This window comes from Zingiber officinale, chromosome 5B (genome assembly GCF_018446385.1).
Source record: "Zingiber officinale cultivar Zhangliang chromosome 5B, Zo_v1.1, whole genome shotgun sequence".
Classification (NCBI taxonomy): domain Eukaryota; kingdom Viridiplantae; phylum Streptophyta; class Magnoliopsida; order Zingiberales; family Zingiberaceae; genus Zingiber; species Zingiber officinale.
Genome location: NC_055995.1, coordinates 95,251,030 through 95,395,208, shown reverse-complemented (window position 1 = coordinate 95,395,208; position 144,179 = coordinate 95,251,030). Strand labels below are relative to the sequence as shown.

Here is a 144,179-nt window from a genome sequence, read left to right as displayed (position 1 = left end):
GGAATTTTCTAATGGACTTAGATGTGATTCCTGGTTTGCCTAAGATCATCACAATTTATTGTGATAATAGAGGTGCAGTTGCAAACTCGAAGGAACCACGAGCCCATAAAGCAAGTAAACATATAGAGCGCAAGTACCACCTGATACGAGACATCGTCAAGCGAGGAGAAGTTGTCGTTGCCAAGATTGCATCAGCAGATAACCTGGCAGATCCTTTCACTAAGGCCCTTCCGGCGAAAGCTTTTGATCGGCATGTTGAGGGGATGGGAATTAGATGTATAACAACATATATGGCAGCTTAGTCTTTTAGTATAAGTGGGAGATTGTTGGAATGTATATTAAAAGCCTAGCTTTTGTAAACATTTATTTTTGAAATAAAAGAATCACATTGGCCAATATCTGCATTTATTTGTTAAATGTAATTGTTCAATTAATTTATATAGTAGATAACATGGAGTGTGGTGTCACACTCAGAAGATCATGTTATCGGTTCTCTATAAATTATAAATAGTTGCTCACGACTAAGATGGAAATGAACAAACCATCAGAATAGTCGTAGTGTAATTAAGTATTAGTTTATCTTGACTAATAAATTACACTGATACACTTTAAATGTATTGAGTAGGATCATTTAGGTAAATTCTTTTTGTACTGACTTAGTAAAAGAACTAGACCTTAGTTATTATGGAAGTGTGTGCTCTTAATCCTAATATAATAACAAACACATATATTTAATGTTTATTTCTTTTACTTATCAAAGGGTGAGGTTTAGCTCGATAAATCAATATGCCCGATAAGTTGGGAAATGATATTACTTATAGTGTGTGTTATTGATTATAGAAGGAATCTGTGTCCTAGTTATCTAGGTTGAGAATGTCCCCAAGAGAAGCTCATAATGATTGCCATGTTAAACCCTGCAGGTGGACTTAGTCCGACATGACAATGAAGTTGAGTGGTACTACTCTTGGAGCTAGATATTAATTAAATGAGTTGTCAGTAACTTACTTAATTAGTGGACATTTGTAATCTTAAACACAGGGAGACTAACACATTCATAATAAGAAGATGCCCATAATGTAATTTGGGATTGGTGCGGTAGTGCGGTAATAACTCTCTAGTGGAATGAGTTATTATCAATGAACTTGAGTTGTGTGTTCAGGGCGAGTACGAGATACTCAAGCTCATCGGAAGGCCAAAACCAATTTCTCCTCTAGGTCCCTGTCGTAGCCTCATTATACCTTCAAGTCCATCCAAATGTAAGGCTCTTCTTGGTATCCAAGAAATGGGCCGGTCCAATGCTTGGTGACCAAGCAAGGGCCGACCACATCCTCTTCTATAGGGGCCGACCCTTTGCTTGGTGACCAAGCATGATGGGGCCGACCACAATAATTCAAAAGGGGAGGGTTGTTATAAATTTTTAAAATCTTCTCTTTGTAGAAAACTATAAGTTTTAAAAGAGAGATTTTAATTTTTTAAAACTTTCCTTATTTGAATTAGGCTACATGTTTTAATAGAGAGTTTTAAAAGTTTTAAAACTTTCCTTTTTTAACCATCCTCATGGTTTTAGGGAAAAAAGGAAGATAAGTTTTAAAATTAAAATTTTCTATCATCATGTTAAAAAAGGAAATTTTATAAGAGAAGTTTTAAATTTTAAAACATGGTTTTAATTTTTAGAACTTTCCTTTTTTAACTCCTACTTTAGGAAAGAGAGCTTGTAAATTTTATAAGAGCATTACTTCTTGTAAATTTTTTTAAAAAATATTTCCTTTATTCCCTTGATGAGGTGGCTGGCCACCTTGCTTGGTGCCTAAGCAAGGGGCCGACCATATTATAAAATAATAAAATCATCAAATTTATTTTTGGTGATTAATTCAATCAAGAGGAAAGAAACGGAAAAATTAAAAGGGAAAAGGAAAAACTCTTAGATGATTTTATTTTTTGTAAAAAGTTTTTCCTTATTGCCTTGGGCAAGTAATATAAAAGAAGGGGTGAGGGGGCTTTATAAGACACAACTCTTATTCTCTTGCTTGGATATCTCTTGGTGGCCGGCCCTCTCCCTTCTCCCTTTCCCTTTGCTCTCTTCTCCTTGGTGGTGGTGGTGGCCGAATTTTAGAGGAAGAGGAAGGAAGCTTTTGGGTGGTGTTCATCTTGGAGGATCGTCGTCCACACGACGTCCAAGGCGAGGCGAGGAATACGGCAGAAGATCTCGAGGTCATTAACTTACAAAGAGAAGGTATAACTAGTAATTTCCTTCCACATCATACTAGTTATTTTCTTTGTAAGAATTCTAAATACAAGAGGCAATTAGATCGAGTTTGTGTTTTCTTCTTTTTCGAATTTGTGATTCGATTGTTCTTTTTGGTTAACCTAGAGTTATTTAAGGAAATTAAATATTAGCTTTCCTTAAAAGGCTTTGACTATGCGATGGTGGTTGCTCCCATATCCAAGAAGGTCATGTGTCTCGCCATGCAGTCCTAGAAGCCAATTTTGGAAATTAATATTTAATGGAATTAATAACATAGGTGGATTTGAATCAATAGTGTTAAGTTCTGCTTGCGATTCAAATCTAAACCATTAAGAACAGATAAATTAAATTTAGAATCAATGATGTTAAGTTCCGTCTACGATTCCTAATTTAATTTATAAAGAACACAATAGGTTATTTAAGGAAAGGTTCGACACTTGTACAAAAATTTTTGTACAGTGGAACCGGTACGTTTTCCTAGGACTAACCAATAGTTCTAACTTTAAACTCTATTCAGTCAATCGACAACTTTAAACCCTTATATATATATATATATATATATATATATATATATATATATATGTTATAAGCTCCCCAACCTCTGGTTGGATTATAAGCACTTCGGAGGAATTATGCAAATCAAGAAGTTATACCAACCGGCTTGATTATTTCGCTCAACTCTTATGACTCGCGCGGCCTATTACTCCATCCGAACTTCATTGTAAAAATAGAAAGTATATTATCCGGCCTGATTATTTCACTCGGCTCTTATGACTCGCGTGGCCTATTATTTTGTCCAAACTTCATTATAAAAACAGAAAGTATATTATCCAGCCTGATTATTTCACTCGGCTCTTATTACTCGTGTGGCCTATTATTCCATCTGAATTCCATTATAAAAATAGAAGTTTTATTATCCGGCCTGGTTATCTCACTCAGCATTTAATTTTTGCTCAGCCTGTTAATCATCCCGATAATCAAGTAGTTCGATATATTATTGAGTTTGGGAATTCATTGTGTGGAGAATACAAATTACATCATCCGGCTTGGTTAATCCTTTCGGCTTATTCATCAGTCTGGGAATCCTGCATATTACAGAGCACACATGGGGTCTAATCTTATAAGTATTATTAGTGGTTCTGAAGATACACAAGAAAAATAGGTGATATCTAATACTACTTAATGTACAGTTCAGTATTTAATTGTGATTTTTTTCATAAGTATATTTGGATACATACTAGGAGACATAAATACATCATTCAAAGTTTTTTAGCAGATCTTCAGGAAGCTCATCAAGAAGTTGTTGTTGATCTATAAAATGTAGAGGAGGTTCCTTCAGTAGATATCCTCCCATTCGTAGTTGTTGAGTCACTCCCCCGTCCGCATAGTTAAGTGTTCTGGAAAATCTCTCGGCCAATTCACTTTTAAATTCAATAAAATCTAAATAGTCTCCCCTCTCAGCCTCAAGGAGTTCATGCTCCTTAGCCTTATAAGTAAATAATTCAGTCCGAGTAGTGTTTGCTTCTGCCTTTGTTGTGTTTAACTCAGCTCGCAATAATTCTAGCTGGATTTCTCGGTTATTCATTTCTTCCTATTATTTTTGTAGCAAGAAGTTCTTAGTAGATAACTATTGAAGTAATTCAGGGGATCTGGATGTCTGTGAAAGTCGCAGCTCCTCTAGTTGAGTAGTCTTGTGAGCTAGGTCTGAAATGGCTTTCTCTTTCAGTGCTCTTTCCACCTGAAGTTTAGATTCGTTGCCTTGTAATAGGAGTTGTAGATTCTATTTGTCCGTCTATTGAGATGTCAATAATTGACAATAATCTTGCAAAGTCTTCTCCATGCCAACAATAAGCTCAGCCTGCTCCTTTATTTTTCCTTATAAACGAATAGTTTCCTTACTCGGAATAGTGGGGGTAGCTTGCATGACCTTTTAAAACTTTGTTGGCCCTATCTAGGTACATAACCAGTTGGTCCAAATGTAAGTTTGACGCATAAAACTGGATAGAATAGTAATAGAGTTATATTTCATAATAGTAATCTAAGAAAACTCAATCATAGACTTACCACAATAGCGTTCTGGTTATGTTCATCGGCATATTCTGCAATCGTAGTCCTTTAGGCTTGTTTGTGTGCATGTACCCATGATTCATCCAACTGACCCTTAAACTTGAGCATCCCATAAGATAAGGGAGAAGTGGTGTCTAGTCCTTATTGAGATTGTAGCCCATGAGATTGCCTAAATAGACATGTAGAGCTAGTTGAGGATGTAGGCCCTAAAGGAAGAGTCAGAGGGAGCTCAGGTGATTGTAAACGAGTAATAATTGGTTGAACAGGTATGGAGGCTAATGTTTGTCCAGCTGACTCAAGACTTTGCTCAAGTACAGATGCTGAGGGTTGTCCTTCAGATACCCAGCCAATCGATCTCCTACTAGGAGTTCGTTTTGAGCGAGGAGCATTTGAAGATACAATTAAGGCTTGTGATAAAATTGGCTGAGTAGGTGGAGGAGCTGGCGTTGTTTCGATGGGCCTAATAATTGGGGGAATTGCATGAGACATAGGTATAAGAACGTCTGACCTCATCATAGAAATTGTAAAATGAGAACTACTGTGTTTTTGAGACCCGACTCTTTACCTCGGGTGAAAGAAATCTTAGCTGAAGCAAAAGGAGACTATTAAGGGATAGATTGTTCAAGCATATCTGGACCTGAGGTCTCTGCTCGCGGCCTTTTGTGCTAGATGACCAAGGGTGTATCTGAATTCGGGGAGTCATAAGGGGACTCAGGAGTAGGCTCGGCTGGGGCAATTGGACCAATGGATGCGGAGACTTGGTCAAATTGGCATTCCTTTAGCAAATCCTCCCCTAGCTTGGTCAAGACCGCTCTAGTTAGCCGAGTGTTCTTATACAAAAAAGCTCGGAGAATGACTCTCACTGTAAAAAAATGAGTGCTCAAGACCGCTCTAGCCAGATGTGTTTAAGTCATGCAGGACTTGGTGAAACGCATGAAGAACTTAGTGCGACCAAGTGTGGGAAGCTCATCCAAGGGCTTGGATCCTTGAGTCGGTGAAGGATGGTGTGGAAGACATCTGAGGGACCGCCGGACAAGGAGCAATGGAGTGGAGCCGAGGGAAGCAGACTTCAAGGTAACGCGAACGGTGCATGGAGACGAGCCGCTGGCTTGGGTGCATCTGAGGGACGAACGCTGAGGAAGAGGGCTTCAAAAGTGACTCCGGTAAAGATGAGTGTATGAGTATGTAAGGTACCAGTCGACTGGTGTTTAGACCAATCGACTGGTCCAAGTTCACAGAGAGCACAGAGCCCTCTGTGTTCGTTGGCTACGGGGACCACTTGATTGGTCCCCCCGACTAGTCGACTGTTAAGTGTCTGTTGGCCGAAATTGGAGTTCTACAGAGAGTCGTTGGGTCTAAATACACATCAGTCGACTGGTGTCAGGGTTGAGTTGATATGTTGATCAACTCTCTCCTCTTATTTAAGGGAAGCTTTGGGGCATGAAGGAGTGTACTGATACCTATTGAAAACCTCCTAAGTCTTTGCCCAAAGCTTCCGAGTCTTCTCTTCCTCTCCAAACCTAAGTTTCATTTTGTAAAGAGGAAGAGACCTTTGTGAGAGGTTTACTCCACCGAGAAGGAGAAAGCTCTAGTCGGAGATTGTCGGGGACTGATCCACCGAAGGATCAAGGGTTCGTCCACTTCAAGGACACGTCGTAGAGTAGGAGCAAGTAATCTCCAAACCACGTAAAGGAATCATGTTAGCGTTTGTATTCTTGTTTGCTTTCATTGCTTTAGTTTTTATATTTCTGCTACGCACTAATCCTTTGTAGAGAAGAAATCGATTTGGGGGTGACCTAACTATCCAACCCCCTTCTAACCGGCCACCGATCCTTCTACAACCCCGAGATTTGGTCACTAACACTTTGTTGGATAGTCTGAATGTGCGCAACATCGCGAAACAATTTCTCTATTTATCGAAAAGTCTTCTAGCAGTCAATAGATCGTCTGCTAGAGTCAACGCGATATCTCTCTAGCATTTAGACTGGATCACATGTATATAGTTCTTATCCATAAATGTAAATCATAATTATAAATAATTGCCACATGTATATAGTTCTTATTCATATAATATTTTTATTATTATATTCGTAGTAGTATTTTTATATATTATCTATAATTATAATATGATAAATTAGATGATGAAAATATGAGATGCAATTTAAGTAATCGTTCAATATATGAAAAATATGGTGGATTTAAAAGATAAAGATATTTTCATTGATAGTAGATAATATCATATTATTAAATAGATGTATAATCATCTGGTAGTTTATTTTTAAAAAATATTAGAAAGGACATCTCATTTTATTTTTTTAATCTAAAAATATTAATATATTAGGACTGGAATAAAAGTGGTATCCATTTATTTTTTTTATTTTAAAAAAATGGAATGCCCATTGACGATATATCATTAACTCAAGACTCTTTATTTTTAAAACTCTGTTTTTTTAAAAAAAAATTGATAAATAAAGTGTGTTTTAATATGGTTGAATCAATTTTATAATTGAATAGTAATTCATTTTTTTAGATAGTAAAGGCAATGCTTGAATACAAGTTTAAGAAAAATATTATTTCTTAATTAATAGTTTCTACGAATAGTTAAATATAATACATGTATATAATTCCTATCCATAAATGTAAATCATAATTATTAATAATTTCTAGAATTATTAAGTATTACATACAATATTTCTATTATTATATTGTCATAGTATTTTAATATATTATCGATAATTATAATATGACAGAAATATGGTATGCAATTTAAGTAATTATAAAAATAATTATAATAATATAGGATCATGATTGTAGTGCGCGTCTATATATTTCACCGAGAGCTCCCTTAGTTAAATTATCCAAAGCTCTTATACAAACTTATAAGATGGCAAAAGTAGCTCTAGTGTTCTTCTTCCTTGTTCTTCTCACCTCCTCAGGTATGTTCTTCTTTTGGTTGATGATAGCTATTGCATTTATAAGTGCCATATTGATATTTTTTACATAACATCAATATTTGATTTCTTTGGTCATAAATTACTTTTTATATAATATATTTATAAAAAAAAATATATGCTAATATATCTTAAAAATGCATGCAGTTGGGACGAAGGCTAAAAGTGCGAAACTTTGCACAAAGACGCTTCACGAAACAGGATGCACCTTGGCTGCATGTAGAAAAGAATGCTTTTTTAACGATGGTGGAATGGGACAATGCATTGGGAATCCGGATGGATCGATTTTTAAGTGCATATGCGTCTATAAATGCTAATCTAGAAAGATGGATACTCTGGTAAACTTGTGCTTCAACATCTCATAGATGCTTCTCTTCTCTACTTTGATACTATCAACTTGTGCCATGTTTTATGTTATATCCAATTTTATCAATAAAGCGACTATATATTGCTAGACATTTTATTACAATACTATAAGAAAATAGAGTTTCAGATAAAAAAAAAAAAAAAAGGAATTTGTCTCTAAAAGTCATGTTTCTGTAAATCATTTATAAATATATTTTTAAATTGATCAAATAAAATTAATTTTAAATATAAATTTTATCTCTAAATTTTATTTTAAATCTGTTATATTAACCTATCTTAAATGCTAATCTAGAAAGATCTATTCTATAATAAACTTGTACTTCAACATCTACATAGATGCTTCTCTTCTTTAATTTCTTCGAGTATAGAATTTATCAATAAAGCAAGTATATTGCAAGACCTTTTATTATAATTTTACACTTTGTGTTCTTAAAGAAGTTCCCTTGAGTTCCTTGATCATGAATTGTCGTTTATGCGTTTGTGTTCTGTAAATTATACTTTGTATATGAATGAGCGGTCTCATTAATTCAATCACGAATCCTTCGATAGATTTCCTAAACTTTGAGGATAATGAAACTAAACAGTGCTCGATAAATTGCCTAAACTTTGATCTAAAAGGAAAACATAATTTGTATGCCAATCTTGAATTATTTGCTTGCACGTCATAGCTGAATTCTTTAAACATCATCAAGCTCCAAGGTGCAGTATAGACAATGAACATATGTCAAGAGTTGAATTTTAGGAATTAACGACATGGGATTTATTTCACTATACGTCTAACGTCTGTACTTATGAATGTACTTATGAAAAAGACTAGTAATAGTAATTATAGAATCCATTTGAAAAATAAATTGTTCCTAAATTAATTATTTTATTTTATTTTCCTAAAATGATGCCTAATAATGGTTGTTATCATAATAACTAGATAACTGGATTACCAAAAAAAATATTAAAAATATTAATTTAATTTAAACATTTTATTAAACACATAAAAATCACTGGTGGAACCAAATGGAACTCCATATCTTAGGCATGATTGCACGCATATTATTAAATATGTTAATCTGGAATAGCATATTAGCAAATTCATAATTCTAAAATCAATAATGGTTTATAGCGATCAAATGTAATGGTGCTTGGAAAAAAAATAATAAGGGATCAATTTAGTCCCATGAAAAATTTTCATTTATTACTAAATAAATCGGAAAGCACGAATAATTCATCCATCCGTAGTCAACATTTCAGAGTTACCTTTCTACTAGAGAAAATTAATTCTATAATGTGCTATAGCTGGGAATACCATTTCACCGTAACCTAGGATAAAAACAGATAGAAAACATACAAAGTGAAAATATAATTTTTGTTTTTAATGGTGCTTGGAAAATGCTAAATCTCTCAAAATGTTGGAATGACTTGATTTTAAATATAAATAATTTATATTCATCCTGTCCGTGCGTTGAGTCGATGAAAACTGGGGGTGTGACACTCTCTGCTACTCCTGGGCACTCTCCGTAATGACGTAAGCCTCCGATGAACCTGCAACAAAGCCGGTCCGGGAAGGGGTACCGGTGACGACCCTCCGATGTTCAAGTGTCACGCCCCGAGACTAAGGTTGTCCGACGAAAATCAGACAGCACCTCCCCTGTAGCAGTGACAAATGAAACCGGTATACATCACCAACAAATAATACATATGCAAATTAAATCACAACCACGCAGATAATATGCAGCCCACACGGCTGGAAAATCAAACACAGCGGAAAACAAACACAACAAGTAAAAGGTAACGAAAACTCACCGCGGGCTGGCCCGGCTTGACTTCTCGACAAAACAACCAAATACAAAATAACAAGTCCACAGCCCAATTATTACAATGCTAAATTCAAAGGTTTAACTTACAATAAAATGAAAATCAAAATCATAAAACCGTCCTCAGAAGCGACGTGGGACCGGCAGTCGGGATCCTCCTTCAAGTATACTAGCATCGCTATCAGCTACCTGGTGAAATTACCAATGTGGGTGGTGAGTATAAAGACTCAGCGGGTATAAGAATAGACAGTGCATGAGTATCATAAAGAACAGGAATACAATAGGATACAGTCTCGAAAAGATAAATAACAGATACTACTGGGTAAACAAAGTATATATCCATACCTGAAACCATATCCTAGGCTAACAGTGAAAGGTCTGAGATAGCATAAACTGCTATAGTACTGCTCATAACTACCAGAATCACATATAAAGTATACTGTAATAGTAATCAGTGTCCAAGCATATATAACAGATATGTGATAACAGGACTGCATAAGTAAGCATAAACAGCATAAGCAGGTATATCAAAAAGTAGCGTATGCACGGATAGTCACTCCCGCCCACCCCTCAAGTCCATGACCCCAGTATGGACGAGAGGCCGAGACAATGACAGACTGTACACCACTCCAGCTACCACTACTCTCGAGTGGCCGAGGGGACACTTGCATAGTAGCTGAATAGCTACGTATGCGACGGGGGTCCCTGCTGCCCGCGACTCCAGCAGACACTACCCATGAGTGTGCGAGTGGGGGGCATGACAGGACATGCGGCACGCTCCAAGCTACCACTACCCATGAGTGGCCGAGCGTGCGGCCCAGGCCAACGACCGTCTCAACCACAAGGGAGTCAAAGTCGTTGGCTATGCATACAATGACATGATGCAAATAATGCAACAGTCATCATATATATATATATAACAGGAAATCAGGTATGCTACATGAATCCACATGCTCAATACTAAGCATAAATAAATAGTAGTCAAACAGGTAAACATGGCATATAGTATCTGCTAGTTATCAAGAATAATAACGGGAGACTGTATAGATACGAAAGTGAGCATCTCGAAGATTGAGTGGATAAAGTATCAAGCACAAGAAATAAAATGAATGGAGTCAAGATAAACACTACTTTATCTGGGCTACTCATGCACCAAGAACAATAACTAAAGAAACAAGTAAGAAGTACCCGCCTCTAAGTGTAGGCTGAATCCAACGCCAACTTCGTCACAACACCCGCCTCGATCAAAGTCATGTGTCAACGTATCAATTTTAACTATATACATAGGAAACAGAATAACTAAACTAGTGTACAAGGCATGCGAATTTAATCCAAGTTCCATTCATTATCCAAACGAATCCGCACTGATTTGCACAACCTAAACCAAAGCCCTAGTTCATGTCTTCAGATCAAATAATTCCCAACCAAAACTATGTCAACTAGAATTCCCAAATCATGCATTTAACTTCCAATCACTACCGAGCAATTATAGTCAATTCTACAACATGTTTCTATATTCCAAGATCTTACCTTAGAGCATTAATTCCTTCTGTTAACCCTCTGTTCGACAGTGAAGCTGCTGACAAATTGCTCACCAGTGGAGTATACTGCCACAGATCGCCCAACCAAGTTTTTACAGGCTATACACGTCACAAACACCCCAAACAATACATACTCAGTTTCAAATCCAATCTGAAACCAACATTTAAATCTGTAGCCCTAACACCTACAGTGGTAGAAACCTTACCTATTGATTCCCGGAGGAAGAACAGCTACTGGAAATTGTGGCCAAGCCCCTCCCCAGCGAGTCACTGCCACAACAATACCTCAATCCATACAATCCTCCCAACCTGGCATCAAATCACAGTTCTTCATAGCTAAGAAACCCTAATCTAAACCATCCTCACCTCAATTTACCTCCACGACAGTGCATACCTCAAGCGGCACAGAGATCCCGACGAATTTGGCTCGGCCCTAAAGCTCGGGAAGTCGAACCCACCGTTTAGAGTACTTCTCACCAAGATCGGCCCTAGGGATCGGCGATTCTTCCTCAACAACTCCGGAGATCAGATTTGTTCCTTACGGCCGGAGATTCTTCGCGCGCTATGGCTCTCTGAAGAAGGCTCCACCGTCGCAACCTCTGTTAAGGGGTTGAGAAGCTCGGAGGCTCGATCTGCGACAAAGCACCGGCGATCTGGTGAGAGCGTGTGTCGAGGTCGAGTCCGTCCCGAGGCATGCACGTCCCTCAAAGCATACCTCAGAATGAGTGTGTCAGAAAAGCATGTCTGACACCATACCGCAATCGTCCGAGCATATCTCTGCCACGGCAGCGGAAACTTCCTCCGTACGATCCTTAGTACGACCCGACCACCGACCATGCTGTTTGTTGGCGGCAAGTGTCTCGAGAATGATATCACTAGCTGCCCCTTTTGTCCTCTTCTAAGCCCTTTGCCTCTAATTGGGCCGGACGGGCGGGTCGCTCGGCCTCCAGGACGCTCGGGTATATATACACCTCGGACCGGGCGAGACAACCGCTCGGTCGCATATCCGGACGGGCCACCAGCTAGTTGTTCTGCAGCTCGTCCGAGCAGCTTAGCCACTCGGCGTAGCGGTTCCTCTATAAGGGAGCTCGTGAGCATCGGAAGCTCGACCCGAGGTCGAGCTGTCTTCGCGCCAGCCCGAGATCTACTCAGGCCGATCAGCAAGGAGACTTCCTCCCCACTCAGCCGGAACTTTGACTCTCCTGTGTCGTTGACCCCTTCCACTGTGGGCCACAGATCCTTACCACCGGATCACGTGTCTTCCCTTCAAGTCTAGTCGAAGGAGGTGACAAGTCCGACTGACTGGACCGTTGGCTTGGTGGCAGGCCTGCCACTCGACTACCGATGTTAGTGTCTATCCGATCGGGGACCACACGAGTAGGTGATGTCGATCGGCGTGACATCGATTGACACTTGGAAAGTTTTGTTTACCAGCGGTTGTCCCGCCGCTCTAGCAGTGGTCAACGCTAGCATCCCTAGAAACTCCTCAGGATTCGTGCAAATCACCGTCACTAAGGCTGAGCACGCGACCACGCCCGCATAATGGTGCTCATTAAATGCGACCCGTGAGTGGGCGCCACGTGGCCGCGTAGCCATCACCGCTCGCTCGAGCTGTCAGGGCTGATGTGACCTTTGGCCTTTCGAATTCGACGGTCAGATCTGCTCCTTGGATCTCGTGACCTGGATCGGACGACTCCGGTCGATTGAGCCCAACATTTATAAGGACGTCTCTTCTTTCCCAGGCGCTTCGCGTTATCGCGTGTGCGCATTTGAAGGCTCCTGCTTCATCTCGTTCAGTGTTCTGGCGAACTCGTCTCTCTGCGTTCCGACGATCCCCCGCCTTCTCCCTTAGTCATATTTTCTGTAAGGCCCCTTTGTCCTTCTCCTTTCAATTCTTTTGCGTTTTTCTTTGCCTTCTCGCCATATTCGTGCCCCTCTTGACACTGTTCCGGCCATTCTTCTCATCAACCTTGCCTTCTTTTGCTTCGGCCCTTGTCCTGGTAATGATCAGTTCCTCTCGCCAGTCCGACCTCGCCCCTGGCCTCTGATATACCACCACGGAGAGCCGATTCAACGAGAGGGATGCGCTGAGCCTCACCCGAACCTTCAAACTTCCTTCTGACCATGAACTAATATTTGCTACCCCATCCGATCGGCCACACGACCCTCCGACCGGCACTGTTTGCTTTTTCCGAGACCAGTTTGTGGCCGGTGTATCCTTTCCTATTCATCAGTTCATCATTGAGGTGTGCAACTACTTCCGCATCTCGCTCGGCCAACTCGTCCCGAACTCCTTTAGGTTGCTGTGCGGGGTAGTTGTCCTCTTTAGGCTGCACGACATCCCCTTAGTCCCCAAGATTTTCCACTATTTCTACTATCCCAAACAGTCCGAGTGGGGCACCTTCCTCTTCCAGTCGTGAATTGGTCTTGTTTTCTTCAACAAGATGCCGACCTCAAACAAACATTAGAAGGAGAACTACTTTTACCTTCGTTTTCTCGAGCAGCCACCTTTCCGAACTAAATGGCAGACCACCGTGTCGAGCCCGCCGGACCTCGGTAAATACAAGAGTCAGCCAGATTACCTTCACGCAGCCAATCTGCTGGCCGGACAGAGATTCAACATCCACAAGCTGATCTGCAAGGGTGTGCTGTACATATTTGGATTGAGCCCGATCCGAACGAAGCTTCTGAGCAGAATGGGTAAGCGTTTTCCTCGTCCCCCTTCCTTTTGGTCTAACTGATTTGTTCTTCTTTTATGCAGCCGACATCATGTCGCATGCCAAAGCCACCGAGTGGATGAGGTTGAAGGCTGCAGAGGTAGAGGCGGCGGCAACTAAGGAGATGGTCGATCTGGGCATCGCACCGGTCAGCTCACACGAGGGTGAAAGCAAAGAAGCTCCACCTGCAGTTGGAGAGTTGGTCGTTCGGCTCCCTGCAACCAAAACGGTCGACGATGCCATCTCATTTTAGCACATATTAACGTGGTATTCTTGAGTTGAGGTCTTCATCAATGTTGTAGATCTTGAAGTTATCTATAAATTGGTATAAAGAACATCCCAAAATTTCAATCGAGCGCAAAGTTATGGTCATTTTACTTTTGGTCTGCAGTGCTAAAAATTCCACACGGCCGTGTGACATTCACACAGCCTCAACACGCCCCCCAAAAGGCCTTCACACGGCCATGTGGTCTCCGCACGACCAAAACTTGGAAGAACTTAGTTTTCGCATACCTGTGACACTCTGGAAGCTCTAGACTTCATTTAATCTCGGTTTTTACTCCAAATCACGTCCTATCAATCAAAACAAGCAAAGAGTAGATCTCTGAACAAAATATAATGGAAGTATGATATTATAATGAAATAGGGTGCAATAAACATAGATTATGCTAATGAAATACAAGTAGATATGCGTCAAAACATGCATAAAAGTACATATAATCTACACACATCAAAAGACATTTCTTCTTACAGACAATTCACCTCCTCTTATCTGTCCCGTTGTGCGCCAACAATATATACAAGTTTTGAGCAATCAGATCGATATTATTAAGTCAAGTTCTAACTTTAAACTCATATATACAGCTTCCGAATAATTAGGCCTTTATTATTCAATCGAGTTCCGACTTAAACTCTTATTTAGTCGAGTTTTGAATTTAAACTCTTATATATACAACTTTTGAGCAATAGGGCCTATATTATTCAGTCGAGTTTTGACTTTAAACTATTATTCAGTTATGTAGTGACTTTAAATCCTTATATATACAGCTTCCGAGCGATCAGGCCTATATTATTCAGTCGAGTTCTAACTTTAAACTCTATTCAGTCAATCGACAACTTTAAACCCTTATATATATATATATATATATATATATATATATATATATATATATATATATATATGTTATAAGCTCCCCAACCTCTGGTTGGATTATAAGTACTTCAGAGGAATTCTGCAAATCAAGAAGTTATACCAACCGGCTTGATTATTTCGCTCAACTCTTATGAATCGCGCGACCTATTACTCCATCCGAATTTCATTGTAAAAATAGAAAGTATATTATCTGGCCTGATTATTTTACTCGGCTCTTATGACTCGTGTGACCTATTATTTTGTCCAAACTTCATTATAAAAATAGAAAGCTATTATCCAGCCTGATTATTTCACTCGGCTCTTATTACTCGTGTGGCCTATTATTCCATCTGAATTCCATTATAAAAATAGAAGTTTTATTATCCGGCCTGGTTATCTCACTCAGCATTTAATTTTTGCTCAGCCTGTTAATCATCCCGATAATCAAGTAGTCCGGTATATTATTGAGTTTGGGAATTCATTGTGTGGAGAATACAAATTACATCATCCGGCTTGCTAAAAATTCCACACGGTCGTGTGACATTCACACGGCCTCAACACGCCCCCCCCACGGCCTTCACACGGCCATGTGGTCTCCGCACGGCCAAAACTTGGAAGAACTTAGTTTTCGCATACCTGTGACACTCTGAAAGCTCTAGACTTCATTTAATCTCCGTTTTTACTCCAAATCACGTTCTATCAATCAAAACAAACAAAGAGTAGATCTCCGAACAAAATATAATGGAAGTATGACATTATAATGAACTAGGGTGCAATAAATATAGATTATGCTAATGAAATACAAGTAGATATGAGTCAAAGCATGCATAAAAGTACATATAATCTACGCACATCAAAAGACATTTCTTCTTACAGACAATTCACCTCCTCTTATCTGTCCCGTTGTGCGCCAACAATATATATATACAAGTTCAGAGCAATCAGATCGATATTATTAAGTCAAGTTCTAACTTTAAACTCATATATACAGCTTCCGAATAATTAGGCCTTTATTATTCAATCGAGTTCCGACTTAAACTCTTATTCAGTCGAGTTTTGAATTTAAACTCTTATATATACAACTTTTGAGCAATAGGGCCTATATTATTCAGTCGAGTTTTGACTTTAAACTATTATTCAGTTATGTAGTGACTTTAAATCCTTATATATACAGCTTCTGAGTGATCAGGCCTATATTATTCAGTCTAGTTCTAACTTTAAACCCTATTCAGTCAATCGACAACTTTAAACCCTTTTATATATATATATGTTATAAGATCCCCAACCTCTGGTTGGATTATAAGCACTTCGGAGGAATTCTGCAAATCAAGAAGTTATACCAACCGGCTTGATTATTTCGCTCAACTCTTATGACTCGCGCGACCTATTACTCCATCCGAACTTCATTGTAAAAATAGAAAGTATATTATCTAGCCTGATTATTTCACTCGGCTCTTATGACTCGCGTGGCCTATTATTTTGTCCAAACTTCATTATAAAAATAGAAAGCTATTATCCAGCCTGATTATTTCACTCGGCTCTTATTACTCGTGTGGCCTATTATTCCATCTGAATTCCATTATAAAAATAGAAGTTTTATTATCCGACCTAGTTATCTCACTCAGCATTTAATTTTTGCTCAGCCTGTTAATCATCCCGATAATCAAGTAGTCCGGTATATTATTGAGTTTGGGAATTCATTGTGTGGAGAATACAAATTACATCATCCGGCTTGGTTAATCCTTTCGGCTTATTCATCAGTCTGGGAATCCTGCATATTACAGAGCACACATGGGGTCTAATCTTATAAGTATTATTAGTGGTTCTGAAGATACACAAGAAAAATAGGTGATATCTAATACTACTTAATGTACAGTTCAGTATTTAATTGTGATTTTTTTCATAAGTATATTTGGATACATACTAGGAGACAAATACATCATTCAAAGTTTTTTAGTAGATCTTCAGGAAGCTCATCAAGAAGTTGTTGTTGATCTATAAAATGTAGAGGAGGTTCCTTCAGTAGATATCCTCCCATTCGTAGTTGTTGAGTCACTCCCCCGTCCGCATAGTTAAGTGTTCTGGAAAATCTCTCGGCCAATTCACATTTAAATTCAATAAAATCTAAATAGTCTGCCCTCCCAGCCTCAAGGAGTTCATGCTCCTTAGCCTTATAAGTAAATAATTCAGTCCAAGTAGTGTTTGCTTCTGCCTTTGTTGTGTTTAACTCAGCTCGTAATAATTCTAGCTGGATTTCTCGGTTATTCATTTCTTCCTATTATTTTTGTAGCAAGAAGTTCTTAGTAGATAACTATTGAAGTAATTCAAGGGATCTGGATGTCTGTGAAAGTCGCAACTCCTCTAGTTGAGTAGTCTTGTGAGCTAGGTCTGAAATGACTTTCTCTTTCAGTGCTCTTTCCACTTGAAGTTTAGATTCGTTGCCTTGTAATAGGAGTTGTAGATTCTATTTGTCCGTCTATTGAGATGTCAATAATTGACAACAATCTTGCAAAGTCTTCTCCATGCCAACAATAAGCTCAGCCTGCTCCTTTATTTTTCCTTGTAAACGAATAGTTTCCTTACTCGGAATAGTGGGGGCAGCCTGCATGACCTTTTAAAACTTTGTTGGCCCTATCTAGGTACATAACTAGTTGGTCCAAATGTAAGTTTGACGCATAAAACTAGATAGAATAGCAATAGAGTTATATTTCATAATAGTAATCTAAGAAAACTCAATCATAGACTTACCGCAATAGCGTTCTGGTTATGTTCATCGGCATATTCTGCAATTGTAGTCTTTTAGGCTTGTTTGTGTGCCTGTACCCATGATTCATCCAAGTGACCCTTAAACTTGAGCATCCCATAAGATAAGGGAGAAGTGGGGTCTAGTCCTTGTTGAGATTGTAGCCCATAAGATTGCCTAAATAGACATGTAGAGCTAGTTGAGGATGTAGGCCCTAAAGGAAGAGTCAGAGGGAGCTCAGGCGATTGTAAACGAGTAATAGCTAGTTAAACAGGTATGGAGGCTAATGTTTGTCCAGCTGACTCAAGACTTTGCTCAAGTACAGATGCTGAGGGTTGTCCTTCAGATACCCAGCCAATCGATCTCCTACAAGGAGTTCGTTTTGAGCGAGGAGCAGTTGAAGATACAATTAAGGCTTGTGATAAAATTGGCTGAGTAGGTGGAGGAGCTGGCGTTGTTTTGATGGGCCTAATAATTGGGGGAATTGCATGAGACATAGGTATAAGAACGTCTGGCCTCATCATAGAAATTGTAAAATGAGAACTACTGTGTTTTTGAGACCCGACTCTTTACCTCGAGTGAAAGAAATCTTGGCTGAAGCAAAAGGAGACTATTGAGGGATAGGTTGTTCAGGAATATCTGGACCTGAGGTCTCTGCTCGCGGCCTTTTGCGCTAGATGACCAAGGGTGTATCTGAATTCAGGGAGTCATAAGGGGACTCAGGAGTAGGCTCGGTTGGGGCAATTGGACCAATGGATGCGGAGACTTGGTCAAATTGGCATTCCTTTAGCAAATCCTCCCCTAGCCTGGTCAAGACCGCTCTAGTTAGCCGAGTGTTCTTATACAAAAAAAACTAGGAGAATAACTCTCACTGTAAAAAAAGGAGTGCTCAAGACCGCTCTAGCTAGATGTGTTTAAGTCATGCAGGACTTGGTGAAACGCATGAGAACTTAGTGCGACCAAGTGTGGGAAGCTCATCCAAGGGCTTGGATCCTTGAGTCGGTGAAGGATGGTGTGGAAGACATCTAAGGGACCGTCGGACAAGGAGCAATGGAGTGGAGCCGAGGGAAGCAGACTTCAAGGCAACGCGAAGGGTGCATTGAGACGAGCCGTTGGCTTGGGTGCATCTGAGGGACGATGGCCGAGAAAGAGGGCTTCAAAAGTGACTCCGGAAAAGATGAGTGTATGAGTATGTAAGGTACCAGTCGACTGGTGTTTAGACCAGTCGACTAGTCCAAGTTCACAGAGAGCACAGAGCCCTCTGTGTTCGTTGGCTACGGGGACCACTCGATTGGTCCCCCCGACTAGTCGACTGTTAAGTGTCCGTTGGTCGAAATTGGAGTTCTGCAGAGAGCCGTTGGCTGGGTCTAAATGCACATCAGTCGACTGGTGTCAGGGTTGAGTTGATATGATGATCAACTCTCTCCTCTTATTTAAGGGAAGCTTTGGGGCATGAAGGAGTGTACTGATACCTATTGAAAATCTCCTAAGTCTTTGCCCAAAGCTTCCGAGTCTTCTCTTCCTCTCCAAACCTAAGTTTCATTTTGTAAAGAGGAAGAGACCTTTGTGAGAGGTTTACTCCACCGAGAAGGAGAAAGCTCTAGTCGGAGATTGTCGAGGACTGATCCACCGAAGGATCAAGGGTTCGTCCATCTCAAGGACACGCCGTGGAGTAGGAGCAAGTAATCTTCAAACCACGTAAAGGAATCGTGTTAGCGTTTGTATTCTTGTTTGCTTTCATTACTTTAGTTTTTGTATTTCTGCTACGCACTAATCCTTTGTAGAGAAGAAAACGATTTGGGGGTGACCTAGCTATCCAACCCCCCTTCTAACCGGCCACCGATCCTCCTATAACCCCGAGATTTGGTCACTAACACTTTATTGGATAGTCTGAGTGTGCACAACATCGCGAAACAATTTCTCTATTTATCGAAAAGTCTTCTAGCAGTCATATCTCTCTAGCATTTAGACTGGATCACATGTATATAGTTCTTATCCATAAATGTAAATCATAATTATAAATAATTTCCACATGTATATAGTTCTTATCCATATAATAATTCTATTATTATATTCGTAGTAGTATTTTTATATATTATCTATAATTATAATATGACAAATTAGATGATGGAAATATGAGATGCAATTTAAGTAATAGTTCACTATATGAAAAATAGGGTGGATTTAGAAGATAAAGATATTTACATTGATAGTAGATAATATCATATTATTAAACAGATGTATAATTATCTTGGCAGTTTATTTTTAAAAAATATTAAAAAGGACATCTCATTTTATTTTTTTTAATCTAAAAATATTAATATATTAGGACTGGAACAAAAGTGGTATCCTTTTATTTTTTTTATTTTTAAAAAATGGAATGCCCATTGCCGATATATCATTAACTCAAGACTCTTTATTTTTAAAACTCAGTTTTTTTAAAAAAAAATTGATAAATAAAGTGTGTTTTAATATGGTTGAATCAATTTTATAATTGAATAGTAATTCATTTTTTTAGATAGTAAAGGCAATGCTTGAATACAAGTTTAAGAAAAATATTATTTCTTAATTAATAGTTTCTACGAATAGTTAAATATAATACATGTATATAATTCCTATCCATAAATGTAAATCATAATTATTAATAATTTCTACAAGTATTAAGTATTACATACAATATTTCTAATATTATATTGTCATAGTATTTTAATATATTATCGATAATTATAATATGACAGAAATATGGTATGCAATTTAAGTAATTATAAAAATAATTATAATAATATAGGATCATGATTGTAGTGCACGTCTATATATTTCACCGAGAGCTCCCTTAGCTAAATTATCCAAAGCTCTTATACAAACTTATAAGATGGCAAAAGTAGCTCTAGTGTTCTTCTTCCTTGTTCTTCTCACCTCCTCAGGTATGTTCTTCTTTTGGTCGATGATAGCTATTGCATTTATAAGTGCCATATTGATAATTTTTACATAACATCAATATTTGATTTCTTTGGTCATAAATTACTTTTTATATAATATATTTATAAAAAAAAATTATATGCTAATATATCTTAAAACATGCATGCAGTTGGGACGAAGGCTAAAAGTGCGAAACTTTGCACAAAGACGCTTCACGAAACAGGATGCACCTTGGCTGCATGTAGAAAAGAATGCTTTTTTAACGATGGTGGAATGGGACAATGCATTGGGAATCCGGATGGATCGATTTTTAAGTGCATATGCGTCTATAAATGCTAATCTAGAAAGATGGATACTCTGGTAAACTTGTGCTTCAACATCTCATAGATGCTTCTCTTCTCTTCTTTGATACTATCAACTTGTGCCATGTTTTATGTTATATCCAGTTTTATCAATAAAGCGACTATATATTGCTAGACCTTTTATTACAATACTATAAGAAAATAGAGTTTCAGATAAAAAAAAAAAAAAAAGGAATTTGTCTCTAAAAGTCATGTTTCTGTAAATCATTTATAAATATATTTTTAAATTGATCAAATAAAATTAATTTTAAATATAAATTTTATCTCTAAATTTTATTTTAAATCTGTTATATTAACCTACCTTAAATGCTAATCTAGAAAGATCTATTCTATAATAAACTTGTACTTCAACATCTACATAGATGCTTCTCTTCTTTCTTCGAGTATAGAATTTATCAATAAAGCAAGTATATTGCAAGACCTTTTATTATAATTTTACACTTTGTGTTCTTAAAGAAGTTCCCTTGAGTTCCTTGATCATGAATTGTCGTTTATGCGTTTGTGTTCTGTAAATTATACTTTGTATATGAATGAGCGGTCTCATTAATTCAATCACGAATCCTTCGATAGATTTCCTAAACTTTGAGGATAATGAAACTAAACAGTGCTCGATAAATTGCCTAAACTTTGATCTAAAAGGAAAACATAATTTGTATGCCAATCTTGAATTATTTGCTTGCACGTCATAGCTGAATTCTTTAAACATCATCAAGCTCCAAGGTGCAGTATAGACAATGAACGTATGTCAAGAGTTGATTTTTAGGAATTAACGACATGAGATTTATTTCACTATATGTCTAACGTCTGTACTTATGAAAAAGATACTAGTAATAGTAATTATAGAATCCATTTGAAAAATAAATTGTTCCTAAATTAATTATTTTATTTTATTTTCCTAAAATGATGCCTAATAATGGTTGTTATCATAATAACTACATAACTGGATTACCAAAAAAATCATTAAAAATATTAATTTAATTTAAACATTTTATTAAACACATAAAAATCACTGGTGGAACCAAATGGAACTCCATATCTTAGGCATGATTGCACGCATATTATTAAATATGTTAATCTGGAATAGCATATTAGCAAATTCATAATTCTAAAATCAATAATGGTTTATAGCGATCAAATGTAATGGTGCTTGGAAAAAAAAATAAGGGATCAATTTAGTCCCATGAAAAATTTTCATTTATTACTAAATAAATCGGAAAGCACGAATAATTCATCCATCCGTAGTCAACATTTCAGAGTTACCTTTCTACTAGAGAAAATTAATTCTATACTGTGTTATAGCTGGGAATACCATTTCACCGTAACCTAGGATAAAAACAGATAGAAAACATACAAATTGAAAATATAATTTTTGTTTTTAATGGTGCTTGGAAAATGCTAAATCTCTCAAAATGTTGGAGTGACTTGATTTTAAATACAAATAATTTATATATTGATAATTAAAGTTTATTTTATATGTATAATTCCATGCAAATTTAATGCTATCATATATGGTTTATCTCAATTCACAAATTAAAATTTGAATGCGTTGAGAAGATTAAAACTATTCAAGACCTAATTTTTATTTTGGTCAAATAAAGTATATCTTTTCAATATAGTTCGTTGACTATAATTTAACTGATCAACGTCATGATTGAATGAGAATTCTTTTTTTATGGAAACATAATATATAGAAAATACTAAATCAGATATAGTAATAGAGAACATGGTATATATAATCTCGGTAATTATAAAAAGATAATAATTATTATGATTATGATTCTAATGCAATTATCATTATAAATTGCTATTTTTATTGTCATTATCTACTACAACTAGGGCTATATATTTTGCCATGAGCTCTCCTAATTAATGTAATCATCTCTAAAGCTCTTACAAAGTTAAGATGGCAAGAGTATCTCTGATGTTCTTCTCCCCTGTTCTTCTTTTAGTTGCCTCAGGTATCGATTGATTGATCCTAATCTCCCATTAGAATTTAGTTGATGATAGCGATTACATCATTTGTGTTGATTTTGTTCATAGTTATATATATGTGTATATATAGATGTTAATCTAAAAAATAATTAGTCTAATAAACATGTGTTTCTAGAGAGATGTTTCTCTTCTCTTCAATTATCTATGTCGACTTGATGGTATCAACTTGTTTTTATAATAAAGCAACTATATTATTGGATTTTTTATTGCAATTTCGTGATACAATGCAAGATCATAAATAAATAATAATAATTTTATTAATTAACATATAATTATAGTGATTATTTATTTTATGTTCTAAGTTTAGGTAAAAATTAAAAGGATATCCTTTATTTTATTACCATAAAAGGGCATCTTATTTTTTAAAAAAATAATATTTAAAAGGACATCTCATTCTATTTTTTAATCCAAAAATATTATTATATTAGCACTAGAATAAAAGTGGTATCCTTTTATTTATTTATTTATTTATTTTTAAATGGGAATGCCCTTTGATTTTAAAATCAAAGTCTATAGATCATTAACTCAAAACTCTTTATTTTTTTTAAATCAAGTATATATTTCTATTTTTTTGGTCAAATATAGTGTATCTTTTTTAATATTGTTTGAATCAATTTATAATTGAATAATAATTCATTTTTACGGATAGTAACAGAAATGCACGAACAAAAGTTTAAGCAAATATTATTTCTCAAATAATAATTTCTACTAATATAAGTCCTGTCCATGAGTATAAATCATAATAATAATAATTATTATTACTATAATTATTAAGAATTGCATACAATATTTTCTATTATATTTATCATAATATTTTTATATGCATATCAAAGTTATTTTAAATTCCGTATTAATTTATTTTTTAAACATTATATTTTATTAAAATGAAACTTATAAATATTTATATAAATTTGAAATAGATTTTCTTTCCGTTTTAAAAATCTAATTTTTTTTTATGTTTATCCAAAGCTTTATACAAAGCGTAAGATGACAAAAGTATCTCTAGTGTCTTGTTCTTCTTGTAGTCGCCTCCTCGGGTATTGATACCATTGATCAATGTAAATGTTTTATTTTTTGTTCTCTTTTCTTAGATTGTCTTTTAGTTGATGATAGTGATTGCATTTACCAGTGACATATCGATATTTTTTTATACATAATATCAATATTTGATTTCTTTGGTCATAAATTACTTTTTATATAATATATTTAGAAGAAAAAAAAATGTATGCTAATGTATCCTAAAACAAGCAGTTGAGACGATGGCTGTAAATGGCCAAGCTTGCCGAACGAAGATTGATCGGTATAGCAAACCATGCAACTTGCCTAAACGTCGAGAAGAGATAACACATAGAATATTTATATATCTTTATAATAAAAATATAATAATATGATACTATCACTTTAGTTTTTAGACCAAGAAGAGTTAAATTCTAAATATCATCCATCCTTTTAAACTCGTAATTTTTTAAAAAAAAAAATTTTTTTGTGAAATTTTAATTAAATCCCAACAATCCTTTCCTCAAACGAAGAATCATTATTATTCTCATATTTTAAGGTAGGAGTATAAGCGAACCGAATTGAGCCGAATATGTAGAAAAATTTAAGGCTCGAATTCGGCTCGAAATAGGTATATTTGAGTTTGAGCTCAATTCGAAGCTTGAAAATTTCAAAAAATTTTATTCGAGTTCGGTTCAAATTAGAGCTCAAGTTTGAGTTCAACTCGAAAGATACGAACATGTTCGTAAACTATTCGAATTATTGCTAAAAATAGGTACTCGAAAGGTTTGAAATTTATTTATTTAATATATATTTAACTTATATTAATAAAATAGTAAGACTTGCGAACGGCTCGCGAATTATAGAACAATATAATTTAGGCTCGAGTTCGGCTCGAAAAAAAGTTCGAACATGTTCAAGTTTGGCTCAAATTCGATAAATTCAAATACGAATCGAATATTTTTTGAGTCGGCTCAATTCGTTTGCACCCCTAGTCTGAGCCTTCTCCATGAGCATTCGATTACTCTTGACCTACTCCGGGTCTCCATGTGAGAATCTTGTCACTCTGACCTGCTTCGGGCCTTCCCATAAGTATCCGGTCACCTTAACCTGCTCTAGATCTTCCGCGAGCATCATGTCACCCTGACTTGCTCCAGATCTCCCCGCGAGCATCCGGTCACCTTGACTTACTTCGGGTCTCCCTGTAATTTTGTTCAAGGTCACCCCACATAACATTTGTTTTAGATTATGATTCTGATATTATTTATTATGCACAAAGGATGTTCACATATCTTCATGGTCTCATAATATTATCCACTTTATATCTAAGCCCTCATAACTTTATTTGTTTGCTCTATCCAATGGACTTCAGTCCAATGAATATATCATATATCCTTTTAAACTTATAATCGTTTTTGAAACTTTTATTGAATTCCATCCCATATATACTCTAATAAACTTGTGCTTCAACATCTCTTCTCCTCTTCTTTATCGAGTATCCCATTTCGTAGTTGGTAGTATCAACTTGTGGGTGATTTGTGACCGTTTCATGTTATATATCCAATTTATCAATAAAAGCTAACTACATTGCTAGACCTTTTTATTACCAGAATAATTTTACATTTTGGGCTCTTAAAGAAGATCAATTTACCATCCAAGTTGGTTGTTGATGGCATGGTCGCTTGTGCCCTATTTACTTAGGAGAACAGATTTAAGTAGGAAAAATTTTAGATTTTTTTTATTCACTCAAATCATGTGGAAAGCTACGATCCGTCCTCCGTGGCATCTCCTCCCTCAACTACATGAGTGACTCAAGAGTTTCTCAGGAGGCATTGCACGACCGACCCACACGGTCGGCTATAGAAGAGTACTACATCACTACAAAGGATGAGGATCTGAGAAAGAGGTGTGCACTCGCAAGGGCAGCATTGTGCAAGGCGGCACAACACAGCCGCCTTGTGAGCCACATGTATCACTACACAACTGCTAGAAGTAGTCATGTCTCACGCAAGGTAGTGCCTCTTAGGACACGTAGAAAATTAGAGGGATGAATAACTTCATTCACTTCTTCTGACAAATAAAAAAATATAAGGAAAAGAGTTTTGAGAAAATTTTCATATATTATTGATAAAGAGTTTACAAGGTATATATAGACCTATTACAAAGCAATAATCTTATGATTACAATTGATTATATTTATGAAAAATCATAACTAATTGATTTTAGTATAATTTATTTACATAGATAAAAAGAGAGAAATCAAGGATATTATTACATGAATTAATCAATGAAATATTCCTTTAATAAAAGGTAGATTCGCTACCTTAGCGGCCCTCCTAGTGCCGGCCCCACGGATATGGAGATGAAATACTCTCCCTCAAGTTGGATCATGAATGTCAAGAACGCCTAACTTAAGAACAAGCGTGTGAAATGTCACTTACCCCAATGCCTTGGTAAATATATCCGCAACTTGACGTTCACTTGATATATAGGCGGTCTTGATCTCTCCTTTGTCAATATATTCATGGATTGAATGACAGTCAATCTCGATATGTTTTGTTCTTTCATGAAAAAAAATGGATTAACAGCAATGTGCATGACCGTCTGATTGCCACAGTATAGAGTCACTGGTTGGGGATGCATAATATATAAATCTCGTAATAAATATTTTAGTCAAGTTATCTCATAAGCAATTAATGCCATAGATCTATACTTTGCTTAGGCTGAAGATCTAGATACGGTTGTTTGTTTTTTTATTTTTCCAAGAAATAAGAGCTTTTCCAAGAAAAATACAATAACCAATCATTGATCAATGTGTAGTAACGTCTCCGACCCAATCTGCATCACAAAAAGCAACTAAATTCAAGTCATTTTTAGAAGGGAAAAATAATCCTTGTCCAGGTGAACTCTTCAAGTATTGGCGTAAACAATGAACTGCATCAGGATGAGGTTGTCTAGATTGTTGCATAAATTGGCTAAGTGTGTTAATCAAAAAAGAAATTTCTGGCCTTGTGATTGTTAAATAAATTAACTTTCCCACAAGTCATCGATAATGCGTCAGATTTCTAAGTAAATCGCCCTCGGTGAGGGTAAGCTTCAATGATTGTTCCATAGGAAACTTTGCTGGTTTTGCACCAAGTAACCCTGCCTTTTGAAGAATATCAATAATGTACTTGCGTTGATTGATCGAAATTCCCATCTTAGAATAAGCTATTTCAACCCCAAGAAAATACTTTAACAAACCAAGATCTTTAAGCTTGAAACAGGATGCAAGAAAGGATTTCACATTGTTGATAGCCTCTTGATTGTTCCCTGTTATAACCATATCATCAACATATAATAGAATGGTCGTAAATGAGTCTCCATGCACCTTGGCGAAAAGTGAATGATTAGCTTGCGATTGTTGGAAGCCAAAGTTTGTGATGGTAGATAAAAACTTATGAAACCACGATCGTGAGACTTGTAAGGATCTAACATAGATTGAAGTAATGAAGGTTGAAATTTCTGCACTAGAGGCAAACAAGACCTGGTCTCTCGTCCCTCTTCCCTCAAGGCACCGTCCCATTGGGTGTAAATGGGTGTTCAAGATAAAATATAACTCTAATGGTACCATCGAGCGATATAAAGCTCATTTTGTTGCTGAAGGATTTACTCAACGAGAAGGTATTGACTACAATGAAACCTTTGCTCCTGTTGCAAAACTCACCACATTTCATTGTCTCCTCGCTCTTGCCTCTATTCATGGATGGAAACACAACCAGATGGATGTCCAAAATGCTTTTTTACATGGAGATCTCACTGAGGAACTCTACATGAATCCTCCACCGGGTTTTTGTCGATAGGGGGAGAAGGTATTGACTATATCATTAATTTTTCGTGGCATCATAGCAATCAAGGTTCTGAGCAATTATTTCCGCTGCAATGGGAGATGAAAGAAAGAAATCAAAGAATGGAATAAACCAATCGGATGAACTCACTTTTATAGTAATCTGATCATCCTGGTTTGGTTCTTGTCTCCAAAGTACTCAATGGGAATTGTTGGTGTGGTTAGCACTAACGGTCTAACTCAAGTTTTGATGAATGATAAAATAGGTTAAGTTAGTTTTATTGTTATCTAACACTCTGATCGAGTGTGCAAGAGAAGTCCAGACAGGTCGACGGGTTGACCTGATGTCTGGGACGAAGTCCAGCTAGGTCGACGGGCCGACCGGATAGCTGGCACGAAGTCCAAACGGGTCGACGGGCTGACTAGACGTTTGGCACGAAGTCCAACTAGGTCGATGGGCTGACCGGATAGCTAGCACGAAGCCCAGACAAGTCGAAGGGCTGACCGGACGTCTGGCAAGTAAGTGAAGGTAAGTCACTTGAGGGGAGTGACTGTGAGGATGCGTTCTCGGGAAGGGAACTTAGGCGCCGATCTAACTTAGAACCATTTCAGAACTCTAAGTCGAGATCTTGACTAGATTCTGATCTTGAAGAGGCAAAATCTAATTAATACTCTACTTGTTAAACTTGAATTGTGCTAACACTTTGTTTTACAAGATATATGTATTATATATTTGCCTCCGGACTAACGTTTTCTTGCAGGGAGGAAGCTGCTTGAAAACTGGGGTCCGGGCGCCCGGGATGGATCCGGACACCCGGAGGCAAAAACTTATCCTTAGCGTCACCTCACCACGTGGAGTGCCCTGGTTGGCTATAGAATTAAGTATAATTTTGTAAGGGATATTGTGGACAAGAAAATGATAATTCTTGAGTATATCCCTACACGTACTATACTTGCAGATCCTTATACTAAGCCATTGACTAAAGAGTCATTTCAAAGAATGGGAAGTCTTTGTGACTTCTTAAAATGTAACACGTTGTAAAATATCATGATCTATTCAGTATATAAGTTGTTACATTTTAGATTAAAGTCTCGATGAGCATGTTGACAGGTTGAGATTGGTCCACTCACATAGACAATCATCTCTATTTGTTGAGTATAAATAGAGATAAGACTGTTACTTATTGGACAACTTATGTAGCTGTGAATAGAGACATACCTATAAGTTAAGGTCGCCTTGATAATTATGTCAAGATGAGATCATTTATGTAATGATCGAAGTAAATGAACCCACCATTTACTAAACCTGTTGAAAGCCATATTAGAATTCATATGTTGAATTCAGGATTAGACATTAGGTATGTCTAGATCGAAATATGTACGATGTTAAAATTTGAGAACAACATGGGCTCTTTTTAATAAAGAGAATAACATCGTAGCATGTGATTCATACCACATGTGCTATGACAACAAGAAGGGTAGTAGGAGAATGGATCCCTGTTTCTCTACTATGTGAGACTTTTGAGATTATAAGTTAATCCTAATTTTTGCCCTTAGTGACTATTTAGCTGTTTACTTGAAATTTTAATCAGTGTCTGCTACTTTAGCATGTATCCTATGACTATAGATGATTTAGTCTATGGAACAGAACTAGGAAAGCGACTGATTGAAATGAATGGATTCTAGCTAAAAAGAAAGATTAAATAAATTTACGTCTTTTGATATTATTCACTGGTCGACCTGTTTCTGTTATGTATAGAAATGAATGTGAATATTGAATATGGAACATGCTCTTGATATAATGGTCATTGTAAGGGATTAGAGATGTTCATATTAATGTAAATGAAGATTATTTAATCTGGGTAAAAAGCAAGACATGGAAATTTCCAAGATAATGGTTGTGTATCATTGGGAGATTGGATGTTTTCTGGATAATGGATATGTTCCACCAGAAGAGAGGCTATGTGCCATTACGAGAGTGTCTCTAATTCATTTGGAAGAGCGGCTAAGTAAAGTGTAACAACTCTGTTAGTATTGATCGCTCAGAGAGCAGCTATGTAAGGTGTAACAATCTTCTTAGCAATAATTGCTCAATGTGATTGCTGTCGCACAAACAATTTTCCCTAAAGTATGAATTAGATGTTCTTATTTAGTTTTTATGACTAATTAGTATTTTGCTCTAGCCTTCATATAGTCTATGTGACTTATTTGATCTTTGTGACTAATTAATGTTTGGCTTTGGCCCTGTCATATGATCATCTTATAGTCTATGTGACTGATATAGTCTATGTGACCAGATAACCTTTATGGATCGACTTGGATGAGTGGGAGATGTTGGTGTTAAGAAGGTGAAAGGGTGTCTCTTCCCCTTCACCTTCCAACCATTTATCATTCCTCCATTAATGGAGGTAGAGAAAGATGAAGAGTCATCTTCCTTTATAAAATAGGCATCCAAGGCAATTGGTGAGTGAAAAAAAAAATGAGATGAGCACAAGAGAGAAAGGAAGAGGGGACTTGCTATGTGCGAGTTTTGAACAAAGTCAAAGAGAATGGGTTCGTCTCATATGAAACGTCTCTGTGCAAGGTTCGTCCATATGCACAAGATTGAAAAATGCATGAAGAACATTCAAGATTGATTTGTCTAATCTCAAAAAAGAGATTTGGTTTGTGAACCATCAAGAGTCTTTCGATTTGCTCGTGATCGCTCTTCCGACAGCAAGTCCGAAGATTATATTCTGTTATCGATTCTGGATTTACGGGAGATCACTGTAAGTATTTTCAATTATCGTATTTCTATATTTTTCATGCTTAGAACTATCAACAGAAAATATGATATGTAATTTAAGTAATTATAAATATATTAATAATAAATCAAAGTGTCGCATTCAACATACGACAAATATGATGGATGTAAAAGATAAAGATATTAGTAATAATATTATATTATTATATTATTATCAGGTATTTTTAAAAATATATATATATTAAAAGAACATTTCATTCAATTTTTTTAATCTAAAAATATTATTATATTAGAACTGGAATAAAAGTGGTATCCTTTTATTTTTTAAAAATGGAATGCCCAAACTCAAGACTCTTTATTTTTAAAAATCAAAAAAAAAAATTATCAAATAAAGTGTGTTTTATTATGTTGAATCAATTTTGTAATTGAATAGTAATTCATAGTAAAAGGAATGCTTGAATACAAGTTTAAGAAAATATTATTTCTCAAGTAATAATTTCTACGAATAGTACTTTAAATATAATACATGTATATAGTTCTTATCCATAAATGTAAATTATAATTAGAAATAATTTCTAAATGTATATAGTTCTTATCCATACAATATTTCATCCTCGAGACTTGATATTACGATAGGACATTCAAATTAATTATTACCTAAAAATTTACGATTTAATTCGTAGTTATGATATATTTATAAAAAAACTTCTTCCAAATAGAAAACATAATCAAAGGATGTTGAGCTTTCAAATTGGCCATCAGCATGCACTTATGATAGGACATCCAGGTCCCCTCGAATGAGTCTAGTGGCTAGCACATGAGGTGTTACCACAATGAGGTCTGGGGTTCAAATATCGGCAAAGCCGAGGTAAATACCTCCCTTATGTGCTAGTCACTATTCCAAAGGCTAGTAGCCGTTCGTGATTTGCCTCCTTCGTATTGGCCTTGGGACGGGCTGGCGGGGGCGCTGGGGGCGAGCGTATTCGCCTTTTGCCACAATGACAGGACATCCAGGTTATATATCATTCAGACATTCGCAGTTTGATCGTTAATTATGGAGTATTTGCAGAAATTTTTCTTTTAAATGGAGGCATAATGAAAGGATATTGGGCTTCCAGAATACCCACCATATGCGCTTCTCAATTTATCTTAATAGTAAATAAAAAAATTTTATGGGATCGAATCGATTATAGTAGGGATAGAAATTATCATTCCTTTTTATCCATACAGTATTTCTATTATTATATTTGTCATAGTATTTTTATATGATTCGGTGGTACGGTGGTAAGGACGGGGGACCCTCGTTGGCGGAAGGTCAACGACACGTGGAGGTCAAAGGTCAAGAGATTCAACCATGAGACCCGACCAACCGGACTGAGAGGGCCGACCGACCGGGAATCCCCCGAGCCAAATGAAAGACAACCCGACTAGGGGTCGGGTTTCCGATGCTCAAGGTAAAAAGGTTTCAGGGTCGAGCGGGCTGTCCGTTCGGCCGTGGCACAAGGCAACAAAGACAGGCAAGAGCAATCTCATCCGAGCATACGACCGGGAGTCCTCCCGATCGGACCGATACCTACAACCGGGGCAGAAGTGATATGCCTGCCGAGCGGCCAAACCGCTTGGCCCTGGAACAGACAGGAGGCGCAAGAGGACAAAGGAGACATGGGATAACATCATCCTCGAGACATCTGCCGCCGATAGGCAGCAGGGTTGGCGGTCGAGCCGTACACAGGATCATACGGTGGAAACTTCCACCGTCACATCCGGGATATGCTCGGACGATTGCGGAATGGCGTCAGGGGTACTTTTCTGACATGGGCTCGTTAAGGTATGTTTGGGGAAGCGTGCACGCATCGAGAAGCGTGCCCGCGCCTCCCCGGGGTCCTATATATGGACCCCCAGACGTCGACGAAGGTATGCGCAATCCTCACTGTAGCCACAATTACGCTGCCTCTCTCATTTCTCGTTGCCTGACTTGAGCGTCGGAGGGTCGTCATCGGGAAACCCCTCCCGGCTCGGCTTCTTTGCAGGTTTGTCGGAGATCTACGCCACTAGTCGGATCAGTAGCGGAGAGTGCCACGTCCCCAGCGTCCGTCGACTCAGCGCTCGGACAGGATCAAAATGGCGTCGTCTGTGGGAACGCACCTGAATCCGAGCGGAGACGATGGAAGAAGCTGGATGCCAACTCATGGTGACGCTCTCCCCAGAAGAACTCGACACACTCATCCAAGCGCAAGTAGCAAAAATCGTGGAGCAGCAGCAGCAGAAAGCTCAGGCTGAGCGAGCACCCGAAGAGCGGTCGGAGTAGCTCTCAATATAGGGGCAAAATAAGGGACCGACCGGCACCTAGATGGGGGCGCCGCCCGCCCCGATACCTTTTCGTCGGGCTCTGTTCCAGACGCCCTCGGAGGTCGCGCAAGCTAATCAGGACAAAGGATCTTCATCGGACGAAGCACCCGTCCGGGAAGTCAGAAAAGGAAAAGCTCCCCGAACGGACGCGTCACCCGAGCGGATCAACCGTCAGTTCTCAGATGCCATCTTGCGTGATCCACTGCCGAAGCATTATGTGCCCCCTGCGATCGGGGAATACAACGGGACAACCGACCCAGATGACCATCTGGGTAAGTTCGACAACACTGCCACTCTGCATCAATACACAGATGGTGTGAAGTGCCGAGTGTTCCTCACCACCCTTTCGGGATCAGCGCATCGGTGGTTCCGGAGGCTGCCGGACGGATCTATCACGAGTTTCAAAGAATTCCAAGCGGCGTTCCTCCATCATTTTGCAAGCAGCAAGCGCCACCAGAAAATCAGCGTCAATTTGTTCGCCATCAAGCAAGGCACGAGGGAGTCGCTCCGAGCTTACGTCCAACGCTTCAACCAGGTGGCCATGGACATTCCAACGGTCACCTCGGAAACAATGATGAACGCGTTCACGCAAGGGCCAATGATGAACGCATTCACGCATTCACGCATTCACGCAAGGGCTCGTTGATGGTGATTTCTTCCGCTCGCTCATCCGGAAGCCACCCCGGGACTACGACCATATGTTGCATAAGGCCAACGAGTACATCAATGTGGAGGAAGCCCAGGCGACGAGAAGAAAGGAAGCCCTGAATGACCAACCAGCTTCCGCCGAGAGAAAGCAGCCCGTCAGTCACTAGCCCCCCAGAGGACCGCGAGCCGAAGCCGCCCGTCCTCATCAACATACTCGGCCGCACGCCGTCCAGTAAGTCGTGGCTGATCGCCCCAAGCCCAAGGGGAAGGTATAGACCCCGATGTTTTGTTCACTCCATCAGTCAGCTACTCACAACACCCGCGACTGTCGGAGCCTCCCTCCCATCACTCATCCTGCGCCAAAGAGCTACCGCCGCCGATCACCTTCACCAGACCGGCGACATCGACAACGGAGTCCCGTTCAAAGAATAGAAAGGAGATCCCCCGAGCGGCAGCATCGTCAGCAGCCCGGAGCCCACCATCGGGCATCACATGAACGACCTCGACCATCCGCTTGGGAGGAGGAGAATAGGGGCAACGCATCTCGAGGCGAGATCAACATCATCGCCGGAGACCCGACCGGAGGAGACTCCAATAGAGCCAGAAAGGCACACACAAGGCAGCTGAGGATACACGCGGTCGGCTGCAGCCAAGAGAGGGCGAGCGGACCCCGAGATCAGCTTCGGGCCTAGGGACCTCGAGGGAGTCGAAGTCCCGCACGATGACGCCCTGATCATTCGAGCGGTAATAGCTAACTATACTATTCACCGCATTTTCATTGACACAGGCAGCTCGGTCAACATAATATTCAAGAAGGCCTTCGACCAACTGCAAATCGACCGAGCTGAACTACTGCCAATGACAACCCCCCCTCTTCGGGTTCACTGGGAACGAAGTCTTGCCGGTCGGCCAGGTCCGGCTGGCTATCTCGTTGGGAGAGGAGCTGCTTAAAAGGACAAGGACCACCAGCTTCATCGTGGTTGATGCTCCTTCTGCGTACAACGTTATCTTGGGGCGACCGGCTCTCAACGAGTTCTGGGCGGTCGTCTCTACCTTCTGCCAGAAGATCAAGTTCCCGGTGGAAGATCAAGTAGGGGAGGTGTGGGGAGACCAGCTGGCAGCTCGAAGATGCTATGTGGAGATGGTCCGAGCCGAAGCCAAGTCCGCTCGGAAAGTGTCACGAGTCGAGGTAAATGCTATAACCGAAAAACCACCTTCTTTGGTTTACGAAGAAAAGGAGGAGGTGCAGATTGACTCTTCCCGACCGGAGGCCACCACCTTCATAGCATCCGACCTGGAGGAGAACCAGAAGGAAAGGCTAATCAAATGCCTCCAGCGAAACTGCGACATCTTCGCTTGGTCGACCTAGGAGCTGCCAGGGGTCTCGCCAAGCGTAGCGCAGCACGAGCTTCACGTTCAGCCAGACGCTTGGCCGGTGAAGCAAAGGAAGAGGGACTTTAGAGCTGAGCAGAACGTAATTATCCGGGCGGAGGTAGAGAAGCTTCTGGAGGCCGGCCACATAAGGGAAGTGCAATTCCCGAGTTGGCTCGCAAATGTGGTACTGGTCTCTAAGCCGGGCAACAAGTATAGAGTCTGCATCGATTTCCGGGACCTGAACAAGGCATGCCTGAAAGACTTCTACCCCCTGCCTCGGATCGATCAACTGGTAGATTCCACGGCCGGGTGCGAGCTGATATGCATGCTGGATGCATACCAAGGCTACCATCAAGTGTCGCTCGCCCGAGAAGACCAGGAGAAGGTCAGCTTCGTCACGGCGAACGGCACCTACTGCTACAACGTAATGTCGTTCGGGCTGAAGAATGCAGGAGCTACCTACCAGCGTCTGATGAACAAGGTATTCAGGGAGCAGATCGGACGCAACTTGGAAGTGTACGTGGACGACATACTTATCAAGTCCTTCCGGGCGGCAGATCTCTATACGGATATGGAGGAGACTTTCCAAACATTAAGAAGATACGGAGTCAAGCTTAACCCTCAGAAGTGCCTGTTCGGAGCAAAAGGCGGGCGCTTCCTATGTTACATCGTGACCGAGCGGGGCATAAAGGCGAACCCCATCAAGGTAAAGGCATTACAAGACATGCCGCCTCCCAGAAATCTTCGAAAGGTACAGCGTCTCACCGGTTGGATAACGGCGCTGTCAAGGTTCATCTCTAAGACCGCCGATCAGAGCCTGTCGTTCTTCAAGATTCTGCGTAAAGCTACCAAGTTTCAATGGGACGAGGAGTGCGATCGGGCATTCAAGGAACTGAAGACTTACTTGAATTACTTACTCGTGTTGGCAAAACCGGCCGTAGGCGAGCCACTCCGCATTTATTTATCTTCAACCGATCATGCTGTGGGCTCGGCATTAGTAAGGCTGAACGGTGAAGAACAGCCTGTGTACTTCTTAAGCCATATCTTAAAGGATGATGAGTCTCGCTACACCGGTCTCGAGAAGTTGGCCTTCGCCTTGGTCCTTGCCGCTCGGAGGTTGCGCCCTTACTTTTTGGCGCACACCATTATTGTGATGACGAACAGCTCGTTGGGAAGGGTACTCCTAAACCCTGAAGCATCCGGACGACTCATCAAGTGGACGACGGAGCTAAGCGAATTCGATATCCAATACCAAACCCGCTCGGCGATCAAGGCGCAGTCCTTGGCAGATTTAGTAACTGAGGTACAAAAGCCCGAGCCCGAAGCTACATGGAAAGTATATGTGGACAGATCGTCCACTCGGCTCGGAAGCGGAATTGGGATCTTGCTACTTTCGCCTCAGGCAGAGTGGATGCATTTGTCCGTCCGGCTGGACTATCGGGCAACAAATAATGAGGCAGAGTACGAAGCCCTCATAGCCGGACTGCAGGCCGCACGGCATGTGGGAGCCAGCCGGGTGGTGATCCACTCGGATTCCCTGCTAGCCACTCAACAACTCATGGGCGCCTTTGAGATAAACAATGCGAGACTCAGGCTGTACGTAGAGGCCTTTGAAAAACTCAAGACCAGCTTCACCGAGGTGGTGGTCCAGAAGATACCTCGAACGGAGAACCAGGCGACAGATGAATTAGCCAAGCTCTCAAGCTCGATATCGTCGGTCATCATCCAGCAACCAATCGAGCAAGTATCCTTGGTAGCGCACGTGGACCGGATGGAAGGCTTCACATTCCCGAGCGATTGGAGAACAGCCGTCATGGAGTTTTTGTGCTCAGGTGCCACGCCGTCCGATCGGGAGGAAGCCCAGCTACTGAGGAGGAGAGCCGGCCGGTTCACGCTCATCGGAGATCAGCTTTACAAAAAGGCGTTCTCCCGACCTCTGCTGAAGTATGTTAGTTCGGAAGACGCTGAGTACATTCTCCAGGAGGTACACCAAGGATCTTGCGGAGACCATCCGGGAGGTCGTTCTTTGGCTAGGAAGATCTTGCTGGCTGGATACTTCTGGCCAACTCTACACGAGGACGCCGCTCGGACCATCGCAACATGCCTTTCTTGTCAGAAGTACCACAGTTTCTTTCATAAGCCGACGGAGGAAATGAAAGCGTCCATAGTGTCCTGCCCGTTCGACCTGTGGGGCATGGACATCCTAAGACCTTTCCCTATGGCGACCGGATAACGGAAGTTCCTATTGGTGGCAGTCGATTACTTCTCCAAGTGGGTGGAGGCTGAGCCATTGGCCAAGATAACCCAGCAGATGGTCAAGAAATTCATCTGACAACACATCATCTGTCGGTTCGGCATTCCGCGTCGGCTCGTGTCGGACAACGGGCGACAGTTCGTCGAAAAGTAGCTCGAGGAATGGTGCGAGGGATATGGCATTGAGCATCACTTCACGTCTGTGGCGTATCCCCAAAGTAACGGTCAAGCCGAAGTAGCCAACCGGGAGATCCTCCGAGTTCTTCGCGCTCGACTCGACCACAGGGGAGGAAGCTGGGTGGACGAGCTGCCGGGAGTCCTATGGGCCATCCGTACGACCCCTAAGGAGGGAACAGGAGTAACACCGTTCCACCTGGTGTATGGAGGCGAGGCGATCGTCCCAGTCGAAGTCGGTGTAGAGTCCGTCCGGATCCAGAACTACGACGAGGATAATTCTGAGCGGAGGCAGCTAGAATTGGACTTGATCGACGAGGAGCGAGCCAAAGCATCCGTCCGACTGATGGCCTACATGTAGAGAATGAAGCAGAACTACAACCGCCGCGTGATTCCCCGAGCATTCCAGGTGGGTGACTTGGTCTGGAAGAAAGTGAAGTCGGTCGGGGACGTAGGCAAGCTGGAGGCTCCCTGGTCAGGACCCTTCAAAGTCGTCGAGAAGCTCCGATCGGGAGCCTACTACTTGGAGGATGAGGATGGACGGTGGCTGGAGAGACCATGGAGTGCAAACCACCTCCAGCCCTATAGGGTCGGATGAAAGGTGCGCCGATGTAATATATTTCATGAATATTTTGTTCGGCTGTATCCTTTGGTTGCAGGAATGAAAGTTATAAGAACATAGCAAAGGCATGAGCATTGTGCGCTAAGCGGGTAGCTGCATGAATGCATGGTGAAGACCCTGTGCCGTTAAGCCGGGCGTATATTATCCGAGTTATGCCGGAAGACCGTCGAGCAGCGACGTTAAATCTTAGAGTCGAACCGGCGACTATAAACCCTCCGGCCGGAAGACCGTCGAGCAGCGACGTTAAATCTTAGAGTCGAACCGGCGACTATAAACCCACCGGCCGGAAGACCGTCGAGCAGCAACATTAAATCTTAGAGTCGAACCGGAGACTATAAACCCTCCGGCCGGAAGACCGTCGAGCAGCGACGTTAAATATTAGAGTCGAACCGGCGACTATAAACCCTCCGGCCGGAAGACCGTCGAGCAGCGACGTTAAATCTTAGAGTCGAACCGGGGACTATAAACCCTCCGGCCGGAAGACCGTCGAGCAGCGACGTTAAATCTTAGAGTCGAACCGGCGACTATAAATCCACCGGCCGGAAGACTGTCGAGCAGCGACGTTAAATCTTAGAGTCGAAACGGTGACTATAAACCCTCCGGTCGGAAGACCGTCGAGCAGCGACGTTAAATTTTAGAGTCGAACCGGCGACTATATAAACCCTCGGGCCGGAAGACCGTCGAGCAGCGACGTTAAATCTTAGAGTCAGACCGGCGAGTATAAACGGCCTGGACAGGACAAGTCATGCAGTCTTCGGCTCGGTGGCAGACACCAGCAATTGACAAGCCTTGTTCTTAGGGGCAAGAAGAAAATAATAACGTACTTCCGTCCGGGTCGATCGGCAAGGAGATAATAAAAAGGTCGGCCTGTGAGCTGAGCGGCCGATTGGCCAAGTTACAAAAGATCAAGTTACAAAAGGTACTTTGCGAACATCTAAAGGGAATTCCATTTAAAGAGGTGGGTGTGTTCAGACGAGCGACCCAGTTACAGAAAATACTTCGTGAAAAATTCCTTTTGAAAGTGAGGAAGGCAGGACGAGAAACGATTAACGAGAAGGAAAGGTGGGGGACACGAACGGCGGTAGTTCGCGCTCCGATCGGAAGACACAGGTATTGGCGATTTAACGAAAAAAGAGTAAGCTAACAAAAGGGCGGCATATCTTTATTAAAATTTAGGCCATTAGAGCCGGTCGGAAGAATTACTGAAAATACTTCATTCAAGGTAGTCAAAAATATGCTTTGGGATGGTGGTGAGAAGCGTCGCATGCTCCGTAGCAGGGATGACCACAGACTCGGGGAGCTGACCCTTGGACTTCAGATAGTCCGTCGTGGCGGTGATGGCCAACTCGAAGGCGATGACTAGCCGATTGCACACCTTCTCCACAAAGTCCGCCGAGCGGATGTAGTTTTGCCTCAAGGCGGCAACGCGTCCCGGCTCCGCCTCTTGGTACTCCTTGAAGGCGGCACGGGAGGCATCAAGAGCCTCCTGCAAATCCTTCAAATCATCCTTGAGTTTGGTCACCTCCTCCGAGCGGCATTTCTGCTCTCCTTCTAGCAGCTCGACTAGCTCATTCACACGCTACTATAGAGCTTGGGCTTCCACATTCTTTTTTTCCAGATCAGCGATGGCGGTGTTCTTCCGAGTGGTGGCGAGCTCAATTTTGTGGTCATAACTTTTGACCTGCTTGTTAAGCTGGTCCAACATGTACGCCTGGTCGGCCGTCTTCTTTCTCTCGGCCTCTAACAGATCCTTGGTTTTGGCGAGCTCCTTCTGCAGCTTGGCATAAGAAGGGCCTCGAGAAGAAGACGGGCCGCCCTGACTCTTCAGCTTCTTCATCTCCTCCTCCACCATAGCCAAGCGGTTGGAGACAGCAATCTCTTCCACCCATCGCTGATGTACATAGAAAGGATAAAAGGTCGATCGGGAAAACTACATAAAGAAGAAATAAACCTTACCCCTGTGGACTGCTGCATGTGGCTGTCAGCCAGCTTGTCGAGCAGTATCATGGCCACACGGGCCCGAGCATCCGCCCACATCTCAGCAAGGGGTCACTTCATAGTGATCATGTGTTCGGGAGTCATCAGCTAATCGGACTCGGCCATGAACGCCTCAGTAGGGAGGTGCAGAGTGGCCCTAATAGTATGGCGCCGGCCCGGAGTCGTCTGAGCGGACGCCAAAGGATCAGAGGCCGGGCTGGACAATGTGGACAAAATGGCCGAGCGGAGGACTCGGCGTGGTGCAGGAAGAAGGGAGCTAACTGGCACCGCTTCGATTGGCACCGCAGGCGCATCCAGCTGAGAGGGAGTTCGGTCGGAGGAGAGCACCTCGACCGACGGTGCTTTGCCGCATTGAGAGGCAGTGTCTATCCGCTCAGACGCTTGCATCGCGGAGGTTGCCGAACGGAGAGGCTTCTCAACTCGTCGTCTTTTCCTGTCGAGCGGGAGCTCGTCCTCCGGTTCGGAGTCTTCCTCCCGAATGGACGGTCCCTTGCTAGGAGTTGTACCACCAGCCGCATCCATAGGCGCAGCCTGAGCGGCCAACTCCCCTGCCTGCGCTTCACTCTCATCCTCGTGAGAGCCGACCGGAGTAATGCCCAATTGCTCCATTTCCTTGGCTGCTGCCACTTCGAGCGCGACCGTTTTCTTCTTCAAGATTCCGAACAGCACGGACTCCATTACGATATTCGCTATAAAGAAAAGAGAAGGAAATCAGTTAGAACTCAAGGCAAGTGTACAAGTGAAGTTCTTACCAAAGCTGCTCGGGAGGGGGGTCCGGCTTGGACTCAAACCAAATATGTACATCACTCCTTCAGGTAGGAGCTTGTTGATGTCGAGCTTCAGACCGGCCAGCAGATTCGCTGCTTGAAGATAGTCCGGTTGGGTCTTAAACTTCTTCAGCTCGGGAGAGGTAGGCGGTCCGACCTGCCATTTAGAGCAGAAAGGGAGCCGCCAGGGCATACGAAGAAAGAAGAAGTTTTCTTTCCAGTGTTTGTTGGAAGAGGACAGTTTATCAAAAAAGACTAAGTCGGGCCGAGCCTGAAACAGATAAGTGCCCTGCTTAGGATAGTAGAAATAATAGAAGACTTCCGGGCGAAGGGGGATGTTGTGTATCTTAAACAATACCACAACGCCGCACAGAAGGCGAAAAGTGTTGGGAACCAACTGGGCGAGCGGAATGCCAAAGAAGTTACAAATTTCGACGATGAAGGGGTGGAGAGGAAACCGCAGACCGGATGTAAACTGTTCGCGGAAAAAGCAGACAGTGCTGCGCGGAGGGTCATGTGGTCGAGCGGAAGGAGAAGATAAGATCAATTCGAAGTCAAAAGGGATGTCGAAAGCGTTAATCAGGCTCTCGGCATCGCGCCGATCGAACCGCGACTCCATGGTGGTATACCATGGGCCGAGAGCGGAGTCCGCGGGCTGAGAGGAACTTGCCATCGCCGGAACAGTAATGGAGAAGGAGGAAATTGGGAGGAAATACAAAGGCTTGAAGACGATGAAGGGGACAGCGACCAGAAGACAAGAACTTGACAAAAAAACACAAGGGAAACAGAGAAAAAAGGCGGAAGAACCTTACAAAGAAGCTGAGGATCGAAGGAAGGAGGCAGGGAGTCGTCGGAGAACGGAAAATCGGAGTTGCCGGAACGCTGCAGCACCGAAGAAGCCTGCGGGACACGCGAAGGCAAAAGGTGCGGCGGAGGAAGAAGGTGAAGGCTTTATAAGGTCGGGCCCGATCGGCCTCGACCGTCGGATGCAGGTCACAGGAACCGAGGCCCACATCGGGCCGTTCATTTCAAACCGCCAATGTCCCCTCGGACACATCGCCGAGCCGTACGATGATGCCAGCGGATGAGCCACGTGGCACCATGCCATAGGGGCGCATTTAATGAGCGTCATTACGGCGCGCAGCGCGCGTGCTCGGTCTTAATGGAAAGGATTTGCACGAATTCCGAGGAGATCCGAAGGGCGTCAGCGTTGACCGTCGACACGGTAGCAAAGCCAGCAGCAGTAAGAGGCCGAGCGGCCGTGAGGAGGAACACTCCAGAAAGTGGCAGAGCGGTGTCACTCCGGCCGACCGGCAGTCCAGTCAGTCGGACTTAGCGCCTCCTTCGACTAGACTTGAGGGGGAGGCATGTGATCCGGTGGTAAGGACGAGGGACTCTCGTTGGCGGAAGGTCAACGACACGTGGAAGTCAAAGGTCAAGAGATTCAACCCTGAGACCCGACCAACCGGACTGAGAGGGCCGACCGGTCGGGAATCCCCCGAGCCGAATGAAAGACAACCGAAGGGCGTCAGCGTTGACCGTCGACACGGTAGCAAAGCCAGCAGCAGTAAGAGGCCGAGCGGCCGTGAGGAGGAACATTCCAGAAAGTGGCAGAGCGGTGTCACTCCGGCCGACCGACAGTCCAGTTAGTTGGACTTAGCGCCTCCTTCGACTAGACTTGAGGGGGAGGCATGTGATCCGGTGGTAAGGACGAGGGACTCTCGTTGGCGGAAGGTCAACGACACGTGGAAGTCAAAGGTCAAGAGATTCAACCCTGAGACCCGACCAACTGGACTGAGAGGGTCGACCGGCCGGGAATCCCCCGAGCCGAATGAAAGACAACCCGACTAGGGATCGGGTTTCCGATGCTCAAGGTAAAAAGGTTTCAGGGCCGAGCGGGTTGTCCGTTCGGCCGTGGCACAAGGCAACAAAGACAGGCAAGAGCAATCTCATCCGAGCATACGACCGGGAGTCTTCCCGGTCGGACCGATACCTACAACCGGGGCAGAAGTGATATGCCTACCGAGCGGCCAAACCGCTCGGCCCTGGAATAGACAGGAGGCGCAAGAGGACAAAGGAGACAGGGGATAACATCATCCTCGAGACATCTGCCGCCAACATGCAGCAGGGTTGGCGGCCGAGCTGTACACAGGATCATACGATGGAAGCTTCCACCGTCACATCCGGGATATGCTCGGACGATTGCGGAATGACGTCAGGGGTATTTTTCTGACATGGGTTCGTTAAGGTATGTTTGGGGAAGTGTGCACGCATCGAGAAGCATGCTCGCGCCTCCTCGGGGTCCTATATAAGGACCCCCAGACGTCGACGAAGGTATGTGCAATCCTCACTGTAGCCACAGTTACGCTGTCTCTCTCATTTCTCGTTGCCTGACTTGAGCGTCGGAGGGTCGTTGTCGGGAAACCCTTCCCGGCTTGGCTTCTTTGCAGGTTCGTCAGAGATCTACGCCACTAGTCGGATCAGCAGCGGAGAGTGCTACGTCCCCAGTGTCCGTCGACTCAACGCTCGGACAGGATCATTATATATTGTCTATAATTATAATATGACAAATTAAGGGATGGAAATATGGTATGCAATTTAAATAATTATAAATATATTAATAATAATATACGAATAAATCAAAATGCCACGTTGATATATGAAAAATACGATGAATTTAAAAGATAAAGATATTTTCATTCATACGAGAGCGTAGGTTGAAAATAAATACTATCATATTACTATAAGGATTTATATCAGGCATCTTATTTTTAATATAAAAAAATATTTAAAAGCACATCTCCTTCTATTTTTTTAATCTAAAAATATTATTATATTAGCACTGGAATAAAAGTGGCATCTTTAAGTATTACATACAATATTTCTATTATTATATTGTCATAGTATGCTTATATATTATCTATAATTATAATATGACAGAAATATGGTATGCAATTTAAGTAATTATAAAAATATATATATAATTGTATAGGATCATGATGGTAGTGCACGTCTATATATTTCACCGAAAACTCTCTTAGTTAAATTATCCAAAGCTCTTATACAAACTTGAAACTTAAGATGGCAAAAGTAACTCTAGTGGTCTTCTTCCTTTTTCTTCTTGTAGTCGCCTCCTCGGGTATGTTCTTCTTTTAGTTAGTTGATGATAGCTATTGCACTTATAAATGCCGTATTGATATTGATATTTTTTTTTTACATAATATCAATATTTGATTTCTTTGGTCATAAATTACTCTTTATATAATAAATTTATAAAAAATATATATATGCAAATATATCTTAAAACATGCATGCAGTTGGGACGGACGCTCAAAGTGCTAAAGTTTGCTCAAAGACGCTTCACGAAACAGGATGCACCTTGGCTGCATGTCAACAAGAATGCTTTCAGAACTTTGGTTTGAAAGCCAAAGGACAATGCATTGGGAATCATGATGGAACGATTTTTAAATGCTTATGCGTCTATCAATGCTAAACTGGAAAGATGGAGACTCTGATAAACTTGTGCTTGAACATCTCATAGATGCTTAGCATCAACTTGTGCGATGTTTCATGTTATATCCAATTTATCAATGAGTAAATTTTGTTGGTCAGAATCTGGCCAGCTAGAAATCTCTATTTCCCAATTAAAATACATGCATGGACATGCATATAATTAATGTGGTCATATGAAATTATTAAAATACCCATACATATGCATGCATGTATATATTCTAACTGGCTAAATTCTGACTATTTAGCAATCCCCTTTATCAATAAAGCAACTATATATTGCTAGACCTTTTATTACACACTACGAGAAAATAGAATTTCAGTGATAAAAAAATTCATCTCTAAAAGTCATGTTTCTATAAATCATTTATAAATATATTTTTAAATTGATCAAATAAAATTAATTTTAAATATAAATTTTACCTCTAAATTTTATTTGAAATCCGTCGTATTAATCTATCTTAAATGCTAATCTAGAAAGATGGATACTCTAATAAACTTGTGCTTCAACAATTACATAGATGCTTCTCTTCTTTCTTCAATAATGGTTTGTAATTCAGTCACCTCTCCTGTCTACGGGACGTAAAATCTTGGTCTGCTGTGCTTTAAATTCTACTCGACCTCCAGTCACTTCTCTTGTCCAGTTTAATCATGATTTACCTCCTCTAAATATCTGTGGGATCAGATCCAGAGACCGTTAAAATGACGGTTCCACCTTCTTTTTTTTTTTGCAAATAATGATTTGTAGCCATCAAATGAAGATGCAATGGTGCTTGGAGAATAAAAAAAGAATAAGTTAACAATTAAGTCCCATCAAAATTTGGCATCTATTAGTAGATAATTCAGGAGACACGAAAAACTCATCTCTGTAATTATAAAAATATAATTATTATTATGATTATGATTCTAATGCAATTATCATTCTAACTTGCTATTTTTATTATCATTATCTACTACAACTAGGGCTTTATATTTTGCCATAAGTTTGTTGGTGTAGGAGGGTCAGTAAAAATGGGCGTTAATTGCCTATAGAATCAAATAAATCTTTCTCGATCTTTCAACTCTAATTAGTAGTACAATTATACTAAATTAAATTAATAACTAAAAAGAAGAGACAAAGAAAATTACTTGGTTACAACGTATATAGTTATTAATCCAAGGTAAAAAAAAATACTAAAAATCTCTTTCGTTGAAAGCGGAGAAGATTCTTACACTCGTTAAATGCTCAAAAAGTTGCTAGGAAATGAATACAAGAGTTGATGATTATTTCCTAGGTTCATGAATCTTTTTCTAGCCCCTGGAAAAAGTTATCCGCAGCTTGAAGACACTTTCAAAGAGGTCCAAGGCGCCTTCCATCGGATAGAGTTTATCTGCCGAGGATAAAACTATATCCTCGGTTAACGGCTAGCGAAGGCGTCTTCGTATTATTCATCGAAAGTGCCTTCTAGCCATGGAAGGCGCCTTCCATCAGATAGAGTTTATCTGCTAAGGATAAAAATATATCCTTGGTTAATGGCTAGTGAAGGCGTCTTCGTACTATTCATCGAAAGTGTCTTCTAGTCATGAAAGGTGCCTTCCACAGGATAACTCAGCTCAAAATTGATCTCTTGGCGTAGTTCTTCACGTAGGTGATTCTCCAACTAACCGGAGTTGAGCTCACCTAAACCCAACTCTAACATTCTCCTCGAGTAGCCTTTCTCCCCAACTTCTTGTCCATTGGACCGTCGCACATCCTTCTTGTCCGTCGTGTACTCTTTCGCAGCATCTCATCCTTCAGATACACCGAACCTGTTGATTCCCTTCTCGTGTCATCCTTCTCACTAGCTGCGTCTTCCGCTCGACTTCTTATATTCCTATGCTCCTGCACACTTAGACACAAGGATCAAACATAACAGAACATAACTAAACTTGGTTGACTACATCAAAACTATCCTAGGGTACTAACAATCTCCCCTTTTTTGATGTGTATCAACTCAAGTTCAAATTAGGGTTAAAAATGCAATGAAATAATATAGTAATGAAATGAATTAAATAAGTTAATTGTAAAAATAAATACAAGGTAAAAAGTATGGGAATTATCCTAACTCCCCCTTAATCCCCTTAACTTTTACTTATTTCTCCCTCTTTTATCACATAAAAAAAATCAGAAAAAAATAAAGTAAACTGTTAGAAAAATTTACAGGTATTGTTATTCAATTAATGAAATTAGGGTTGCATTTATAACGCTAACCCGGGAGCTTGGAAGGGTTACGATTACTTGGGGGTAGATAAAATTTTATCCATATCGCAACAGATTGCGACAGCTTGGCAAAAGATAACATTTCTGGTCCGGGAGCCTGGACCAGGTCCTAGCGCCCGGACCGGGCTGAACCAGCCTACGACCACAGCTCACACCTAGGGTGCCCGGACCAAAGTCAACTTTTGGTTGACTTTTTGTCCAGGTCTTCTGCTCGCTTGAGTGATTTCGGCCATCCAAAATAGGGTTCACCCGAATCCATTTTCTAACCTTCTCGAGCAACCTTCAGCTCCGACTTCTTGTCCCTCGAACAGCTGCGCGCTTCCTTCTCGTCCGCCGACGTACTCTTTCACAGTGCCTCGTCCCTCGGATGCACCGAGCCTGTCAACTCTTTCTCGTGTCATCCTTCTCGCTAGATGTGTCTTTCGCTCGACCCCCTGTACTTCTAAATTCCTGCACACTCAGACACAAGGCATAAAACCATAATAGGACCTAATTTGACTTGGTTGATCACATCAAAATTACCACATGGTACTTACAATCTCTCTCTTTTTTATGTGAGCAACCCAAGTTAAGTTAAAGTAAACTAAAAACAAATAAGAGTAAAAATATATTTTGCATTTAAGAAAAAATATGCAAAAAAAAAAATGTTACCCCCCTCCCCCTAGATTTAACCGTAAATTCTCCTCTTTTGATCACATTAAAATAGGGGAATGCTTAAAATGATTGGAAATAAATTTAGAACAAAGTCTAAGGGATAAAAATATAGTGACTATCATTCAAAACAATCATCAAGTTTAAATTTCAAAATTTTGAATTTTTACAATTTATAAATAATTTTTGGAAAAAATAATATTAGAATTATGTTTAAAAAATTTTTACAACAGTGAAGCAGAAATATTCAAAATTGTGACAAAATTTTCACGAAGTTATGAATTTCAGTAAAAAAAATATTTTCTAACCAAGTTAAATGTTTGGAAAAAAATTATTTAAAAATACTTCCATGTTAAAAAATCATGATAAACTTTTCAAAAATGTAATAGAGTATGCATTTTTACAAAAAAAAATAATCAAGAATTAGATTTTTAAAAAAATTTAATATTAAAAATTTATATTTAGATAAATAATTCATAGAAAATTCACCAACGATCAAAAAATTTCAGAAAAATTTTCTTATATAGAGAAAATAATATAGTTTCATAAAAAATAAAGTTAGCAAAGATAACCTTATGAAATAATTTTAAATTTAAAAATATGAATTTTGTTAAAAAAATTCATAGAAAAATAATACAATGGTCAAACAATTTGAAAAGTTTTTTATAGATGAGTGTTGAATTCCTCTTTCTCAAAAAAATTATGATAAAATTTATTTCAAATAGAAATTATACAAAAAAAATTATTTTGTCAATTCTAAGAAAGAAAAAATATTAAATTAATTCAAATGTAAGACATACATAAAAATTCAATCCAAGCATAATTTTGAAACTCGAAATAGGTTCTTTTTTACTAAATTAATTAAAAATTTTCTATGGATATATTTTGGTAAAAACTTTCTAAATTGATTCTTATGATATCTAAAATACCAAGTAAGTTCTGAATTATTTCTATAATTTGAAGGAATAAACGTTGAACATGCATAATTTTTAAAATTTTGGATTTATTCTTTTAGACTTTCATTTTCTATTTTTAGTTTGTTGAAATCTTCCAATCGACAAGATGTTGCTAGAGTTCCTTTTAAATCATTATTTTCTTTTAATAATTTCTTATTCTCAATTTCTAATTTACAAAAAGTTTTAGACGGGATTTTTATAAACTTGTACAACTTGTCAGGAGCCAGAGATCATACCTGACTTACTTTGTTGATCCCTTAATCTGAAGCTCCCCCTGTAGTGCTGTTTTCTTCTAATGTTGCTCTCCCTTCATGGATGCTTTCGATGCTCATTGCAGAAGAGCTTGCTTCATCTTCTTCTTCTTAGTGACTTGCCATCAAGGCAAGTCCGACGTAGGCTTCAATTTCTTATTCTGATGAAGTTTCATCCCATGTCGCCTTTAGGTTCTTGTGTCTTTTCTGGGTTGGTCTTTTGTCCTTGCTCTTGTCCTTGTCCTTATCCTTGTTCTTCAATTTTGGGGTAGTTGTCTTGTTAGATATATGTGAATGGAGAAGAGGTGGAAGAGCCATGAAGTTCCATTGTGAATGGGACTTTAGTCCTACATTGGGAGTTTTAACGCATATTGGTTGGTTTGTATTGATTCACATGCATTGATGATGTGAACAAATATATGGGGAGAGACTCTCTCATGCATAGAGGTACAAATCCAGGGCCCGGATTGTATTAAACCATGTTGACTCATATGCGAGTGCAACCTGCGCACGCTAAATGTTGGACCGTGATTAATCCAAGGATCCACACACACGAGCACTCTCTACTAATAAAAACACTCATTTACGGTAACTACCGAAGGCGGAGAAGTCTTGTACAAACCCACACAACAAATACAACTCACGGAAGAAGAAAATACAAAATATGCAAATAAAAACTCCTTGTTCTTGTTTACTTGTTGCCTCTTGAACCTTAGAAGTGTACCTACACTTGTCTCCAAGAGCCCTTAAGATCTGGTTGTGAGAGTGAAGAAATCGCTGTGGAGCTCGCTGAAGTCGTGTGGAGAAGAAAACCGAAGAAGTGTCGAAGAAATCACTCGCCGACGGCTATAACCTGCGTAACGGTCAGATCTCAATCGATTGAATGACTCTCAATCAATTGGGAAGATTTTGAATTGATCGGTTGATTGATTTAAAGCGCCTCTGTGCTATCTGGAAATCGCCTGAATCGATTGTCCGATCGATTCAGCCTCTATTGCACGATTTCCAGCTTCTCAATCAATCGACTGATCGAGTATCCTATCAACCATGACCTACTTGACTCTCCATCACATCAACCTGGTCAACCTTGACCAGAGTCTGCAATCTCCATGTATTGTCAAACATTGAAACCCAAACATCAAGACTCAGGCTTGAACTAACTCAAGCTTAGTCAACCCGGTCAACCTGACCTAGGGGATATTGCACTAACAGTAAACCTTTTTGCTGCTTATGTAACGGATGCATTAAAGAAAGATTAATGCAGTCGAGTGAAACGTTGGAGTTTCACAGCTAGCGAATAATGATCATTAAACGATCATTAACGCTGCCCATTGGTTTGAGCTCCTATATAAGGAGGTTGTGACCATAGGCAAAAGGTTACATGCTCAAAAAAGTTGAAGCTCTCCACCTACGTTCCCTTCTCCTCTGTCGTGCATCTCTTGCTCGGTGGAGAGCTCGTGCCTTCTCCTCTGTCGTGCATCTCTTGCTCGGTGGAGAGCTCGTGATAGCAGTCGGGTACCTCCCAGTTTGCTGTGACCATCAGTGCTTGGTGGGAATCATGGTTCACCATTGTATCCTAGGAAACAGATGACCTGAGAAAGCCTCGAAGCATAGCTAGAGGTGGGGCGAATATGTTTCAAGGGAACTACGTATCGCAGGCCTCAGTTCACAAGTGTGGTCACTCGCATCGCTCGCTCAGTTGCAGCGCCCGCCCGATCTCATAGCCTGTTCAGTCGCTCTGCTCGGTGAAATTTCACTTGGTTGAATCCTCCACTCAATGAAATTTTGCCCGACCTCTGCATTCGCTAGGCTAATAACTTAATCAGCCTTTTTCGTCCGGTCAACTGTAAGCTCGTCCAGCCGATCATTAGATCGACCGTTCATTTGCTCAGTCATTCACTCGCTCGGCCTCTTTGTTCGCCCAGTCACACTGCCCCGTCGGCATCTCTGACCGCCCGGTCGGCCTCTTGGTCCACTCGGCCGCTCACTCACCTAGTCGGCCGCTTACTCACCCGGTTCTCCCGTCTGGCCGCACACTGGCTCGACCCTCTGCTCGCCTGGCCGCTTGCTCAGTTAGTTCGCTCGGCCTCTCTGCCTTTAGGCCGCCTTGTCTTCCACTATAAGGCTAACTGCTCGCTTGACCTATCTGCCCGATCGACCAATCTACTGCTTGCCCACCCGACCCTTCAATTCACTTTGACTCGGAACTCGGTTTGCACTCAGCAATTAGCATAAACCAGCCTCTGCTGGCAACATGAGATTATCTGCTCAGGTCATCTCTATAAATAAGTTAAATTTAATTTCGTGTAATTTAAATTCGGCAAAGTCTCAAATATCTCTGGCAAATTGTTTTGTCCAACATGTTTTTCACATGCTCTTCTTCATTGCAGTAGTAGCATCTTACTTTTATTTTCCTCATTTTACCGTGCACTTTATTAAACTTATTAGTTTTAAAAAACTTTTTAAATTTCCTTACCATGATCGTTGTTTCGTTTCATCAAGGGATGTCTCAGAATCTGGTTCGTCCATTTTTGCCTTCAAGATAATATTGTGCTTTGATTCCTTCTTTAGATCTACATTTCTAAATTCATAAATTTCAAAAGTCGAAAATAACTCCTCTAAATCACTTACCTCTAAGTCCTTAGAGATGAAATAAGTATCTACTAAGGTTGACCATTCAGGAGTCCTAGGAAATGTATTAAGTGCGTACTTTAGCGAATCTCAGTTGGTTACCTTTTCTCCAAGATTCGTGAGTCCGGTGATGAGTCTTTGATCCTCAGGTGGAGGTGTGACAGTTTCACCTTCTTCTAATCAGAGGTTGCATATCTGATTTCAGAGCAGGTTCCGCCTTATAAGTTTGGCTTCGAACGTACCTTTGTGTAGCTCCAGGAACTCCTTATAAAGTTCCTTTGCTGATTTGTAGGCGCTGATTCTGTTTACTTCTTGTGGAGGTAGCACGCTCAGTAGATGGAATTCGGTTCGTCCATTTGCTACAAAGTCTACTTGCTCCTTCTTGGTCCATTGATATTCTTCTTTGTCCTTTGGTGATACAAAATCATATTTTAAAATTAGTAATAAATCAAAATCCGTTTTGAAGAATACTTCCATCTTTCTTTTCCAAATCACAAATTTCCCCTCAAACTTAGGCGGATAGATGCTCAGTCCAGCCATCTCTTGTGTTTCAGTTGGCGATTAGTCCTTTCTAAAGCAAACTCGCTCTGATACTACTTGTTGGTCCCTTACGGTTGACAAGGGGGGATGAATTGCCCTGCACAATAAAAATAAACAAAATATCTTCCTCAAAACTTATAGCTTTATTAAAACAAATACTTGTAAGAAAAAAAAAAAGAAGTAAATTAACTAAAGATAGAGGCACAGAAGGAATTACTTGGTTTGCAATCAGATGATTGCTAAACCAAAGCAATTAAAGCTCACTATCAAAATCTCCTTTACGCGAAGAAGCCTTTTACAGTGTTGACAGCTCATATAGTAGTAGAACAGATAAAGAAATCATTTGCAAGTGTTGTTATTCAACTACTGAAATTAGGGTTGTATTTATAATGTTGATCCGGGCACTTGGAAGGGTTTCGGGCGCCTATAAGGGTTCTGAGCGCCTGGGGTGGATAAAATTTTATCTATGACGCAACGAATTGCGACAACTCGGCGAAAGATAACTTTTCTAATCTAGGGCCTGGATGGAGTTCGAGTGCCCGGATCGGACTGAACCAGCCCGCAACCACAGCTCGCACTCGGGGCGCCCTGGCTGCCTCAGGTGATCCGAGAGCCCGGACCAGGTCCGGGCGGCCAGACCAAAGTCAACTCCTAGTTGATTTTTTGTCCGGGTCTTCCACTCAGGCTCTGCTCGCTTGGGTGATTTCTACCATCTATAATAGGGCTCACCCGAACCCATTTTTTGACCTTCTCGAGCAACCTTCCGCTCTGGCTTCTCATCCCTTGGAACCGTCGCGCTCTGCCTTCTCGTCCACCAGCATACTCTTCCGCAGCGCCTCATCCCTTAGACACATCGAGCCTATCGACTCTTTCCCGTCTCGCTAGCTGTGTCTTTTGCTCAACCTCCTGTGCTCCTAAGTTCCTGCACACTCAGACACTGGACGTCAAACCACAACAGGATCTAACTCGACTTGGTTGATAACATCAAAACTACCACAGGGTACTTACAGTTAGAACATGCATGGTAATCTTTCAATTTCTCTATTTGTGTTTTTAATTTTTATTTTTCTAATTTTAAATTATCAAATTATTCTAGTGGAGGTGCATTGGCTAATTATCTTTTTAAATTAATATTTTATTTTTCTAATGTTTACATATTTTTAGAAAGTATTTTGATAAATTCAAAAGATTACTTAGGAGATAGTGTACGTACCTCACTTATCTCGTGTTCTGATGCTCCCCCTTCATCGCAACTTTCCTTTAATGATCCTCATCCTTCATTGATGCTCATCTCTTAGCTACTTTCATTTTCTCCTTGATGGTCTGCCATAAGAGCTAGTATGGTGTAAGCTTCGATCTCGGACTCGGAGGATGATGATTCATCCTATATAACTTTCAAGATCTTTGTGCTTAGGTCTTGTTAGTCTTTTGCCCTTGTCCTTCTCCTTCTTCTTCAGTTCAGGACAGTTGTCCTTGACGTGCCCTTCTCCTTGACAGTTATAGCATCGGACCTTTCTTTTGCTACGAAAGTACTTTTTCGCCTGTAACTTATTAAATTTATTAGATTTAATGAACTTACTAAATTTTCTTACCAATAAGACTGCTTCATCTTCGTCAATTGATTCTTCGGAGTCTGGATCTAGTTCGTCTTTTTGGTTGGCCTTTAAAGTTATGTTGTGGGTTGTCTTTTCTTCTTTATTTCGTAAGCTTACACGTCTTGATTTGTGAAGTTCAAAAGTGAAAAACAGATTTTTCTAATGAACTAACTTTGATGTCTTTAGATATATAAAACGAGTCGACTATAGATGTCCACTCAGGTGTCCTAGGAAATTCATTTAAAGCGTACCTTAATGAATCTCAGTTCGTTACCTTTTCTCTGAGATTCATGAGTCCGGTGATGAGTTCTTTGATCCTCGAGTGCAAATATGCGATTATTTCACTTTCTTCTATCCGGAGGTTCGTCAGTTGGTTCCAGAGCAGGTCCCGTCTCATGAGCTTTGCTTCGGAGGTTCCTTCGTATAGCTCCAGGAACTTCTCCTAAAGTTCCTTTGCTAATTCGTAATCTCCGGTCCGATTGACTTCTTGGGATGGAAGTATGTTGAGTAGGTGGAATTTGGCTCGTCCATTTGCTATGAAGTCTGCTTACTCCTTCTTAGGCTATTGATATTCTTCTTTTTCATTTCCTTGTGGGTCTTTGGGAGCTGCAAAATCATATTTTATAATTAAGAGAATCTCAAAGTCAGTTTTAAAGATGCCTCCATGCATTTCTTTCATGTCGTGAATTCTCCCTCAAACTTTGGTGGATAGATGTTGGGTTTGGCCATCATCTCGATGCTTCAGTCAGCGGTTAGTCCTTCTGAGGCGTTCTGGCTCTGATACCAATTGTTAGTGCAGCGGGGTCGACAAGAGGGGTGAATTGCCTATAGAATCAAATAAGTCTTTCTCGATCTTTCAACTCTAATTAGTAGCACAATTATGCTAAATTAAATTAATAACTAAAAAGAAGAGGCAAGGAAATTACTTGTTTACAATCTAGGTGGCTGTTAATCCAAGACAAAAGAAAGCACTAAAAAATCTTCTTTGTTGAAGGCAGAGAAACCTCTTACATTCGTTGAATGCTCAGAAAGTTGCAAGAAAATAAATACAAGAGTTGATGATTATTTCCTAAGTCCAGGGGTCTTTTTATAGACCCTGAAAAAAGTTATCCGCAACTTGAAGGTGCCTTCAAAGAGGTCCAAGGCACCTTTCATCGGATAGAGTTTATCCGTCGAGGATAAAACTTTATCCTCGGTTAACGGCTAACGAAGGCGCCTTCAAATGCTGGAAGGCGCCTTCGTACTATTCATTAAAGGTGTCATCAAAGGTTGGAAGACGCCTTTGTACTGTTCATTGAAAGCATCGTCAAAGGCTGGAAGGCGCCTTCGTACTGTTCATCGAAGGCGGCTTCCAACCATGGAAGACGTCTTCCACAGGAAAACTCAGCTCAAAGCTGATCTCTTCGCGTAGTTCTTCGCGTAGGTGATTCTCCGGCTAACTGAAGTTGAGCTCACCCGAACCCAACTCCGACCTTCTCTTCGAGCTGCCTTCCTCCCCAGCTTCTCGTCTCTCAAATCACTACGTGTGTCCTTTTCATCCGCAGGTGTACTCTTCTACAATATCTCATCCTTCGGATGCACCGAGTCCATCGACTCCCTTTCCGTGTCATCCTTCTCACTAACTACGTCTTCAGCTTGACTTCTTGTGTTCCTAAGATCTTATATAACAGAACTTAACTGAACTTAGTTGACTATATCAAAACTATCACAAGATAATAAGAAAGTTCTCCTAATTTAATCATCTAAAGCTCTTACAAAGTTAAGATGGCAAAAGTGTCTCGTTCTTTTGGTACTTCTTTTAGTTGCCTCAGGTATCGATTGGTTAGAATCCTAATCTCCTATTATTCTTTTAGTTGATGATAGTGATTGCGTCATTTGTGTTGATTTTGTTATGTGTATATATAGATGCTAATTAAAAAAATAATTAGTCTAATAAACATGTGTTTGCTGAGAGATGTTTCTCTTCTGTTCAATTATCTCAGGTCGGAGTTGATGGTATCGACTTGTTTTTATAATAAAGTGTTTATAATAATTTTACGACATGAAGTAGCCACGTTTTTTTATTTACTCAACAAAACACCCTAATTTTAAAATTACTATAAAAAATATACTCCTAGAATATAGCGCAGATAGTGGACACATAATATTTCTGGCCTAATAGCTACGGGTTAATTCTCAAGAAATAATGACTTATGATTTATTCCACCATGTGTCTATGACCTATGTACCTACATGTATCTCTCTCTATATCTATAGGGCCGACACTAAAGACCGCTAAGGTAGCGGATCTATCTTTTTTAAAGCTACTAAAAATAGTATTATTAGTGCCGACACTAGGGGCTGCTAAGATAGCAGATCTACCTTTTTAAAACTACTAAAAAAAAAACTAAAAATAATATTATTCCCCTCCTCCTCCCGCCCACCTCCTAAATTTCCTCTCTTTCATTATTTTTCAATGTATCCCTCTCTTCATGATTAAAAAGGATCTGTTCCCATATTAAGTCTATCATTGGGTCTGATATGATTTCATATCAGACCTACACTGGGTTTGATATTGAATCATATCAGGCCTAATCTGGGTCTGATATTTTTCACATCAGACTCACACTGGGTCTAATATTTTCTCATATCATGCATGTTGGATCTGATATGAAAAATATCAAATCCACACTGGGCTTGATATAAGACCATATCAGGTCCAGCGTAACCCTGATATTTTCCCATATCATGTCTATGTAGTGAAAAATAGCATGGAATTTAGAAGATTGATGAAAAAAGTAGGAAGGGAATAATATTATTTTTGTGCTTTTTTGATAATTTTAAAATTAAGATGTTTCTTTTGGTAAATTAAAAAACGTGGTTGCAGTTATAATAAAGCAACTATATTATTGGATTTTTTTTATTACAATTTAGTTATACAATACAAAATCATAAATAAATAATAATAATTTTATTAATTAACATATAATTACACTATAATTATAGTGATTATTTATTTTTATGTTTTAAGTTTAGATAAAAATTAAAAGGATATCCTTTATTTTATTACCATAAAAGGGCATCTTATTTTTTTAAAAAAATATTTAAAAGGACATCTCATTCTATATTTTTATCCAAAAATATTATTATATTAGCATTAGAATAAAAGTGGTATCCTTTTATTTATTTATTTTTAAAATGTAATGCCCTTTGATTTTAAAATCAAAGTCTATAGATCATTAACTCATAACTCTTTATTTTTTAAAATCAAATATATATTTCTATTGTTTTTGATATAGTGCGCCTTTTTTTAATATTGTTGAATCAATTTATAATTGAATAACAATTCATTTTTATACCATTGATCAATGTAAATGTTTTATTTATTTATTTTTGTTATCTTTTGTTAGATTGTCGTTTTTTTTATGATAATGATTGCATTTACAAGTGACATGTCGATATTTTTTTTTATACATAATATTAATATTTGATTTCTTTGGTCATAAATTACTTTTTATATAATATATTTAGAAGAAGAAGATGGCTATCGAAACCATGACGGAGAAATGCTCTCAAGGTTCATTGATAGTTTCATAGATGTATGTACCAGAGAAAGAATATATATTTCTATAATAATATGATATTATTTATTTTAATTATAAGTTCTCATAATTTTGTTCTACTTATAGATTTCATTCTAATAGAGATATTATATATCCTTTTAAACCTAAGATTTTTTTTACCCTCAGGACATAGTACAGACGGTGAGCGCATGGTATCTCTGGTATAATAGTCAGGGGTCGATTCTTAGGAACTGATGATTTGGAGTTTACCCTATCATGCGCCTATGGTATGTGTATTTGTATGAACCTCCCTCCATATTCATGGGGTCGGTATTAGGGGGGCCGCTAAGCCTATGGCCTGTGTATCTGTATGAACCTCTCTCCATATCCGTGGGGTCGACATTAGGGGGGCCGCTAAGGTAGCAGATCTATCTTTTTTTTTAAACCTAAGATTTTTTCCAAATCTTTTTAATATGAGACTTTGATTGAATCCCAATAATCATTCTCTCAAACGAAGGACCATCATAATTATTCTCATTGTCTGAGCCTTCTCACGAGCATTCAATCACTCTTGACCTATTCCTAGTGTCCCCACGAGAATCCTATCACTCTGACATATTTCGAGCCTTTCCATAAACATCCGGTCATCCTGACCTGCTCTAGGTCTCCCTACGAGCATCTGGTTATCTTGACATGTTCCGGGTCTCCCAGCAAACATCTGGTCACCTTAACTTGTTTCGGGTCTCCCCATGAGCATCCGGTCACCTTGACTTGCTTCAAACTCCCTGTAACTTTATTCAAGGTCACCCTACATAACATTTAGTCTAGACCATAATTCTGATACCATGTATTGTGCCTAAAAGATGTTCATATATTTCCATAATATCATAATATTATACACTTTAGGTCTAATTTCTCATGACTTTACTTTTAAACTCTACCTAGGAGGCATCATTTCAATGAATATATCATACATCTTTTTAAATGCATCATCTTTCTTAAATTTTGTTAATATAAAACTTTAATTAAATTCTAACATATATATACTCTAATAAACTTGTGCTTCAACATCTACATGGATGTTTCTCTTCTCTTCTTTGAGTATCCCATTTCGTAGTTGGTAGTATCAACTTGTGACTGATTTGTGATCGTTTCATGTTGTATATCCAATTTATCAATAAAGCATTGCTAGACCTTTTTATTACGAGCATAATTTTACATTTTGGGCTCTTAAAGAACGCCAAATTACCATCCAATTAATGGTATGGTCGCTTGTGCCTTTACTTAGGAGAACAGATATTTAAAATAACAGATTTTTAAAATAATATTTAAATGATTTTAAGGAGAATTTTTTAAAAGTTTTTTAAAAGAATTTTTAAAAGTTTTTTTTTAACGTTTAATTAAATTAATTTTAAATTTTAATTGGATTAACCTTTAAGGTTTAATTAAATTAACATTTAATTAAATTAATATTCAAAGTGTAATTGAATTAATATTTAATTAATATTTACAATTAAATTTGGGTCTTTAATCATCTCACCCGGTTTAATTTATCAATCAAAATATTCCTATAGTATTGTGAGATGAGTTAGTTGAATTTTCATTTAAATATAGTTTGACTTTATGTTAGATTCAGGTTTAACCATCAGTCAATTAAATGTACATTTTAAAAATCTACTTCTAAGCTGTGGCGGTCACAGGGATGATCACTTCTAAATAAAGCCTTTTTAAGAAATTGGACATTTAATTTTTCTATTAATAAATTTTGGTCTAACTAGTTTAGGATTTAATAAGCTAGCTTCGATTAGTTTCACTTAGCTAAGTAGGTCAAGTAGGATACGCCTTACATTACTTGACTTTCTAGACTAAAATTCCCTAACATACTATCATCTCACCCAATCTTAGTCCTAGGTTAGACAAAAGTCAAATTATCTTTTTATCTAGTCCTAATTACCTGAATGGGTAAACTATTATTTTAGAGGTACCAACTAATTTGGAACCTCCCTGAATCATATAAATTTTATTTTGTTCAATTAATCTTAATTAATTTTTAATTAATGTTTAATTAATATTTAATTAATTAAAATTTAAGTTCAAATTTTTAATTTTAAATTAATTAATTGGTTAAATTATCCTTCTTTAACGACTGTATTTGATTTAAGTTTTCTTTTAACTTTAAATTTATTAAATTATCTTCATTTAAAAGATTATATTTTATATTTAAGTTTTTATTAATTGGTTAAATTGTTTAAATTATCTTTTTTTTTAAGATTTATCTTTAATTTTTAATTTATTAGATTTGGTTTTGATTTTATCGTTTGATTTTATCTTATATGTTCTTTGTCTTTTAAATTTATATTATTATCTTAAAGATTTAAATTTTTATTAATTAAATTATTTTTGGATAGAAATTTCTATATTGATTTTATCTAGATTATTAAATATTTTATTGAGATATTTATTAATTTTATGTAACCTACTTTCTCATTTTAAAGTTTTATATTTGAATTTATCTTAATGTTTGAATTAATTAATTAATTAATTAATTTGAATTAATTTGGTCATTATTCTATTTGATCAAGTAAAGGTTAATGTTGATTTGGTCAAAGTCTTAATTGATTTGATCAAAATCTAAATTATTTTATAGTTCTGAATTTTTAATTAAATTTGAATCATATAAATCTAGATTATCATGCACCATACTTGGGATAATTTTATATTTATTTAAATTATCTTGCAGATTATTTAAATTACTACTGACAAGGGTATTTTGATAAATTATACTAACCTTAAGCACACCCCCTAATTCAGTAGGTTTCTCCGTTGGATTTGACTCGAGTTTGGATTCACTTTTGACTTGATCCTCTAACTTCCATAGCTCCTCGTGAAGCTTGATCAAATGGGTCCAAAGCTCGTATGCATTCTCAAATTTTTCTAATCTACATAAAATATTGTTAAGTAAAATAGTATAAATTAATTCAGTTACCTTTTTGTTCAACTCTGGGTCCTGAGAAACCTTTTTCAATATCAACAAATGGTCAATATTTTTGCTTGCCAAGAAGCACTCCATTCCTCTCATCCAGTAGTTGAAATCTTGATCGTATGGTGGTTCTTCGTTGACACTTCGCCCGAGCATTTCTTTGTTCATCATTTTTCAACACTGAAAAAAAATTCACAAAGATTCTAAGACTATGTCTTTTAAGTAGTCTGAGAGATAAAGAAATAAGTGTGTTTCACCAAATTCAAGGATATATATATATAGTATTGATATTATACGCGCCCTCTTTTGCGCTCCTGCGCGTCAAAGCCAGGTGGATATATTTTTTTTCCACCTCTCATATTTTTTAACCACGTCATTTTATTTTTTCCTTTCCTTTTCTAAAACCTAACTTTTCCTCGCCCTCGCCTCTGTGTTCCCCGCCACGCCGTTTCCTCGCCTCGCCTCTGTGTTCCCCGCGACGCCGTGCTCTGCGATCCTCGCTCGCGACGCACCTAACTTTTCCTCTCCTCGCTCGCCTCGCCTCGCCTCTGTGTTCCTCGGCGTTCCTCGCCGCGACGCCGTGCTCTACGTTTCCCGTTGGCGCGAGGCCGTCCCTCGTTGCTGCCGTCGTCGTTTGTCAAGAGCCTCGGTGTTCCTCGCTCGCCGATCCATTATTAGTTATGGTCTGGGTGGCTCTTCCATGGCTCTTTTTGGCATAGTGGGTGGTGGTATTTACACAAAAGTTGTCGATGTTGGTGCTGATCTCGTCGGTAAGGTCGAAAGGAACATCCCCGAAGATGACCCTAGAAATCCAGCTTTTCCTTTTTTCCTTGCTTCTCATGCTAACCCTTGTGTTCGATGCACAAAATGTTTCACATGCGTTTGCCCAACACATTGTACTGTAAGAGCAGTTTTGCTACTAAATGCCCATTCTAATCCTTTCGCCTTTGTACAACTTACAGGTGATAGCAGACAATGTTGGTGACATTTCCAGAATGGGATCTGACCTTTTTGGCTAATATGCCGAATCAACATCTGTTGCACTAGTTGTTGCCTCTATTTCTTCATTCGGGGTCGACCTTTATTTCACTACAATATGCTATCCTTTTCTCATTAGTTCTATGGGTATCATAGTTTGCCTGATAACTACTCTCTTCGCAACTGACTTCTTTTCTCTTCGCAACTGACTTCTTTGAGACAAAGGCTACAGAAGAGATTGAGCATGCTTTGAAGAAGCAGCTCATCATCTCCACTGCACTCATGGCTATTGGCATTGCCATTGTTACTTGGGCGGCCCTCCCATCATCTTTCACTATTTTCAACTTTGGTGAGCAGAAACAGGTTAAGAACTGGTAAGCTTTTTATTCCATTTGTCAATCAGTTCTCAGATGCTTTTTATGTTTCTCAATATACTAATTATTGGAGATGAACAGGCAGTTGTTTTTCTGTGTGGCAATTGGGTTATGGACTGGCTTGGTGATTGGATGTCACTGAATACTACACAAGCAACGCCTATAGGTAAAAATAAATGTTCCCATTCCTCTATTCAAGTATCAACATTATTGAACATTCTACCAAAAAGACATCCTTCAAAATTGATACTTACCAAAACATGATCTGTAAGTTTTTTTTTTTTAACCATATGGTGTTGCACGTCTATTTTTTAATCTCCAATCTACTCTTGCATGCACTTTTTGGTATACGCCAATAGCAAGGGTGCTTTTGTAGCTTAAATGCTCGGCATTGTTTACAGTTCACACATATGCCTTGTACTTATTCTCATTTTACAGTCCGGTTCAAGATGTTGCTGATTCATGTTGAACTGGAGCTGCCACCAATGTTATCTTTCGGCTTGCTCTCGAATACAAATCTATCATCATTCCCATTTTCGCAATCGCTATCAGCATATTTGTTAGCTTCAGTCTTGCTGCCATGTATGCTATGGCTGTTGCTGCATTAGGCATGTTGAGCACTATTGCTACTGGCCTAGCAATTGATGCTTATGGACCCATCAGTGAAAGTGCTGGAGGTAATGTCGAGATGGCTGGAATGAGTCACAGAATTCGGGAGAGGACTGAGAATAATATCTACCATTCCATTATCAGATTCTCAAGATTTGTTGAAGCAGAGCTTACGCTTTTCCACTCGCAACATCGATGACTGCCCACACTTGATCTTGGCATTCAAGACTTGGTTTCAATGAGCAAACAGGCTGGCTACCAAGGAATAAGAATGATGACATTGTAGGTTGAAAATGTAGTGGATGCTGATATTGAAATGCATCATTGTTTGAAATTTATGTATGTCTGTTGTATATGATCCTTTTCTCAAGAAACCAAAGAGATGTAAATACAGTACTCATGTATTGTAACTGTCTTATGCATATGGGAATAAATGAATTTACAATTTACAATTTACAATCAAAATTCAAAGTAAGCGATAAAGATTAACACCAACAGATAAAAAAAAATTGTCCATCATTGCAACATTTAATTAAAGCTTCCAAAAATGATATGAAATATATATAAAAAATTCATCGTCAAGATTAAGCAGCCGACTCAAATGTCTCTCCAAGCATTAGATCTGGGATATCATCATTTTCTCCACCTTTAGATGCTGCAGTTTCAAGTGATCATCTCTAGAATTGCTTTGCAAACTTCCTCAAGTTATCTAGATTATCAGGACCTGAGGGACAAAATGTTCACTCAAATGTTAATGAGAGCATTCATAAGCATAAATCAAGCTAACATAAGTGTAATAGCTAAAAAAATACACACGTTTTCAGTAATAAAATAATGCATTTATCCATTTGAAAAAAAAAATATACATATATAGTGGAACAATGCATTTACCATTTACAAAAAAAAAATATGCATACAAAAATGCAGAAAACTACTGTTGTTTAAAGTAAATTGGAAGCCAATGTATATATATATAAATTTTGAATATTAGTATTTTAAAACTAATTTTGTTAAACAGTAGGAATCCTATGCTCTAATGAGAAGATAGCAAGCAAAGCATTGAAGAAGAATACCATCGTCAGCCTCATACTTGTTATTGAATCTACAAAAGTTTTATCCTAGTGCATATTGTTTGAACCTACAACAATAAAGACAATTATTACTTTCAATATCTCAATCAATCAACTACTATAATTTTATAAAAAAAACTTTGATAGTACCAGCTATAGATGCCAATTCTTCTTCATATGTGTCGTCATCGCTGTTATGATGATTATCTATAGTTGATCTGACAATCAACACATCGTTATATTTACAAATTTAATAAAAATAATTGATTAGCAAATAAAATTACCATACAAATATAGAATTAATCTACACATACCCTTGTTGTAAACTTGGACAATTGCGTTTGTCATGTGACATACCTCGATGCCCACATCCACGACATAACCGGGACTTTGAAGTTGACTTCTCCTTTGATGATTTTAGTCTCTTCCCACATCCCTTTGTTGTTACTAAAGAAGGATCAATAATATTATGAGATCTATCCATGGATTTCCTCTTTTGACCCCCATTGTCGCATGCTTTACTAGTATTCATCTCTTGAATTTTGCTGTAGATATAATCAAATTGTTCATCCAAGAAGTTTGCCCCCTCATCAGTCAAAGATGCATCATCAATTAATACTGAAGATTTAATGGATAACCTTGAGTGTCTTGACATCAAAACCCTTTCTGGATCATCAATGAAATTTTGCTTACCCAAAGCATGTATTGCTCCAACCTTTGCATCTCGTGTCCATCGTTTGAGTATATATTTATCTGGCAAATGAAACACTTGATTGATACGAAAAAAGACTAACATATGCCTGCATGGAATGCCATCGAACTCAAATTTCCTACAGCTACAGAATATGTTGTCATTCTGTTTGTCATGCGTAAGCACCCTTGGTTTGGAGGAAGAATTACTTTGAAATTTCATCACATGATAAACCACTGAGTCAACTCCCGTAGATGCTTGTTGCACATAATAACCATGGATCTCACTTATTTCACTTTGAAACTCTACCCATTTCTTTTTTGTGTACAACTTAACCATTTGAGTTTCCATTGGCCAGTTTGTCTTAATCCTGGGAAGCTCATTCATATCAATATGGTCAGCAACTAACTCATTATGTCTTTGGTGTCTCGGTGCCCTATTGAAACAGATTATAAAATCCATCAATGAATTCTTATTTGAAACATACCTCTTGAAAAATGCATGTGAATCTTCAGATCTTTGACTACTTGACATTCCAGCACAAAATATATGACTAAAATATGCTGGCACCCACTTGTGTCGCAATTCATACATCGAAGACAACCAATCATTTTTCTCCAAGTTAGCACACTTGATAACTTCTTCCCATGAATTCTCAAATTCATCAGGTGTGGTAGAATTTCCAATGACATTCTTTATGCTTTGGTAGTATTCATGAAAAGTCAAAGGGTCTAATTTATCTGGAAATTTGTTCAGTATGTGCCACAAACAATATCGATGCACTGTCTGAGGGAAAACTTCAGCAATTGCTTTCGTTATAGCAGGATCTTGATCAGTGATGATCACATTTGGTACACCTTTAGGCATAGCTTCCATGAATTTGTTAAACAGCCAAACAAAAGACTCAGTTTTCTCATCACTTATAAAGCCGCAACCAAAAATAATTGTCTGATGATGATGATTAACTCCTACAAATGGTGCAAAAATTAACCCATATTTGTTAGTGTTATATGTTGTATCAAATACAACTACATCACCAAATACATTGTATGCCGTCCTTGATACATGATCCGCCCAAAAACACCTACTAAATCTGTTATCTGAATCAGTCTCGTAATCAAAGAAAAAAGTTGAATTCTTCTCTTTCTCATATGCAAATAACTCGATTAGTGTTTCAGCATCGATACCCTTTTGTTCATCCCTTAACTGTTTCTCAAAGTTTCTAATATCTCTTTCTGTGCAACCTACCAGCTCAGGCCCTCCATACTCTATCTCTAATAATCGCATTTGTTGACAAGTTGGCACATTGGCCTCTGAAAACTGTTGAGTCAATGCTTTCTTTGCTGTCGAAACATTGCGATGTGAGCGTAGCAAATGCACTTTTGAAGGAGTCGAAAGTGGATGATTATGACCTTCCATAAAGTTAGTGACAACCCAATTAGGTCCAGTTTGTTTCTTGACAAGTGAAATCTTTGACTTACAACCAGTTCTAATTTCGCCACGTGCTCTTTCCCTCGTCCGTAGATCACCTTTTGTTTGTTTATTTCGTTGATCATTTGTATATCCTTCTTTAAAGCATACAAATGTTTTCCAGACAACTTCATTTGTCATCTTATTTTTCTTGCTATTATTTATCCTTGCACTAAATCCAGATTCTCGTGCATATTGATTATAGAATGAAAATGCCTCCTCTATTGATGAGAATTCCATCCCATATTTTGGCTTTCGATCATCTGCAACTTGGGGAATGTATAGCTGATTATGTTCTTCCATTGTTGAGGAATTTCAGATTTAGATGAAGTGAAGTTCTGCATATCACCATATAGTCACAAAAACATTCTAAATCAAATAGACATAAGAAAATGGATGTTGCTGGATTGTGAAGGTTTGATAAGTACCATAAAACAAGTGTACCGTTTGGTAGAATAGTTAAAAATTAGTTAGTAATCTAACATCACAGTGTTCTCATGTGGTGGTCATCGGCAATGAAAAATATTTACATTCAGCATCAAAGAAACAAATAGAAGAGAGAAAAATTATAATTATGAAGATCTAGTATCTGTATACATCCAGCATAGAAACAAATCAAATAGGTTAACAATGACAAAAGTTTTACAACTATAATGATAACCATGGACAATGGGAAGTAGAATGGATGCATTATATTTTTGCAAATAAGCAATAAATCAAGGATACTGTAATGAATACAATTCTGTGCTTTATATACTAGGGACACTAGTATTTATACTTGCTATATTATAGAATGCATTCACTAAGATGAGAATTCCTTTGATCTAAATGTCATAGTAGCATAATGGTGTCCATAACGGTGAGTGATAAGAATACTGATTTGTATATTTAAAAAAATATCATAAGCCCCTTTATTTTCCACATGGAAGTAATTAGATTTAGTTGGTAGTATGTAAAAGCCACCCAAGAATAAAATTCTGAAGCTGACCTTTGGATTCTTTTCCAGAAGAAGCCAAACAGAAACAAAAATTAGACAGTGACCGGCAAAAACTAGATTGTACACTTCTATTTCCCAGACCAATAAATCCAGAGTACGTATTGTCAAAGGTAAACGGATGGAAATAGTAGTCATGAGTCCAATTAACAGCCAAATACAATTTAAGTACAAGAAAAGAGAAATAGAAAAGAATTGGGTAGCAATATGTTCAAAATTGGACAAAAGATAACCTATCAAAGTACCACAAGATGGAAAGAATGACAATGAAATTGATAGTAGCTCAAAAAGCAACTAAATACAGAAAAAAATGCATAATCATAGTTATCAATCACTACTAGACCTATAATCGCATTGCTCAAGGCAGCAACAAAGAAGGGATTTAGAAACCTAATGCCGCAGGAGAATGATGGTTAACTGAGTACAAGCAACATCACAATGCAAAAGCCGATGCTAGCTGGTTGGATTGTTTCAACAGAGTGATTAGGGGATGATTTAGGAAGGAAACTTAAAATGCAAATAGCAAAAATAGGGAGGGTTCTCACAGAGAGGGACAGTGGTAGGGATGGCCTCGTGGCGACGGGTCGGCGTTGGCGGTTCTCGACAAACGATGACGGCAGCAACGATAGATGGCGGTAGGGTTGGCGTTGCGAGCGAGGATCGTAGAGCACAGCCTCGCGACAACGGGAAACGTAGAGCACGGCATTGCGGCGAGGAACGCCGAGGAACACAGAGGCGAGGCGAGCGAGGAGAGGAAAAGTTAGGTGCATCGCGAGCGAGGATCGCAGAGCACAGCGTCGCGGGGAACACAGAGGCGAGGCGAGGAAACGGCGTGGCGGGGAACACAGAGGCGAGGTCGAGGAAAAGTTAGGTTTTAGAAAAGGAAAGGAAAAAATAAAATGACGTGGTTAAAAAATATGAGAGGTGGAAAAAAAATATATCCACCTGTCTTTGACGCGCACATTAGCGCAAAAGAGGGCGCGTATAATATCAATACTGTATATATATATATATATATATATATATATATATATCTTACTATTTTATTAAAAATCTTCCCCCTTTACTAACTAACTTTGGTAAAACCTAAAATAAATTTACATTACTATCCTTTTTTCTATTCACACTAAAAATAATTCCAAGGTTTATTAATAATTCCACAAGCGAAACAATTAGTGATCTAGAGTTCGAGACTCAGCTACGACATATTATTATGAATTTTTCTCATCATTAATTTTCTCTGGTTATTTTATATAAAAACAATATAGTTCTCTTTAGTCCCACATCTTAGAATTGACAACACTATGATCAAAGAAGCTTCTATAAATATTTTAGGCCGACGATGTTAAAAAATATACTTTTCTTAGTTTCTTTTACTAAGATAAGTATAATATTAAATTAAAATAATTTTTTGCATAGGGAAGCCCGTTATAGTAGTTTATTGTTGGGATTCTCTAACGTCACCCATGTATTATTGCACTATTGCATGAGTCTTGGTTCTGAGCGTAAGGATGACATTAGAAAATCCAAATAATTCAGATTTTCAAAGACCCAAATAATTTTTATATTATTATATTGCACACGCAACATGTGTGCACGATCACACTAGTATATATAAAGAATCTCCTGCTCAATTGGTGGTTTCACCAATTCAAAATGATCTCGTTCTGATACCACTTGTAGGACCGTTATGCATGTGAGAGGGAGGGGTGAATCATGTAGTTTTGAAGAACTTATATTTTTGGTTTTATAAAACAAGTATGCAAGGGAAAAATACAAAACAAAACAAGCACGTGAACTCGATCGATTTTACTTACTCTAAGACCCAGGTCTCGCTGACCTATTGATAGGTAATTCACTAATAACCTCTTCCAGAACCTCCGAAAGAGGGAATCAAATACAACGAACAAAGGACAGTGTAACAGCCTATGCATCCTTTAATAATATCATTGAACAACTTAATTTAAATGTTACCAACAACCGAAGTAGACACAGGATTGCTCATGTGTTGGTGATGTTGGTTGCTACTCAGAAAACCTAGAGGTTCCACTGTACAAAAATTTTGTACAAAGGTCTGAACCTTTTCCTAGCTACCATATGTTTTTTAAAATTAAATTTTGGATCGCCTGCGGAACTTAACACGTTTGATCCAAAACTTAATCTATTTGTTCTTTTAGGTTTTGACTTGGATCTCCTGCGGAACTTAACACGTTTGACCCAAGTCACCTTTGTAGGTCCATTGGGCCGGCTAGAAGGGTTGGTAAATAACCTGTCAATTAAAAACAGACGACCCTTCCTCGAACGATTAAGCTAACACTTGTAAAATGAATTAAGCAGATAAATAGAAGCATAAAAGAAAAGACGAGGCACCAGATGTTTACTTGGTTACAACCGATGTGGTTGTTAATCCAAGGAAGATTAAGCTCAAAAACTCCTTCAGGCGGAGAAGCCTCTTACAGCGTTTAGGCACAAAAAACAGAAGCTTAACTACAACTAAAGCATGCAAGTGTTTGGAAATAGAATGATCGTGATTGTTGAAAAGCTTCTGGACCAAGGCTATATTTATAGCCTTGGTCGGGGCGCCTGGAAGGGTTCCGGGCACTGGGGATAAAATTTATCCCCAACGGTTGGATCGAGTCAAAGCTGATCCTGTGCCGGGCGCTCCGGCCAAAAGTCAACCCATTGACTTTTGGTCTCAGGCTCTCTTCTTGGTTCACCGCCTCGGTCCGGTCTTCTGCTCGGCTCCACTTGCTTGGGTGATCTCGACATCCGGAATGGGCTCACCGAACCCATCTTCCGGTCTTCTCGAGCGTGCTTCCTCCCGGCTCTCGTCCCTCGTGCTGCGTGTCCCTTCTCGTCCACCTCATCATCCGCAGACTTCGTCCCTCGGTCGCACCCCGTGCCGACCTTCGCGCTAGCTGCGTCTCTTGCTCCCCGAGCAATCTTCCGCTCCGGCTTTCGTACCTCGGAACCACCGCGCGCACTTCCTTCTCGTCCGCCGGTGTACTCTTCCGCAGCACCTCGTCCCTCGGACGCACCGCGTGCCGTCCTTCTCGCTAGCTGCGTCTTCCGCTCGAGTACCTGTGCTCCTAAGCTCCTGCACACTTAGACACAAGGTTAGAAACAACGCAGGACCTAACTTAACTTGTTGATCACACCAAAACAACCTTGGGGTTCCAACAAGTCTATCATGAATAAAAATAGATATAAAATTAAACAATTTATTGCAATAATGCGCAACAAGATAGAAAAAATTAAATTTCGGAAATTTTTAATTTTCAATTTGTACCTCCCCCTAGACTTATACTTTCCTTCTCCCCCTTTGATCACAATAAAATGGGGTTTAAAATTCTAAGGGTTTAAAGACTTAGAAAACTTTGAAAGGTTATCTGTTAAAATATTTCTAAGTCAACAACAGTTTTTTGAAAAGTTTCTAAGTTAAAAAAAAACTTTCTAAGCTCAAAAAAGACTTTTATGCAAGAAAATTTAAACATTAAAAAAATTTCTATGCATTTATTTATTAATTTAGTTCTTAATTCTATTTATCAGAAAGTTTTAAATTTCCATTTTAACTTGTCATAATTTCTTAAATCAATCTTTTTTAGATTTAAAACCGCAAGTATTAAATATGTAAAAATTTGTATCATGTTAATTTCTATTTTTTGAATTTTTACTTCACAAAAATATTTGAATAGCATAAATTTTAACTTGATAAAATTTTTTGACAATATAAGAAGTTCTTTCGGAAAGGTGCAAAATTCGTTCGAAAGACTATTTTGTGATTTGCAAGAATTTGACGACACAAATTCTAACTTGCAAAAATCTTTTAACAGTCGATTTCTTAATCCGAAAAATTCTTTCGATAACATATTTGGAAATAAATCTTTTGATAAAGTACTTAATTCGCAAGAATCTAGTTTGCAAGATTTGTTATACAAAAGTTTTTCTGAATCGAAAATCTCTTTTGATGAATCAATTTCTAATTCGAAAAAATCTTTAGGCAGCTTTTCGACTGGTTTAACCAATTGATTAGAAGATGGAGACCATACCTGACTTACCTTTTTGGCCGTAGGTTCTCCCCCTGTTGAATTAATTTTTTTCGAAGATTCTCCCCCTTCATCGATCTCGGGATGTACTTCGGCTGTTGGATTTCTTCCGTCTCGGATTCTTCTGATGACGGCTCGATGTCTATTGAGGAGACGACTTCAACCGGTCTTCATAGAGCATTAAGAACTTTTCCCAAAGTTCTTTCGCGCTTTTGTACTCTCCGACTCTGTCGAAATCTTTAGTTGGTATTGCGCTTAGAATGTGAAACTCTGCCCGAGCATTCGCCATGGACTCTTCACGTTGCTTCTCGTTCCAGAGGCATATGCCGATTTTCTCTCCGTTCGTGTCTTTCGGTGCTTCATAACCTGTTTTCATTATTAGAGAAATACCAATATCAGAGTTAAGAAATACCTTCATTTGTTGCTTCCATGAAGAAAGCTCCCCCTCGAATGCTGGTGGGTGGTCGCTAGCTCCGGCCATTGTTGCTTCAGACGGCGGTTAGTCCTTCTGAGGCGTCTCGGCTCTGATACCACTTGTAGGTCCGTTGGGCCGGCTAGAAGGGTTGGTAAATAACCTGTCAATTAAAAACAGATGACCCTTCCTCGAACGATTAAGCTAACACTTGTAAAATGAATTAAGCAGATAAATAGAAGCATAAAAGAAAAGACGAGGCACCAGATGTTTACTTGGTTACAACCGATGTGGTTGTTAATCCAAGGAAGATTAAGCTCAAAAACTCCTTCAGGCGGAGAAGCCTCTTACAGCGTTTAGGCACATAAAACAGAAGCTTAACTACAACTAAAGCATGCAAGTGTTTGGAAATAGAATGACCGTGATTGTTGAAAAGCTTCTGGACCAAGGCTATATTTATAGCCTTGGTCGGGGCGCCTGGAAGGGTTCCGGACGCCCTGGGGGGATAACATTTATATATTCCCCAACGGTTGGATCGAGTCAAAGCTCGATCCTGTGAAAAAGTCACTTCCGGGCGCCCCGGACAGTTCCGGGCACCCCGGACAGTTCCGGGCACCCCGGACAGTTCCGGGCGCCCCGAGCCAAAAAGTCAACCCAGTTGACTTTTGGTCGTCTTCTTTTCGGTTCCTCTCGGTCCGGGTCCTTCGCTCCAGCTCCACTTGCTTGGGTGATCTCGACATCCGGAATAGGGCTCACCGAACCCATCTTCCGGTCTTCTCAAGCGTGCTTCCTCTCCGGCTTCTCGTCCCTCGGAAATGTCGTGCGTCCCTTCTCGTCCACCAGCGTACTCATCCATGAGACCCCATCCCTCGGTGCACCGAGCTTACCAACTCTCTCCCGAGCATCCTTCTGCTAGTTGCGTCTTTCACCGCACGCACTTCCTTCTCGTCCACCGGTGTACTCTTCCGCAGCACCTCGTCCCTCGGATGCACCGCGTGCCGTCCTTCTCGCTAGCTGCGTCTTCCGCTCGAGTACCTGTGCTCCTAAGCTCCTGCACACTTAGACACAAGGTTAGAAACAACGCAGGACCTAACTTAACTTGTTGATCACACCAAAACAACCTTGGGGTTCCAACAACCTTAAGTTATTAATTCCATTAAATATTAATTTCCATAATTGATTCCCAGTACTGACGTGGCGAGGCACATGACCTTCTTGGATATGGGAGCAACCACCACCGACTAGACAAAACCTCTTATGGAAAGCTAATATTTAATTTCCTAAAATAACTTTAGGTTAACCGAAAAGAACAATCAAATCACAAGGAAAAATAAAACAAAAGAACACAACATCGAAAAACATATTCGAAATACTAGAATCGTAAGCCTCTTGTATTTGGTATTATTTCCATAAATAACTAGTATGATGCGGAAAGAAAAATTACTAGTTATACCTTTTAGAAAAACCTCTTGATCTTCTACCGTATTCCTCTTCTAACCTCTGACGTTGTGTGGGCAACGATCTTCCGAAATGAGAAACCACCAACCACCTTCTTCTCCTCCTAGCTAGGTTCGGCCAACAATAAGGAAGCTTCACCAAGGAAGAAGATCAAAACACCAACCAAGCTCCAAGAGATGCTAGCTTTCTCTCCTTCTTCTTCTTCTTCTCCAAGTAGTATCCGGCCACCACAAGAACTCCAAGAAGGATGAAGTATTCGGCCACCACAAGAGGAAGAGAGGGAGAGGATGATGGCCGACCACAACACCAAGGAAAAGAGGGAGAGAAAATAATAGAGGTTGTCTCATGAAGGCACCCTCACCCCTTCTTTTATATTCCTTAGCCTTGGCAATTTAGGAAATTTATTTATAATAAAATTTCCTTAATTTTCTTTGACAACAATTAATTAAGAAAAATTAAATAAAATTTCCTAATTAATTGTATGTGGCCGGCCACCTCATGTAGAGCAAATAGGATAATTTTAATCAACAATTAAAACTTCCTTATTTGTCTTTGGAAATTTTTAAAAAATAAAATTTCCTTTTAAAATCTCTTCATGGTTGATAAAAAGAAATTTCCATAATTTTAATTTTACAACATGTGAATAATTTTTAAAGAGAAAAATAAAATATCTCACCAATCTACAAATAAGGAAAGAGATCTAATCTCTTTCTTTAATCTTTTGTAGATCTTTTATAAGAGAGATATTTTAATTTTAATTCTCTTTAATAAATTATACCTTCCACATAATAAAAATTAAAATTGAAATTTTTTTTAAAATAAATATGGCCCGCCCCTCTAGCTTGGGTTCAAGCTAGGGCCGACCACCCCAATTCATGCTTAGGCCGGCCCTAGCTTGGTTCCCAAGCTAGCTTGGCCGGCCCCCTTTAGGTGGGTATAGAAAGTCGGTATAGGTGGGTATAGTACTCTATAAATAAGAGGCTACGATAGGGACCGAGAGGAGGAATTAGTTTTGGTCTCCCGATAAAATTAAGCATCCCGTGTTCGCCCCGAACACACAACTTAATTTTATCAATAATAATTCATTCCACTAGAGAACTATTATTGAACTACCGCACCAATCCCAAATTACATTTTTGAGCTCCTTCTTATTATGAGTGTGTTAGTCTCCCTGTGTTTAAGATATCGAATGTCCACTAATTAAGTGAGTTACTGACAACTCATTTAATTAATATCTTAGTCCAAGAGTAGTACCACTCAACCTTATCATCATGTCGGACTAAGTCCACCTGCAGGGTTTAACATGACAATCCTTATGAGATTCTCTTGAGGACATTATCAACCTAGTATCTCTAGGACACAGTTTTCTTCTATAATCAACAACACACACTATAAGTGATACTATTTCCCAATTTATCGGGCTTATTGATTCATCGAACTAAATCTCACCCATTGATAAATTAAAGAAATAAATATCAAATATATGTGCTTGTTATTATATTAGGATTAAGAGCACACACTTCCATAATAACTGAGGTCTTTGTTCCTTTATAAAGTCAGTATAAAAGAAACGACCTCAAATGGTCCTACTCAATACACTCTAAGTGTACTAGTGTAATTATACAGTCAAGATAAACTGATACCTAATTACACTACGACCTTCTAATGATTTGTTCCTTTCCATTTTGGTCGTGAGCTACTGTTTATAATTTATAAGGTACTGATAACATTATCTTCTGCATGTGACACCACATGCTATGTTATCTACAATATAAATTAATTGAACAACTACAAACAAATGTAGATAATTTGACCAAATGTGATTCTTTATTCAAAACAAATGTTTACAAAAGCTTAGGCTTTCAGTATACACTCCAACAGGTGACGGTCTGCCGACGGCGATCAAATGTCTCGGAGTAGTAGCATAGAGGCAGTTGGTGTGTTTGAAGTTGTAGATGAGTCGTAGCACTTTTTTTTGAGTTTTGTATTAATGTACAGCTCGAACACTTCTTTTAAGGAGCATTGGAGGTGCCTCCAAGCCTCTCTTAGGTGCCTCCAGCTGCATGTTTTATCCCGAACAAAGTTGTTCCTTATCGTCAACAAAGTCTCTACGCTATCTGATTGAAGGTACCTTCAAGGCTATCAAAGGTGCCTTCCATCACCTGCTCAAGGCATCTTCAAATGCATTGAAGACGTCTTGGGTACTATTCACCTGAGACTGGCTTTGCCCCTTTCGCTCTACAAAATGTGTTAGTCCAACAAAACAAAGTTTACCATGTAAAACAAAGTTAACATAATAAAATAAGCAGTTTAGTAATTAGATCATGTCTCCCCAAGATCAGGATCTAGTCACGGTCTCATTTTTAGTTTTCGAAATAGACTTAAATTGGACCTGCACCTAAAGTCCCCAATTAGGACTCGTCCTCATTGAAATATTCTCCTCCAGTAACCTATCTTACTTACCATGTATAATCACTTGACTTCCTTAGAGCTCATCAGGTCTTCCCGCAGTTGTTAGGTCTGCAGATCCAACTGGACTTCAGCCAACTGTCAGGTCCCATAGACCTAGCCGAACTTTCTACTAGGTATCAATTCACTTCTTGCCCTATCTGGACTTTTATACCAACTATCAGATTTTCCAAACCTAGCTGGATTTCAGCTTGGTGTCATCTCAGTCAAGTCCTACACACTTGATAAAAAAGTTAGATAACATAACACATCTAGCATTAATGCACTTATCATTCATCAAGACTTAAGTTTAACCATTGGTATCAAATGCACCAACAACACTAGGGGGTCATTAAGGTAGTGGACTTACTTTTTTTTTCTTTGATATCCACCTCTTTAAGATGACTAAAGTCCACTCCTCACAAATACACCTCCTTCCGGGAGGCGGAGAAGGCTTGTATAAGTTTAAGCACGAGAAATACAAACCATAAATCAAACTAGATTACAAAGAAATCGAAGACGACTTTACAACATATATGAACCTTGATTTGCTTGCTCTTTTCTTACTTTAGTTGGCCTCTTGATACTTAAAAGTGCAACAAAACTTGTCCCCCAAAACTCAAGAACTAGCGTGAACAAATGTTGTTCAAAATGTCAACGAAAACTCTTTTCTAGGGTTTTGTTCAGGGTGGCACGGCGCGGCCGCCTCATGAGCCGCATGTAGCACTACATGGCCGTGAGAAGCGGCTCGTATAGGGTAGCGCCGTCCTCGAGTATCTTGTGTTGTCGCCTCGAGTGACATCGCCAAGGTAGCCCTATACGCGGCTACCAACCTAGTAAAATGCGGACGACCCTGTACAACTACTTCGTTCAGCTGCGAGTCGCAGGCATCCTCACTTAGGTCGCGACAACTTTATCAATTTTCTTTTTCTTTCTTTCCCTCTCCTTTCTGTGTGCTTTCTACCTAGATTCTTTTATCTCCTTTTCTTTCCCTCTTCTTTTCTTTTCCTCGGCTCTATGAATTTCTTTTCTCCAAGTATTCCTTTCCTTTCTCAAACTGCACCTCCAAAGAAACAAATCATACTCCTATACAAACTAGTGGCCTCATCCAATCATGAGTCATTCAATAGATTTCCTAAACTTTGAGAATAATGAAAATAAAGAGCGCTCGAAAAATTTCATAAACTTGATCTAAAAGAAAAACATAATTTGTATGGCAATAACAACTTCAATGATTTGCACATCAAAGTTTCAATTCTTAAAAACATAAGTCATTATCTGTAATCACATCTAAAGGATGAAAAAGACTCGTAATTAAAGAGTCCATTTGAAAAATAAAACTCCATGCAAATAAATTCATCCAAAATTAGCAATTTATTTATTTTATTTTAAAATTAATAATTTAATATATTTTTTCCTTCTGAAAATGATGCCTAACTAATTGACTAGAAGGTACTGATTTACTTTGACCCTCAATCTGAACCATGCATTCTAGAATTTCAATGAAAGCTCGAAAAAAAAACAATGAGCTCTCTACTTGAACTTTTCTTGATCCTAGAAAAACTAGAGTTTTTCTCTTAATTTCTCAGAAAAATAGAAATTGAAAATAAAAAAAATGTTTAATATCAACCTTTTCATACTATTTTTATAATCAATTTATGCAATAACTTGGATCTGTTGCACTAGAAAGATAATTAGTAGGTAGGTGACTTTCTTAGACCACTTCCATAATTTGGAAAGTTTGAAGTTTGACCCTTTAAATATTGACCAGCTCCATAAATTCCACGGCCAAAATGTGGAAAAAAAATCCCTCAAAATATTCACAAACATTTTTAATAATAATATTATATATATTTTGTAATATTTCTAGAAGTTATCTTGTGCCAAATTATTATTATTATTTTTTTTCTAGAAATTTTAAATAATAAGACATATATTTCTTTCTCTTCCATTTTTCCCTTCCGAGTAAATCTTCTGCGGGGCCTCTTTCCTTCCTCTCTGAGGAATCCCTTGCTAATTTTATGCCAATTGGGGCGCAGATCCGGGCGTCGGAGAAGGGGATCGGCCGGTAGCCATGCCGAGCGTCTCCGTCAAGCTGTACAGCGTCTTCTTCAAGCTCCTCCTGAGGCACAAGCTTCAATCCCTCCTCCACCAGGCCCAGGCCCAGGCGGCCGCCGAGGACCCTACCCAGTTTGGCATCACCTGCCGTCCTGACGAATCCACCGCCCCCGCTAACCCTACCTTCGGCCCTGACGGCGTCGCCACCAAGGACATCCACGTCGACCCGCTCAGTTCCCTCTCGCTCCGCCTTTTCCTCCCCGACACCTCCCTCGCGCGGCGCAGCAACGGGCACGCCTCTGACGGAACCCCCACCTCCGGAACCCCCACAACCGGCACCCCCACCGCTGGCGGGGCGTATGGGGGCTACCTCCCGTCACCTAGAGCCCGTCGACGCTCAGCTGGGTCACGCAAGTTGCCTGTGATCCTGCAGTTCCACGGCGGGGCTTTCGTCGCCGGGAGCAACACGTCTGCCGCCAACGACTTTTTCTGCAGGCGGATCTCGAAGCTTTTGGACGTGATCGTCGTTGCCGTTGGGTACAGGCTTGCACCGGAGAGCAGGTATCCGGCAGCGTTCGATGATGGTGTCAAGGTGCTGAATTGGTTGGGGAAGCAGGCGAATCTGGCAGAGTGCAGCAAGTCGTTGGGGAGTACAAAGGGAAGTGGCTCTGGTGATGCGATGAGATCGCAGATTGATGCCTTGGGGGCATCTACAGTTGAGCCGTGGTTAGCAGCTCATGCTGATCCTTCCAGGTGATTATTTCGTTTCTTGGCTGACAAACCTACTTTCTGAAAATACTGATAATTTTATGTTCCTCGTGCTTAGGACTTTCGTTTGAACATTTAAGCCCGCAGATCTTTTAGTGATCATATTGAATAATTTGACTCCTATAATGTTTAGTGAAGGAACATTTCTTTGCTGACATTTCTAGTAATCATTACACCTATATTAAATGTAACATCACATGGTAAGAATCAGGTAACATCACATGGTAAGAATCGGGTACCACACTAATATTTTGATTTAGTCTTTCTTAACTGGAATTAATTTTGAAAATTAATTAGGGCACTGGATCTCTGGTTGAGAAAATTTGCATATGGGTGTAAAAGTTACCACTGTGAGGATTAAAAGTAGATTTCCTGCTGAAATCTGATTAAGAGTGCAGAGTTTCTCTAATGGTCAAGTAAGGATCGATATTTATAGTGCTAGAAAAAGTTGGGTAATGTAGTTGTTTAACTTCAATGAACTTATATGAGGATAAAGATATTCTGATCAATTCTTAACTGACTTTAACTCAGGCAGATTGCTATAATTTCTATTTTTGTGTGTATATATAGATATAGCTTCCTTGATTGTTCCATTTTTTATTGGATGGTTCCTCTTCTTAGAAGCAGGTCTTCTTTATGTTGGACAAAGAAGGTTTTAAAAAAATTAAAGTCAGGTAAAGCTATAGGTCTCAATGATATTCCTATTAAAATTTGAAAAGTTTTAGAAGATCAAAAATATAACTTGGTTGGCTAAGTTACTTAATAGAGATTCATGAACTAGGAAGATGAATAGAGAAAAAAAATTGTTGGTACCTAGAATATGTGGCTTGTAATGTTGCTTTAGCTATAGCAAGATTTGTGTGCCTTGTTTTGACAATCTCATTGGATTGCAAGCCTTAATCAGTGATCTCGCAAGACAAGAAAACATTTGAGAGTGAAAAACTATACTATTAATTGAATGAATGAACTTAGTTAAGATTTACAATAGCTTGGTCTAAAAAACTTATATAAAAGAGATTAGGTGTAATAGTAAAAGTAAGAGCACAATAAAACTATTTTTAGAACAAAGGAGAAACTAAAATCAAACTAAAATTTATATTCTGAACTGATTTATTTACTGGGCATGTGTATTTTTATGATGATCTTTTTTGTTTGGATCAATGGATTATGTCAATGAGACATATCATATAACATTAGAAAAGCATGACTGTGAGAAGAATAAGGGACAAATCAAAAGCTTTTGAAGTCCATTTGGTTTGATGCTTGGAAGATGAACTATAGATGATATTAATTTAATAAGATAACTACCGGAGAAACATAGAGCAAAAAAGAAAGATTTTCATTTGGTTTTGTTGAATTAGAAACAACATATGGTAGAATTTTTAATAGATAGTATGGTGAATTTTAGAGGAGAAAGGAATATGTAGTAATTACATTATGTGACAAAAGAATAATAGTGCGACTAGTGATAGAACATTGGGATTATAACAAATTGTTTTACTATAACTATAAACTCACCACAAACATCAATTGTGAATTCTTGTGTTTTTACATTAGTACTATATAAGCTTAAATTCAAATTCAAAATAAATCCCTATTGCAAATTTTTGTTTTAGATGTCTTTTTTTCATTAGCACTAGATAAGTTTAAATTCAAAATAAACCCATATGACATATGTTTGTTTTAGATAACCTTCTGCTAATTAAAGAGAATGTAGAGAGAAATGTAATAAATTCAAAGTTTAATTATAGAGAAACTTTAGGTATGAAAAGTTTTTAATTATGTAGAACTAGAATTGACTATGTGAAAATAGGGTTTTCGATAATAAAACAAGGCAATGAATAGTCAAAATAAATGGCGTAACATTTCTATCTTTTGTTTATTATTCATCATGAGATATTTTTAATAAAGAGTGGGTTGTTAAAATAAAGAAAATAATTACTAGTATTGTGTGATAATCATGTGACTTTGGGAAAAAAAAAGATAAATTTGACAAAACTGTGGAATGGCTTGTTATACTTGGATCAAAGTTTTGGTCAACTAGGAAATTGCATGTGCAACAAATAATATTGTTGGGATTTCCATTTGTGAGTTTTCTATTGTATGATATGTGAAAGTATGAATTGGATGTGTCAATAAATTTACTTTATTTTTTTGTGTTAGTCACTTTATCAATATTTTTTAAAATATTTTTATACTATTTGTCATGCCCTCGTATGCTGTTTGTGCTCTGTGAGTGGATCAATTACATACTGCAGCATACAATTTTTTGGAACCTTGGATCAAATCCATGAAATTGACCCCCAAAAGATTAACATGGCTTGATGAAAATGAAGTTGTTTGTTGAACACTCTGATTTAGTAACCTTTGTATCTCTTGCCCACCTGCCATCTTTTCAAGTTCATACCAGACTCAGGTCAAGACATTGTTCTGTTCCCTGATGATTGTGTGGCTTGCCAACAATTCAATTTCCATAGTTGAGCGGTCTAGTTAGTGCTTGATCGGGTAATAGTGCTTAACATTTCTTCAGTTTGGGCAGCCATTCTGGTCCCTTGCCATTCTTATTGGAGCTTGGATGAATTTCCAAGCTAGATCCTTTTTGTTCAAGATGGATTTTGAAAATTTGAGAGGGATTAATTGTAGGACTAAACAATTCCTTTTTGATTGTGAACCAACCAATTCTGCAGCTTGATTTGATTGGATAGTCTTTTCAAGTTTTTTAGAAAGTATGCCATCTGCTCTAGAATCCTGTACTATTGCTAGTATAAGCTGGTTTAGTGATTTTAAAAATTTAGATCGTGCCTGGGGAGAAACTCAGCATTTCTTTCATTAATAGTGCTGGAAAAGTTGTGTTTACTGGTAGAATTAGTATTTCTGTCTGAGTATTTTTCATCCCCATTTACGTGTGAGTTGTAAATACTTCACCACATTGTTAAATACCATTTGAAACTGACTGAATGATTGTGATGGTCAGTAAATAAAAAAATATAAAATTCTTTTATTGATGTCATCAGATGAAGACAGTACAGGATGTTATTTAGGGGATATCCTTATTATAAAATGATGAAAAAAAGAACTACCATGCATGAAAGACTATACCTATTGATAACAGATCATAAAGCTTGGATGACTAGCAGCAAGGTCCCTTGTTGAAGTTTCTAATTGGTTGAATCAATTCATCTATTATTTTATTGAAAAAAATCATATACTGAAACCTTTTGTCTGTAGAACTGGTTGATTTATAATTTTATATCTCATCTCAATGTTGATTAAAAACTTGAACAAGTGCAGACAATTCAACTTTGTTTCTAGTAAACTTGATCAAGAAGTTGACAGTATCGTGAACTTGAGAAAACAAGGTTAACCTTAACATATATGCCTTTTGTTTCTGCAGTTCTTATTAAACTCAGTATTTATGTGTAATGGCAGGCTTTGGCGTGTTAATTTGTTTTGCTTTCTGCCTCTACAGTCTGATCTTTATTAGGAAATGAGTTATACGGAGAACATTGGACTGTTTAGTGATGATATACTTGATTTATCTTAAAGAAATAGAGGTTTCTAATTTCTTAGTTAGATTTTCTCTTTCAGCTTCTTTGCATATTTTATCCTCTTAAATTTCTTCGGTTCATCTCTGTCTCTCTTTCTAATTTCCTGTTTTTCTTCAATGAGACAATAGTTCTGGCAACTATACATACTAGTCACTGTCTAATATTGGTTTTCCTTTCTGGTCTATCTTATTGGTATTTATTTTATATCTCTAACATTTCTATAAGAAATTGATAGTGCTTGAGAGATACTACTATGATTTTGTTTGGGATGAATGTTTATAGGATACAGTTTGAATATTTGATCTTTAATATCTTGGTGTTGAGAAATAATTAGGATTATTTGTTCTTCTTGAAGTGGTTCATAAAGCAAACATTGAGGGAATTAAATTTCTAATCTCTCTTCTACTATATTTGTCCAATTTATATTGTTTTGTTATTATAAGCTAATTGATACTTTAATGATTCATGATTATTGGATTAATATTTTGGTAAAACTTTCTGGTGGTAGAATCATGAAATTGGGTGAGTTAAATGATTTGTCAAATTGGCGGCATACCTGAAACCAATTTAAGGCGTGTTACTAATTATTGTTTATTGTTTTTACTCACCACCATGCCTAACCATACTGCCCCATTTTCATCATTTTTTCCTATCTGCCATTCCATCTGTTTTCTTCTGCAATGTGGAACCACTAAGTTCTGAAAAAAGTTAAGAATTGAACATGTGCTTCAATCTTATGATTAAGTATCTTACTGTTAGTCTATGATTTCCTAATTTTTGTGTTATCATTGTTCACTAATTCGAACATTTTAGATTCTATAGTGGTCTGTGGTGCTTTCTCTAGAGTTGCTTCTGGCGCTCACCAGCAGTCACTGTATACCACTTTGAAGTTCTGGGTCCACTTTAATTTTTATGATGATTGTCTTTGTTGTCATGTGCCTGAGTTCTTCTGTTGGTCGTCATCGTAATTACAAATTATCATTGTTTTTGGTTCCATTTGCAGCTTGTGTTATTGGTATCAATTTACATAAGTTGACCTAAGGTTTGCCTGACATTTTTGGAACAGGTGTGTTCTTCTTGGTGTGAGCTGTGGTGCGAACATTGCTAATTTTGTTGCTCGAAAAGCAGTCGAGGCAGGAAAGCTGATTGAACCTGTTAAGGTTGTCGCCCAAGTGTTGATGTATCCCTTCTTCGCAGGAACTGTTCCTACCCATTCTGAACTAAAGCTAGCAAACTCTTACATCTACGACAAGTCATTATGCATACTCGCTTGGAAGTTGTTCTTACCCGAGGAAAACTTTACTTTAGACCATCCAGCTGCAAACCCCCTTGCGCCCAACCGGGGACCTCCGTTAAGATATATGCCTCCAACCCTCACAGTAGCTGCGGAACATGATTGGATGAAGGACCGTGCAATCGCTTACTCCGAGGAACTTCGCAAGGTCAATGTTGATGCACCAGTGCTGGAATACAAGGATGCAGTCCATGAGTTTGCCACACTCGACATGCTCCTCAGAACTCCTCAAGCACAAGCCTGCGTGGACGACATTGCCATATGGGTGAAGAAGTACATATCAATACGCGGCCATGAGTTCTCATACTAGTTGACATCAATTCACTAGTTAGAATGTCGCCTTGGATTTTGTTTACTAGGTTGTGCTTTTTGCTGAATCTGTTGGGTGAGTTGAATTCTTTCATGCTCTTTCCTTTTGTATCCCGGAACATGCAGTGTAGGAACCATTTCATCATGATGTTGTTCTCTTAGTTCTCATTCTTTTATTCCTTCACATACTCTCTTTAATGTACAATCCTGTAAACTATACATCAACAATATAGAATAAATGTCTCTCAATCCCTTTCTTTTGTATCTAGCTGCCTGGCCAGATGAGGACTCTCCAGGTACATAATTAAGGATTAACATTTTAAGGTCGACTTCTGAGTGTAGTAAAATTTTAGTCGATCTCATTAAATTTTCAGCATTCAAAATTGTAAAAAAATAAATAAGGAAAGAATAAAAAAAACGGCTTTGATCCATTTTTGTAGTGTGAAATTTTAAAAATAAAAATTGGAGCGGACCAGGTTCTCCATTTGATATATATATATATATATATATATATATATATATATATATATATATATATATATATATATATATATATATATATATATATATATATATATATATATATATATATTCTCTGTGTATTCTTACTCGGCAGAAGTGAGATTGTTCGCAATGGATGCCATCGGCGGAGGCCGAAGCCATGCGTGAGGGAACCTCCTGATCGGTCTCTGGACCGATCAGGGAACGCTTCTCCCGGCGTTTGCTGGTGATCGGCGTTTGACGCTGGCGGAACACCCCTCGGCCGGATCACAATCGGATTCCGGCCGAATCGCGACCGGATTCCGGCCGAATCGCGGCCGGATTCCGGGCAGATGGCTGCCGGAATCGGCAGCGTTGTGGCGAGGTCGGCGAAGAAGACGAGAAGCGTTTTTTTTTTTTTTTGGCTTTGACGTGGAATGCCAACTTATCTCTACCGCAGTAAAACCGCAAGAATTGCACCGCAGCATAAAATTTCTCTCTCTCTCTCTCTCTCTATATATATATATATATTTTGATATGTAAAAATTAAATAAATTTAGGTTTATTATTATTATTATTATTATTGAGTTGGCTAATTTAAAAATCACTTTGCCTAATTAACTAAAATTTTTCATAGCACAAAATATATATCAACCACAATCGGTCAGAATGGTGCAATGTCAATCAAAAGATACGGCATGGATGTCGATCACTATCTTATCCCTAAATTCAGGTATTACTGATTCATTAGTTTTTTTATAAGTAAAAAGTGATTATGTTGGGCTCCTTCATAACTCGTCTTCATGCTATAGAAGAAAAATAAAACTCAATTTATAATCGATCGTCATAACTCGTCTTCATGCTATGGAAGAAAAATAAAAATCAATTTATAATCAAATCATCAAATGATTAAAGAATAGAAGAATTACTATCCTATCCTCACCAATATGAAAGGGGAATCAAATTAGCATTATAAAATTAACCTATAAAATATAATGGAAATTAATTTATTAAAAATAACTAAATTATAGTTTTAAGGTCATTTTTCTGTTTTAAAATTACATATTTGTAGGATTTAGGAATTGATAGAATATAGTAGGATAAGTTGAAATTGAATAGAGTATTTTATATGATCGTAGAAATTTTATAAAATGATGATTAAATTTGTTATGTTATATGATAGTAATCTTAATATATTAATAAAATATAAGAGTGGTAGAGATAAAGAAATTAAGATAAATATGGGTATATCAAAGAAAGTTAAATTATATTTATTAAGAAAAAATTCTAAGGACATATTTAAAAAGCACGCACATATATTTAGACATACTTACACGTAAGATTTTCATATATTTATATATATTTTATTTTTTAATTATTCATTTAAAAAAATCATCTATTTTTTCTTTAAAAAAAAACCACCTAGACACGCGATGACCGGTTGCCAATCAGCAGCAGGAGCCGCTTTTTCTTTGTCTTCACTGAAGATTCTGGGACCTGGGGTGACAGTGGTGGGTCAGGTCAGGAGTTCGATCTCTCCAGCTTCGATTATCCTCTCCTCTCCCAGCATTTTCTTTTTCTCCGGCCATTAAAAAAAATCCTCATCGTCGTCCTTCGAGCGATTTATAAACGCTCACAGCTTCCAGCTTGCACCATGCTTCTCTCCTCAATTCTTCCTCTTCCGACCCTTTGACCGCGTCTCGCTTTCCACGATCAAGGTACGCACGTTCTTTTCCCATCGCTTTTGTTCTTTCCTTTCGTCCTTCTTAGCACACTTCTTGCTTTGATTTAGCAGTAATTTCAGATTCCTCAAAAAGTTCAGTTTTTGTAGTTCAAAGCATGAGTAAACTTGTAGGATTCTCTTTTTAGCAATGGTTAAAAGCACCAGAAGAACATTTCATATGCTTCCCTTCAGAAAACACACGAGAAATTAGTGGGTATGATTTTTGGCTTAGAGATATTTGTAAAAGCTTTTACTGTTTAAGGAGGGGAATAAAACTCTTGTTTCATGTGATAAACTTTGGAGATAGAAGATTACAGAAAGGTGGTGGTAGTAGTTGGGGTCGTAACAGTGATCTGAAGTTGTTTGATCACTTGTTCGTGTAGAAGGTGAAGGAAAACCACTGACCAGGAACTCAAGATTTTGAATGTAGGAGTCAGATGGATCTGTTTCGGCATGATGGGTTTTTCATTTGATCATATCTAAAAACTATAGAGATAACGTGTTGGATACGATGAACTGGTGATTGACTGGCAAGAGACCTTTCCCTCCGAGAAGAAGTTTTTCATCGATCTTGCGCATAAAGAGATGAGCTAACCAGATGTTAGCGCCTAGAAATCAGGGAGGAGTCTCTGACGAAGGCCCTCCGACGTTTAAATCACCTAACCTCTGCAGTCGTAACATGGCAGAATGTGTCAAAGTTTGTTATGTAAAGGGAATTGTACCATCTCGGTAATATGTAATGATTATACAAGAAATTTTCCATTTACCCATATGTTTACTTCTTTTGTCATTTGTGGCTTCTGTTATTATTGAGGTTGTTGGAGGAATATGTAATTATAATTGATCTACTGATAGGAGACACGATGATCCCTAAGGAAGTTTTCAGAAGAATATTCTCTGACACATTATTGTTATTCTGACAGATTGTTAGGAAGTTGTCTGCTGAGTATGTCCCGGTCGATCCTCAAGGTCGACCATCTTTTTTGAGCTGCTGAGTTACATTCTGTATAGTTTGCTCTGCCGCATATTGTACTGCATGTATCTTAGTCGACCTATAAGGTCAGTTGCCGTTATATTTGCTTCAGATTAAGCCGTTCAGTTATATTATGCACATTAGTGAATCCTTCGCTTGGAGAATAATAATATAATGTCTTAGTTGTATCAGAGATCTATTTAAGAAATAATTAAGATGTACTGTGCTCCCTAAAAGTCCATCCGGATAGTAATATGGAGATAAGTGCTTCAAACCTAGACGACCCTTTGCCCGGACGAGCCCATATAAAGAGGTTCATGAGCCTCGAGGAGGCCGACCCATACTCTAACTAAACCTATGGCTGGTCGACTGAGAGATGGATCGGACCTACCGGCCATCCTATAAGACTGGCCGCCCACAACTCGATCTGTTATTAAATGACTGGACGGGTTATCTTTTAGGTAGAGTACGAGACTTCGTATATTCGATTGACACTTAAGCTGGTTGGCCAGTGATCGCCCGACTTGTAATCTAGCCAGGCTGGACTTGAAACCCTTAAGGCTGGGTAAATGAGGAAGCCAAATGAGAGGCGTTATTTTCTATTGACTTTGATCCCCACGTCACCTTGACCTTAAGGGTCACGTCATTTCTTGGGTCAACTCATTATATCCCGTATCATCACCCATCCAAGCGATATGGAAGATCTCGAAAGAGGAACATCGATTTCTACTGCTGATGATATAGTTACTTCCTCAATTCCAGACATTGAAGATGAGTATCTTCATTATCAGGTATTGTTGGGCCAGAATGTTCAGAGTAGTATTGAATTGGGGGGAAATGAGATCTTGGAGGAGAACAGTTTCATACTTTTTCGGAATGAGTCGACAAGTAGTTCCGCATTTAGCTCAGCACCTACTGCAGATCAAACATCCTCTTGGACTGCAAGAAGCGAGATGGAAGTTCCTGAGTTGTCTTCAGACATGGCGCTGAGTTACATTAGTCAAATTCTGATGGAAGAGAACATGGACGACAAGTTTGATGTGTTTTCTGAAGATCCAGCTCTTTTGGCTGCTGAGAAACCCTTCTATGAGATTCTTGGTGAGAGCTCCCCTATGTTGCAAGATCAGAACTCCAGCCCTGATGATAGCATCAACAACCACCATTCGAAATCAAGTAATGGCAGCGTGCTTATCGGCAAAAGCGGCCTTATGATCCTTTTGAGTACCATCAGCTGCAGACTATTCCTGTTTTTGTCGATTACTCTTCTTAATCTTCATTTTCCTCCGCAATCAATGCAGAAAATTTCAATGGAGCGATAGAAGATTCCGTCTTTTCGGTTGATGATCTCGCTCAGAGTGCACCGGCTTGGCAGTTTCAGAAGGGCCTTGCGGAAGCTCATAGATTCCTTCTGAGTGATGAAAAGTTGGTGATTCATTTGGAGGCTAATGGGTTTCAATTGCCACTCGAGTTGACAGAGGAGAAGAAACCGTCAAGCAAGGAACCTGTTCATGCGTCAAGGGGGTGAAAAATTCAGCATGATGATGATTTGGATTTGCAGGAAGGGAGAAGCAAAAAACAACCAGCTTTCTCGAATGCTGAACCTATTAGTTTAAAAATTTTCGATGTGTTCATGCTCTGTGGTTGGGAAAAGAAGTGTGGAGGAAAGAATGACCAGAAGCAAACTGAATTGGAGAATGATGAAACAAGCAAAAGTTCTAACACAAGTCAAGCTAAAGCATCTGATGCGGTGATGAAAGAGGATCCACTGAGGGAAGTCAGAGTCAAGAAGGGTAGCCACGACATGATGGTTAAAGTCAACAGTCAGAGGACAAGCTTCTGGTGGTTGAGCGGCCGGCTTGTCCGCCCAATCGGATGACTTCTCCGGCCGAGTGGAAGACAATTTTCTACGCTTCCGTCAATATAGGAAGGGCAGTAGGTTATCATGTTCGCATTGACCGTAGAAGGGATCGCCCATCGAGATTGACTGTCCGATTGGACTAGGAAGAGCTACTCAGCCACGCGGCTATAATAACGGATTACCCAAGTGGCCGGGTGGTGGCCCCAAGCTGAGTGGCTCCCCCGCTCGGCCAAGCAGTGGGACCCCTTGCCCCACTCAGCATACTTTTTTTGGAGTTCATGCCACTGACATGGGGGCATGGCTAGGTGGCGAATCATACGATGGAAGGTTCTACCATCACGTTAGGGATATGCACATTTCGTTAAGGTAAGGTGTCAAAGATGCTTTACTGACACATCCTTTCATAGAACAAGTATGGAAATGTGCATGCACCTTGGGATGTGTGCCCACACATTTTTGTAGCTCCATATGCCTTGGGGCGCGTGCTCGCACGTCACCATAGCTCTATATAAGGGAGGGGGGATCCAACCACCGGAGGAGGTATACTCGCACATTATCACTGTTGAGAGCTTTCGTCCACTGTTTTACTGTTCCTCTTTGTTGCCGGTGATTGACTTGAGCATCGAAGGACCAACGCCGGGGACCCCTTCCCTGACCCGTCACTGATGTTTTTGTTCTTGTAGATTGAGCGTAGTCTTCGCACAATCAACCGAGGAGCCACATCTCCAACCAGTCGTCTTCATCGAGTTTGGACAGGATCATATTTGGTACCATTTGTGGGAACTTAGCCTGCACCCAAACTGTGAAGATGGAGGGTGCTGGACGACTCGCCACCATCACTTTGACGTAGGAAGATTTGGATTTGTTGGTCAGTGCCCGAGTAGCCAAGTTGTTGCAGCAACAGCAAGAAGCAACAGTTGATGGCCGAGCAACGAACGAGTCCGCTGCATCGCTGAGAGGGTTGTGGGCCGACCAACGGTGCCAAGATGAAGAGCATGTTGATCGACAATCGCATTACCAACCAACCTACATTTCCCTTTCATCGAGCGTTGTTCCGTACGCTCTCGGAAAAGTAACGACGAGCGGAGAAGGCGGAGGGATCCTCCTCAGAACCCTGCTCGGATAGGCGAAAGGGAAAGGCGCCTCCACTGGATGATTCCCCTGAGCGAATCAATCAACAATTCTCCCAGGAGATTCTGGAGGACCAACTGTCGTCCAACTACCGACCATTGCCAATTGGAGAGTACAACAATATGACCTGTTCGAGCAATCCCAATGGTCCGTGCGACCATGTGTTTTGGTGTTTGGGCAAAGAGTTTAAGTTAGGTTCACCTTTGTATTTGATATGTGTATATGAGCATGCAGGTTTGCGGGATACACATATGACTCAGGTTAATGACTTCGGGTCCGGTAAAGGATGGATCATTTGAGAGATCGTGGACAAGGCAACAAGGACAAGGGCCGAGGGAAGCGACTTCGAGGCATACGCGAAGGATAACATTATGATGAGCTGCGAGCTTGGGTGCATCCAAGGGATGAGATCCAAAGGAAGTAGGCTTGAAGACAAGAGGTTAAAGCTACAACGAAGAGTCAAATGAGTCGTATGGGTGAGGGTCCGAGTGTTGAGAGATTGTATTCGGGTACCAGTCGACTGGTGGTTTCATCAGTCGATTGGGAGCGAACAGAATACTTCTATTCACTCGACCAGTGTGGAGTAGTTGACTGGTATCGAGCCGTTGGGATGTAACAGTCGAATCTCCACAGCAGGCAGTCGACTGATGGTTTTGACAGTCGACTAGTAGACGGGGTTTTCCAACCCTGACCTATATAACCAAGACTTGGAAGCTTGGTTAGGATTGATGAAATTAGACTTGGTTAAAGTCTAATTAGTAGTCTACCAGTGCTCATGTAATGACCCAATTTTTCCTATTTCAAGTTCTAAAAGTCCTCATTAATACTTAGAAATACTAAAGAAATATTCTAGAGATTTTTAGAAATTTTTAGAGTATTTTTACGTAATTTTTGGAAGTCGTTTGATATTTTTACAAAACGAAAGAAGATCCGACAAAAATAATGTTGAAGCCGAGATTCGAACCGTGGACCTCAGACCTGAACCGAGCCTTAACCGAATCCAGATAGCCAACTGTTCCGCGACCTTTTCGTGAACATATAGAGAACGAAATTTATATAAGTAGTAGAAGTTAATAACAGGAAATAATAGGAAGAAAAGGGTTGCAGCCGAGATTTCAACCCACGAGCCGAGCCTTACCGAATGCAGCCAACCAAGTGTTCCACGGGAGTTTGTTAATCAAGTAGGGAACAAAATATATATATAAGCTAAAGTTGGAATCGAAGATGCCGAATAGTTTAAAAGGGTTTGATTTCTTTCTCGAACCCTAATTCCTTTTTCTTCCTCCTCACGCGTGCGACGACGCTTCTGGTCTCGGACGGAAACGCAGCAAGGCAAGGGCATTTCCGGTGGCCGGTGAGCACCCTTCTCCGTGAGGTCCTCACACCATAGAGCTCCTCTCGTCAAGAAGAGACGCGGACACAAAGGAGTCGCCGAGGTTTCAAGTTCCACCCGAAACCCTAGAACCTGCCTCTCTCCCGGTTGTAAGTCCAAGTAAACCGTTGTAAGTACTACTCACCTGTGGTAGGAGTTGCTCCGAACTTAGGGTTTCATTTTTCGGATTGTATTTTTCCTTGTTTTTGAATCTGCCGTGAGCTGCCATGTTTAGATGATTGCTGCGGTGAAGCCTGGGATAAGTGGTTTTCCTTGTTTCCGAATCATCCTTTGAAAGTGATTGAATTTGGGGGTTTAGGATGACTGCCGTGAGTTTCATTAAAGATACAAGAGGGGAATTTGCTTAGGTTTTGATATTGGGTGTGATATGTTGTTGCTCATCATCTTTTGTAGTTATTACAGATTTTGTTTGTAGTTTTCTGTTCGTAGTTTGGTTTTTATCCCAGCATGCAGTTTAGACTTTACCTCTTTGCTGTAATATTCTACTTTGCCGGTTAATTTCCTTTTGCTGCCTTAGCTTGGTTAATTTCCCTTTTCTGCCGTGAGTTTGATATAGAAGAGGAGAAGGGATTTTAATGGATTTAGCATATGTTTAAGTATTTCATCTTATGTTGACTTTGCAGATTTTAGTTCATATGCAATTAACTGGACATTAACAGCTTTATTAGGGCTTAGAACAGCCCCCTGGAGCTTGTTGCAGTCCGAATTTTAAGGGCTTTGTTTCCATGCTTCATATTTTATGTACAGTTCAGATTTGTTCTTGCTATGCTATCATGTTCTTCTATATCTTGTATAGTTCTGGATTCTTATGACTGGTAAAGTTAGGTGTATATCCCAGTTTTATTAGCATTTTCTGCAAGCACGATAAGCTCTTTTGGAGCTTAGAACAGTCCCTCTTGGAGCTTGTTGTAGTCCGGATTTTTAATGCCTTTGTTTTCCTTATATCGATTTTTGTACAGCATTAGGATGGTTTGAGATGTAAGAGTAGTAAGTGTTCCTTGATGTCTTGCTTCCGGATTTCCTTCCTGTACAACATTAGGATGGCCTTGAATTAATGAGTAGTTTAAGAAGTTCTTCTACATACATTATGCTTTGGTTCCTTGTAGGTTCTAGCATATCATTTTATTCATCTATAAACTTTAGATAGCAGAAAGTTTGTAGTAGTGCAGATTTTTCAATTGGTAGTGGAGCAGATTTTTATTATGTAGCATGCTTAGAGAGTGCAGATTTGCTTTCCTTTAATTTATGTTTATTGTAGCATGATTAGAGAGTTCAGATTTGCTTTCCTTTAATTCATGTTTATTGTAGCATGCTTAAAGAAGTCAGATTTGCTTTCCTTTGATTTATTCTGTTGATACATGCTTAAAGGTTCCTGTTGCTCTACAAAAACTCTAGGATCTTCTTGTAGGTGGAAAAGATAAGAGTTCTATTAAACTTTTTTTGGGGGATTATGAGAAGTTATGAGTAGAGTAAAGACCAAGGTCTAGTTAGAAAAGATAACAAGAAATTTAAAGTAAGAGGCTAGTACCCGACTTCCGAGGTTGTCGTTAAACAAATCCAGGTGACCAATTCCGAGAACTTGACCCTGGTAAGACCGAGGTCTTTACCCTCATAGGACTGGAGGCTCGCTACCTCAGTCTCTATTAGAGAGCGCGCATTTGGTACTAAGCCTGGGCCTAAAGAAAGAAAAGAAGAAAGTTAAATATTAATTTCAAGTATAAGGTTATAAGTAAATGAAACAAGTATCACCTATGTTTAGAACTAGCAAAGTTTAGCTCTTATAATTCTAAGCATACAGTATTAGTTTTCATTTGCTTTCCTTATGAGTTTATTGAGCATGATTAGCTTTATTTCCAACATGCAAATTTATTCTTGTATATCATGAGTATGCAGATTATTTTAGTGCTTTGCTATTAGATGAGCATGTTTAGCTTTTCTTTTTAGCATTTCAGTTTTAGCATCCTTTGTATCTTATGCACTTTCGAGTTTTTGTGAGATAGTTTAGTACTTACTAAGCATTTCGCTTATAGATTTATTTTCCTCCTACCGCAGATAAAGGAAAAGCTAAAGTATAAAAGAGGAAGGCGACAAGGAGGATGCGTGATGGATGGTGTGTGATGTTGAACTATGGAAGCCTCGGGACTTGGCTAAGAAGTTGTTTAGAGTTCTTCTTTAATGTTATTAGAGAAGTTGAAATTGTTAAAGAGTTGTTTCTTTTTCTATGTTGCTAATTGAGTCTATTCCGCATTGTTAGTTTGGTTGTTTTCCACTGTTGGAGCTTTATTCATTTGCTATTGCTAGAATAGTTATTTTTAAGTTGTTGTGTCTTATTACTGCATGGTTATGAAATATATATACCAGCCGCATGTGGCTGATGGTTTATTTTGCATGTATTGTTGATTATTGTCACCGGTACAGGGGAGACTCTGCCGAAATTTTTCGGTAGGAACTTCGCTGGGGCCGTGATAAATTTAAGTGTTGCTAATAATAGCATAAGTAACACTGGTAAGTAGAGTAATAGATAAGTAACGGTCGCCCTTAGAGAGTAGTAGTATAGATAAGAAGGGTGGTCGTTACAGTTGGTATCAGAGCAGTTCCCATTCTTCAGCATCACACATCAGCATCAACCTTGCCGTCTTCAAGTAAGAAAGTATTTAAGTTTTTTCTTTTATGCTTTCTTTATTATTTGCAGTAGAGAGTAATTGCTTATACATATGTGCTTTAGTAAGATAGAAGTTTTGTTTCTCTTTTATTCATATATATAAGTATGTTTAGAAAGGATAGAGAAGATACCAAGTCTTTTTCTTTGCATAATTAGATGTCAAGAAAAGGACGTCCTCGTACTGTTCGTACTGAGAACCAAGATCAGGAGAATGAAGAGCTTAGATCAACTGAGCCCAATCTCTCTGAAGTTGTTGCCCAACTCCAGAGACAAGTAGTAGAGCAGCAACAAGTGATTGCCAATCTGATGGCCAATCAGTAGCCAGTTCCTCCCACTCCTACAACCATCAATGTGGAGACTCCAGTGGTGACTGAAGTTCCACCAGCCGCCCTGGAAGTCACCACAACACCTAGAAGACAAGAAGCATACCGATACAGTGGCTGAAGCTGAAGCCAGAAAGTTTCTCAGTCACGACTGAGCCCTAGGATGCTCAGGCTTGGTTCAAGACATTGGAGAGCACCATGGAGCTTCTTGACTGGCCAGAAGTCGAGAAGGTCAAGTGTGTCTCTTTCTGCCTATCAGGAAATGCTCGTATATGGTGAGAGAGAGAGAGTTAAGAGCAAGAGAGTAGTCAATCAGATGAACTGGACTGACTCCGAGACAGAGTTCACGAAGAATTCTTCCGCCAACGGATCACCAATAAGCATTATGAAGAGTTTATAGAATTCAAAAGGTGAACCATCCTTTGAGTTCACGGGAGTACCAAAGAGGAAGACCCAGAAATTCCTCTCCTCCCTAACAGCTCACCAGATGTTAGCTAAAGGATGTACTGGTTTTCTTGGGTACATTGTGAATACAGAAGAACAAGAAAGACCTAAGCAGGATGATGTTCGGGTAGTCTGTGAGTATCCAGAGGTATTCCCAGAAGAGCTACTTGGACTACCTCCCAACCGAGAAGTGGAGTTTGAGATTGAATTGGTTCCTGGTACCGGTCCAATTTCAAAAGCTTCATACCGTATGTCTCCAGCAGAGCTGAAAGAGTTACAAGAACAACTTCAGGAGCTGCTTGACAAAGGCTTCATCCGCCCTAGTCATTCACCATGGGGAGCTCCTGTGATGTTTGTCAAGAAGAAGGACGGATCTATGCGGATGTGCATAGATTATAGAGCTCTGAATCAAGTGACAATCAAGAACAAGTACCCCCTTCCCAGGATCGACGACTTATTTGATCAGTTGAGAGGGGCAACAGTGTTCTCAAAGATAGACCTGCGCTCTGGGTACCATCAGTTGAAAGTGAAGGAAAGTGATATACCAAGAACAGCTTTCAGGATCAGATATGGACACTATCAGTCCGTAGTCATGCCTTTTGGTGTGACTAATGCACCAGCGATCTTCATGGACTTAATGAACAGAGTGTTCAGGGAATACCTTGACAAATTTGTCATCGTATTCATTGACGACATTCTAGTCTATTTAAGGACCCCAAAGGAGCATGACACGCACTTGAGAATAATACTGCAGACCCTACAGCAGAAACAACTTTATGCTAAATTCTCAAAGTGCGAGTTCTGGTTAAATCAGGTGGCGTTTCTAGGTCACATTATTTCTAGAGAAGGCATCCAAGTGGATCTAGCCAAAATAGAAGCAGTTAACAACTGGAGTAGACCCAAGAATGCTAGGGAAATCAGGAGCTTCCTTGGTTTAGCTGGGTACTACAGGAAATTTGAGGAGGACTTTTCCAGGATAGCCTCTCCACTAACAGCCCTCACCAGGAAGAACAAGAGGTTTGAATGGTCAGACAAATGTGAGCAGAGTTTCCAAGAGCTAAAGAAGAGACTGACCAGTGCTCCCATCCTGATAGTTCAAGAAAGTGACAAGAGTTTTGACATCTACAGTGATGCTTCCAAGATGGGCCTAGGAGCTATACTCATGCAAGAAGGAAAAGTTATAGCTTATGCTTCCAGAAAACTCAAAGATTATGAGAAGAACTACCCCACTCATGATCTTGAGCTGACAGCTGTGGTCTTTGCACTGAAACTCTGGCGACACTACTTGTATGGAGTCCAGTGCAGAATCTTCACAGACCATCAGAGTTTAAAGTATTTCTTCACCCAGAAAGACTTAAACATGAGACAATGCAGGTGGCTGGAGTTGGTCAAAGAATATGACTGTGAAATCCTCTACCACCCAAGCAAAGCTAACAAAGTGGTAGATGCACTAAGCAGAAAATCCAGTGCATCCCTGATGTCTTTGTCATCATTAGCCCTACCACTGCAGAAGGAGTTGTCAGACTTTGGAATGGAAATTATTTATGGGAAACTCTCTGCATTGACCTTAGAGTCAACCTTGCTTGAGGATATACAGAGAAAGCAAAGTGAAGATCCAGATATCCAGAAGATCAAGATTCTAGAGGAAGCTCATAGTACACCATACTCTATGCATCCTGGTTCCACCAAGATGTATCAGGACGTGAAACAGAGGTTCTGGTGGTCTGGACTCAAAAAAGATGTTGCGAAATATGTCAGTACCTGCCTGACATGCCGGAGAGTCAAAGCAGGGCACCAGAGACCAGGAGGAGTCCTGCAACCCCTTCCAATACCAGAGTGGAAGTGGAAAGACATATCCATGGACTTTATAACAGGTCTTCCAAGAACCACGAATGGATATGATGCGATATGGGTAATAGTGGACTTATTGACCAAGTCTGCTCATTTTCTAGCCATCAAGGTGTCCCACTCTATAGAGCAGTTGTCACAACTGTATGTTAAGGAAGTGATCAGACTTCATGGAGTTCCAAAATCTATTGTGTCTGATAGAGATGGGCGATTCACCTCTTATTTTTGGGAGTGTGTTCAGAATGCACTAGGCACCAAACTCAAGTTCAGCACAACCTTCCATCCTCAGACTGATGGACAGATAGAGCGAGTAAATAAGATTTTAGAAGATATGCTCAGAGCCTGTGCACTAGAATTCAAGGGAAGTTGGTGCAAGTATCTATGCTTAGTTGAATTTGCCTACAACAACAGCTATCAGGCCACCATCAAGATGGCACCATATGAGGCGTTGTATGGCAGGAAGTGCAAATCACCTATTTGTTGGCAAGAAGCAGGTGAGAGAAAGAAATGGAAGTAGAGATGGACATCTAGACAGAGATGATAGAAGAAACCACTCAGGCTATCCAGAAGATCAGACAGAGGATTGCGACTACCCAGAGTAGACAGAAGAGTTATGCTGACACACGCCGTAGGCCACTTGAATTCCTAGTAGGAGATTCAGTCTTTCTCAAGGTCGCTCCTATGAAGGGAGTGATGAGATTTGGCAAGAAGGGCAAATTAAGTCCTCGCTACGTAGGAACTTACCTGATCATAGAGAGGATTGGGAAAGTACCTTACAAGCTGGACTTACCACAAGACATGTCAGCAATACATAATGTATTTCATGTCTCCATGCTAAAGAAGTGTCTCCACGACCCTAGCCAAGTGATTTAGCCTCAGACAGTGCAGATCCAAGAGGATCTTAGCTACGAGAGCAGACCTACACAGATAGTGGACAGAGCATTTAAGAGACTGAGAAATAAAGAAGTGTCACTAGTGAAGGTCATCTGGCAGAACCAGAAGCACGAGGAAGTCACTTGGGAGCGTGAGGACAGTATGAGACAGAAATATCCGGAACTATTCTAAGATCGAGGACGAACTTTTTATAAGGTATGAGGGATTGTAACGACCCAATTTTTCTTATTTCAAGTTCTAAAAGTCCTCATTAATACTTAGAAATGCTAAAGAAATATTCTAGAGATTTTTAGAAATTTTTAGAGTATTTTTACGTAATTTTTGGAAGTCGTTTGATATTTTTACAAAACGAAAGAAGATCCGACTAAAATAATGTTAAAGCCGAGATTCGAACCATGGACCTCGGATCTGAACCAAGCCTTAACCGAATCCAGCCAGCCAACTGTTCTGCGTCCTTTTCGTGAACATATAGAGAACGAAATTTATATAAGTAGTAGAAGTTAATAACAGGAAATAATAGGAAGAAAAGGGTTGCAGCCGAGATTTGAACCCACGAGCCGAGCCTTAACCGAATGCAACCAACTAAGTGTTCCACGGGAGTTTGTTAATCAAGTAGGGAACAAAATATATATAAGCTAAAGTTGGAACCGAAGATGCCAAATAGTTTAAAAGGGTTTGATTTCTTTCCCGAACCCTAATTCCTTTTTCTTCCTCCTCACGCGTGCGACGGCGCTTCTGGTCTCGGACGGAAACGCAGCAAGGCTAGGGCATTTCCGGTGGCCGGCGAGCACCCTTCTCCGTGAGGTCCTCACACCATCAAGCTCCTCTCGTCAAGAAGAGACGCGGACACAAAGGAGTTGCTGAGGTTTCAAGTTCCACCCGAAACCCTAGAACCTGCCTCTCTCTCGGTTGTAAGTCCAAGCAACCATTGTAAGTACTACTCACCTGTGGTAGGAGTTGCTCCGAACTTAGGGTTTCGTTTCCTTGTTTTCGGATTGTATTTCTCCTTGTTTTTGAATCTGCCGTGAGTTGCCATGTTTAGATGATTGCTACGGTGAACCCTGGGATAAGTGGTTTTCCTTGTTTCCGAATCATGCTTTGAAAGTGATTGAATTTGGGGGTTTAGGATGACTGTCGTGAGTTTCATTAAGGATACAAGAGGGGAATTTGCTTAGGTTTTGATATTGGGTGTGATATGTTGTTGCTCATTATCTTTTGTAGTTATTACAGATTCTGTTTGTAGTTTTCTGTTCGTAGTTTGGTTTTTATCCCAGCATGCAGTTTAGACTTTACCTCTTTGCTGTAAAATTCTACTTTGCTGGTTAATTTCCTTTTGCTGCCTTAGCTTGGTTAATTTCCCTTTTCTACCGTGAGTTTGATATAGCAGAGGAGAAGGGATTTTAATGGATTTAGCATATGTTTAAGTATTTCATCTTATGTTGACTTTGCAGATTTTAGTTCATATGCAATTAACTGGACATGAACAGCTTTATTAGGGCTTAGAACAGCCCCCTGGAGCTTGTTGCAGTCCAGATTTTAATGGCTTTGTTTCCATGCTTCATATTTTCTGTACAGTTCAGATTTGTTCTTGCTATGCTATCATGTTCTTCTATTTCTTGTATAGTTCAGGATTCTTATGACTGGTAAAGTTAGGTGTATATCCCAGTTTTATTAGCATTTTCTGCAAGCACGATCAGCTCTTTTGGAGCTTAGAACAGTCCCTCTTGGTGCTTGTTGCAGTCCGGATTTTTAATGCCTTTGTTTTCCTTGCATCGGTTTTTGTACAGCATTAGGATGGTTTGAGATGTAAGAGTAGTAAGTGTTCCTTGATGTCTTGCTTCCGGATTTCCTTCCTGTACAACATTAGGATGGCCTGGAATTAATGAGTAGTTTAAGAAGTTCTTCTACATACATTATGCTTTGGTTCCTTGTAGGTTCTAGCATATCATTTTATTCATGTATAAACTTTAGATAGCAGAAATTAGTTTGTAGTAGTGTAGATTTTTCAATTGGTAGTAGAGCAGATTTTTGGTATGTAGCATGCTTAGAGAGTGAAGATTTGCTTTCCTTTAATTTATGTTTATTGTAGCATACTTAGAGAGTTCAGATTTGCTTTCCTTTAATTCATGTTTATTGTAGCATGCTTAAAGAAGTCAGATTTGCTTTCCTTTGATTTATTCTATTGATACATGCTTAAAGGTTCCTGTTGCTCTATAAAAACTCTAGGATCTGCTCGTAGGTGGAAAAGATAAGAGTTCTATTAAACTTTTTTTTTGGGGATTATGAGAAGTTATGAGTCGAGAAAAGACCAAGGTCTAGTTAGAAAAGATAACAAGAAATTTAAAGTAAGAGGCTAGTACCCAACTTCCGAGGTTGTCGTTAAACAAATCCAGGTGAGCAATTCCGAGGTCTTGGCCCTGGTAAGACCGAGGTCTTTACCCTCATAGGACTGGAGGCTCGCTACCTCAGTCTCTATTAGAGAGCGCGCATTTGGTACTAAGCCTGTGCCTAAAGAAAGAAAAGATGAAAGTTAAATATTAATTTCAAGTATAAGGCTATAAGTAAATGAAACAAGTATCACTTATGTTTAGAACTAGCAAAGTTTAGCTCTTATAATTCTAAGCATACAGTATTAGTTTTCATTTGCTTTCCTTATGAGTTTATTGAGCATGATTATCTTTATTTCCAGCATGCAGATTTATTCTTGTATATCATCAGTATGCAGATTATTTTAGTGCTTTGCTATTAGATGAGCATGTTTAGCTTTTCTTTTTAGCATTTCAGTTTTAACATCCTTTGTATCTTATGCACTTTCGAGTTTTTGTGAGATAGTTTAGTACTTACTAAGCATTTCGCTTATAGATTTATTTTCCTCCTACCGCAGATAAAGGAAAAGCTAAAGTATAAAAGAGGAAGGCGACAAGGAGGATGCGTGATGGATGGTGTGTGATGTTGAACTATGGAAGCCTCGGGACTTGGCTAAGAAGTTGTTTAGAGTTCTTCTTTAATGTTATTAGAGAAGTTAAAATTGTTAAAGAGTTATTTCTTTTTCTATGTTGCTAATTGAGTCTATTCCACATTGTTAGTTTGGTTGTTTTCCACTGTTGGAGCTTTATTCATTTGCTATTGCTAGAATAGTTATTTTTAAGTTGTTGTGTCTTATTACTGCATGGTTATGAAATATATATACCAGCTGCATGTGGCTGATGGTTTATTTTGCATGTATTGATGATTATTGTCACCGGTACAGGGGAGACTCTGCCGAAATTTTTCGGTAGGAACTTCGCTGGGGCCGTGATAAATTTAAGTGTTGCTAATAATAGCATAAGTAACACTGGTAAGTAGAGTAATAGATAAGTAATGGTCGCCCTTAGAGAGTAGTAGTATAGATAAGAAGGGTGGTCGTTACAGCTCAAGTTTTCCCTTGTGTCCAAGAGGTCTTGGTGAGGCTGTGGCGAGGTTTCTCCACCCACATGAAGGTTTGAGCTAGCCGAAGGTTCTGGGGACTAATCCATCGATGAATTGAGGGATCGTCCACCTTTCGGACAACCGTGGAGTAGGAGCAAGTTATCTCCGAACCACGTTACATTGATGTGTATTGGTTTACATTTCCTTATTATTTTTAGATTAGCTTTTTATTTGTATTTGTTTGTATTCCGCTGTGCTAACATTGTAGGAAGCAATCAATTTGGGAGTGTCGTCTATTTAACCCCCCTTCTAGCCTGCCGCAAGATCTCTAACAAGTGGTATCAAAGCGGGACGCTCTCCATTGGACTAACCGCCAAGATGGTCGACTTGATAGTACCTCCAAAGTTTGAAGGAGGAAGCCTAGGGGGCATCACATTTTGGATGATGAAGATGGAGGTCTTCTTCGACACAGATTGGTACACCATGATAATGATCAAGGAGCCGTTCGAAGTCCCAAAAGACAAGAAAGGGTAGAAACTCCGACTAAGATATTTGATGGAAGAGCAAACCTCACCATCGGAGGCAAATTCAAAATGTCGATTTTAATTGATATTTTGCCTAACGATGTTGAGAGTTGTGTAGGTAAGTATAAGAACGCCCATGAGTTGTGGAGCAAGGTGAAGATGGTTCTACGGGAAGGACCTAAACCTACACAAGAAGAAGAAGAAGAACCCAACGAGATAGGTTTAATTTCTCAAGTTGAGGAGGAGCAAATGGAAGTTGAGCCATGCTCAATATCCGAGGAGGAGAAGGAAGATGAGGCATCATCTACATCCTCAAAAGTTGAAGAAGAAGCCAAGACAGATGAAGAAGATGTCTTGGAAGTAGTCAACCTAATGAGCATCTCCACCGAAGTAAAGTCAAAGGACCACATAATATGCTTCAAGTGCAATAAAAAGGGACACTACAAGAGTAGATGTCCAATGGGTAAGAAAGAGGTATCTCCTAAACTCAATTCAATTTCTTTAGAATCTAATTTGAGTTATAGGAAGAAGAAGGAGAAGAAGCACATTAGATGCTTCACATGTGGAGAAATGAGACACTACTACACAAAATGCCCAAAGAAGGGAGAGCTCAAGAAGTTGGAGCATTTGAAGAAATGGGAGAAAGAGAAGAAGAGGAGTTCAAGTCAAGGGGGAGTTTCAAGGGTAAGAGAGGTATGCCCTAATTTGAAGTGTAATTCAAATTTAAATTCTTACACTCCCATGCATGCTAGAAATAATTGCTATTATTTACCCATGCATAACTTTGGTTTCAGATATCATGATAGGAATAAGATAATTGTAGATCATAACCCTAGGAGAACCATTCATGATAAATCTAGAAATGGTAGACCTAAGAAGAACCAAGACATTAATCCCAAGAAGAGGAGACACATGCCTAGAAAGGGTAGGTCTAGGAATGTTCAAGGTGGACAAATCAACTCTAGGGTTAGGGACCTAGAAAGGGAAAATCAAGTTTTGAAGGCAAAGCTTGATCAATTGGAGAAAACCCTAGATAGATTCAATGTTGAATCTAGAGGATTAAGTATGGTGTTGGGTAGTCAAAGACCCAACAATGATATATCGAGTTTGGGATACCAATCTAGTATCTCCAAGGCTAAGGGAAAGTCTTATGCTAGGGTTGCATATAACTATAGGAAGGAGAAGCCAATAAATGACAAGAGAAAGTCATTTAAAGGTAAGGTTAAATTAACCAAGGACAAGATATCAAAGGTTAAAAAGGTTAGATTTGTAGGCCAAGTGTCACCGGAGGTGCACCGATGTGGCCTAGCAATTGTGGATGAGTCACCTAGAGAGGTGGCTAAAGCTAAGAGTTCTAGGAGGAGCTCTAAGAGCCAAGTTGGGACCCATGGCAAATGGATTTCAAGTGAATTTTACTTGGGAATTTAGAGGAGGCATGGAGTGTGCCAAATGGTTTGGAGACGGACTTGAGCCTCAAACCTAGAGAATTGACATATATGGATTGTGTTTCATACAAAGAAATATGACATTGGAGTCATATTATATGATAATTTCTTTTGGATGTATAGATGTTATATAAACCAATGCTAGGGATGCATTGTGGGTTAGTATGAGCAAATATATCAAGAGGAAGTCAAAACTAGGACTTTAGGTCAAGGTTCAATTGAACCATTTAGGTAGTTTTAGATTTTGTGTCAATCTTGGGATTTGTGATAGATACATTTTGTAATATATTTTTTCTAAGTAGACATGGGTAAAACATACCTCTCCATAAAATTTAAAGAATTTTGGATGTCTGTGGAATTATTGGTGTATTTCTGAAATCGGGTAAAAAATATAGGATATACTAGAATTTGGGTGCCAGTCGACTGGTACAGTTACTAGTCGACTGGTAACAGTGAATATCAAACACAGAATGCTTCTGTGTGTTGATTTCGATAAGGGCAGTCAACTAGTACTTTTGGCAGTTGATTGATACCAGCTTGAAATTGCTTTCAACACTGGATTCTGATCGGGTCAGCTTGTATAGGTATATGAGATCTTGGGAGGAAAAATACACGAGTTTAGGGTTAGTTGGATCAAAAGTTTTCAACAATTGGGATATTGTTGGAAAGCTTTTTGGATGTTAGGCAAAGGGGGAGAAGTAAGATTTAGTTGGGAAAACCTTAGTGCCTTTGCGTAGGGGGATCTTTGTGATAGGTTCTTAAATAGCCCTGTGATAAAATCCTAGCTCATTTGGGAGCTTAGGTGTAGGGGGAGCCTTGGGATAGGTTCTAATGCATGTTTGTATTTTCATTCGGTAGTATAAGTCCAAGTGTGTAGCCTTGATAACGTAAGTCCATTCGGTGGTGTAAGTCCAAGTGTGTAGCCTTGGCAATGTAAGTTCATTTGGCGGTATAAGTCCAAGTGTGTAGCCTTGGCAACGCAAGTCCATTCGGCGGTGTAAGTCCAAGTGTATAGCCTTGGCAACGTAAGTCCAAGTGTGTAGCCTTAGCAACGTAAGTCCATTGTTTTAGCATGTTTATTTGCTATTTGTTTTCCCTAACTTAAACGTATTACCAAATATAAAAAAGGGGAAGATTGTTGGAGCAATCCCAATTGTCCGCGCGACCATATGTTTTGGTGTTTAGGCAAAGGGTTTAAGTTAGGTTCACCCTTGTATTTGATATGTGTATATGAGTGTGCATGTTTGCAGGATTCACATATGACCCAGGTTGATGGCTTCGGGTCCAGTGAAGGATGGAGCATCCGAGGGACCGTGGATAAGGCAACAAGGACAAGGGCCGAGAGAAGTGACTTCGAGGCATACACGAAGGATGACATTGGGACGAGTTGCGGGCTTGGGTGCATCCGAGGGACGAGAGCCAAAGGAAGTAGGCTTGAAGGCAAGAGGTCAAAACTGCAACGAAGAGTCAAGTGAGTCGTAAGGGTGAGGGTCCGAGTGTTGAGAGATTGTACTCGAGTACTAGTCGACTGGTGGTTTCATCAGCTGACTGGTGTAGTCGACTGGGAGCAAACAGAATGCTTTTGTTCGCTCGACCAGTGTGGAGCAATCGACTGGTATTTTAACCAATCGACTGGTATCGAGCCGTTTGGATGTAAGGTTGAATCTCCACAAAGAACAGTCGATTGATGGTTTTGGCAGTCGACTGGTAGGCGGGGTTTTCCAACCCGTAGCCTATATAACCAAAGCTTGGAAGCTTGGTTAGGATTGACGAAATTGGACTTGGTTAAAGTCTAATTAGTTGTCTACCAGTGCTCAAGGTTTCCCTTGTGTCCAAGAGGTCTTGGTGAGGTTGTGGCGAGGTTTCTTCACCCACAAGGAGGTTTGAGCTAGCCAGAGGTTCCGGGGACTAATCCACAGACGGATTGAGGGATCGTCCACCTTACCGACTACCGTTCTAAGATATGCGAATTTCTTTTTAGGGTTATTATTGAATAACCTTATGGAAATTTTAGGAAATTTTAGAAAATTTTTTGGATCTTTCGGAGGTCGTATGACTAGTTTTGCGGGGATAGGAGTAGAGGTCTGTTTAGAAATACGTGTGTGAGAGTTTAATTGAGGAGTTACCTAGGGTTTAATTTCCTTAACCCTAGGTGGACCATGTTAATAAGGGTTCCCTCACTCGAACCCGATAACCCGTTTTCTTTCTTCTTATATCCCTTCTCCCTCGCGCATAGTAGCCAGATCCGAACAGGTTCTTTTCTCTCTCGCGCGAACTCCCCGACGCCGACGCCGACGCCTGCCTCGACAATCGGCTACCTTCGTCTTCCCTTCTCTCGGTGGCGCCGGCGAGGAGCGGACCTTGGAGCGTTGAGAGGAAGAGAGGTTAGTTACAGCCGAACCCTCTTTCTCCCCGATCCGTTCCTCCCTTCTCTGATCTCGGTGAATAACAGTGACAGATCTCGATTTGGGGGTCTCGCCTGCTGTCGGAAGGGGATCGAGGGCATTGAGATTTGGATCTGGCCAACGTCGACCGATTGGGGGAAGTAACGCCCATCGCTTCCTCCCGATCTCCTTCTCTGTTCGTCGACAAGGAACCGATCGTGCCCTAGCTGTGATCTTTGAGGTAAGCGGTTGGGTTTTTTGGTCGTGAATTCGAGTTCCCGATTCCCTTTTCTTGTGTTGATTTGGACGATCTTGTTAGAAGATGAGATTTGTGTTTGATTTCCGGCCACCACAGCTAGGTTGGATCGATCTCTTCATCAGATCTGTGATTACCTCCGGTGATTGAAGAGTGCGGAGGTAAGGAGAGAAACTTTTATTACTATTGTAGGGATAAATAGATCTGATAAATTTTGTTGTTCTTGATCGGATGGGTGAAGTTACCGTGGGTAGGTTTCTGATGACAGGGATTTGATGCGATGTCTAATTCTTGTTCTTTCTCTTGATCTAACCTTAGTTTGCAGTAAGTCCAGTGTATTCCTTGACCTAGATCAATGATGAAATCAATAGGAGTTGTGAATTGTGTTGTTCGGCTGTGGAAGGCTTTGAGTACTATGTTTACTGGAAACCCCTGTGAACACTGTGGATCAAGATTAGTTAACAGTCAAATTTAGATTTTTGCTTTAATCAGAGGGTTGCAAATGTAGGTGTATCTAAACCTGAAATGGATTTCATGATGTTTAGGTTTGCTTCTTGTTAGGTGGTAAAGGAAGGATTAGGAATAATTAAGAGTCTAATGGGAATTTAGGTTTGGGATGAGTTGAGCTAGATTGAGATTTAATTTAGCTTTACTAGTGGAAGGAATAGTAATCACAGTAGCTATTACTTTCATTTGGTTATTTATTTAAAGGTAATTCACCTATTTGTAGTGTACACATATTTAGTTATATAAATTTGTATATGTGATACAGGACATTGATCGATGACGTGCCGCGTGACGTGGAGGTTCTGTTGATACGGGATATATTGAGGCGGGTATTTCTTCCTTAATTTCTATTTAGTTCTTTGAACTTTAAAGCATGACTATATTTGGATAATTAGGTTGCATTCCTTAAATCTGATTATTTGTTGTTTTCCTGCTTGTCACTTTTGCTTGATCCTTGATATGATCTAGTTCGATTCGTCACAGTCTCTATCCTTGTTATCTGGAACTCGATTGTATATACTCATGTAGAGTGTTGTAGGGATGACTGTATTGGATATTTGTGGTCTATACCTGTCTAGGTTGTGATTGGTATGTGTTATGGGTTTTACATGATTAACATTCCATTGGCATAGTAGTATGTGTAGTTACGTATGTCGTGGTTAATGGGGATGTTTATGAGGTTTGGGGTTGTTGCGTGGATGATGATTATATATATATATATATATATATATATATCATTCATTGCATCTGATCATCATTGTCTCCCTTGTGGTTGAGAGAGTCATCAGTTGATTTGGTTTAGCGCCGCACACTCGGTGTAACGCCCAAAAATTCTCAAATCAATTTTAGAAATATTCTATGATTTTTCTGGAATTTTAGGATATTTTTACAGAATTTTTAGAGTAGCAGAAGTAGCAAAAAAATAAATAGAATCGTAAAATAACCTACGCGGGGATTGAACCCGAGACCTATTGGGTCCTACACCTTATGGTGAACTCTAGTAACCAAGTGAACCCAGCAGGGCCGTGCTGAAAGGAAAGGGAAACAATTTTATTTAAGTTAGAGTTGGGTGAATTAATTCCTTAATATAAATAGGGAATTAAGTGAGGAGTTTTATTTTTATCGTGACTTACATCTTCTCCTCACCCTAATCCCGCCGACCCCTTCTCCTCTTCTTCTCTCAGCGCCAACCACAAGCACGCCTAGGGTTCCATCCCTAGGGCCATAGGAGGACTTTCTGGCGACGACTCCGACACGAGGACGCTCCTCTCGGCGAGAGGAACACGTAGACGCAAGGAGATCGTCGAGAAGATCGTCTCCACCGGAAAATTAGCGACTAGATTCGTAAGAAAACTAGTGCAGGAGGTAAGAAACCCCTCACCTGCAGTATAAGTAGCTTCCGTGTGAATTTTATGCTTCAGTTTAGTAGTATGTAGATTTCCGGCACAAAGGATGCGAATTAGCGCATACCAAGTGTTCGATTAAATTATTAGCACGGTTAAAATGTAACTTAAGCATTTTACTAGCTTGGCTAAATGCGATAGAAGCATTCATTCAGTATGTTTAGCTTTAGAACAGCTTATATGGGACTACGGTCCAATGGGTGGGCTCCCACAGTCGCCTCTAGGTTCAGATAACCTAGCTCTAGGTTCAGATAACCTAGAAATAGCAATATAAGAAGAACTCAGCTATAATCAGTATTTTATTTTAGCAGTGGCACTGTACTGGATTAGATATCCATTGGGTTGGGCTCCCACAGTCGTCTCTAGGTTTAGATAACCTAGTAACTCTACTAAATTCGGGACTTGCAAACCCGGACCTAGTTAGGGATGCGCGCATAGCAAGTACAGTTGCCGGGCCCAAACAGCAGCATAATTATTATTTTAATCTATTTATGAAATAGTTTTCGAAACTTCAAAAATAGTTATGTGAATTCAGTACAGCTTTAGCATTTATTTAGAATTAGCTCAGTTCAGTTTGTTTGTATCAGTTTAGTTTTCTATTGATACCATATGATAGCATATGTTAGCACTTGTTGCCATGACTAGTTTGTTTGTATGCCATGCTATGCTTTATTTGTTCAGCATATATTTCAAATAACATGTTTTAAAAACATAAATTGCATCGTATGCATGTTTTAGTGAGGTAGATGGTTTCTTACTAAGCTCTCAAGCTTACAGATACTCTTTTCCTTATACTGCAGATAAAGGTAAAGGAAGGATAGACTAGCGGAGGCTGGAGGTCAATACAATGATGAAGATGTGTGTGGATGGAACCTGGAATAAAGACCTTGGAAGAACTAGAACATTTAAGAACTTAGTATTTCTTATCATGTTACTCTTTGCTTATTCAGTATCTAAATGCATGGAATTATAGAAAATCTGCTTAGATTGTTAGTAACCATGTTTAGAATGTTAGTTGTTGGATATTGGAATGTCCTCTAGTTATTTTAGAACTTGTGTATGTGAGTTTTGCACGAAACAGTGCTGAAATCAGACTTCTGATACGAAATCAAAAACCCCAATCGATCAGTGGATCGATTGGGGGCCCTCAATCGATCAGTGGATCGATTGGGGGCCCTCAATCGATCAGTGGATCGATTGGGAGCCTGGTTCCGCGAACAGTAAGCTTTTGGATCGATCAGCCGATCGATCCAGTAGCATTCTGTCGCGAACAGTCAGGTCCTGGATCGATCAGCCGATCGATCGGGGAAATCGCTCCCGCGAACAGAGAGCTCTGGAATCGATCAATGGATCGATTGGCCAGTCTGGATCGATCAGCCGATCAATCCAGAATATTAGCCCGATCACAGTAGCCATCGGAATCGATCCATGGATAGATTCAACAGCTTGCAATCGATTGAGTTCAGTCTGGATCGATTGGGAAGCTGGGTTTCGACCAAGAGACCTTGTAGTTCAGCTCCTTGTCCATAGGGGATGCAGGATATGCCATGTATACCTTAGATTGCATCCCTTAGCATATGTAGAATAAAGAAATGGTATTAGTTTAGTAAAGTTTTAAATTAATCCAGTTTTCCGCACCTAGACTTAGTGATGGTCATGGAGATAGCTTAGCACAGCATAATGTGACGGTCCGACCTTACAGCCTAGCCAGTAGAAGGCGGGTCGTTACAGAGTGGTATCAGAGCAAAAGTTCCATACTTCCTGCACACACATCAGCATTGAACCTGCAGCTTCCAAGTAAGAAACGTCTCTCACTTTATTATGTTCTTTCTTTCATGTTTATAGATACCGTAGTATGTTGATTGATGATAGTACCTAACATGATAGTGATAGTAGTTATATAAATATGATTGCCTTAGTTATGTATGTCCTCTATGTCTTTAGAAATGGCACGAGGACGCCCAGCTAAAAGGGCACCAGCTGCTGAGCCCCAGCATGAGGCAGACAGTTCAGTGCCTCTCCCAGACCTTACAGCATTAGTGGCTCAGTTACAACAGCAGCTAGCTGAACAGCAACAGGAGATAGCCACCTTAAAGGCTAATCAGCATAATACTCCCACTGTCACCCCGGAACCAAACATAGCAACCCCAGTAGTTATAGAGGTTCCACCAGTCCAGCCTACAGCACCAGTAGCCCCAGCAGCAGAGGCAAAGAGAGAAGCCTATCTGATCCAGTGGCAGAGAGTCAAGCCCGAGAACTTCTCAGGCACCAGTGAACCATGGGATGCCCAAGCTTGGTTCAAAATATTGGAGAGTACGATTGAGCTTCTAGACTGGCCAGAGCATGAAAAGGTGAAGTGCGCCTCCTTCTGCTTGACAGGAGATGCACGTATGTGGTGGGAGAGAATTAGAGCGAAGCACCCAGTGAATCAGATGACATGGGCCGACTTCGAGAAAGAATTCTTCGAGGAGTTCTTTCACATGCGGGTCACAAACCGCCACTACGACGAGTTCACTGAGTTTCGTCAGGGCAACCTATCAATTGAGGAAGCCGTGAAGAAATTCAACAGATTGGCTCGTCTATGCCCTGAACTAGTCAGCACAGAAAAAGAACGAGTCCGGTTGATGCTCAAGATGCTGAGGCCGGAAATAGCAATGAACGTGGCTGGCGGCGTTCATAGGCCGCAAACCACCGAAGAACTAGTCAGCAGTGCTCTGACCACCGAGCACTACCAGAATAATATCAAGCAGCAGAAGCAAGTCCTCTCAGAGTCCAAAGGGCAAGGAGGCTTAGGTACTCAGAAACAACAGGGTCACAGCTCTAACTGGAAAGGGAACTCCAGCAACAAGTGCAAACCAGGGAGTTACCCGAAAGGAGGACCAGCTAGTAAACAGCCTAGTTATCCCAAATGTGCTACTTGTGGGAAATTTCATCCAGGAGTTTGTCGCAAGTGCACACGAGGATGCTTTAAATGTGGATAGGAAGGGCATATGGCTAAGCAGTGCCCAAACAAGACTAGTCTTCCTCTACCACAGCCGATTCAGTATGGAGGCCAGCCAGCTCAATTACATCAGATGCAGGCCGCTCTAGATGGTCCCCATATCAGCCAGGGCAGATTAGAAGCCCCTCTAGCTATGACCAATGCGAGGATCTACTCACTCACCAGAGAGGACGTAGAAAATGCCTCGACAGTTGTTACAGGTCAGGTTAGTATTTTACAGCAAAGTACAACTGTCTTATTCGATACTGGGGCAACCCATTCTTATGTATCTAGGGCATTTTCCGAAAAGTTAGAGATACCTCCAGAGGTAGTCCGTAGTCAGTTTCTGACGACCCTACATTCAGGAGAAATTATGGCATCCACACACTGGCTCAGAGCAGTGCCAGTCATTATTGCAGACAGAGAACTCTTTTGTGATCTGATAGTGCTAGATATGACTGATTATGATGTCATCCTTGGAATGGACTTCCTGATCAGATACGGTGCCTCTATAGAGTGCCGTAAACAGAAAGTCGTATTCCAACCTGAAGCAGAAGTGCAATTCGAGTACATCGGAGAACCAAAGAGAAAGGCCAAGAAATTTCTCTCAGCTCTGAAGGCACAGAAATTAATGGATTCAGGATGTACGGGATTTTTAGCGCATGTAGTCAATGCCAGTCAGGACAAGGACCAACAGCTAGTAGAGGTCCGAGTCATATGTGACTACCCAGCAGTCTTCCCTGAAGAGTTACCAGGCCTAGCACCAGACAGGGAGATTGAATTTGAGATAGAACTCATTCCCGGTACGAATCCTATCTCCAAGGCACCTTATCGCATGGCCCCAGCAGAACTGAAGGAACTTTAGGAGCAATTACAGGAGCTGCTTGACAAAGGTTTCATACGCCCTAGTCACTCACCATGGGGAGCGCCTGTATTGTTCGTGAAGAAGAAGGACGGGAGCATGCGCCTGTGCATAGACTACCGGGCACTGAACCAAGTCACCATCAAGAACAGGTATCCTCTTCCCAGAATAGATGACCTGTTCGATCAGCTAAAGGGAGTAGCAGTGTTCTCTAAGATAGACCTCAGATCAGGTTATCATCAGGTGAAAGTTAAAGAAGGGGATATACCCAAGACAACATTCAGGACTAGATACGGACACTACGAGTTCGTAGTCATGCCCTTTGGCGTGACAAATGCTCCAGCTACTTTCATGGACCTCATGAACAGAGTATTCAGGGACTACCTAGATAGATTTGTTATCGTGTTTGTCGATGACATTCTTATCTATTCAGGAACTCAGGAAGAACACGCAGAGCACCTGAAGATAGTATTGCAGACCCTTCAGCAGAACCAGCTGTACGCCAAGTTCACGAAATGTCAAGTTTGGTTAGATCAGGTGTCCTTCCTGGGTCACATCATCTCAAAGGATGGTATCATGGTAGATCCCAGTAAAATAGAAGCTGTGAGTAACTGGAAAAGACCCAAGAATGCCAGTGAGATCAGGAGCTTTTTGGAACTAGCAGGTTATTACAGAAAGTTTGTAGAGGATTTCTCCAGAATAGCCTCCCCACTGACAGCTCTTACCAGAAAGAACAGAAAATTTCAGTGGTCAGAGAACTGTGAGAACAGCTTCAGCGAGTTAAAAAGGAGATTGACCAGTGCACCTATTTTGACTCTACCAGAAAACACAGACAACTTTGATATTTACAGTGACGCCTCTAAATTGGGACTAGGAGTAGTACTGATGCAAGAAGGTAAGGTGATCGCCTATGCCTCCAGACAACTCAAGGAATATGAGAAAAATTACCCTACTCATGACCTTGAGCTTGCAACAGTAGTGTTCACTCTCAAAATTTGGAGACATTACTTGTATGGAGCTCAGTGCAGAGTATATACAGATCATCAGAGTCTGAAGTACTTCTTCACTCAGAAGGATCTGAATATGCGACAGCGTAGATGACTTGAGCTGGTCAAAGATTATGACATAGATATCCTATACCACCCAAGAAAAGCCAATAAGGTAGCAGACGCACTTAGCAGAAAGTCCAGTGCTACCTTACTATCCCTAGCAGCCATGTCACCGCCCCTACAGAAAGAGATCACAAATTTTGGTCTCGAACTTGTAGTGGGACAGCTCTCTACTATGACATTAGCATCTACCCTGCTTGGTGACATCCAGACAGCTCAGGAACAGGATCATGAAATTCAGAAAATCAAGCAAGGGTTAGCATAATCAGAAAGTAGAGAATTCAGAGTGTCCGATAGTGGGGTATTGTACTTCGGTGACAGACTCTGTGTTCCAGATCAGGAAGAGTTAAAGAGGAAGATTTTAGACGAGGCTCACAGGACTCCTTATGCGATGCATCCAGGTTCCACCAAGATGTACCAAGATCTAAAGAAATGTTTTTGGTGGCTCGGGATGAAAAGAGACATCGCTAGATATGTTAGCACCTGTCTGACCTGTCAGAGGGTCAAGGCAGAACATCAGAGACTAGGAGGAATTTTGCAACCCATCCAGATCCCAGAATGGAAGTGGGAAGACATTTCTATGGATTTCATAGTGGGCTTACCCAGAACCACGAATGGTTTCGATGCCATCTGGGTAATAGTCGACAGGTTGACTAAATCAACCCACTTCTTAGCTCTCAGGATATCCTACTCCATGGAACAACTAGCTCAGTTGTATCTCAAGGAGATCGTCAGACTGCATAGAGTCCCACGAACCATCATTTCAGACAGAGACAGTAGATTCACGTCACACTTCTGGGAGTGTGTACAGTCAGCATTGGGCACTAAGTTGAAATTTAGCACAGCTTTCCATCCCCAGACAGATGGTCAAATGGAGCGAGTAAATCAGGTACTCGAAGATATGCTCCGCGCATGTGCCCTAGACTTCAAGGGAAGTTGGTGCAAATATCTGAGTTTAGCATAATTTGCATACAACAATAGCTATCAGGCCACTATCGGTATGGCACCTTACGAGGCTCTCTATGGGCGGAGGTGTAGATCTCCAATCTACTGGTATGAGAGTGGTGAACAGAGAGAACTAGAACTTTAGACAGATCTAGTAGCAGATACCACAGCAGCTATACAGCAGATCCGTCAGAGGATAGAGACAGCTCAGAGCCACCAGAAAAGCTATGCTGATACACGGCGCAGACCCTTAGAGTTTTCAGTTGGGGATTCAGTATTTCTCAGAGTGACTCCCATGAAGGGAGTAATGCGTTTTGGGAAGAAGGGTAAACTAAGTCCCAGATATGTGGGACCATACCTATCACCAGAAGAGTTGGCAAGGTAGCATATGAGCTAGAGCTACCACAGGAGATGTCAGCCATCCATAATGTATTTCATGTCTCTATGCTGAAGAAGCATATCCCAGATGCCACCCAGGTGATTGAGCCCCAGTCGGTACCAGTCCGTGAAGACCTCAGCTATGATAGTCGGCCTATTCAGATAATAGACCGAGCAGTTAAGAAATTGCGGAACAAGGAGGTACCATTAGTAAAAGTTATTTGGAAAAATCACACCACAGAAGAGGCAACGTGGGAGACAGAAGCTAGTATGAGGCAGAAGTACCCAGAGTTATTCTAAGTTCGAGGACGAACTTTTTATAAGGTATGGGGGATTGTAACGCCCGAAAATTCTCAAATCAATTTTAGAAATATTCTATGATTTTTCTGGAATTTTAGGATATTTTTACAGAATTTTTAGAGTAGCAGAAGTAGCAAAAAAATAAATAGAATCGTAAAATAACCTACGCGGGGATTGAACCCAAGACCTATTGGGTCCTACGCCTTATGGTGAACTCTAGTAACCAAGTGAACCCAGCAGGGCTGTGCTGAAAGAAAAGGGAAACAATTTTATTTAAGTTAGAGTTGGGAGAATTAATTCCTTAATATAAATAGGGAATTAAGTGAGGAGTTTTATTTTTATTGTGACTTACCTCTTCTCCTCACCCTAATCCCGCCGACCCCTTCTCCTCTTCTTCTCTCAGCGCCAACCACAAGCACGCCTAGGGTTCCATCCCTAGGGCCATAGGAGGACTTTCTGGCGACGACTCCGACACGAGGACGCTCCTCTCCGCGAGAGGAATAGGTAGACGCAAGGAGATCGTCGAGAAGATCGTCTCCACCGGAAAATTAGCGACTAGATTCGTAAGAAAACTAGCGCAGGAGGTAAGAAACCCCTCACCTACAGTATAAGTAGCTTCCGTGTGAATTTTATGTTTCAGTTTAGTAGTATGTAGATTTCCGGCACAAAGGATGCGAATTAGCGCATACCAAGTGTTCGATTAAATTATTAGCACGGTTAAAATGCAACTTAAGCATTTTACTAGCTTGGCTAAATGCGATAGAAGCATTCATTCAGTATGTTTAGCTTTAGTACAGCTTATATGGGACTACGGTCCAATGGGTGGGCTCCCACAGTCGCCTCTAGGTTCAGATAACCTAGCTCTAGGTTCAGATAACCTAGAAATAGCAATATAAGAAGAACTCAGCTACAATCAGTATTTTATTTTAGCAGTGGCACTGCACTGGATTAGATATCCATTGGGTTGGGCTCCCACAGTCGTCCCTAGGTTTAGATAACCTAGTAACTCTACTAAATTCGGGACTTGCAAACCCGGGTCTAGTTAGGGATGCGCGCATAGCAAGTACAATAGCCGGGCCCAAACAGCAGCATGATTATTATTTTAATCTATTTATGAAATAGTTTGCAAAACTTCACAAATAGTTATGTGAATTCAGTACAGCTTTAGCATTTGTTTAGAATTAGCTCAGTTCAGTTTGTTTGTATCAGTTTAGTTTTCTATTGATACCATATGATAGCATATGTTAGCACTTGTTGCCATGACTAGTTTGTTTGTATGCCATGCTATGCTTTTACTTGTTCAGCATATATTTCAAATAACATGTTTTAAAAACATAAATTGCATCGTATGCATGTTTTAGTGAGGTAGATGGTTTCTTACTAAGCTCTCAACCTTACAGATACTCTTTTCCTTATACTGCAGATAAAGGTAAAGGAAAGATGGACTAGCGGAGGCTTGAGGCCAATACAATGATGAAGATGTGTGTAGATGGAACTGGAATAAAGACCTTGGAAGAACTAGAACATTTAAGAACTTAGTATTTCTTATCATGTTACTCTTTGCTTATTCAGTATCTAAATGCATGGAATTATAGAAAATCTGCTTAGATTGTTAGTAACCATGTTTAGAATGTTAGTTGTTGGATATTGGAATGTCCTCTAGTTATTTTAGAACTTGTGTATGTGAGTTTCACACGAAACAGTGCTGAAATCAGACTTCTGATACGAAATCAGAAACCCCAATCGATCAGTGGATCGATTAGGGGTCCTCAATCGATCAGTGGATCGATTGGGAGCCTGGTTCCGCGAACAGTAAGCTTTTGGATCGATCAGCCGATCGATCCAGTCGCATTCTGTCGCGAACAATCAGGTCCTGGATCGATCAGCCGATCGATCGGGGAAATCGCTCCCACGAACAGAGAGCTCTGGAATCGATCAATGGATCGATTGGCTAGTCTGGATCGATCAGCCGATCGATCCAGAATATTAGCCCGAGCACAGTAGCCATCGGAATCGATCCACGGATCGATTCAATAGCTTGCAATCGATTGAGTTCAGTCTGGATCGATTGGGAAGCTGGGTTTCGACCAAGAGACCTTATAGTTTAGTTCCTTGTCCATAGGGGATGCAGGATATGCCATGTATACCTTAGATTGCATCCCTTAGCACATGTAGAATAAAGAAATGGTATTAGCTTAGTAAAGTTTTAAATTAATCCAGTTTTCCGCACCTAGACTTAGTGATGGTCATGGAGATAGCTTAGCACAGCATAATGTGACGATCCGGCCTTACAGCCTAGCCAGTAGAAGGTGTGTCGTTATACTCGATCACTCATAGGTAGTGGTAGCTGGAGAAATTGCCGCTCGTCCTGTCGTGCCACCCGACCACTAGGTTTTTGTGAGATCCGGCGTTGTGAGCAGTCAGGGACCCTGATGTTATGTAGCTAGGTAGATATTAGTGGATTGTCCACCTTGACCACTCTATTGTGGGCTGGAGGGTAGTACAGTCGTCACAGACCCAAGCCTCTCGGCCATACAGGGGTCGTGGTGTCTAGAGAGGTGGCGGGGGTGACCATGGAGCATGCATGCACTTTTGCATATGATGCATGGTGCATCTGTGGGGATATTTTTGCATACATGATTACTAGATATTAGTCGCATGTGATTGTGTATTGTTGCATTTGCTTGAGCTATGTATGCTGCATATGGATGCCATGCCGCATACATGTCATTTACTTTACATATATTTGCAGTCATATATGTATTGCACAGGTGTCAGGAGTATGTTGTTGACTCGGTGAGTTACAGATCATGGTATCATGGTATTGATTCTTTTCGGGTATGTACATTTATGTTATGTGCATTTATTATGTCAGGTTCATTCATATATCATTGTTGTATTAGATATAGTTAGATGTACTATACTTTTGACAGCATGATTCTATTCTTTACTTATGGAGACTGTATTCTTGATTCCTACTTTATTATGCAAACCATGCTTTATTCTGTCCATTACCCACTGAGTTACCTGTACTCACCACCCCGTCTATACCATTTTGATTTTCAGGTAGTAGATAGATGATATGGAGATGCTTGGAGCATATTGCCAGTCGGTCCCATTTCCCGTGTCATATCCGAGGGATGAGTTTTGGTTTTGTTTCTCCTTATCCACATTTCGTATTCGTTGTATTTTGAGTACGGATTATGTTTTGATACTTGTACTACGGACTTCAGATCTGTGATGTGTTTTTGTGGACTTTTTGTGAGTTTCCTCTTCGACTTTCCGTTGTGTTTTTGATATAGCAGTGTGGGCTACATATTAGTTGCATGATTGTTTTCATTTCTTTTATCCAGCCGGGTAGGCTGTGAATATTAACTGCGTGGTTGTGTTTCTTTTGTGCACATATATTCCAGCCGCATGTGGTTTATGTATTTTTGCATGTATGTAAGGTTCAGATTGTCACCGGTACAGGGGAGATGCTGCCGAAATTTTTCGGTAGAGACTCACCCGGGGCATGACAATTTTTGGTATCAGAGCGGGTCTACGAGGCCTATATATTTTTTTTTCTCTCTTGTGCATTGGATTTTGAGATTACGACGTCTATTTCTTGGGTCTTGGATTTCCAAGGATTGCGAGATTTACGAGTTTTAGGAGGATTACGAAGTTTACGAGGTTTATGCTCGGGATTCGTATTTTTTCGATGTGACTGTTCGGATATTGGGACCAGACAGCAGCAGGATATCTCTAAGCTATAGGTTGTAAGTTAAATTACTATTATATTATATTGCTGTAGTCTTACCGTGTTGTTCATATCAGGAATGAAGCGCGGAGATACGACCCCTCGTCCGCATCGTGGTCCGGGGCGGCCACGGAAGCAGCCTATTGAGTCAGTAGAGTCAGAGCCAGTAGGGCAGGAGGCAGATTCTCTCAGGGATCCTACAGAGATTGATATTGATAGTCGTGGACAGACCCCCCAGGTTCACATGAGAGATCAGGGTTTTCAGCCTCAGGTAGTTTCTCCGGTATTACCATCAGTAGTCCCTACTCCCGCCACTACTCCTTGGGTGAGGGATAGAGCGCGTATCCCACTACTGGCTCGGTCTGTAAAGGACCGATTTACTTTATTTCATGGAGTTCCCGACCCTAGTATTGCTCGTTCTTGGTTGGGAAATGTGGAGGATACTTTCGAGTATTTGTCGTGTACCGAGGAAGAAAAAGCCGAATTAGCTGCGTACCACCTTCGAGATCAGGCTGTTACATGGTGGAAGATGCAGAAGACACTTTTTGGAGACCAGAGTATCACCTGGACTTTATTCCGAGATGCATTCGAGAGACAGTATTTCCCAGCTCCTTATCATATGGCCCGTCGACAGGAATTCTTACATTTGAATCAAGGTGATCGGTCTGTGATGGAGTATGATGTGGAATTTAACCGATTAGCTGAGTATTGCCCTCATCTAGTTGCCCAGGAGAGCGATCGGTTAGATCAGTTCACTCAGGGTCTTGCAGCTTATATCCGTATCAGGATGTCTGGTTTTACTCCTAGTACGTACCGGGAGGCGTTAGATAGAGCTTTGATGATTGAGATGACACAACAACAAGTTTCCCTGGAAAAAGGAAAGGATAAGCAAAAGGCTCAGGGCACGACCCGAAATCAGAAACAACAGAACCAAAGTCAGAAGAAACGGAAGAAATGGCATGGATCCCAGGCGACTTCGGGATAGTCCTATCGATCGTCGAAGACGGTACGATCATCTGCTGGTTCTTCTAGACCTCCTCAGAAGGATTCCTCCGGAGAACTTAGATGTTTTAGATGTGGTGTTGAGGGTCACGCTAAACCTAACTGCCCATTGAGCCAAGATATATGTTACTACTGTAAGCTTCCGAGGCATATGAGCCGCGATTATACTCTGAAGGCTCAGCTACAGGCTGCCAAGGTTACTGCTCAAGGAAGTCATATTACTCAGACTCGACGACCGAAGGGACCACAGAAGACGCAGAGCACTCCACATCAGCAGAGTATACCACCTTCTCAAGTACAGGTATACCATATTCAGAGTCAGCAGTACCCAGCAGTACCTGTGGCTATGCAGTATTCCTCGACTGTCCCGTCACATCAGTATTTTTCGACGCCACCTAGCTCTTGTCCGGTGATCCAGTCTCAGCAGTTAGCTACTACTCCATCAGCATAATTTCAGACTGGCACCGAGATGCCGCCGGCATGCACGGAGGCAGGACGGGTTTATGCTATTACTCGAGAGGAGGCACAGCGGGCCGAGGGATCGTTCTTTCGGGGTATGATTACTGTTTATAATTTTCCTGCTGAATTATTGATAGATATTGGTAGTTACCATTCTTTCATTTCTCGAGTATTTCTGAGTAAGATTTGTAGATTATCGGTTCGTCGGACTCATATATTAGCGGTATCTTTACCCTCGGGAGAGATATTAAATATCAGTCAGGAGATTAGAGATTGTCCATTGGATTTCGAGGGTCAGACCCTTATGGTGGACTTGCAGGTTCTAGATATTTTAGAATTTGACATCATTTTGGGTATGGACTGGTTGGCCAGATATTATGCTACTGTTGATTGCAGCGCGAGAGTAGTTACATTTAGACCTCCGGGTCTACCATCCTGGGTATTCATGGGTACCAAGGATGAGAGGATTTCTGTCATCTCAGCAATGCAAGCTCAGAGATTATTGTCTCAAGGATGTCGGGGGTATTTGTTATCTATGATTAGGATTGATCAGGATACTATCACACAGCTTTATGACATTCCTATAGTTCAGGAGTACCCTGACGTATTTCCAGAAGAATTACCCGACTTGCCCCCGAAAAGGCAGGTGGAGTTCACGATTGAGTTGATTCCGGGGACAGCACCGGTGTCTAAGGCCCCATATCGCATGGCACCTAAAGAATTGGAGGAGCTAAAAGTGCAATTACAGGAGCTGCTGGATAGAGGGTTTATCCGTCCTAGTGTATCTCCATGGGGAGCTCCGGTACTCTTTGTGAAGAAGAAGGATGGATCGATGAGATTATGCATCGACTATCGGCAACTGAATGCAATGACTATTAAGAATAAATATCCACTGCCACGTATAGAGGATCTGTTTGATCAGCTCAAGAATACTTGTGTGTATTCTAAGATTGATCTGCGCTCTGGCTATCATCAGCTCAGTGTGAGAGATTCAGATATACAGAAGACAGCCTTCCGTACTCGTTATGGACACTATGAGTTCTTGGTAATGCCATTTGGGCTTACCAATTCTCCAGCAGTTTTCATGGATCTGATGAATAGGGTATTTCTTGAGTTCTTGGATCAGTTCGTGATTGTGTTCATCGATGACATTTTGATATATTCTCGATCCGAAGAAGAGCATGGGCGACATCTTCGTATAGTATTAGAGACACTCCAGCGAGAACGTCTCTATGCAAAATTCAACAAATGTGCATTCTGGTTATCTTCTGTGGGTTTTCTGGGACATATTATTTCTAGCAGTGGTATATCAGTGGACCCACAAAAGATAGAAGCTGTTACCGGTTGGGAGCAGCCAAAGTCTATACAGGAAATTCGTAGCTTTCTTGGTTTAGCTGGGTATTATTGGAGATTTGTGGAGGGTTTCTCTAGCATAGCTCTGCCTTTGACTTAGTTGACCAGAAAGGGAGTGAAGTTTTGTTGGACAGAGTCTTGCGAGAAGAGTTTTCAAGAACTCAAACGAAGACTCATTTCTGCACCTATATTAGTGCTTCCTTCCAGAGATGATGGCTTCGTACTTTATACAGATGCATCATTACAGGGGTTAGGCGCAGTACTCATGTAGTATGGACGGGTAGTTTCTTATGCCTCACGTCAGTTGAAAGAGCATGAGAAGAATTATCCAGTGCATGACCTGGAGTTAGCAGCTATTATATATGCGCTGAAAATCTGGAGACACCATCTATACGGAGTTACCTTCGAGATATTCACGGATCATAAGAGTCTTAAGTATCTATTTACTCAGAAAGAATTGAACTTAAGACAGAGAAGATGGATGGAATTCTTGAAGGACTATGACTGTACGATCAACTACCACCCAGGGAAAGCTAACGTGGTAGCTGGTGCGTTGAGTAGGAAATCCCGAGGAGTTCTTGCCTATCACCGTGTGATGGTTACAGAACTGGTACAGAAATTTTCTGAGTTGGGATTAGTAGAGCAGGGTCAGACTGAGTGGGGTATTCTGTTGTCTATGGTTGCCCAGTCACCCATCATAGAGAGGATTAAAGAAGCTCAGACTACAGATCAGCATCTGCAGTTTTTGTGTAGCAGAATTACCCCAGAGCAGCAGACAGGGTTTTCTTGCGATGGAAATGGAATTCTATACTTTCGGGGGAGATTGTGTGTTCCTGAGCTACCTTCTTTGAAGGAGGACCTACTTCAGGAGGCACACCGATCCAGATTTGCGATTCATCCTGGTGGTACACGTATGTATAGGGATCTGAGATGTTTGTATTGGTGGGCTGGCATGAAGAAAGACATCGCGGTTCGTTGCACGATACCTTGTATGTCAGCAAGTGAAGGCTGAACATCAGAGACCCACTGGTTTACTCCAGAAGATACAGATACCGGAATGGAAATGAGAGCATATCACGATGGATTTCGTCGTGGGTCTACCCAGAACCCGGCGAACACATGATACGATTTGGGTGATCGTTGATCGATTAACCAAATCTGCTCATTTCCTTCCGATCCGTAGGACGGAGTCATTGGATCGATTGACAGAGTTGTATTGTAGAGAGATTATCAGGCTTCACGGTGTACCTCTCAGTATTATTTCAAATAGAGATCCGCGGTTTACTTCACGATTTTGGCAGAGCCTACAGCAGGCTATGGGTACCGAGTTACGATTTAGTACGTCTTTCCACCCCCAGACAGACGGTCAGTCAGAGCGTACTATACAGACATTAGAGGACCTACTGAGATCATGTGTCATAAACTTCGGAGGTAGTTGGGAGGATCATTTACATTTAGTAGAATTTGCCTACAACAACAGTTATCATTCAGCGATATAGATGGCATCTTATGAGGCGTTGTATGGCAGAGCATGTAGATCTCCCACCTTATGGATAGAAGTTGGGGAATCCTAGATTTTGGGGCCACAGAGCCTTCAGCGTGATGCAGAGATGGTTCGTATTATCAGGCGCAGGTTGTCAGAGGCTCAGGATCATCAGAAGAGTTATGCGGATCGTAGACGGAGACCGTTAGAGTTTGCGGTTGGTGACCACGTATTCTTACGAGTGTCCCCTATAAAAGGAGTGAAAAGGTTTGGATTGAAGGGTAAGTTGGCGCCTCGCTATATTGGACCCTTCCAGATTCTCGAGAGGATAGGTGAGGTGGCGTATCGACTGGCGCTACCACCATCGCTGACTGGGGTGCATGATGTATTCCATGTGTCTATGTTGAGGAGATATGTACCGCACCCTTCGCATATTCTCACAGATGTATCAGTTGCACTTCAGCCAGATATATCTTATGAGGAGACTCCAGTTTAGATTTTGGACCGCAAAGAGCGCCAGTTACGGAAAAAAATAATTCGACTGGTCAAGGTCGGATGGCGGCACCATTCAGATGAAGAAGCCACTTGGGAAGTGGAAGATAAGATGCGAGCCAGTTACCCACACCTATTTACTGGAGGTGAGTAAAGTTTATTTCAGTAACTAGAATTAGTTTATCTACTACATCTTGCTCCTAGGAGATAGTGATAAATTTGGGGACCAAATTTTTATTAGTGGGGGAGAATGTAAGATATGCGAATTTATTTTTTGGGTTATCATGGAATAACATTATGGAAATTTTAGGAAATTTTAGAAATTTTTCTGGATTTTTTCGGAGGTCATATGACTAGTTGTGCGGGGATAGGAGTGGAGGTCTGTTTAGAAATACGTGTGTGAGAGTTTAATTGAGGAGTTACCTAGGGTTTAATTTCCTTAACCCTAGATGGACCATGTTAATAAGGGTTCCCTCACTCACTCGAACCCAATAACCCGTTTTCTTTCTTCTTATATCCCTTCTCCCTCGCGCACAGTAGCCAGATCCGAACAGGTTCTTTTCTCTCTCGCGCGAACTCCCCGACGCCTGCCTCGACGATCGGCTACCTTCGTCTTCCCTTCTCTCGGTGGCGCCGGCGAGGAGCGGACCTTGGAGCGTTGAGAGGAAGAGAGGTTAGTTACAACCGAACCCTCTTTCTCCCCGATCCGTTCCTCCCTTCTCTGATCTCGGTGAACAACGGCGACAGATCTCGATTTGGGGGTCTCGCCTGCTGTCGGAAGGGGATCGAGGGCATTGAGATTTGGATCTGGCCAACGTCGACCGATTGGGGGAAGTAACGCCCATCGCTTCCTCCCGATCTCCTTCTCTGTTCGTCGACAAGGAACCGATAGTGCCCTAGCTGTGATCTTTGAGGTAAGCGGTTGGGTTTTTTGGTCGTGAATTCGAGTTGCCGATTCCCTTTTCTTGTGTTGATTTGGACGATCTTGTTAGAAGCTGAGATTTATGTTTGATTTCCGTCCACCACAGCTAGGTTGGATCGATCTCTTCATCAGATCTGTGATTACCTCCGGTGATTGAAGGGTGCAGAGGTAAGGAGAGAAACTTTTATTACTGTTGTAGGGATAAACAGATCTGATAAATTTTGTTGTTCTTGATCGGATGGGTGAAGTTACCGTGGGTAGGTTTCTGATGACAGGGATTTGATGCGATGTCTAATTCTTGTTCTTTCTCTTGATCTAACCTTAGTTTGCAGTAAGTCCAGTGTATTCCTTGACCTAGATCAATGATGGAATCAATAGGAGTTGTGAATTGTGTTGTTCAGCTGTGGAAGGCTTTGAGTACTATGTTTACTGGAAACCCTTGTGAACAGTGTGGATCAAGATCAGTTAATAGTCAAATTGAGATTTTTTCTTTAATCAGAGGGTTGCAAATGTAGGTGTATCTAAACCTGAAATGGATTTCATGATGTTTAGGTTTGCTTCTTGTTAGGTGGTAAAGGAAGGATTAGGAATAATTAAGAGTCTAATGGGAATTTAGGTTTGGGATGAGTTGAGCTAGATTGAGAGTTAATTTAGCTTTACCAGTGGAAGGAATAGTAATCACAGTAGCTATTACTTTCAGTTGGTTATTTATTTAAAGGTAATTCACCTATTTGTAGTGTACACATATTTAGTTATATAAATTTGTATATGTGATACAGGACCTTGATCGGCGACGTGCCGCGTGACGTGGTGGTTTTGTTGATACGGGATATATTGAGGCGGGTATTTCTTCCTTAATTTCTATTTAGTTCTTTGAACTTTAAAGCATGGTTATATTTGGATAATTAGGTTGCATTCCTTAAATCTGATTATTTGTTGTTTTCCTGCTTGTCACTTTTGCTTGATCCTTGATATGATCTAGTTCGATTCGTCACAGTCTCTATCCTTGTTATTTGGAACTCGATTGTATATACTCATGTAGAGTGTTGTAAGGATGACTGTATTGGATATTTGTGGTCTATACCTGTCTAGGTTATGATTGGTATGTGTTATGGGTTTTACATGATTAACATTCCATTGGCATAGTAGTATGTGTAGTTACGTATGTCGTGGTTATTGGGGGTGTTTATGAGGTTTGGGGCTGTTGCGTGGATGATGATTATATATATATATATATATATATATATATATATCATGTTCATCATTCATTGCATCTGATGACCATTGTCTCCCTTGTGGTTGAGAGAGTCATCAGTTGGTTTGGTTTAGCGCCGCACACTCGACCACTCATGGGTAGTGGTAGCTGGAGCAGTTGTCGCTCGTCCTGTCGTGCCACCCGGTCACTAGGTTTTTGTGAGATCTGGCGTTGTGAGCAGTCAAGGACCTTGATGCTATGTAGATAAGTAGCTACTAGCGGATTGTCCGCCTCGACCACTCTATTGTGGGCTGGAGGGTAGTACAGTCGTCACAGACCCAAGCCTCTCGGCCATACAGGGGTCGTGGTGTCTAGAGAGGTGGCGGGGGTGACCATGGAGCATGCATGCACTTTTGCATATGATGCACGGTGCATCTGTGGGGATATTTTTGCATACATGCTTACTAGATATTAGTCGCATGTGATTGTGTATTGTTGCATTTGCTTGAGCTATGTATGCTGCATATGGATGTCATGTCGCATACATGTCATTTACTTTACATATATATGCAGTCATATATGTATTGCACAGGTGTCAGGAGTATGTTGTTGACTCGGTGAGTTACAGATCATGGTATCATGGTATTGATTCTTTTCGGGTATGTACATTTATGTTATGTGCATTTATTATGTCAGGTTCATTCATATACCATTGTTGTATTAGATATAGTTAGATGTACTATACTTTTGACAGCATGATTCTATTCTTTACTTATGGAGACTGTATTCTTGATTCCTACTTTATTATGCAAACCATGCTTTATTCTGTCCATTACCCGCTGAGTTACCTGTACTCACCACCCCGTCTATACCATTTTGATTTTCAGGTAGTAGATAGATGATATGGAGATGCTTGGAGCATATTGCCAGCCGGTCCCATTTCCCGTGTCATATCCGAGGGATGAGTTTTGGTTTTGTTTCTCCTTATCCACATTTCGTATTCGTTGTATTTTGAGTACGGATTATGTTTTGATACTTGTACTACAGACTTCAGATATGTGATGTGTTTTTGTGGACTTTTTGTGAGTTTCCTCTTCGACTTTTCGTTGTGTTTTTGATATAGCTGTGTGGGCTACATATTAGTTGCATGATTGTTTTCATTTCTTTTATCCAGCCGGGTAGGCTGTGAATATTAACTGTGTGGTTGTGTTTCTTTTGTGCACATATATTCCAGCCGCATGTGGCTGATGTATTTTTGCATGTATGTAAGGTTCAGATTGTCACCGGTACAGGGGAGATGTTACAGAAATTTTTCGGTAGAAACTCACCCGGGGTGTGACAACCGTGGAGTAGGAGCAAGTTATCTCCGAACCACGTTACATTGACGTGTATTGGTTTTCATTTCCTTACTATTTTTAGACTAGTTTTCTATTTATGTTTGTTTGTATTCCGTTGTGCTAACATCATAGGAAGAAATTGATTTAGGGCACTGTCTATCCAACCCCCCTTCTAGCCGGCCGTAATATCTCCAACACGACCGACCCCGAAGATCACTTAGTCAAATTTGACAACCAAGCTACTCTTCATCAATACACGGACGGAGTGAAGTGTCAGATCTTCTTCACCACTCTAGCCAGATCAATGCAACGATGGTTTCGACGTTTGTCGATCGGCTCTATACATAATTTTAAAGATTTCTAAGTGGCATTCTTGCAACACTTTGCTAGCAGTCGCCGCTATCAAAAGACGAATGTTAATCTTGTTGGATCGTGAAAATGTTAGAGGGGGTGCATAGCGTTCTAAAATTCGTAATAAAGACAAGTCGAGTACGCAGCGGAAATACAAAAGACACAATGCTAACACAAATCAATTTTACTTGGTTTGGAGCCTTCGTCGACTCCTACTCCAAGGCCCGCACTCGTTGAGTGTTTTCGTTGGGCAATCACTAATAATTTGAAAAGATGTTTACAAAATGAGTACAGGAACTTGCAAAATAAAATTACCGACAACAAGAAAGTAAAGACTAAATCGTTGGTTGTTGGAGAAGCTTCGTAGCGTAGCAAGAGCGTCTGGGAAGCAACACACACTAGAGCAATCGTAGCAGGAGTTGTTGTCGTTTGCTCCAGGTGATGAACTCCTTATATAGGAAGCTCCGGGCGCCTGAAGCGTGATGTTGGCCTAGCCAATCAGCATGCTCCACATTGCGTCAGGATAAAATTTGCATTTCGGGCGCCCGGACCATCATTTTCCATCAACTCAATTTCCTGCAAGAAAATGTTAGTCCGAGGCAAATGCAAATTATACTACCCTGTAAAACAAAGTGTTAGCATAATTATATAGTAGTAATTAGATTCCGTCTCACCGAGATCGGAATCTAGTCACGATCTCAACTTAGATTCCCAAAATGGTTTTAAGTTGGATCGATGCCTAAGTTCCCTGACTGGCAATACGTCCTCACCAAGTCACTCCCCTTCAGTGACTTACCTTAACTTACCTGCCAGACATCATATCAGCCCGTCGACTTGTCTGAACTTCTTGCCAGCTATTAGGTGAGCCCATTGACCTAGTTAGACTTTGTGCCAGACATCCGGTCAGCTCGTCGACCTGTCTGGACTTCGTGCCAACTATCAGGTCAGCCCGTCGACCTAGTTGGCCTTTTTGCCAGCTATCCGGTCGGCTCGTCGACCTAGTTAGGCTTCATGCCAAATATCCGGTCAACCCGTCGACCTATCTGGACTTCTCCTGCACACTTAATCAAAGTGTTAGATCACAACAAATCTAACTTAACCTATTTTATCATTCATCAAAACCTGAGTTAGACCGTTAGTGCTAACTACACCAATAATTTTCTCCTTTTTGATGCAATGACAACTTAGGTTAAGTTAGTGAAAATATACAAAAAAAAAAAAAAAAAAGAATGAATAGGCATATGATATGGTTTAAGTTAGTGTTATTTTGATGTTTGATGTTTTACCTAACTTAATCCACCTAACCTTCCCCCTTTAGCATTCATAAAAAAAATAAGCATAGACAAAATTGGCTAAGTAAAGAAAGAAAAATTTTGATAACAGAAAATTTTCAGATTTACTAGGGGAAGTTACTTAAAAAAACATAAGCTTTCAATTTTTATATCAGAAATAATTTTCAATATCTACTAACGGTTTTAAGATAGCTAAGTTTTGAAAGATAACTTTTGAACATATATTAAAAAAACCTACTAAATTTTCATAATTGTCAACAAAGCTTAGTTTTTAAGTTAACTTGAAAAATATTTTCAAAAGTGATTTTTGCAAAATATTAAGGTAAAAACCTACTAACTTTGTAAGTTAACTTATTTTTGTAAGTTAAAGTAATTTTTAAAAATAAGTTTTCAAAATTAAAGCAAGTTTCAAAATAATTTTCAAAAATGAGTTTGCAAAAGTAAAGCAATTTTTAAAATAATTTTCAAAAATAAGTTTGCAAAATTAAAGCAAGTTTCAAAACAATGAGTTTGCAAAAGCAAAGCAATTTTCAGAATAATTTTCAAAAAGAATTTTACAAAATTAAAGTAAGTTTCAGAATAATTTTCAAAAAGAATTTTACAAAATTAAAGTAATTTTAAAATAATTTTGCTAAAATATTTTCAAGGAAATGAAAAACACTTTTCAAAAATAATTTTTTAGAATTTTTTTAAAGAAGAGAAAATAATTTTATTGCAAATGGTTTTACTAAGTATGAAACCGATTTGAATTAATCCTCCCCCTAAATCTGACATTATTTTTGAAATAAGGCTCTTAAAAATATTTGCCAAAAAAAAAAATTAAAGCATGATTTTGAAAGTATTTTTTTTTTTCAAAAGTGAGGTGGGATTTTCAAAAAAGATTTTAAAAAGAAATTTGATAAGGAATAATTTAAAAAAATCCAAAAAAACTTAAGGAAAGAATTTTCTAAGTGAATATAAAAAAATTTTATACTCCCCTGAATTTATTACTCTACTGAATTTACTACTCCCTCTTAATTTATTACTCTCCCTTAATTTATACTAGGGTTTGAGTATGTTAAAATGTGGAACATATTTTTAAGGTCCTTGCTCCCCTTAACCTACCACTTTCTGGTTATCTTTGTTAGCAACAAGGTTTTATAAAATAATTTTTAAAGGATTTTTAAAATAAATTTTAATGGATTTTTTAAAATATTTTTTAAAAGATTTAAAATATTTTTTAAAGGATTTTTAAAAGCTTTTTAAAGTAATTTTTAAAGGGTTTTTAGAATAATATTTAAAGGATTTTTAAAATAACTTTTAAAATAATTTTTAAATATTTTTAAAAGAACTTTTAAAAGATATTTAAAATAATTTTTTAATAGATTAATTAATCTGTTAAATAAGTTAGGAGATAGATAGGTTAGGTTAATTTTTTTAATTATGATTAGAAATTAAGTAAATTAAATAAGTTGTTAATTTTAAGTTGTTAAATTATGTTGAAATTTAAGTTAAGTAATATAGATAAGAATTAATTTAAATTTAAATTTTAAGTTTAGGTTTAATTTAAGTTTAACTTAATTTTAATTTAACTTTAAAGTTTAAGTTTAATTTTAAGTTTAAGTTTTATTTTTGTTAGTGCAATATCCCCTGTGTCAAGATTAACCAGGTTGACTAGGCTTGAGTTGGCTCAAGCCTGAGTTTTGATGCTTGGATTTCGATGTTTGACAATACATGGAGATTGCAGATGCAATTGTCCGATTGGAGAGATTGTTGATACAATTCCCCTCTGGTCAAAGTTGACCAGTTAGATATGAAGAAAAATCAAGTAGGTCAAAGGGTTGATTGGATACTAGACTGAAAAAGCTCTAACTGGAGGTTAGGAGTTGAAGTCCGGGTGAGTGAAGCTAGGTGAAAACCCTAGTGAGTGAAGTTAGGTGAAAGTCTTAGTGAGTGAAGCTAGGTAGATGGAAAGTCCTGGTGAATGAAACCAGACACATGCAAATCTAAGTGGGTCAAGGGTGATCGAACATCTGGTGGAAGTCCAAGTAGGTCAAAGGATTGATCAGATACTTAGTGTGTGGAAATTCGGGTGGGTCAAGGGTGACCGGACATCTGTTGGAAGCCCAAGTAGGTCAAAGAATTGATCGGATACTTGGTACGAGAAAATCTAGATGGGTCAAGGGTGACTGGACATCTGATGGAAGTCCAAGTGGGTCAAGGTTGACCAGACACTTGGCACGAGGAGAAAAGTCCAAGTGGGTCAAAGGGATTGACCGGACACTTGGTGAAGAAGCCCTACTAGGTCAAGGGTGACCGGATACTAGGTATGATGTCCCAACATGTCATGGTTGATCGGATGTTGGGTTTGAGAACCTTGGACTTGATTTAGACAAGTCAAAGGTGGGTCAATCGATCAACCGATCGATTGAACCGTAGTTCAATCGATCAGTTGATCGATTGGATGTGTGCAGTGAAGAAGGTTTGGCCCAATCGATCGGTCGATCGATTGGGAGCAATTGTCGTGAGCACAGACCCTCTCCCAATCGACTAGTTAATCGATTGGGCATCTCCAATCGATCGACCGATCGATTGGGCATCTCCAATCGATCGACCGATCGATTGGGCATCTCCAATCGATCGACCGATCGATTGGAGACTAGATTTCTCGCGCGCAGACGTGAGAAAGGCCAGATCGATTGGTCAATCGATTCCGCTATTTCCAGAGAGCAAAGAGGCGCTCTGAATCGATCATCCGATCAATTTAAAGCCTCCCCAATCGATTGAGAGTCATTCAATCGATTGGGATCCGACCGTTGAGCAGGTTTAAAGCTGTTGTGAGTGATTTCTTCGACACGGCTTCGAGCGCTTCTCCTCCGATCTTCACGATCTATTCTCCATTGAGCTCACCGGCACACACGAGATCTTAAAGGCTTAGAGAGGAGTATTGTTACACTTCTAAGCAAATCAAGAGGTGTATTCAAGCAAGAAGAAAAGCAAGCTAGGATTTCTGCCGTGTAAATCTTGTAAGATTTGATATTGTATTAGCTTGTATTTTGTTCTTCTTGTATATCTTTGTGTGTGAGCTTGTATAAGGCTTCTCCGCCTTCGGTAGTTACCGTAAAGGAGTGTTTTCATAGTGAATGAGTGAGTGAAGGCTGGATCCTTAGTTTAAAATAATTTTTAAGATAATTTTTAAGTTAAATTAATTTTAAAAATAATTTCTAAAATAGATTTTAAAGTTATTTTTTAAAATAATTTTTAAAATAGTTTTTAAGTTAATTTTTAAAATAATTCTTAAGTTAAAATCATTTTTAGGTTAAAATAATTTTTAGATTAAAATAGTTTTTAAGTTAAAAATAATTTTTAAGTTTAAGTTTAAGTTTTAAGTTTTAGTTTTAATTTTTGGTTTAAGTTTTAATTTAAGTTTTAAGTTTTAGTTTTAAGTTTTAAGTTTAAGTTTTAATTTTAAGTTAAGTTTAAGTTTTAGTTTTAAGTATTAATTTAAGCTTTAATTTAATTTTAATTTAAATTAATTTAGGTTTAATTTAATTTTTAAGTTAAGTTTAATTTAAGTTGAATTTTAAGTAAATTTGATTAAGTTAGTTTTTAATTTTAATTTAAGTTTTTGGATTAAGTTAATTTTTTCTTAAGTTAATTTTAAATTTATGTTTTAAGGTATAGTCCAATTTGATTTAAAAATGACTTAGAGTTAATATTTTAATTAGGTTAAATTAAGATACTGATCAAGTCAACTAAGTTCTTAAATAAGGTTAGACTAAATAAATAAATTTTAATTATTATTATTTTTTGTTTAATTAAGTTTAAAGCTGAGGTTAATTGAATTTTGATTTAAATGATTTTTAAAAAAGAATTTTTAAAAGAATTTTAAAAATAATTTTAAAAATAATATTTAAAATATTTTTAAAGGATTTTTAAAATAATTTTTAAAAGTATTTTTAAAATTAGTTTTTTTTAAGATAATTTTTAAAGTAGTTTAATTTTAAGTTAGTTTAATTTTAACTTTGTTTAAATTTTAATTTGATATAATTGTAATTTAATTTAGTTTAATTTTAATTTAATTTAGTTTATAATAATTTAGTTTAAAATAATTTAATTTAATTTTAATTTTAATTTAATTTAATTTAATTTACTTTAGTCATCTCACTCAATCTATATTTTCAATCAGGGAATCCTGTGATTTTGTGAGAGGAATTAAGTTTAATTTCACGGTTTGGTTTAACTTTGTGTTAGATTCAGGTTTAAATTTGGGCTCAACAAATAGACATTCTTTGGATAAATTTATGGGCTATGGTGAGTCACCAGGACATTATTAGAGTAACCATACATTCGAGTATTCCAAATAGTCTCATCAACTGAACTTAGTACAAAACTTTGGTCTAACTGGTTAGGATCCGTAAAGCGTAGTTTCAGTTAGTTCCACTCAACCAAATGCACTAGGTCGAAACCATATCTTTCTAGACATGTATAAACTGAGCTTCCCTAACCTACTATCATCCAAAACTTCACTAGTACCGTAGGTCGAGTTAAATTTTGTCCATTTTTACTCTAATCCTAATTAACCTACCGAGTAGGTTACTTTTGGAGGTGCCAACTAGTTTGGAGTCTCCCCTAAATTATTGATTTTCCTTTTAAGATTTTTAATTTTTAATTTAAATTTAAGTTTTTAATTTTGAATTAATTAAATTTAAATTTTTTTCCAATTTTAATTTTATTAAGTTAAGATTTTTAGCGTTTAAGCTTTTATTAGTTTTTAAATTTGAATTGATTAAACTATTTGAATTATATTTCTTTAAAGATTTATCTTTTAACCTTTTATTAATTATTAATTATGAAATTTCTAGATTATCTTTGTTTAATACGTTATCTTTAACATTTAATTTTAAGTTTGTTAAATTTAATTTTGATTTTATCAAAGTGTTTGATTTTATCCTTATATTTTCTTTATCTTTTAGGTTGATATGATTAGTTGAATTTATTATATTAGTCTTATCTTTAAAATTTAATTTTTTGTTAATTAAATTATCTTGGATTTGGATAAGATTTTCTAGATTGATCTCTAGATTATTAAATAATTTATTAAGAAATTTATTAATTTTATCTAGATCAATATTGACCTAGTCATCATTATCATTTGAATTTTCAGATTTGTTTAAGTTTAAATTTGAATTTTTCTTAGAAGTAGAGTCATTCAAAATTGATTTGGTTATCATTTAAATTTTTATGGTTATTAATTATTTTCAGATTTTTTGAATTTTATAAATTAATTAGATTGTTTTATCAGATAATATCCTAGGGGTATTTTTGCATGTATTGTCAAATACATTATTTTCACGTATATTTTCAGAAATATCCAAATTAACATGCATATTTTTTAAACTACTACTTAGCAGGGGTATTTTGGTAAATATTACTAACCTTGAGCGCAACCCCTAATTCAGTAGGCTTCTCCGTTGGATCTGACTCAAGTCCGGATTTATTTTTGACTTGATTGTCTAACTCGGCTCCTCGTGAAGCTTGGTCAGGCAGGTCCAAAACTCGAGGGCATCCTTAATCTTTCTTATCCTATAAGTAACTTTATTAGGTAATGAATCTGAAACTAATTTTATTATCTTTTGGTTTACTTCCGAGTTTTGTGTTGATCTTCTCAGTGCCATGCCACCATCGAAGTCGTTCATGAGAATAAAAGTTTCCATCTGCATCCTCCACAAATTGAATTCATGTCTCTTGTACATCTCATATGGAGGTCGTTCGTGAATGTTTCGTCCTTCGACTTGAGCCATTAAGCACTAAAGATAGAAAACTAAAAAGAGATGTTAAGACTTGGTCTTGGATTAACAATGCTGGAGAAAAAATATAGTATTTCACTAATTTTGAAAAAATAATAAAATATTAATAAAAAAATATTATTTCAAATTTTGGTAAACACGATATTTTGCTAATACTAACCAACAGTGAAAAGATGATAATGAATTTTGAAAAATAATTTTAGAGGGAAAAAACGAAAGGCGTAGCAAGATCGTTCGTAGCAAGGCGTTGGAGGGAAAAAATAATTTTGGAGGGATATCTATTTTTCTTTTAAAAAGAACCCCCCTTGCTCAATTGGTGGTTGCACCAAATCTGAGCTGTATCCACTTTGATACCACTTGTTGGATTATGAAAACGCTAGAGGGGGGTGAATAGCGTTCTAAAATTCGTAATAAAGACAAGTCGAGTATGCAGCGGAAATACAAAAGACATAATGCTAACAAAAACCAATTTTACTTGGTTCGAAGCCTTCGTCAACTCCTACTCCAAGGTCCGCACTCGATGAGTGCTTTCGTTGGACAATCACTAATAATTTGAAAAGATGTTTATAAAATGAGTACAGGAACTTGTAAAATGAAATTACCAACAATAAGAAAGTAAAGACTAAATCGTTGGTTGTCGGAGAAGCTTCGTAGAGTAGCAAGATCGTCTTGGAAGCAGCGCACATGAGAGAAATCATAGCAGAAGTTGTTGTCGTTTGCTCTAGGTGATGGCCTCCTTATATAGGAAGCTCCGGGCGCTCGGATCCCTTCCGAGCGCCTGGAGCGTGACGTCGGCCCAACTAATCAGCGTGCTCCATGTTATGTCATGATAGAATTTACATTCCGAGCGCCCGGACGACCATTTTCCATCAACTCAATTTCCTGTAAGAAAATGTTAGTCCGAGGCAAATGCAAATTATACTACTCTGCAAAACAAAGTGTTAGCACAATTATAGAGTAGTAATTAGATTCCGTCTCTTCGAGACTGGAATTTAGTCACGATCTCAACTTAGATTTCCGAAATGGTTCTAACTTGGATCGACGCCTAAGTTCCCTGACTGGGAATGCGTCATCACCAAGTCACTCCCCTTTAGTGACTTACCTTAACCTACCTATCAGATATCATGTCAGTCCGTCGACTTGTCTGGACTTCGTGCTAGCTATCAGGTCAGCCCGTCGACCTAGCTGGACTTTCTGTCAGACATCCGGTTAGTCCGTCGACCTGTTTGGACTTTGTGCCAGCTATCAGGTCAGCCTATCGACCTAGCTGGGCTTTGTGCCAGTTATCCAGTCGACCCATCGACCTAGCTGGGCTTCATGTCAGATATCCGGTCAGCCCGTCGACCTATCTAGACTTCTCCTGCACATTTAATCGAAGTGTTAGATCACAACAAACCTAACTTAACCTACTTTGTCATTCATCAAAACTTGAGTTAGACCGTTAGTGCTAACTGCATCAACAAATCTATTCACTATCAAGCAGGGGCCCAAAGAAGCATTGCGGGCCTACATCAAGAGGTTTAACCAGGTGGCCATGGACATCCCTTCAGCCACCCCGGAGATATGTTGGTTGCTACTCGGAAAGCCTAGAGGTTCCACTGTACAAAAATTTTGTATAAAGGTCTGAACCTTTTCCTAGCTACCATGTGTTCTTTTAAATTAAATTTTGGATCGCCTGCGGAACTTAACACGTTTGATCCAAAACTTAATCTATTTGTTCTTTTAGGTTTTGACTTGGATCTCCTGCGGAACTTAACACGTTCGATCCAAATCACCTAAGTTATTAATTCCATTAAATATTAATTTCCATAATTGGTTCCCAGTACTGACGTGGCGAGGCACATGACCTTCTTGGATATGGGAGCAACCACCACCGACTAGACAAAACCTTTTATAGAAAGATAATATTTAATTTCCTAAAATAACTTTAGGTTAACCAAAAGGAACAATCAAATCACAAGGAAAAGAAGAAAACATAAGAACACTACATCGAAAATAAATTCGAAATACTAGAATCGTAAGCCTCTTGTATTTGGTATTATTTCCAAAAATAACTAGTATGATGCGGAAAGGAAAAATACTAGTTATACCTTTTAGAAAGACCTCTTGATCTTCTACCGTATTCCTCTTCTAACCTCGGACGTTGTGTGGGCAACGATCTTCCGAGATGAGAACCACCAAGCACCTTCTTCTTCCTTCTAGGTTTCGGCCACCAAAATTCTCCAAGAGAAGTAGAGGTCCGGCCACCACCACCAAGCTCCAAGGGATGCAAGAAATAAAACCTCCTTTCTCTCTTTCTTCTCCTAGCTAGAACCGGCCACCATCAAGAGCTCCAAGAGGGATTGCCACCGGCCACAAGAAGAAGAGAAGAGAAAGAAGCTAGGGCCGGCCACCAAGGAGGAAAAGAGAGGAAGAATAGAATAGAGTTCTTCACCATGAAGCCTTCTCTACCCCCTCTTTTATAATCCTTGGTCTTGGCAAATAAGGAAATTTAATTAAAAACTTCCTTAATTATTTTGCCATGAAAAAGAAAATTTTATTTAATTAAAAATAATTTCCTTTTTACAAATACAATGGCCGGCCACACCATTCCACAAATCAAGGAAATTTTAATTCACACAAGAATTAAAACTTCCTAATTTGCTTTCGGAAATTTATAAAAATTTCTCAAATAATTTTTCCCTTCATGGTGGTTAATAAAAGGAAATTTTATAAATTAAAATATTTCTTTTAAACATGTGGATAAAAAGAAAGTTATCTCTAAAAATTAAAATCTCTTTTAATCTACAAATAAGGAAAGATATCAAATCTTTTCTTAATCTTTTGTAGAAACTTATAAAAGAGAATATTTAATTTTAAACTCTCTTTTAAATCATGAACATGATTAAAATTGAAAGTTTTCTTAAAATTTAAAATCCTCCTTTAATCAACAAATAAGGAAAGATTTCAAATTTTAAACTCTCTTTTAAACATGTAGATGATTTACAAATAAGGAAAGTTTTTACAAAATTAAAACCATCCTTTTAATCTACAAATAAGGAAAGAGATTAATCTCTTCTCTTAATCTTTTGTAGAAAGTTATAAAAGGAAATTTTAATTTTTAAACTCTCTTTTAAAATCATGATATCCACATAAGAAATAATTTTAATAAAAATCCTTTTAATATTCTAGTGGCCGGCCACCTAAGCTTGGGACCCAAGCTTTGGCCGGCCACCTACATGGCTCATCCACTTGGTCTTGGCCGGCCCTAGCTTGGGTTCCAAGCTAGCTTGGCCGGCCCCATTGGATGGGTAAGAAGGTGGGTATGCGGTGGGTATAAATCTCTATATACTAGAGGCTGCGATAGGGACCGAGAGGAGGAATTGGTTTTGGTCTCCCGATGAAATTAAGCATCCCGTGTTCGCCCCGAACACACAACTTAATTTCATCAATAATAATTCATTCCACTAAAGAACTATTATTGAACTACCGCACCAATCCCAAATTACATTTTGGGCTCCTTCTTATTATGAGTGTGTTAGTCTCCCTGTGTTTAAGATAACAAATGTCCACTAATTAAGTAAGTTACTGACAACTCACTTAATTAATATCTAGCTCCAAGAGTAGTACCACTCAACTTCATCGTCATGTCGGACTAAGTCCACCTGCAGGGTTTAACATGACAATCCTTATGAGCTCCTCTTGGGGACATTCTCAACCTAGATCACTAGGACACAGTTTCCTTCTATAATCAACAACACACACTATAAGTGATATCATTTCCCAACTTATCGGGCTTATTGATTCATCGAACTAAATCTCACCCATTGATAAATTAAAGAAATAAATATCAAATATATGTGCTTGTTATTATATTAGGATTAAGAGCACACACTTCCATAATAACTGAGGTCTTTGTTTCTTTATAAAGTCAGTATAAAAGAAACGACCTCTAATGGTCCTACTCAATGCACTCTAAGTGTACTGGTGTAATTATATAGTTAAGATAAACTAATACCTAATTACACTACGACCTTCCAATGGTTTGTTCCTTTCCATTATGGTCGTGAGCTACTGTTTATAATTTATAAGGTACTGATAACATGATCTTCTGTGTGTGACACCACACACCATGTTATCTACAATATAAATTAATTGAACAACTACATTTATCATAAATGTAGACATTTGACCAATGTGATTCTTATTTCTAGATAAATGTTTATACCAAAAGCTAGGCTTTTAGTATACACTCTAACAAGATACTGGTTAATGCCTTCTCGCAGGGGCTAGCAGAGGGTGAGTTTTTCCGCTCACTCATTTGAAATCCTCCTAGAGACTTCGATCACCTACTTGGACGCGCCACTGAGTACAACAACATCGAGGAGGCCTAAGCGGCGCGAAGGAAGGAGCCGACCACCACTTCCGAGCGGCGTCCCTCAAGCCATAACCATCCACCAAAGGGACTCTGAGCGGGAACGTCTCAGCAGCACCAAGAGAATCGAGCACACGCTGTGCAACACGTTGAAGTAGAATGGCCCAGAAGCTCAAAAGGGTGAAAATGGACGCCCCTGTTCTGCTCCTACCACCGATCGACAACGCATAACACATGAGACTGCTACAATATGAAAGCAGGAGCACGTCGGTTGGTCCCGTAAAAGTTCCCTCGCAGAACTCCCTCAGCCGAGCGCCAACAGCACCGCCGATCGGGCGAAAAAAGGGAGGAGGCAAGTCCTAAGGTTGAACAGCGTCGGGATCGGGCCCATCGAAGAAGAGATACCAGTCCCTCCTGAACCTCGGCCGAAGGGACCCGGCTCTCAGCGCGGGAGGAGGAAAATAGAAGCAATGTCACTCAGAGAGAAATCAAGATGATCGTCGGTGGCCCGACGGACAGGGACTCCAACTGGGTAACGAAGTCACATGCTCGGTGACTTGAAATTCATGTTGTTAGATGCAACAAGGAGAGGGCAGACAGACTGAAGATCAGTTTTATCCCCGAGACTTGGAAGGAGTAGAGGTCTCTTATGACGACGCCCTGATCATCCAAGCGGTAATAGCTAATTACACTATTCATCGAACTTTTGTAGATACAGACAGCTCAGTGAATATTATCTTCAAGAAGAGGTTCAACAAGATGTAAATCGATCGCAGCAAGTTGCATCCCATGACCACTCCTCTATACGGGTTCACCGGCAACGAAGTGTTGCCGATTGGTCAAGCATAACTGGCTATATCACTTAGAGAAGAGCCACTGAAGCGGACGAGAACCACGAACTTCATCATGGTGGATGTGCCATCAACGCACAACATCATACTGGGTCGACTGCCCCTGAATGAATTCTAGGCGGTCGTCTCCACCTTTTTCAAAAAATCAAATTCCCAGTGGGCGATGTTGTCAGAGAAGTCAAAGGGGACTAGTTGGTCGCTCGACGATGTTATGTCAAGATGGTCAAGTCAGAGACCAAAGCCGCACAGAAGGCACAACAGCTGGAGGTGAATACAATCCTTGAAGAATCCCCAATGCTAGTCTACGACGAGAAGGAGGAGGTCCAGATTCACTCTAGCCGACCGAAGGCAACAATCTTCATGGTCGCCGATATGCCTCGGGAGAAGAAGGCTGACTTGGTTGAGTGCCTTAGGCGAAACCACGACGTCTTCGCCTGGTTGACCCACGAGCTTCCAAGAATATCGTCTAGTGTGGCTCAGCACAAGCTGCATGTCCGACCTGATGTCCGCCTGGTCAAGCAAATGATGTGCGACTTTAGCTTGGAGTAGAACTAGATAATCCGGACGGAGATCGAGAAATTATATGAAGCCAACCACATTTGTGAAGTATAGTTCCTAAGCTGGCTTACCAATGTGCTGCTGGTTTCCAAGTCGGGCAGCAAATGGCGGGTGTCATTGTTTTCCGTGACCTGAATAAGGTATTGGTTAGTCCTAGGAAAATCGTACCGGCTCCACTGTACAAAAATTTTGTACAAGTGTCGAACCTTTCCTTAAATAACCTATTGTGTTCTTTAGAAGTTAAATTAGGAATCGCAGACGGAACTTAACATCATTGATTCCAAATTTAACTTATCTGTTCTTAATGGTTTAGATTTGAATCACAAGCGGAACTTAACACTATTGATTCAAATCCACCTATGTTATTAATTCATTAAATATTAATTTCCAAAATTGGCTTCCAGGACTGCATGGCGAGGCACATGACCTTCTTGGATATGGGAGCAACCACCACCGCCTAGACAAAGCCTTTTAAGGAAAGCTAATATTTAATTTCCTTAAATAACTCTAGGTTAACCAAAAAGAACAATCGAATCACAAATTCGACAAAGTAAAAAAAACACAAACTCGAAAATAAATTCGAAAACTCTAGAATCTTATGCCTCTTGTGTTTGGTATTTCCATAAATAACTATACAAAGAAAACTAGTATGATGTGGAAAATAATTACTAGTTATACCTTTCTTTGTAAGAAAAAATAACCTCTTGATCTTCTACCGTATTCCTCTTTTTAACCTCGGACGTTGTGTGGGCAACAATCTTCCGAGATAAGAACCACCAAGCACCTTCTTCTTCTTTGCAAGGTTTGACCACCACAAGACTCCAAGAGAGGATGAGGTTCGGCCACCACCACCAAGCTCCAAGGGATGCAAGAACGAAGCCTCCTTTCTCTCCTTTTCTCCAAGCTAGATCCGACCACCATAAGGACTCCAAGAGAACAAGATGGTTCGGCCACAAGAAGGAGAAGGGAGAAGAGGAAGAGGTCGGCCACCACACCAAGGAAGAGAGGGAGGAAAAGAATAATAGAGTCGTTAACCATGAAGGCACCTCTACCCTCTCTTTTATAATCCTTGGTCTTGGCAAATAAGGAAATTTTAATAAAAACTTCCTTAATTCTTTTGCCATGAAAAAGAAAATTTAATTAATTAAAAATCAATTTTATTTTCTCAATTCATATGGTCGGCCACATTAAAAATCTCCAAGCAAATAAAATTTTAAACACAAATTAAAACTTCCTTATTTGCTTCCGGAAATTTATAAAAATTTCTCCAATAATTTTTCCCTTCATGGTGGATTATAAAAAGGAAATTTTATAAATTAAAATATTTCTTTTAAACATGTGGATAATTTTCAAAAGGAAAGTTATCTCTAAAAATTAAAATCTCCTTTCAATCTACAAATAAGGAAAGATATCAAATCTTTTCTTAATTTTTTGTAGAAACTTATAAAAGAGATATTTAATTTTTAAACTCTCTTTTGAATTATGAACATGGTTAAAAAAGGAAAGTTTTCTCAAAATTAAAATCTCCTTTCAATCTACAAATAAGGAAAGATTTCAAATTTTTTCTTAATCTTTTATAGAAAGCTATAAAAGGAAAGATTTAAATTTCAAACTCTCTTTTAAAACCATGATATCCACATAAGAAATAATTTTAATAAAAAACTCTTTTTAATATGATGTGACCGGCCACCTAAGCTTGGACTCCAAGCTATTGGCCGACCACCTTAAGGCTCAACCTTTAGGCTTGGTCGGCCCCTATAGGTTGGGTAAGAAGGTGGGTATGTGGTGGGTATAAATCTCTCTACGGCGACTCGCTATGTTCTTGGCCTCGCGAGCCCTCTCCTGATCAGCGAGCTCTCCCTCGACACAAGCCCTCTCCTTCCTGTCTGATATATAGGCCGACGAACTAGGGCATCACTTGCCGACGCAAGCTCTCCCTACGCCACGATCAGCCCTCAACACTATACCACACAGCTAGGTTTTCTCTCACTTGGAAAATCCTTCTCCGGTAAAAGTCGAATTTTGTGTGATTTGTTTCTGTTACTCAAAGTGTATGGCATTTGAGATATTTTTTTGTGATTGAGATCACTTTTACATTTGAGATGTCTTAGATCAGGATATTATAGCAGTGTCTATAAATGAATCAAAATTTGGATAGAAATACTGAAGTTTATCGCACTAAGAACTATGATACCTGAAGGACAAGAACTCATACAATTCTCTATTTAATTTTTGGATTATGATATCATAGAGATTGAATAAATATAATAAGATGCAAATCATATTTGTTTCTTGCTGTTTTTTGACCTTTTATAATACACACTATGGGAAGAGAATGATAAGTCTTGAGTGTACATATGTATAAGCTGATTCTATTGTTTGCAATATGTTTGATTTGAATAATTTTTATTTTTATATCGAATTAAACAGGTCAGTGACGTAGCTTGATTTTAGTACTTAAATGGTGAGCTTGATTTTAGCTTCCTATATCAAGTTTCCAAATCTATATTATATAAGTAGAATTTATGTTTGAAATGTTTGTTTATTGTAATGTAGGGTAAAACTTATGTGATTTTTGTTGGACGGAATCCCAGTGTTTATGATACTTGGGAAGAAACTCATACTCAAGTTAACAAATATAGCGGTGCATTGCACAGATCATATCTCAGTAAAGAGGGAGCATTTAGAGGTTTTAATTCATACAAGGAGAAATATCATGTTTTCTTTGCCTCTACTGTCCAAAAAAGTTCAAGCTCAACTTCAGAGTCAACTTCAACTACATCTTCAAGTTCTGGTGAAAAAATGAAGCAGATTAAAGAACTAGCGAAGTTGATAAAAAGTCATCTAGATTTAGCTGATGAATATCGTTGTAATGCAGCTAAGATCGTCGAGATGTGTGAAGAGATTTAAAAAAAATGGACTTTATTCATATCAGTGATTAATTAATAGACTTTATTTAGTTGGATGAATGTATTTGACGGTAGACTTTTTTATTTAGTTGGATAAATGAATTTGACAGTAGACTTTTTTATTTAGTTGAATGGATGTATGTATTTGACAGAGTTTCCCCATAAAAGTGATAAAACCTCTCATGCAACAATCAAAAGCCAGCCCACAGGACTTTAATTAAACACTCAATGAATGCCCTTGTAAATAATCTACTATATGCAAATAATGAAATAAATATAACAATATTTATATTCATATGACATACATGTTAGAGTGTATACTAAAAGTCTAACTTTTTGTATAAATATATAAGAATCACATTGGTCAAATTCTACATTTATATGTTAAGTGTAGTTGTTCAATTAATTTATATTATAGATAACATGGTGTGTGGTGTCACACACATAAGATCATGTTATCAATGCCTTATAAATTATAAACAGTAGCTCACGACTAAGATGGAAAGGAACAAACCATTGGAGTAGTCGCAGTGTAATTTGATATTAGTTTATCTTAACTATAAAATTACACTAGTACACTCTGAGTATATTGAGCTGGACTATTTAAGGTAAGTTCTTTTTATACTGACTGAATAAAAGAACAAGACCTTTGTTATTATGGAAGTGTGTGCTCTTAATCTTGATATAATAACAAACACATATATCTAGTATTTATTTCTTTGACTTATCAATGGGTGAGATTTAGTTCGATAAATCAATAGGCCTGATAAGTTGGGAAATGATTTATAGTGTGTGTTGTTGATTATAGAAGGAAACTGTGTCCTAATAATCTAGGTTGATGATGTCTCCAAGAGGAGCTCATAAGGATTGTCATGTAAACCCTGCAGGTGGACTTAGTCCGACATGATGATAAGGTTGAATGGTACTACTCTTGAGCTAGATATTAATTGAGTTGTCAGTAACTCATTTAATTAGTGGGCATTCTATATCTTAAACATAGGGAGACTAACACGCTCATGATAAGAAGGAGCCCAAAATGTAATTTGAGATTGGTGTGGTAGTTCAATAATAATTCTTTAGTGGTATGAATTATTATTGATGAAATTAAGTTGGGTATTCGGGGAGAACACGGGAAGCTTAATTTCATCGGGAGACCAAAACCAATTACACCTCTCGGTCCCTATCGTAGCCTCTTATTTATAAAGTATTATACCCACCCATACCCACCTTCTTACCCATCCTTATGTGGCCGGCCAAGCCAAGCTTGGAGCCCAAGCAAGGGCCGGCCAAGACATGGTTTGGATGGGTTGAAGTGTGGCCGGCCCTAGCTTGAGTCCAAGCTTAGGTGGTCGGCCACAATAAAATTAAAAGAATTTTATTTTTTAAATTTTTTCTTATGTGGATTCCATGGTTTTAAAAGAGAGTTTAAAATTTAAATCTTTCCTTTTATAACTTTCTACAAAAGATTAAGTGAAAGGTTTAAAATCTTTCCTTATTTGTAGTTGAAAGGAAGATTTTAATTTTTGATAAAACTTTCTTTTTTTAACCATTCTCATGATTTAAAAGAGAGTTTTAAAATTAAATCTTTCCTTTTATAGTTTCTACAAAAGATTAAGAAAAGATTTGATATCTTTCCTTATTTGTAGATTGAAAGGAAGATTTTAATTCTAGAGAAAACTTTCCTTTTTGTAAATCATCCACATGTTTTAATAGAGAGATTTTAATTTATAAAAGTTTCCTTTTATGACCAATCATGAAGGGAATTTTAAAAGAGAAATTTTTATTTTAAAAATTTTTGGAAACAAATTAGGAAGTTTTAATTTTGTGTTTAAAACTTTCCTTACTTGGATGATTAAGAGGTGGTCGGCCACATTGAGTTTGAAAGGGAATTTTTTTTAAAACTTTCCTTTCATTGGCTAAGAGAATAAAGAAGTTTTTTATAAAACTTTCCTTATTTGCCAAGACCAAGGAATATAAAAGAGAGGGTAGAGGTGCCTCACCTCACAACTTATGTTCTAGTTTTCTTCTCTTATATTTCCTTGGTTGGTGGCCGGCCCTTCACATCCTCTCCCTCTCCTATTCTTCTTCCTTGGCCGGCGGCATCTTCATCTCAAGGAGCTTGGTTGGTGGCCAGATCTTGCTTAAGGAAGAAGGTGAGATAGAAGGTCTTGTTTCTTAGCATCCCTTGGAGCTTGGTGGTGGCCTAACCTCATCTTCTCTTGGAGTTCTTGTGGTGGCCGAAACTTACTTGGAGAAGAAGGTAACTGTTGGTTGCTACTAGGAAAACCTAACGGTTCCACTGTATAAAATTTTGTAAAAAGGTCTGAACCTTTTCCTAGCTACCATGTGTTCTTTTAAATTAAACTTGGATCGCCTGCAGAACTTAACACGTTTGATCCTAAGTTTAATTTATTTGTTCTTTTAGGTTTAGACTTGGATCTCCTGCGGAACTTAACACGTTCGATCCCAATCACCTAGGTCACGAAGATAATTAAATATCTTTTTCCAAAATCGGCTTCCAGTACTGCATGGCGAGGTACATGGTCTTCTTGGATATGGGAGCAACCACCACCGACTAGACAAAGCCTTTTAAGGAAATTGAATATTTAACCTTCCCATAGTGACCCTAGGTTAACCGCTAAGAACAATCAAATCACAAGGAAAAGAAAAAACAAAAGAACACAACATCGAAAACTAATTCGAAAAACTAGAATCGCATGCCTCTTGTATTTGGTATTTTTACATGGAGATAAAACTAACATGATGCGGAAAACAATATTAGTTATACCTTTCTTAGTAGATAATGACCTCTTGATCTTCTACCATATTCCTCTTCTAATCTCGGACGTTGTGTGGGCAACGATCTTCCAAGACGAGAACCACCTAGCACCTCCTTCTTCTTCCTTCAAGTTTCGGCCAAACAAGACTTCCAAAGGATGAAGATCTTTTTCCATCAACCAAGCTCCAAGGGATACAAGCTTTCTCTCCTTCTTCTCCAAGCTAAGATCCGGCCACGAACTAAAACTCCAAGAGCATGAAGAGGTTCGGCCACAAAGATGGAGAGAAGAGAAAGGGAAGAGGCCGGCCACACCAAGGAAGAAAAGAGGGAGAAAAATAGAATAGAGGTTGTTCCCACAAAGGCACCCAAACCCCCTCTTTTATAATCCTTTAGCCTTGGCAAATAAGGAAAATTTAATAAAAACTTCCTTAACTCTATTGCCATTGAAAAGGAAAATTTTAATTAATTAAAATTAAAATCCTTTTCTTTGTGTATATGGTCGGCCACATCAAATAACCAAACAAGGAAATTTTTCGCTAGAAAAATTAAAGCTTCCTAATTTGCTTCCGGAGAAATTTTAAAATAAAATTTCTCTTTAATAATCCCTTCATGATTGATGCTATAAAAGGAAATTTCTATAATTTTAAAATTTAACTTTTCAACATGTGGATGATAAATAAGTAAAGTTTTTACCAAAATTAAAATCAACATTTTAATCTACAAATAAGAAAAGAGATTTAACTCTTCTCTTAATCTTTTGTAGAATCTTATAAAAGGAAATATTTTAATTTTTAAACTCTCTTTTAAACCATGTATTCCACATAAGAAAAAATTTTAAAATTAAAATTCCTTTTGTATTTTTAATGGCCGGCCACCTAGACTTGGGTTCAAGCTAGGGTCGGCCACCCATGGACCAAGGCTTGGCCGGCCCTAGCTTGGTCCCCAAGTTAGCTTGGCCGGCCCCTATAACATGGGTATGAAGGTAGGTATAGGTGGGTATAGTACTCTATAACTAAGAGGCTACAATAGGGACCGAGAGGAGCAATTGGTTTTGGTCTCCCGATAAAAT

General features: G+C 39.3%; 1 protein-coding gene and 1 pseudogene across 1 annotated transcript; both read left to right on the top strand.

The window, feature by feature from the left end:
• The first annotated feature begins 33,525 nt into the window (after positions 1-33,525).
• Positions 33,526-61,648, top strand: LOC121986843 (annotated as a pseudogene).
• Positions 61,649-76,002: 14,354 nt separating this feature from the next.
• On the top strand, positions 76,003-82,183 carry LOC121985065 (probable carboxylesterase 16). The gene is made up of 2 exons (XM_042538331.1): positions 76,003-76,849; positions 81,479-82,183. The coding sequence occupies exons 1-2, from the start codon at positions 76,113-76,115 to the stop codon at positions 82,014-82,016; spliced, it is 1,275 nt and encodes a 424-aa protein (XP_042394265.1). The 5' UTR covers positions 76,003-76,112; the 3' UTR covers positions 82,017-82,183.
• The last annotated feature ends 61,996 nt before the right edge of the window (positions 82,184-144,179 follow it).

Coding starts and splice junctions, on each gene's coding strand:
- LOC121985065 (XM_042538331.1), top strand. CDS start 76,113: ATGCCGAGCGTCTCCGTCAAGCTGTACAGCGTCTTCTTCAAGCTCCTC. Junction 76,850..81,478: donor GCTCATGCTGATCCTTCCAG/GTGATTATTTCG, acceptor TTTTTGGAACAG/GTGTGTTCTTCTTGGTGTGA.